Consider the following 144,179-nt stretch of genomic DNA (forward strand, 5'->3'; position numbering starts at 1 on the left):
TGTGTGAAAATAGACATTCATGTGAGTGAGCTCATTGACATCAATGGCTTCTATTCACTGTATGATATGAACGCCAATATACCTGTGTGAACGAGTCCTTACTATACAGTCTTATAATCGGCCCTTTGAAGGTCACCATAAGCCTGATGTGGCCCTCAGAGCTCTTCCTCAGACAGCTGGGTAACTTGTTTTATGCCATATCATCTTGTCCCAGATTAAGAGAAATGGAAGGACCATGACTGTCTGACATTTGCTGCCTGGGTCCTAGCGTCTCTCTGACCATTTTTTCCACTTCTACATTGCTCACATGATTTAGACCAAGCACATACTGTTTGTTGTTATTAGCCGTTTAGTCGTACACGGCCCTCGGCGACCCTAAAGGCGAGCTCCCTCCATGTTTTTCGGTTTTGCACTGCTTCTTCCAGTTGTGTGATATCCATGCTATTATCAGCTTTGAACGTATCAAGCTGTCTGTCTATATACTGTTTAGTCATAGCCTAAGGGTGGACACCCACTGGCATTTTATTCTATCTTGCGCTGTGAGAGCAAGTGAAACCACTCGCCTCGCAGCACGAGAAAAAATCTGGAAAACCGCTGGACCATCGCCAGTGTTTTCAATGGGGCCAGCGGCAGCAGCGCTAGCCCCATTGAAGACATAGGGAGAATACTATTCATTCATGAATAGCTAAGCACTAGCTGTAATTGGCTGAGGGCTCAGCCAATAGCTAAGCACTAGCTGTAATTGGCTGAGTGCTCAGCTAATCAGCACAGCCCTTTCAGAAGGCGGGGATTTTTAATTTCCCGCCCGCTGAAAGTGCTGGACAGCAGTGTCGGGGAGCCAGCCAGAGGACGCGTATGAGCGGCGTAGAGGTGAGTAAATTTGTTTTTCTTTTTTTAACCAGTTAATAATGATTTTCAGAGAAGGGCTTATATTTCAAGCCCTTCCCCAAAAATCATACTGTAGGGTTTGCCACAAACCACTGCTTTCAATAGGACCGGCAGCAGAGCTGATCCCATTCAAAGTAATGGGATAGCATGCTGCGCTTCTGCCACAGCTGTGACAGCTGTGGCAGAAGTCTGGGGTATTCCCCAGACGCTGACGCTGGCCCCATTGAAGACACTGGTGATGTTCCAGCGTTTTTCTCGTGCTGCAAGGCGAGTGTTTTCACTTGCTCTCGCAGCGCAAGATAGAATAAAACGCCAGTGGGTGTCCACCCTCAGAACAATATGCTTGGTCACCAACAATCCTCAATGTTTCTTTGTGGGAAAAACGGTGCAGGAAAACAACTTTTATAGTTGAATCATTTGTGATGGTTGCAAGTCCATTTGTGACTTTTTCGCATGGGAAAATCATTAAAATTTATAAGAGCTTTGCCTGCAATTACCAGCACCAGCGACTGCATAGGAGTCAGAGTGATCTGCCTTAACTTCGTGCCCTGTGTGTTGTGACGTTGACAGTTGGCGTTCCACAGAACCCAGATGATCAAGTGCTGATGACCTACCTGAGGCTAGGTCATCAATAACTATTGCTGAAAGACTCCTTTAAGACCTCTTATGTTTTCAAGATTCACTTTAACAAGCAAAGGTGTAAACGTAAAAGTACATAGTAAAAGAAACACTAAACTCAAAGTTCGATAGTTTTGTTTTTCTTTTATTATGGATAAAGTAGCTAAAACGCTACCCTGAGGCTGAATTACTGCAGCAAATTCTGCAGGGCAAAAAATATTAAAAAACATAATCTTCAAATTAGTCCATCAAAAAGACATCACACGGTTGTTCAATAAAAGTGAACAAGGAAACAATAGTTCTGTTTTCAGACAGTAAAATCATCTGAGACACATTTAACAAAAGGTTATCAAATACTATATATACATTAAATTATCAATGTGCATTTTAAGAATATTGTTTCTCTTTATATGGATATATATATATAAAAATATTTAATTTCCCACAGCAAAAGATGACCATTTTAAATACCTGCTGTTTAGTTATTGCTACATGAATATGATCATTTACAAAGAATTTGAAATTCAGCAGGCTGTGGGATAATGGCTATGTTATTCCTTCAGTACCTTTAATAACAGCAATATAACACAATATTTCTAGATCATAGAAAAAGAATAATTTTGTATAAAAATTCAATTGCTAGTTAAAAAAAATGTCAATGAAGTTGAGCATCAAGGTCATACTTTTCACAAAATTTGTCTGTAAATGGAATACAGGTTAAATACTCACACCATTCACACTTGATATGATAAAAGTAGAATAAAACCACAAGTCCTGAGAAAAGGCCAAAAAATATTAAAAGAAAAATAATAATTTGACACCTTTTTCGGTACATGTCAAATTTGCCAAAACTGATGTAAGGGAGAAATGCAAAAGACAAAAAGAAACCACTAATAAAGCCGGAAATATGAGCAAAATTGTCAATCCATGGAAGAAGGCCAAATGTGAACAGGAAGATGACAACCGCAAAGAGTTTGAAGAATGCCCTCCATGGTCTTTCTAGAATTTGCCAGCTTTGGAAAAGCTCAACAAAAAGGCATGCCAAGATTCCAAACTGAGATCCAGCTGGTCCAACCTGGAAAAAAGATAACAAATTGTAAATGCCCAACAGAAAATTAGACAAAGTTACTTTCGCAGCACTTCAGAAAAGAAATCAGAACACATATAGTATGTTTAACAGAAAACTGCACAAAATCCTTAAGAACTAAATATATAATTTTCTCCACATATATAATTTCGTAATTTTTCTTTTCTTTTCCTTTTTTTTCTAAATGTCATGGATTATTTCAGTTCTCCTAATAAACATCCTTAAATTTCTGTCTTCAAAATGTTGTGTATTTCCTGCTTCTTACTATTAAAGTAATCCCAAAGAAATTCAGTTATGTTGAGGTCCGAGCTCAGTCAAATCCAGTCCAAGTTTAAAACAAATTGATTTTCGCCTATCTCTAAAAAAATGAAACTTAAAGGGGTTGTCCCGCGAAAGCAAGTGGGGTTAAGCACTTCTGTATGGCCATATTAATGCACTGTAATATACATCGTGCATTAAATATTGGCCATACAGAAGTTATACACTTACCCCCTCCGGTGTTGGCGTCCCCGTCTCCATGGCGCCGACCGAAGCCTTCTTCTCCCTCGATTAGATGCGCTTGCGCAGTCTGCCCTCTTCTGTCCGGCACCGGCGTGCTCGCGCCGCAGAGGTCTTCTGCGCATGCGCAGAAGACCTGTGCGGCGCGAGCACGCCGGAGCGGCCCCTTCAGCGCAAGCGCGTCTAATCGAGGGAGAAGAAGGCTTCGGTCGGAGCCATGGAGATGGGGACGCCAACACCGGAGGGGGTAAGTGTATAACTTCTGTATGGCCAATATTTAATGCACGATGTATATTACAGTGCATTAATATGGCCATACAGAAGTGCTTAACCCCACTTGCTATCGCGAGACAACCCCTTTAAGTATTGCTTAATGATTTTGGAGATCATTGAAGTGTTGCTGGGTAGGAAAGAGTCCAGTTTCCTCTATGTCTCGTTCCCCACTTATCTTCTTTTGACTTTTTCCATTCTTATTCAATTGATTATTTCATATCCAACCATCCCAGAAATTTCTTCATCAGCCATTTACAAGAATTTATAAGGTGTGTCTGGGTAATTGCTAGGGTAAAATATATACATAAGTGGCTTTGACGGTTGGCATGATTTCAATGACAACTGTTGAAACAGCTTTTGTTGAAAAAACACAGCTGCACAGGTGTAACTTGGTTTTAGATTGGAGTGATGAAAGAAAGGTACACAAAAGTAAAGACTGACTTAATAAAATACTAATAAAGATACTGGAAATAGCTGAATCGCTCTAAGGAAGAAGACCCGAGCACATTCCATTTGACTAGGATAATCATTAGAGATGAGCGAGCATACTCGCTAAGGACAATTATTCGATCGAGCATTGTCCTTAGCGAGTATCTCCCCGCTTGTAAGAAAAGGTTCGGCTGCCGCTGCGGGTGACAGGTGACTTGCGCCATGAGCGGGGGCGGGGGGGGGGGGGAGAGAGAGATCTCCCCTCCATTCCTCCCCTCTCTCCCCCGCAGCTCACTGCCCGCCACCGGCAGACGAATCTTTGCTCCCGAGCGGGCAGGTACTCGCTAAGGGCAATGCTCGATCGAGTAATTGCCCTTAGTGAGTATGCTCGCTCATCTCTAGTAATAATCTTTAATTGTATGTTGGAGGGCAGTTATTTTTTGCAGATACTAGATTCTCAAAAGCTTTTTTAACACTAAAAATGAATAGCTTGTAATTGTTTATACTGGAATTTAAACAAATGAAAGATAGTAGATATATGCACATATACACTGAAACTTTACTTACAGGGTTGTTTTTGAACAGTTCTTGTTGCATGCTTTGTGTTAACCCCCAAATTTTGGAAATCTGATGTGTCACTTTAACATAGAATAACTCCATAAAGGTTTTGTATATCTAAGTAATTCTGACATGTTTTTCGCCACATGTTGTACTTCATTTAGGTGGTAAAAATAGACAGATAGAATGTGTGTATATTAAAAGTGCCAAAATTGGGAACCTTTTCAAAAAAATTTTTCCACATTTTTAACTGTGATATGTTAAATACACTATACATTTTTTTATAAGATATATATTTCTATTTGTTTACTTTTTTTGAGAAGCACATTTGAAAAACCTTAGGCTTTTTTTTACGATTTAGGAGACGTACAAATTTAACATTACTTATTAAAATTTTGAGGAACATTTTGTTTTTCTAAACCAAGTCAAGATTGCAAAGGCTCATAGGTTTCAGAATGACCCAATTTAAAAAAATACACCCCTTAATATATTCACTGAGGGGGGGTCATAAGTACTTTAACCTCACAGGAGTTTTCTTTTCATGAGTAAATGCAATTTAGAGGAGAAAAAAAGAAAATGTTATATGTCAACTTAAAGGTTTTTTTGTATGGTGCACATGAAAATGAGAATTTGCACCCCAAAATGAATACCTCTGTTCGTCCTGTGTTCAGAAACATACTCGTTGTAGCCCTAATCTTATGTCTGTATGCACAATGGGGCTCAAACTGAAAGGAGTAGCCGGTGGGTTTGTAAACAGAAATTTTCCTTGAAGGTGCTTCAGGCCCCATTGCCCACTTGTTGAGCCCTTGAGCTGCCAAAACGATGGAGAACCCCCACAAATGACCCCATTTTGAAATCTAGAACTCTTTGCCCATTTATCTAGGTGTGTACTGAGCATTCTGACCCCACAGGTTTTTGCAAAACTTATTATAAACATGTGAAAAATAAATAAAATGTATTTTTTTTCACAAATGTCACTTTAATGACAGTTTTTTTTGTTTCAAGCAGGAAAAACTGGGGAGACACAGCCTAAATTTTATGGCACTAGTTCTCCTGTGTTCAGCAATACCCCCATTGTAGCCCCAATCTACTTATAGAGAACATAGCTAGCCCTTTAATGGAGGGAACACCCATTTGCTTTCAGGGCACAACTGGATATATTCCAGGCCCCATGGCACACCTGTGCAGAAAAAAACTAATTGATTCCCTAAAAAGAATCCACCCCATCTTTCCCCCTTTTTGGCATTCCCTGAATCTTAGATAAAAGTAACAATGTAAAACTGTGTGGTATGTCTCAAAACAGGGGTATTTACCGAGGCCTGATTGGGATGGGCACATTGGGCAATAAAACCGGTATCCCTGCTTCCCCATGCTTGCTGCAAACTCAACACTTTTTTGGGGGGTATTTCATCACTTCAGTGGCAGGGACGGGGTGTAAAAAGTGGCACTTTGTGAGCCTTCGCACCTCCTCAAGACTCGTAAGCTTGCTGAGCTGCTGTGGTTTTAAACAGGAGCCGCTCAACAAGCAGCTCCTGGAACTTCAGTAAGTTGAGAGTTCCTGGGGACTTCTTGTAAAGGACATATTAGAGGTACTGATCTGCATGGGCTCACAAGGCCATATGTAGAATCTGCATGAGGAGTCCCGCAGTGGATCCCAGCTGTGAGCCCAGCCGTGGCCCTGTGTACAGTCGTGTAATGTATTGCGCATAACTGTGCACTCACGCAGGCGGTCATGCACAGTACACTTTTTTTTTGTTGTTTACATTTCCCACATCGTCGTTTAGCGATGAAACTGGTACCTGCAGTTCATATACAATGTAATTGTGTATGGGCTGCAGGTATATCCGCGACCATAGAGCACAGTGAGCGTTATGTCCCGGATATCCGCGGTAAAAGAGAACATGCTGCATTTTGTTTTCTGTGAGTGGATTACGTAATTCCGACCTGCTAATGTGAGTGGAAATGTGTAATCCAATGCATTTGATTGATCTACGTATTACTACGGATCAAATGCTTGCGAAATCCGCAATTCCTATTTGGTTGTGTGAGACCGGCCTAAGGTAGATCGTTACCTTTTTTTTACTATTGAATAATGTCGATTATCTGCCCGGGGACCACTCCAAGAGGCCTCCAGTCACTGCTCCAGACTCACGGCTATCTTTGGTAGCCGGGAGCAAGATGATTTTAAATTACCCAGGTCCTCCCTGACTTCAGCATATGTGTGCATCATCTTGCCGGCGGGCGCATGCGCTGAAGCCAGGGAAGGTCCGTGGAAAATGAACAAGTCAGAGAACAAATACAGAGGCCTCCAGGAAGAAGCTTCATCTCCCCTCCACTGATTGCATCAGTAAGAGGAGAGTAAACGTCAAATTTTTTTTTTTTTTAAGTTTTGCAAGATTGCCGTTATCCATTGGATAATGTTTATCCCTCGGTCACTGCTCCAGACTCTGGGCAACCTTTAGTAGCCAGGAGCAAGGAGATTTTAAATTTCCCAGGCCCTCCCCAGCTTCTGCGCTTGTGTCCGCCATTTTGCTGTAGTGTTTCAGGCCTCAAAAAAAGTTTGCAACTCAAAGGAGGAGTGTGAATCCGTACTGACACCTCCATAGTAAGAGAACATAATTCCCTAATTTTACCCGTTCCTCCCACAGCTCTCCCAATTGCAAGGAGAACGATTTACTGCATCTATTTCTGAACAGTGTGCTTTGGTTTAGACTATGGTCACATTAAAACCAGAGATGCCTGGCTGTTTAATATGTTGCAATATTCTTCTCTATACAAATTGGTCCTTAAGCAGCAGGAAAACAAATGTCTGACAAGTCTTACCTCAGCTCTATAAGGCAGGAAAATAGCGCTTGTAAGATTACCAGTAATCCCACTTAAAATGTAAATGATGGAGATTCTATGCCAGCCCGCCAGCTTTTCCAAATCTCGAAGTATTGTCATCTGAAAACACACTGACACCAAACAGTGCAAGATGCTGCAAATACAACCAGAAAGGGTGAATTAGACCAGCTCACATATTTTCCGGTGTTATATGCAAACTTTTATTATAGGCACCAGAATAAATTCTAAAAAAAATAACTTCATAATTTACTTATTGTGAGGTTTTAGACACTACTTATACCTCTACCACAAAGTGGAACTGGGGCTTAAACTTCATAATAGCTATGTACAAGACATATTTTCTTTAGCACTATGGTACTTTTCCATAGGATGATTGGAAGGACGCAGATGCCTGACAAGTTGTCCCAGCGATAAACGTCCCTGTGCTGGTACGACTTGTCGGGTATTTGGAACAATCATCACTAGTGAATGGAGGCAGTCATTCATAAGCCAACGACTGCCTGTTTAGACTGGCTGATCCGTTGTTTAGTTTTCTGCATGCAGAAACTGAAAGATGAATGAGAAGTGAATTCTTGTTCGTCGTTCAGTAGGCATTAGAGATGAGCGAGCGTACTCAGAAGGGACAGATACTAGAGCGAGTATCGCCCTTACTGAGTACCTGCCTGCTCGCCCGCAAAGATTCGGGTGCCGGCTCAGGGTAAGCGCTGTGTTGCAGGAGTGAGTGGGAGGGAAGGAGAGAGAGCGAGATCTCCCCTCCGTTCTCCCCCGCCGGCACCCAAATCTTCGCGGGCGAGTAGGCAGGTACTCGGTAAGGACAGTACTCGCTTGAGTATCTGTCCTTACCGAGTACGCTTGCTCATCTCTAGTAGGCATGCATTTTCACTTAGCGATAGTCGTTCAGATTCCCGCATTTCTGAACAATTTATCGGCCTGTGTAAAAGGGCCATAAAATAACTTACAATATTACATACCCAGCATGAAGAAACAGAGAAAGCCATAACCTATAAAACTGGTCAGGAACTTCTGGATTCAGAAATGGAAGCAGACCACAAACCTCATCCATGCAGTGAACCTAGGAATAATAAGGACAATTCATCAAATATCACAATAAATCAGAATCCTCGGGAGCTGTAAAGGAAAAGGAAACCATAGTACTAGATATACTGGCTGAACCAACTGACCACAGAATGTGTGAGGGGGCCCTTGCTTCTCCCTGAAGGCAGATGTCAGGTGTGATAAGCATCGGGCAGTTGGAGGTCAACAGTCTAATCAAATGAGTGTTTGGCAGACAACTACATGGTGTGTATGAGCAGTATACGGGAATAAGTTGCATTACAATATTCCCGGAAATACTTTTTAGCATGTTGGGTAATCACCAAGAGGAGTTAAAAATGCATGTTGTCCACATGATTACAATATCTCCATTACTGATGAAACTTTAGACATCCTATCTTAGTGAGTTCTACCTTACCAACTAGTCTTTAGGTAATTTCTCTTTATCTCTTTATCTATGCATTTCGGCTGCACATGAACTGATTTGCATTGCTGAATCCGCGGTCGGTGTGCGCACTGAGGATCCACAGCAGCTACAGTTCATAACTTGCTATGGGAAATAACTTCTTCTTGCACACAAGCGAAAACCAATTGCGATTTCCATTTGCAGAGGAAAAATTGCAGCATGCTCTATTTTTCCGTGGATTCTGCGGGGACAGGTTCCATTAAAGTCAATGGAAGCTGTCCGACTCGCAGACTTTCCGCAATTGACATTGCGGAAGGGCTGCGGAATTGCCTGGGGACAGCGCGGGAAAAGCAGGGGTTTAAAACAAAAGAAAAATGATACAATGCATGTCTGACGGCGAGCCATGTGGACAATCCGCAGTACAGATAAAGAGACTTCAGGACAGGTACGCGCAGACGCCGGCTGGGCAAAGAGTCGGATTCCGCTGCGGGCTCGCTTATCATTTAGTTTATGCAAGCATAAAACTAAATGATAATCCCCCATGTAGACAGGCAGTCGTTCATCTATGAATGACTGCCTGTTTACTGTAAATGAAGGTGTGCAGCCAGAGCGATCTCCACCCCGCTCTGCCTCCATCCACTGAGCGATCATCTCTCCTGTGTGAAAGTACGGGAACGATTATAGCTGGGACGAATGTCGGCCACATCTGCACCCAACAATCGTACTGTGCAAGAGGACCCTTTGATGTCTAATTTGTAGATACTGTATGTATAGCCTGAGTATATTAATAAGGTTTCCTGTATAATGATTATATATTTCTATTGTTCTGGCCTTGTCTTGGTTTTTTACATTTCAATAAAAACACCTACTGAAATATAAACTTTACCTGGGAACATAAAGTTGCTTCTTCATGGAAATATCCTTTCATGAAATCGCAGTATTCTCTTGAAGTTATTTTACAGCTGAAAAAGTAGGAAATAACTTACTAATTATATAGCATGTATTATACATTTTTCCAAACTTATATTTGAAAAAAACCCAACATGAATGTGATAAATGGTAACACGCCTGGCTCTCATGCCACCCTCATGGGGTCTGTTCCTCACAGAGTGGTCAGAAACATGCAGACCACTACCCTGTTAGATACCATTTTATAGGGCTCTGGCAGAGCCTATCCTTGCAAGAGGAGCAGATAATGACAGGTTAATGCTATTTTATGGCTATGTCTAGTTCTTCCCATGTCCTGCTATCTGTTCCTTGTTCTTGCGACTACGCTGGGAGACACAACAAACCTTCTAGTGGTGGCACCTATGGATGTGCCATTCTGGAAGATCAGGGCTCCCTGAATAACCTCATTGGGCTGCAGATACTGCCTCATGCTACCAATAATGACAAGGACATCAGTAAAGTGCAAAACTAGAGAAAAAAAAAACAGCCAGGAAGGACAAGGACAAGTGATTGTCTCCGTTCCCTTTCCCATCAAACCAGGTAAAATTGATTCACAATCGTTTGTTTCCTAACTGGACAGATTGCTATCCCTGAAGTGTAAGTGACTCGGGCGTATACCGGAATGCTTAAGCGTACCCATAATCTTTTGAGCAGTGCATCACTGTAACTTTGTATTATTGTTTTTCTCACCATAACAGGATATTGGACAAAGCCTGCATAGTTGCTGCTGTATTACAACTCCAATTCCAAAAAAGTTGGGATGCAATCTAAAAAGAATGCAATGATTTGGGAATCTCATATAACCATATTTTATTCACAACAGAACATATCAAAAGGTGAAAGTGAGACATTTTTCCATTTAATATAAAAAAAAGTACTTATTTAGAAATTGATGGCAGCAGCTCCAAAAAATTGGGGCAGAGCCATGTCTGCCATTGTGTAGCATCCCCATTGTTACACCACTTTGTAAACATCTGAGAAGTGAGGAGACCAATTGCTGGAGTTTTGAGAGAGGAATGTTGTCCCATTCTTGTCTGATGTAGGATTCTATCTGCTCAACAGTCCTGGCAAAGACTAGCCTTTTACTTCGAAGTGCGCCAAATGTTTTCTATTGGTGAAAGGTTTGGACTGCAGATGGCCAGTTCAGCTTCTGCAATGCCATGCTGTTGTAGTTTAGCATTGTCTTGCTGAAATATACAAGGTCTTCCCTGAAAGAGATGTTGTCTGGATGGAGCATATGTTCTAAAGCCTCTATATGCTGCTCAGCATTGATAGTGCATCACAGAAACGGAAATATAAAAGCAAACAAACAATCACTGAAAACAGCCATAAACTTACTGACACAGGAGGCCAAGCATGTGCACCACCTCAGCATGCAGGCTGCCATACTGCCAAATGAGGGAGCCAATAACACCTGTGGAGGACACCGATGGGACAGCCACTCACACAGCCTCCTATATAGAGGGGGTGGCTGCTTGATGTATACTCCTGCACAGAGTAGATACAAAGTGTTCTCCAAAGATGTAAGTTCGCTCCCTTATTTGTTAGTTTGGCAGCCTACATGTTAAGGTGGTGCACATGTTTGCCCTCCTGTGTCAGTAAGTATATGACCGTTTTCAGTGATTGTTTGTTTTTACATTTCCCTTTCTGTGATACATTTATATTAGTGTAGGGACTCAAAAAACGTGAGGAGCCTTGACGATTGGCTTGTCAGCTCAAGTATTTTGGCCAAAATCCAACTAATACCTCACATGTATTGCATATTATTCACATGCAGTGCGGCTTTTAAACGCCGGAAGCCCAGAGTGACAGTACCGATGTGGTCCAGGGCAACTCGCCGAGCTATTATGCTGTCATTAATAGGTTGCTCGTCTGCATGTTGCCCTACATGTATCAGGATGGTCTGACACTTTGCATCTACTCTGTGCAGGAGTATACACCAAGCAGCCACCCCCCTCTATATAGGAGGCTGTGTGAGTGGCTGGCTAATCGGTGTCCTCCACAGTTGTAACTGGCTCCCTCATTTGGCAGTATGGCTGCTTGCATGCTGAGGTTGTGCACATGTTTGATCATTGATAATCCCTTTCATGATGTGTAAGCTGCCCGTACCATAGGTGCTAATGCAACCCCACACCATCAAGAGATGCAGGATTTTGAACTGTGTGCTTTTAACACGCTGAATTGTCCCTCTCCTTTCAAAGCCACAGGATGTGGCATCCATGCTTTCCAAAAAGAATTTCAAATTTGGATTCATTGGACCACAGAGCGGTTCGCTATTTTGCCCCAGAGTAAAAATCAGTGTTTCAGGATTGTTGTGATATATGGTATCTTTTTTAAATGATTTAGCCCTAACTTACATTTGTGGATTGCACGACGAACTGTCTTCACAAACAATGATTTCTGGAAGTATTCCTGAACCCACGCAGTGGTTTGCATTACAGAAGCATGCCTGTTTTAAATGTAAATATTGACCATCGGCCTTGTCACTTGTGCACATGAGTTTCTCCAGATTCTCTGAATCTTTTGATGATAGTATGTAGTGTAGATGGTGGGATATTCAAGGTCTTCCCAGTTTTACGTTGAGGAACATTTTCCTGAAATTGTTCCACAATTTTTAGACAGTTTTTCACAGATTGGTGAACCTCTGACCATCTTTGGTTGAGAGAGACTCTGCCTCTCTAACATGCTCTTTCTATAGACATTCATGTAACGTTGTAGAAAATGGACTCTCCAGCTGTTTTTCATTAGTTCCACTTACTTATTCAACATTTGGTTGACCCTGTCCCGACTTTTTTTTAAGATGTATCCACCATCAATTTCTAAGTTAGTTAATTAACAAAAAATAGGGGAAAAGGTTTCGTTTTCAACGTCTGATATGCGTACGATGTTCTATTGTGAATAAAATGTTGTTAAATGACATTTTCAAATCCCTGCATTCTGTTTTCTTTGAAAATGTATTTACATTTTACACAGTGCCCCAACTTTTATGGAATTGAGGTTGTGTATCCTCCTACTTTGTGATTTATGCAAAGTTGGTTACATTAACCCCCTTCCCATTCCTCAGGGCACAGAGGGATATTTTAAACAGTATGAAACACTTTTTCTATTTTCTGTTGTCTATAACATAGGTACGACTTATACTCAGGTGCGTCTTAGGGCTCATTCACACTGGTGCTTGCGCATTTCAGTCAGTGAAATATGCAGCGTTTTTTTCTGTGTTTATATTTGCATATTTGGTGCGTATGCGGTTTTTATGCACGGGTTTGCTTCAAATGCAGTTTTTTTTTCACTTGCACAAAAAAAAAATATATATATAATATATATATATATATATATATATATATATATATATACACATACACATACACACATGACAATTAATTTCACTATTTTTTTTAACCATTGTCACCTGCCAACATGCAATACGCATGCAACTGCGTTTTTACACAATCCCATAGACTTGGGAAAAGTAGGACATACTGCAATTTTTTTCACACAACCAAAAGTCACATAAAAAATGTGTTTGTCTGAATACATCAATACAAGTCAATGGGGTTTGTTCTGTCCGTATTATCATACAGAACACAAATATGCCAGTGTGAATGAGCCCTTATAATCCTAAAATACAGTATTTCAATAAGGAGAACATTTTGTGTATGTATGGCCAGCGTACTTTGTATATGTTGGTTCTACATCGCGGTTCTACGCTCATGAACCTCATTCATTTAAAATGTCTCAGACTGTCAATGTTACCCACAAAACAAAAAGTAGTAGTTGTCCAACAACGTAGGGTCTAAAAAGTTAGAATTAGTTGGCCAATATATACTTACTTTCCCTTCGTTCCAATACAACAGGGCCTGCCTGTTATTTCACAATTCATGTGAAGAATGTTGGGATAGCTACCATTTGTGCTGTTTGTACAGACCTACAAACAAGAAATAGAACTATTTACTACACAATCTTTTTTATATAGGCAGGTCTTAATGCTACTCACTACCTGTAGCTTTATTTTTAATACATTATCAAGATAACAATATGTAATGGCAGCGTTCTCAAACAAGGATTCAGTGGGTTCTGGGATTTCATGCAACCTATTACTTCTACTAAAGGATTTACGATCTGATTTCAGCCCGCTCAAAGATGTCTTGGCAAAGTAGTCAACACATCTCAAAAGGAATCTAACATTATAGAATGGTTTACCTGCCTCTTCACCCAGCTTATCTAATTGGGCACTGACATTTCAACTAAATTTGCGTAAATCAACAGTACAAGTGAAGTACAAGTGAGGATAAGGGTACTTTACAGAGGAAAATATCGCCCAAAGTTTTGCTGGAAACAGAGAATTTGGACCATAATTGTCCCATATACACGCAGCTGCTGAAAGGGCACTGAGTGGAAAAATCGCTCACTTGTCGGAGTCGCTTGGTTTTTGGTAAAACTAAAAACCAAGCGACTATTGGTCCATGTAAACAGAAGCCACTCAAGTCAGGCAGTAGTCGAGCAGATAATGGTGGGAAAAAAAACAAAAAAAACTCTACTCCCCTTTCCAATGCTTCCCCCGCCCCCTTCCAAGTCCTTGACGGACAGATCCTGGAAATGACTACAACGGTCACTTGCCCACTCAGCGATCCAATGGCTCAAGTGGGCATCTGTGCAGGAACACCATGTGACTGTTTTCATATATCAAAAATGTAATTTGACAATATCTGGGCGCCCTGTTAACATTAATTAGAGACAAAATATTTCATTGTTAAATCTAGGCTGGATTGGCTGGCCAATGGTAGACTTGGCTTTGGAGACTGTAAGCTGTTGGAGATTTTTTTCCCTCTTACTTGCACATGTCTCTTTCACGAACAAGAACTGGATTGGATGTGTGCCATCAGAGGAGGGAGGGCTTGAGAAGGGGTTTAGTTTTTGTGTCTCTGAACTTTTCAAAATGGTTGTTAACATTTTATCCGATTACCTTAAAAATATTTTGACAAAAATGCTGAAAAAAAGCAGTTCCAATGCAGTATTTATTTATGCCTATTTTATGGCATACACCAATCATCATAAATGATGCATAAATTAATTTATTTAACAGGATGCTACCAAATTTGTGTTTTGACATTATACTGTATTTCTGCACATTTTTTTAAATTCACTTTAGTTTTTTTAATCTTGTACTAGCTGCATAAATAGTATACTGGTCATGAAGTGGTAACTTGCCATCAGTCCACATATAGTTAAACCTAGAGATGAGCGAGCGCACTCGCTAAGGCAAATTACTCGAGCGAGTATTGCCATTTTTGAGTACATACCCGCTCGTGCCAAAAGATTCCGGGGCCGGCGGGGGTGAGCGGTGAGCTGCGGGAGTGAGCATGGGGGAGAGAGAAATCTCCCCCCCCCCCCCCCCCCGTTCCTCCCCGCCGGCCCCCGTATCTTTTGAGACGAGCGGGCATGTACCCGAAAATGGCAATACTCGCTCGATTAATTTGCCTCAGCGAGTACGCTCGCTCATCTCTAGTTAAACGCCAACCATTGTCCATGTACACAAACTGATTTTAAGAAATGGACGGCTACTTACTGGCCACTTTGTGATGTCATCTGGCCACTCATGAGGAGGTACAGAAGCCGGTTCAGCACAAAACCTACAATATAATTTTCCTTTAAAATGTATGATTTAAAAGAGAAGAATTTATATAGGTACAACACACACGAGTTCAACCCTAAACTAGGCAATAGTCACATCACCTGTCTTATAAGTGACATGCTTTATTATGTAAAGCGACCCTCAGGGCCTAGGGGAAGACCAAAAGATAGTTTTGTGTCTGGTGTCCTCCTTTATTCCCATACCAGCCACCAATCTGCCGATTCCTGGGGCCCAGATGGCCACGTCACTTCTGAGGCTAGCTGATATACATTGTTCATCATAAGTCTAAGACATTAGATCCCGCTCTAATTGGCCAGCATGCACATGTATGTAGCCTTGGCTGATCACACAGCATCATGTAGTGGCTGATTGCTGATGCACAGTGTGCACCGGGTAGTCTGAGAAGTGCAGTGGGTATCTTGGTTCACCAGATCAGAGACCCGCAAAGTAAAAAGAAAGAATAGGCTTATGCTCAATAGGAAGTTGGAAACAGTTTGAAAAAGGCCTACCTAGGGCCGAAACATGTTGCTTTTTACTGTTGCCTAGTCTCATATGAATAAACGCTGATACTGAAGTCCTTTGCATTTAAAGGACAGCTTCTTTCAAATCACAAAAACGCTGTAGGGGGAACTCATGGAGGGATCCCCCCAAAGTGCCTTCTTTAAAATATATATTTTTTCATACATTTCGTGTGAGCTGTTTCCAACTTCCTATTGAGCATAAGCCTATTCTTTCTTTTTACTTTGCACTTGCTCTCCCTGGATTGCTATATATGCCTTCTGATGCCCGAGCTGGTTGCTCTCCATTGCTGTGGATAAAGGGCCTCTGGAACAGCCCATTATCTGCGTTTAACCTTTGGAGCGCCGTCACTTATATATTCTTTTGACAGATCAGAGACCCAGGAACCAGCAGATCAGCGGTTGTACAAGAATCAAGAAGGGCACCAAGTAATATAACCCCCACTCACACCCAACTCCGATCTTGGGACAATATTTTGTCCAGAAACTAGAGGGTCATCACCTTCAGTGTATATGTCTGACATCTGGCCTAACTAAAGTGTCAGAGTGTTAAGTGGTGCAGAGTGTTAAAGCAGCAGAAATGTAGTCCTAAACTCTGAGTTCAATCCCCGTGTGGTTCAGAAAGCCGGCTCAAGATCGACTCAGCCTTCCATCCTTCCGAGATCGGTAAAATGAGTACTTAGCTTGCTAGGGGGCAATAAATTACTTGAAAGCGCTGCAGAATAAGTTGGCACTATACAAATAACCAGATTTATTATATTTTTTACATATAATAATATTTTGTGCCAATGCCTACACAATCCTCTGACAGTTGGTATTATATAGCAAGGCGATTATTACTAATTAATACATTTATATTAGATTAATACATTTTCACTAAACATACTAGAAATTAACAAAGAAGAGAATGTAAGATGGAATGCAGGACATCTCACAAATGTAGTCAGCTGTGTACTCCAAAGCAAGAGAAGACCGTGAGTGTCAGCGAATGACAACGTGTGTAATAAAAGGCCACAATACAAGGAAGATGTAATACTTCCAACAGTAACCGGATTCATGTAGGTAGTTATATGCTATCTGTCCTCCGATCCTCATACCTGGGGTCTTGGCGGCAAACCGATCCATAATGCCTTTCACTTTTGTTTGCTAGCAGGGGGGTGCTTGAATGATACGGCCACTTTACCCACACAGCAAGAGTGGACTGAAGAAACAAAACATGGAAATAGCTGAAGCTAAAGATGTAGTTTGCAGACATAGTGCAGAAATGCCTACAATATTTTGTACTGATTCTATGTATTTTTGTGTACTATTAGGCCGGCTTCACATGACCGCATTTTCACTGCGGAATCCGCGGTGGGCGTCCGCACGGAGGATCCGCAGTAAATAGCTTGCTTTGAAAGGTATGTAAACACGCTTTTTCCTTCACACTCGCGGAAACGAATTGCAATTTCTGGAAGCGGAGAAAAAAAAATCGCAGCGTGCTCTATTTTGCTGCGGACTCCGCCTGGACGACTTCCGAAGTGAAGCCGTCCGACCAAGAGCCCCATCCACAACTGACACTGCAGATAGGCTGCGGTTACCCACATCATCACCTAGCGACGGTGCAGGAAAAAAAATATTTAAAATAAAAAAAATCTGCACTGCGCATGGCTGACAGCGAGCGTCCACTGAAAAACAAAAGTGGGTACGCGGGGACGCTGGCCAGGGTCAGAGCCATAATCCAATGGAGGATTTTGGATTTCAATGAAAAGTCCTTAGCTGAAACAGCTGTGAATGAAGATAATCATTCTTTGTTACTTTGGGGCCATAGCAGCTGTTATGCCTGTTACCCTGGTAGTTACATCTATAGCCCAAATGTCTGCAACAATTTATGGAAAGGGTTCCCACTTCATGGTATATCTGCTATCCATGGAGTTTTTTTGTTATCTCTACAGATTATAGGTGAACTAATTTAACTCCTTAAAGGCCAAGCATGGTACATATACGGCGCTTGGTCCTGAGCTTTAATCCTGGCTGATAGCAAAAGTACGGTGTCAGATTAAAGCCTCTGCTCCTGCAATCAAACAGGAGCAGGTCGGGGACTCGGCTGTCAGACACAGCAGAGGACCAGGAGAAGAGAGAAATGGTTTTTAACTGTTTCTGCCTTCTCCTTTCCATGCTACAAAGCGCTCAACGAGCACAATGTACTAAAGAGTGAAAGTGGAAGTATTACTTCCACTATGCATCCCGGCGATCACATGACCGCCAGGTGCCCATTTTTACACCACAGCTGCAGAGTCCTAGCAGACCCTGATCAGCTCTTCCAGTGACTATTATCACTACACCGGGATGGCTTTTCCTGTAACTGGGGTTCCTATGGATGCCCCAGCTACAGTGAAAAAGTATGAAAAAAAAAAAAAAAAAAAAGAAATACAGTTTGAATGACCCCCAGAGGTCTTATATGACATTATGGAGGCCATGGATAGTAAAAAAAAAATAGTTACAAAAATAAGTAAAAAAAAAAAAAAATTTCAGAATATAAACATAAAAAAGAAAGTGACCCAAAGCTGACTCCAACTAAAACAGTCACCGTATGTGCCCTGTAATCCCCCAATATATAATATATGTTTTTACCCCCAATAAAACTAACAAACTGAAAAAAAAATGTCCGTGAAAAAAAAGCTGTAAAAAAAAAAATAGGCCTATATGTCAAGGAAAAAAAATACAGCAAAAAAAAATTGGGGGGAATTAAAAAAAATAGAGCGGTAAAACCACTACATGGGTAAAATCCCTAAAAAGTCTTTGGTCTTTTTAGAACAAAAACACCCTGGTCCTTAAGGGGTTAAAGATGATGCAGCAATACCCCAGTAGTGACTATCTCAGAATGTAGTAACTTACCGAACACTCCTCTTCGGACGTCTGAATACACCCAGATTTGTCGTTTCTCACACAACATGCCGAGTGCTTCTCTTTTTCTCTCTTCTTCTGAATTAGATTGTACACTTGCTGATCCTCTCGCATGCAGGGTGAAAATTTTGCTCCAAGATGTATTAAATCTTCCTGGAAGAAATGACAAATCACAAACAAAGAAAGTAAGTTTATTGATACAACAGATTAGATACACTTCAATGTCTTCATAGAGCAAGCAGCCTTCGTTTTCCCAGAAAGTGTCTATTTATTTTAACCCTTCTTCTTCAGGGTGACCTTATCAGTTATATCATGTACTCCTTGAGAACCCTGACCACTTCTTATACAGTATGCTATATGTCCATCAATACTATGGCATATGGAGCTCCCACAGCCTATTACAGCAATACTTGACATTTCATGCAGTTGCATGAGCAAACAAGAAGAAGTAAAAGTCCTTCTTTTATAGTCCCCATATTGTTTGAGTCTACCTCTAGCTTTGGCTCAAAAAACTGAATGGAAAAGCTGCTATAAAAAGTGCCTCCTTAATAAAACCACCCTCAGAATGGAGAAATGCAAACACAATAATATATGTACTGGTGTCAAACAAAAAGAGGTCTGAACGAAATGACAAAGGCTGAAAGGAATGAACTTGCGTAAGAACTCCCTCGCAGCACTGAGATATAAGCAGCAAAAACATGGAAAACCATAAGATCCAGGAGATAAAAAACTAACACACTGCACATCACTACAGGACAAGACGGCCTCTACTTGTAATCTGTATTTACACAGGATTGGAAGGTCTGCTCAATAAAAGGAAATTACATATCTAACAATCATTTCTAAACTAGTCCTCCAAGCACACTGTCTTCCAAAGACAACCTGGCATTTGTTTTATTCCAGATAGTGTCATTATCATCGAGAACTTGTGCAGAAAAAAATATTCTTAAAAAAAAAAAGAAGTATATCAAGATCCCAAATTGCCCGACTATTAAAGGAGATGTCCCGAGGCAGCAAGTGGGTCTATACACTTCTGTATGGCCATAATAATGCACTTTGTAATATACATTGTGCATTAATTATGAGCCATACAGAAGTTATAAGAAGTTTTATACTTACCTGCTCCGTTGCTGGCGTCCTCGTCTCCATGGTGCCGACTAATTTTTGGCCTCCGATGGCCAAATTAGCCGCGCTTGCGCAGTCCGGGTCTTCAGCTTTCTTCTATGGAGCCGCTCGTGCCAGAGAGGGGCTCCGTGTAGCTCCGCCCCGTCACGTGCCGATTCCAGCCAATCAGGAGGCTGGAATCGGCAGTGGACCGCACAGAAGAGCTGCGGTCCACGAAGGTAGAAGATCCCGGCGGCCATCTTCAGCGGTAAGTATTGAAGTCACCGGACCGCCGGGATTCAGGTAAGCGCTGTGCGGGTGGTTTTTTTAACCCCTGCATCGGGGTTGTCTCGCGCCGAACGGGGGGGGGGGGGGTTAAAAAAAAAAAAACCCGTTTCGGCGCGGGACATCTCCTTTAAAGCTTCAATAGAAACATGGTTGCATATGCTTAGGATCTCCAGATCTCACTCCCCCAGGAGGCAAGTGACTCTACCCATTGATATATTAGAACTATTAATTCCCAATTTATCAGTTAAAGCTGGAGTATTAGTGGAATTGATTTATCAGTCATCCAGGAGAATTCCAAGCTTAAGTCCTTTGATAGGTTTCGAGAAACGAAACTTACTAGTGGAGATCTCCTTCAATACCTGTCACTTAAAACAAACTTCACGCTAACATTACCCACATATCTGTACAACTTCTTATATGCACAGGAGGTCCCAAAAGTTAAAACATTGGTATGACAATTTTTATGGAGAAGCTGTTAGTAGAAGTGAATAAATCTTCTCAACTGGGAAAGGGGCTTGAAAATCTCCCATGACTTGAATTATTGGGCTAAAACTTGTAGATGGGCCTTTAACCCTATCCAATCTGTATCCTGGTTTTCCTAGGGGGCTTAACTCTTTTTCTGGAGTTATACAATGGCGCTATCTGCTGGCTAAAGCCAGTACTGCACGAGGTCACACGTTGAATAGGCTCAGACAGCAGAGAGGCTGGCAATATACAGTAAGAGAACCCAGATGGATGTCTTCCAACATCGGAGCTGTACAGCCTTAAATCATAATGTCTTTAGACGTCAGACAGTGGATTGGAAAGGGTTAAGTGCACAGTTAGTGTTGGATTATTTGAAGTCTACCAACAAGTATTAACGAGATGGTATTACTCTCCTTTACGGTTGGCACAGCTATTTCCGGGTACTCCAGGGGTATGTTGGAGAGGTTGTGGTGAGATTGGATCCCTCTTACACTTATTCTGGGAATGTCCTTATGTTTGCCCTTTGTGGAACTCGATTCCTACAATTATTTTCAAAATACTGGGGATCAAATTTAAATTAAAACCACAAACAGCTATTCTATTGATGGGTATGGAGGACTTTCCCCCCCAGAGCAGGAAATTCATCGCCCATGTGCTGCTTTGTGTTAAACTACTGATTGCCAGAGAATGGAAATCCACTAAAGTATCTACGATACAAAATCTTGTCGATATGATATCTGAACATCGTTGATTTGAAAAATTATTCGCAATAAGATAGGATAGAATTATTGGTTTTAAAGAAACTTGGCAACCCTGGATAGACGGGGTTAAGAAGGGGCTGGTTCCATAGAGGGCGGACCATTTTCAAATATGTTTCGGATATGCTCCTATATAGACCTGGCAAATGAAGACCTGATTAGGGTAGAATTGTATGCAGAAATCAAAATGTACTTACCTACCTCCCCAACTCCCCCCCCCCCCCTGCCCCATCCTCTTTTTCTTTTCCGTCCCTTCTCCGCCCCCGAATCCTTATTGCCGTTACACAGATTTAGGTTTGAGTTTGGAAAGCCAGAAAAAATGTGTTGTTTAGGTCTATATTCTGCATGATGCTGTAAAACTGCTATTATGTAATGCTTCCTAACATCACAATAAAGACTTATTGAAAAAAAATATATATATTTTTTTTAAACTAGGTGGTTACTAATGGTTTCGTGGGAAGGTGCAGGAATTAATGACAAATCATTTGGCAGTAGAGGACCTCTTTTCACCTGCAATTGTAACCATATAGATCTGATTCCTTAATTGACCCCTGTGGGCAGCATGGTTATTGCTGGTGGGATGTCTAACTAATCATGTTAATGAAAGAGGATGAAGCATCGGTTCTGATATTTACTACATACTAAGAACGAATGCAAATGCACGGGTCCTTGTGCGGTGCGCAAAATCAGGCACAAAAAAATATTGGACAATACATAGACAAGTCCTATTCTTCTCTGAGAAAATGGACCAGAATAGCACATAAGGCCATTTTATCCACACCTAATTGGCTATTATAGGTCCATGTGCTATATGAATCTAATCTGTTGTAGACTCGGCCAGCACACAGACCAACAATACGTCCATGTAAGTATGTTTAGTACATACCCTTTAATTGCCTTAAAGAAGGTTGACCCTCACTGTATTACACAAAAAAAAAGAAAATTATCTCGGTTTTTACACTAGCAGTAGCGTTTAAGTGCAATATGTATAGTTTGTAAGACACAAATCAGCATCTGTTGACCCCAGTACTTCAGTGAGGCTGCACTGCAATACCAGACATGACATATAGGTGGGACTAGCATGCTGTCTGATTAAACTCCAGGGGTGGAGCATTGCTGCCCGCTTTTTCTTAGTGTCAGAAATCCTTTAGATATCTGCTATGGATGGTATGCAAAAATGTGATTTGTATAGCTTTCAATGTGATAACATCTTACAATACATATTCCATGTCTAAAGGGAGTTTTTTCCCCTTAAACTATGTTCCACCTGCAAGTATATAACAGGCAGACATATACTCACCTCTGCTGGGTTCCGGCATTCCCTGCACTGCTGCTTGGTTCTCAAAGCCCATTGTTTGCTTACAAGCTGCAGTCAATCTGTGTATGGGACAACAGACCCATACAGTAATCAAGTGCTGAGCTCCGTCATTAGCTGCAGCAGCCTGTGATGTCCCAAAAACAGGCTGCTGCAGCCTGTATACATGACGTCACAGGGAAAACCTGGAGCTACAGCAGGGAGCCAGGAGAGAAGAGTATATATCTGTTATGTCCCTTCAAGGAGAATATGGTTTTGAGAGGAAAAAAAACAAAACATCTTGGACAGCCCCTTTAAAGGCTATGGCTATAACTATGCTTGCAACCAGTTTTTTTAATTGTCCTAATGCATCTAAAATGAAAAATGAAATAAATTTGCAATAGGTCTTAATTAGAGATGAGCGAACGTATTCATTTAGGGTGATTTCGCACTCGAGCACCGCTTTTTTCGAGTAACTGACTACTCGGGCGAAAAGATTCGAGGAGCGCCGGGGGTGATCGGGGGGTTGCAGAGGGGAGTGGGGGGGGGGGAGCTCCCCCCTGTTCCCCACTGCTACCCCCCACTCCACCACGCCGCCCCCCCGAATCCTTTTGCCCGAGTAGTCAGTTACTTGAAAAAAGTGGTGCTCGAGTGCGAAATCGCCCTAAACGAGTACGTTCGCTCATCTCTAGTCTTAATTAAACATGTACCATTACTTTGCAGACCTAGGCATCACCCTGGTAGCAGAAAGCAAACATTGTATAAATGGGTCCCGCAGATGCCCTGGCAAAATACAAAATTGACTATGAAAAGAAACTTATTAGGGTAAGAGAAACTTCTATAACTTATCCTTTATTTACAGCGAGCTGCCTGAGATCGTAGGTTATGTCTGTTCTGTAATATATTGTTTGGATGAGTGAATTGAGTTTAGGGCGAGTGCATACAGAGTAACTCTATTGTGGTTTAACGGTGATTATCTTGGACCGACTCGACTTCTTTGTTGGTAATTTCTATGTTCACTGTACCATTGCCTACCGCGGTCATGACTTTCGTTTTTTTGCTGTTAAGGGACAGTCCCATGTGTTCGCTTTCCAACGAGTGCAAAAGGAAAGCGAACACATGGGACTGTACCTCAACAGCAAGAAAACAAAGTCATGATCACAGTAGGCAACGGTACAGTGAACATAAAAATTAGCAACAAAGAAGTCAACTTGGTCCAAGATTTCATCTTCCTTGGATCCAAAATCTATTGCAACGGGCAATCTGGACCCACGATCAAGAGACGGATTACACTTGGTAGGAATGCAATGCAAGGAATGGAAAAGATCTTGAAAAGCAAGGATATTAGCATTTCAACAAAAACCAGACTGGTCAATCCAATGGTCTTTCCCATAACGATGTATGGTTACGAAAGTTGGACGCTCAAAAGAAACAGACTGAAGAAAAATTGATGCGTTTGAACTATGGTGCTACAGATACTTTGGACTGCTATGAGGATGAACAAGGTAGTGTTAGATTGCGTCAAACCGAAAATATCACTAGAGGGCAAAATAATCAAACAGCAGCTCTTTTTTTGGCTACATGATGCGCGCGAACTCACTGGAAACACTACTGATGCTGGACAAAGTCAGTGAAAAGAGAAGATCAGGACGACAAGGAACAAGATGGCTAGATACAATAAGGGCCAGGAATGCATGGAAAACATTGATCCATGGAGTGACCGAAGGTTGGATGCATCTGAACGGATAATCATCATCATCAAAAAATGAGGCAAAAATATCAGTTTTGCAAAACTGGAAGCGTTTTGCGGCATTTTTCTGAAAATCGCAACCAAACCACAATATGTGGCTTCACTCTGCAGTAAATGTATTACTGGTACGATAAGCTGATCTACAAATGTAGGCAGCAGGCCTTGTTCCATAAAAATCCTGGATAAGAGAGCATTGCATGCAGTAGTACTTTGTCCAAAAAAATGGCAAACTGCATGACGGCAGCTGGTTGTAACCCACTACAATCGGTGGATACCATCTGATGCCACTATGGCCCGGCATGTGCCGAACTTAGTACTTTCACATTCCGATATTTAACTCTGAGGATGAAGCAGCAGAAAAAGACTGGACTTCCCAGATGAACGAGCCCTTAGAGAGATAATGATGACTGATCATACAAGAGAATTCACACACTGGCACAATACATGGCAACAACAAGTCTTGTTACTTTACTGCTACTGTATATTGTTAAGGGAGAAAATGTTGTTTGATGGTAGGTAAGGTCATGAACTGGTTAAACGTTACTGGCACTATGAAAGAAGCATTTCTGGCATGACAGATTAGGATATGCAAAACTTTTAAAGAACTTAAGAATGTGAAGAATAGCTTTCAAGTGAGTCATAGGAAAATAACAGATGAGATAAGCTGCAACTGAATACAGGACAATGTAATCCAGCTTTATGCTGTTTGTAAACTATCCTCAAAGTGTCTGAGGCTCGGCGACACTTATTTGAAAAGGAGGATTTCGAATTCTTGTATTGCATTTACTGTTGTGTAGCAGAACCATGAAAAAATGCCCAGGTAATCACTGGCTTGTTTTTCTAATGTAGTGAGAGCCTCTGCTTGGTCTATGTGCAGCATTATGTTCTCCAAAGAGTCAGAATCCCTTAAAGGGGATGTGCAACCTTATTTTTTGGGTAGTATGTCCCTACACATTCAAACATTGTCCAATCGGTCCTGATGAGCAGCACTGGCCAATCAAAGAACCCTATAGTAATGATGCGTACTAGTGCGCCGTGTACCTCAAGCAGTCAGAGAAGCGGTGCAGCCATCCTTTATTGCCTACATAAAGCTTTATTGTTACTATTTGAATTGTAATATTTGTCTAATAGCTCCAAAATCCTTTTCCTAACATCTATGCAGGCATTGCATTACTGATTGCCCTAGTCCTATGGATACCACAAAGACCAAACAGTGAGATTTCATCATGTAAAATTAGAATACTTAGTATATTGGGTTCCATGATGTAGCTTAAAAAAATCCAAGGAGAATACACATTGAATAATGTCTATACATAACAATAATCATAAAATAATCAGACAGTTTTGAGACTTCCGCCCACAATAAGGCATGTCAGATTTAGCTAGCATGCTTATATGGAGATTTTGTTCTCTGTGCATCCAAATTCATTCAAGATGGCAGAGTCCCAAATATTCCCACCAAGAAAAACAGTTATTGCTTCTTGGAACAAAACATTTAAATTAGTTCCTTAATTGTAAATACTTCAGTGAATGTCTACAAACCAATAAGAAGAAAAAAAGAAAGAGATCATTTCAGGACACACTGAACCTAAAACAATGTATCTGTTCTATTTTTGAAGAGAAATCCCCCCAAAAAAGTTAAATTGTCGTAAATTTGACCTGCACTTTTTGCAGCACAGTCATTGACTAGCCTATAGAGACACGCCACCGGCACTTCACATAGGATGGAATATGCCCTCCGGCGGGATATTTAGCACCAAACTGAATATAGCAGAATTATGCCAGCAATTTGCATCACAATACACAGTTAGCAAAGCGGGTTTTGGTGCAGAATTCCAGGAATATTCCATCTAGTGTAAAGGAGGGTCCCTCAGTCCTGGGATTTCGGATACAATAATAACGTTTGTCCATCAGTGCTGAGAATACAAATATAAACGATGCATTGATTCAAATCTGCAGGAGCTTCTATATGGCTTTCAAAGGGTCCATAGAGAACCGTAAAGGTTTGGTTTTTCCTTACAAAGTTTCTTTATAATGTGATCGTCCTCTTTTGGAAATCATACGATTTCCCAGTGTTGGGACCCCAACAATCAGCTGTAATCTCAGGGAACCTGGCAGCAACTGTTTAATGTCACTGCAGCGCCACCTCTGCCTATAAAATGTGCAGCCATACTAGGTCCTCCAAAGTGCTGCTCTGAGCTATAAGATATGTGCCTACAGAGTAAGGCTGTATCCGCTCCGGCTACAAAATCTCGCTACAAAACATGGCTACAATGTGAAGCCCATGGTTTCCAATGGGTTCTTTCACATGAGCCACGTTTTGTAGCGAGATTTTGTAGCCCGTGTGGATACAGCCTAAGACACTGTCTGCACTGATTGATGGCTACAACTGATGCGCAATGCTACAATGCAGGCATGTGCATGAGCTGTTGGGCTCACTGAACACCCTACTAGTTTACTAGATGGCATTTTAAGTAGCATTGAGAGAACCAAACCAGCAGACCCTTGCTACAGGTTGAACTTTGCTAAAGGTTCTGTTCAGCACGAACTTAAATTGAGCTTTCAGCCAAGTTTTACCTGAAACAGGGCTCTATTGGTTTGGTTCGCTGAATAACAAGGTCTGAGAGCCATAGGAGCTCTGTATAACACTCTCAGAGGGTAACACTGGCTTTTTTCGTCTCTTAGGCAGTGTTATACACCTCTGAACTCCCAGTTTGCTCTGAACTAATTCTGACTGCACTGAACTTTTTGCAAACGTTCGGCGAACCGGTAAAGCCGGACTTTTCAAAAGTTTGCTCATCACTAATTTTAAGGATTGGACAACTACAACTTAGATTAAGTATTGCTAAATTTATTATTTGCCATTACCAATAAGCACTACAGGCAGCTGAAGTTTATGGGTAATGATAAGATAGAGAGGTAGCATGAGTACTATCAAAGATCAATAACTAATGCATGCACTATTCCGTTCAAACATCTTCTTCATGTCTGTATAATTCACTTACTGAATTTGGTCCAATCCAAAAGTTTTCTTGTTGGATATATCTGACATTTTCATAGACTCCCTTATTCATTAGAACCTGCAGATAGAAATGAAAAAAAAATGATCATCATTAAAGCATCTTACCAACATGTATGTATTAAGGAATCCTGTACATCATCTAGGAAGGTTTTCAGCAAAATCTATGTAAGCTACAACTTACTATGTGACGTACTATATAGTGTTGCTCGTCATGATCGGCCAGGTGATAAAATCTTTTTTTTTTCTTAATTGGATCGGATCATCCCGTTTGATTTTTAGCAAATATTGCCAAAGAATATCAGCTTTCTGCTTGGCTAGGTGTGTTGACTTAGCACTGCTGAAGTCCTAGGCTCAAATCTGCCCTTGATGGGGATGTGAACCCATGACCTCAACCACTGCAATGCAGTGCCTGATCACTGGACCACCACCTCCACTATTAGAGGGCAAATTAGAGAAACCGATCTTTACTCTCATTGACTTCCGATTCACGATGATCTTCATGAAATTGGCTCAATACCGATATGAACGGATTATTCCACTCATCGCTTATCAATAGTAGTATATATCCTTTGAAAGCGTTCCATGCCTTCTAATAAACAATACTCAAGTGTAGCAGGAAGTGTATGGTATCTCCTTAGGGAGAGTACCTAGTGAGGAGACGTATAAGGCTATCCATGCTCCTCTGGGAAACTTATGCAAATAAGTAAATGGAACAATACTTCTACAGCGCCACCTATTGAAAGGAAACATTCCTGTAAGTCAATGTCAGACCTTGTAACAATGTCTAGCAACATAGGCCAAAGCCAGAGTCTTCTTCAGAAGGAACACACATCCAGCATAAAATACCGGAAGAAATGGTGCTGCATACAGTACTTTTTCTTCTAGTAAAATGCCAGACAGCTGAGCGGAAACCAAACAGACCCCATTACTGTATAGCCACTGGGGTCTGTTCAGCCCTGTTCGGTTCCGTCATAAAACGGATCCGTTCGGCCGTGGGGATTCCCCCTTCCTGCTCCCTAAACAGAGCAGGAACACAGAACCCCCTCCGCAGATGTGAAAGCAGCCTAAGAAAAGGAGAAAAAAAAAGAAAAGCTCTCCTCCGCTGTGTGCCAAGAACAACACTGTCTAAACCGGGAAGACAATATGTAAAATGAACATCAACATCAATCTTATCTTATGACTTATTGGCAGACATAAAAAGAAACATGACATTAGCTGCAGGAATTTTCATCTAAAACTTGCCTTGCAGCTGCAGGTTATTTATTGCTAAATCAACTGAGCAATTACAATAAGAAACCGATGAGATGAGACGTCTGCGAGACAAGATATTCAATGTCAACCCAGCAACATAAAGCGGTTGTTGCACCAAATATAAGAAGTCCTCATTGTCCTTCTCTGCTAGGCAGTAGAATAACAGAACATATATTTGTAAACCCGGAAATCTTCCTACAATTCTAGCAGTGGGGTTCATTCTGCTATAAAAGTACTTCCTGATGTGACAATAGGTATAGTATGTGATCTGTAAGCTGTAGGCCTCATGTATGATGTGTCTCCAAGAAGTAGTCCACACATCATTCCTGTTTCCTTCCTTCCTTCCAAGTTTAAATGACCACCGTAGTTATATTGTTCTACAAGTGTATAGCTGCATACGGTGAGGTGATGCTTGGGGGACATTTACATGGAACGATTAGTATGCAAAATTCCTTCAAACGAACGTAAAAGCAAAGTAATTGTAAAGATAAAAACATTGTTTACTATTAGTTTACTTTTTGTAATCGCTCACTTTCAACCAGCATAAAAATCATCGCTGAATCGCTGACTCCTCGCTGCGTGTAAATAGAATGTGAAGCGCTGAGCGAGAAGCGAGCTGCCTGTGTAAACGCTCTGCACAAGCGCTAACAACCTTAGCGGTGACACCCGCGCTCGTGCAGGCGTCCCGTGTAAGCCCAGCATTACTCGGAGCTCTTTACAAGTTCTAAAACGGTGAAAAGCCAAAGACATGACAGCATTGCCATTGAATTGGCCAATACCTGGCTACAATCAATGAGTTGCAGTTGCTAATTAAAGGGGTTATCTGGCGCTTATATATAAATGACCAATCCTGAGTGCAGCTCAGCCATTACCACTAAAACGTGGTACCAAAAATCGAGCAAAAAAGCCACGGATTTTCATGCATTTTTTGAGGCAATATTTACTCCGCAAATTCTACTCTGAATTCAGCCGTGTGAACATTCCTTCATACTTCTCCCCTATGGAGGATCCCCTTCTGGCTTTGGCTCAAAAACTGCATCAAAAACGGCAAAGTTGCGTTTTCTTGAAACATGCTGTGTTAAAAGCACCCTAAGGGCTTGTTCAAACGGGCATATTTGCATGGGTATTTGCATTGGCAAAATTTACGTGCAAATAAAACCCATTGATTTCAATGTGTGTGCTCACGTCACCTTTTTTCGCTTGCGTGATCCGTGTTTATACAAAAAATTGCAGCATGCTCTACTTTTGTGCACAATTGCACATCAAAGATACCCATGAAGGTTTATGGGCGTGCGCAAATGTGCACGCTATACACAATGGGATGCACAATATACTGTGCAATTCCATGGGAAAAAGAACAGATTCGGAACTCATTAGGCTAAATAGCCACATAAATGGAGGTGGGGTTGTGTCCCATCCACAAAAAACTGTACCCTGCGAGTGCAAAAAGTACAGTAAGATATGCTGATACGTGCACCAAAAAAGATTGTTCACAGCACAAAAACGTTGAGCTGAGGAATGCACATTTGCACATACGCCCGTGTGAAGGAGCCCTTAAGGGTATTTTCACATGTGGCACATTTCCTGACGATTTTTCGCTGCATAAAATCCACTGCAAATTCTTAGCTAATCTGCGCTGCGGAGATCGGCTGCCAGCCCCCCATTAGACCGGGTAGCATTCACACGGAAAATACGCACCATAAATTGACACATTGTAGATTTATAATCTGCACTGCATGCCAATTCTGCTGCGGATTTCCTGGGGATTTTTTCCATACTATGTGGATGAGATTTCTTAAATCTGGTCCACACAGCTTGTACTGTAAATGCCAATGATGTATTTCCGCCCCTTCGTTAGAAGGCTGGAGCATGTTGTTTACCACTAACTAGGATAAAACAGTTCTACGATATACTGTATATACTGACCACATGAATCTTAGTTAGAGATATCATTCATGCAGTCCCTGGTACTGGAATACCCATAAGGGGGCGCTACCTTAAAGGGGTTGTCCCGCGCCGAAACGGGGTTGTTTTTTTTTCCAAACCCCCCCCCCCCCCTCCCGTTCGGCGCGAGACAACCCCGATGCAGGGGTTAAAAAAGATCACCGGACAGCGCTTACCTGAATCCCCGCGCTCCGGTGACTTCTTACTTACCCGGTGAAGATGGCCGCCGGCATCTTCTCCCTCCGTGGACCGCAGGGCTTCTGTGCGGTCCATTGCCGATTCCAGCCTCCTGATTGGCTGGAATCGGCACGTGACGGGGCGGAGCTACATGGAGCCCCATTGAGAAGATAAGAAGACCCGGACTGCGCAAGCACGTCTAATTTGGCCATTAGACTGCGAAAATTAGACGGCAACCATGGAGACAAGGACGCCAGCAACGGAGCAGGTAAGTGAAAAACTTTTTATAACTGTATGGCTCATAATTAATGCACGATGTACATTACAAAGTGCATTAATATGGCCATTCACAAGTGTATAGACCCACTTGCTGCCGCGGGACAACCCCTTTAATGGTCTCAGAGTTTGTAATACACAGTCTGATGAACACAGCAACACTTCTATTTAGCTACACATATCCACCTAGCAGCCTATAGGGAAATGGTCCCAGCTCACCTTAGTACATACAGTAAGTAAACTCTGCAACAACCAATAGAGTTCAATGAGCGTTCTGTAGAGTGTGATTCAGTCTGGGGGGCTTGGGGAGTGAATGTCTGTTCTCTATGTAAGAGTTCTCTCAATGATATGTTTGCTATCAGAGTGCACAGTAGTCCAAACAATCTGACATCCTCCTGCAATGCCAGCTATCCCAGGTATGCAGTGTTACTCGATAAGGCAAGAAATGTGGGTAAAATAATACCCACTAGTGCATTCCATTACATTCGATTGCACAAAAGTTCAAGTGCATAAAATTACAGTCAGCAACACAGCGGAAAATCAGGCGTCTGAAATAAAGGACTGGAGAGCTTGGATTACTTACTGATTCTACGGTTTCATGCTGGGAAAATCCAACAGGTGCAATACCATAGATGCATACAGTCAGGATGGTTATCAGTAGGTGCACAACTGTAATCCAGTAAGTGAAGAACGGCCTGAGAGGACAGAAAGCTTAATGGTTATCACAGTTATGTGGCATGTAACAGTCTTCACTAACTGCTAGCAACGCTGCTGTCAAGTGGGCCTAATGGTGCCTTTAGATGGAACGGTGAGCCAATGACTGAACAGCAAACAAGGTTCTCATTCGTCATTCAGTTTCAGACAGCATTAAAGATCAATGTCGGCTTGTTCACTTGTCGGGTGGTTTAAACAATGATCATTCAGTGTTTCACATAGGAATGTGGGAAAGGAAGGGTATCGTTTCTCCTTAAGGGGAGCACTTAGAAAGTGGGTGAAGAGATTTCTAAGGCCGTCCATGCTCCGCCGGGATAAATGCAAATGAAAAGTTGAAACAATACCTCTGCAGCGCCACCTATTGTTCCATCCATCATTTGCATATTGATGCAAATCCCAGTGGAGCATGGATGGCCTTATAAGTCTTTTAACATTATCTTTTTTTTTTACTTTTACATGATCGCCCCGGTGAAATCTCTAGGCTACCTTTGGTAACCGGGAGCAGGGAGATTTTAAATTTCCCCGATTCTCCCAGCTTCTGTGCATGCACCCAACATTTTGCTGGTGGCATGCATGTGCAGAAGCCGGCGACAGGTCATTCAGGACCAGATCGTCGCGGAACTTCGTGAAAGCCAGAGGTTAGTAGCTTTATCTTCACTCATGGATTGGATCCATGAGGGAAGATGAAACTTAAACTTTTTCGTAAACTTTTAAAAAACTTTTATGCATTCGTCGTTATACATTGGACCCCGCAGCACACTGCGGCCCCCGATGACAGCTCCAGGCTCCCTAACCCCGGGGCTTTAATCTACAGGACCATTGGGTTTTTACAGCCCTGTAGAATCAATCCCAGACACCCAGGACGTGAAAACACGTATGGGTGGTCACTAAGAGGTTAAGCAGCAAATTCAGATCAGTGGAGAGGGGAAGACTAAAGGTATGTTGACATGTTTTACTAGCGCAAATGCTTGATTCATGTCCATTCTTCTCTGATGTTTTCTGATGACACATTCCCTTACAGTATGTACACATTTTCCTACCCATTCTATTCAATTAGAAATATCTGTACAAGAGACGATCCCATTGCACCATTTTACCAGAGCAAATATTTGCAAATCTTAGTATGCAAATGTCAGCACAATACATAGAGAGAATTCACAAAGCAAACAGTGCTACAGTGCAATGAACATGACCTCCATACCGATGGTAAAGCCCAGGCTGTTTACCCTGACCACAGCAACCAACTACATGCAAATCAAGCAAGAAGTCATATATAGAAATGTATATCACCAGTCATATGCATTTTATACTTGCTCCACAGCGCCCCCTGCCATATTACACTAAATCTGCACATATGTTTATAAAAGTGAGCATGTATTGCATTTTTGTAAAAACTGACTTGTAATAGCTCCTGCCGTATATGCAATTCAACCCGTCTAGAGTCACAGAGGCGAACCACCTGACCCCGAGTCATTCCGTCGGGCCTTTTACTACGCCCCTCCAGCGTTCTGGCGCCTCTGTAGACACCGAAACACTGCTAAGGGGAGTGTGGGGGCGGAAGAGGCGTGATAGACAGCGTGACTCAGGGCTTGGGCGGCCCGATTTCGTGATGCAAGGCGAGTCAATTTGCATTTACTGAAGCAAATGGATAGCTTTCTGTTTGCGTCCACTTTTCCATTGACAGCAGTGTTAAAAAGACAGAAACGTTGCAATCCATTTTGGTTTTGTTTTTTGAACTGGAAACAAATGCGCAGCAGGCTGCTCTTTTGTTGTAGTGAGGAAAACAGAATCGAGATGAAAAATACAGAAATGGATTAAAACTGAAGGTTTTCGATTTCAATACATTTCTATGGGCAAAAAAATGGAAACCTTTTCTTTCTGTTCTGCTGTCCCTACGATGAAACAGCTAAATAGAAAGCAAAGTGTTAGTGCGGTAAGGTTTTGCATTCTGACAACCTTTTTAATATAGGCCCCAAGATGTATAATAATTAATAAGCTCAGGTGCTTATAGGCATAACGTATTGCATTCCTTCTATTAATATGACGACAAGCACAGCATTGATACGGGCGGTTCCACATCTTTCTTGGAATCTTCGGTCGGAGGTTCTGTCACAGATGTGGCGGAAAATATTGGAAGAAAAGCTTTCCAAAAGCTGGCCAGCTGAGCGGAAAGTGGGCATTATTACTCCCAGTGTTATTCGGACCCTATTGTTAAGGCCTTTATAAAGAGTCAGACATTGATTTGCAGGAATGTTGTCATCCACTAGGTGGTGCTGCAGAGGTATTGTTCCATCTTTCCATTTGCATACTACCCAGAGGAGCTAGCATCGCCTTCTAAGTCTCCCCACTCAACCTTCTAGGTGCTCTCCTCAAGGAGAGACAACACCCCTCCTGACCCACGTCACAGGCCTCTCAAGAGGCAAGCCAGCACAATGATGAGGGACGAACACCCCGAAACAGCTGTCTGTGTATGGATTCTGGCTTAGTTTTCAATTCTTTCAATCTTTGTTAAGACTCGTATAAAAGGTTGGACATTGATTTGCAGGAATTCTGTCCTCCAACAGGTGGCGCTGCAGAGGTATTGTCCCATCTTTCTTATTTGCGTACAATTCCAAGTAATACCAGCACATGTCCTAAATAGTTTTAGTATATAGTTTTCACAGCCCTCCAAATAATGCAGTCATGCAATGCTCAAACAGCCTCAAGCAATGCTCAGATAACAGACCAAATAATTGAATCGGTCATATCAATAATAGAAGCATCCATAGTGCCTATACAGTAATGCAAGTAACTTTGTATATGAAATAGTGCAAACTTCTTATACCAGGCGCCTCATTCATGCTGCTCTGTTGCACTTTTTGCCCTGAAGTTACAGGTAAGAGACCTATATGAGGTCACCTGCGCTGTAGCTCCGTCGCTTGACAATGGTCAAAACTTTTTATAACAACAGCTTAAAGGGTTATTCCCAACCTTAACTTTTATCACCTATCCATAGTCTGGTCAGTGGGATTGTCACCATTAAGATCCCCACCAATCTTGAGAACTGGGGTTCTGTGCTCCCCCCGTCCTCCTTACTACAGGCTCACTGCACCCACCACAGTGACGATGACTGAATAGCGCAGCGGCTGAGGACACATAGTTTGTCTTTTTGCAGGCTTGTAAAAAAGTACATGAATTTCCTGCTTTAATTACAAGCGGTGACGTTTTTTTCCTATAGAGAAGTCTAATGGAAAACGTTTGGGGAAAAAATGCCATATTTTTCGACATATTTTTAAGGCAAAAAAACCCACATCAGGATCTTACCTGTAGGCCAACAGTAGACTATAAAAAGCCCTACAAATATTGTGAGCTTCTGTTTTTTTCTCACGTTTGTGCCATTTTTGGGGTCCATGGTGTTATTACAAAATTACAGCATATTCAGGGTCTAGTGTTTTTGGAGACGTTTTCCCATACACATCTCTACAGATAAAGAAGCAGTAAAAAGCCTATGTGTAGCCAAAAACACCACCAAAATTGCTTGCAAAAATAGCTGAAGGCATCAAAAAAAGTTTAGATTTTTCATTTAAAAAAAACAAAACTAAACGGAAAGAGAACGTACATAGCAAACATCTATTTGTTGACAAGCCCCTTAGTCTGCTGGCCTCTTAGCAGTACCGCACACGCCAATTTCTACATAAGCAGCTTATTCTGTTACCTTTAAATTAGGCTTACCGGTGATCATCCATATCTTCAATCTGCCTTTTTACATAGCTATCTATTCTCTTGCGATAAGTCCTATTTGTTAATCTTCCCACCATTCCCAGCCCATATGGCCTTTTCTCTTTTGCAAAGAGTTTCCTCACTGGGATAGTTATACGCTGTCCTCGCTTTTGAGGACCAATGCTGACAACTTCTTGGCACAATCGGATTTTTGGCTGTACGAGATGTCCATCTTTTGTCTTCCGCCACCCTCTTTCTAGCGGCCTGAGAACACACAGAATGTACATTTTTATGAATATGCAAGCTATGACACAATCATACTTTCGCTGAAAGGAGAAACCTGTTCCACTGGCACAAATGACTGCAGCACTTTGGCATCCGAGCAAACAACTGCTCTGGTGGCAAAATGGAAATCTTCTGCTCATAACTGCGACGGAGCCTGCCCAGTGTTAATGTACAGCAGTTATTTCTGTTATGCGTCATGCTAGATTTGACTACAGATGGGGCAGAGTATAGCGAAACTTCACAAACTATTATTTGAGGCTTTCCTTTGGTAAACATGATACAGATTTCATACATCTAAATTGCCGATAAGTTCCTACATGCTATGGGAACTCTGCTGCAGTTATAAGTATCAGTTGATCTCTTCTATTCAGAAATTTCTTAAAAGGGTTGTCCCGTGTAAATAAGCAAGCAACTATCCACAGGATAGGTGATAAGTGTCTGATCGGAGTTTCCCTGAATGAACGGAGTTGTGGTCACACATGTACACTTGTATAGCTCTGCTATACAAGTGCACTGTTCCATTCATCTGAATGGGACTTGCAGAAATCCATGCACATTCAGATATATGGAATACATTGTGAGTTGAAGAAAATTCTGCCCTAAGGCCTCATGTCCACGGGGAAAATCGGGCCCGCTACGGATTCTACATGTAGAATCTGCAGCGGGTCCCTCCTGCCCCGCGGACATGAGCGCTGAAAATAAGAATTTATTAGAATTTACCTATCCGTAGCGGGCGGCGAAGGTCGGCTCTTCCTCACGGCTGGATCTTCTTTTTCGGCCGGCGGATGAATTCCTCACGCCGGCGGCACGTCGCCGACGTGCTGCGCGCATGCGCCGGGCACATCCGCCGAGCCGAAGCAAGGGAGATGCGGCCGTGAGGAAGAGAAGACTTTCCCGGCCCGCTGCGGGTGAGTAAATTCTTTAAATTCCTATTTTAGGTCTCCCGCGGATCCGGACGGCTTCCATAGGCTTCAATAGAAGCCCGCGGGAGCCGACCCCGCGGGAGACCCGCACGAAAATGGAGCATAGTCCAGATTTTTTTCATGCTCCATTTTTTTTAAAATCCCTTTTATTGACCATCCGTGGGTATTTATCTACCCGCGGGTGGTCAATGCATCCCTATGGGGTGCGGATCCGCGTGCAGGTAATCCGCTGCGGATCCTAAATCATATTTTCCCCGTGGACATGAGGCCTTAATCTGCTATGTGTGAATATATACTAAGGGGATTGTTGGCACAGGTTTTAAAATAATGCCAGCCTGGTAATCAGCTGATTGACTTTGGTTTGGCTTCAGCAACCCAAGGCAATCATCTGTTTTCGACATGTAAAGTAGCACTCAACATCTAGTGATTGCTGCAGGAAAAAAGGTAGTAGTACATGGAAGCCATCTGTATATATTACATGAATGGGTGGGAGTCCACCTGAGAGTAAGCCTCTGTCTTATAAAGGTCCCAAGAGAGAGAGTCCCTTCTATGAAGGTCATATGCCCAAATACAGTCCATTGAAAGGGGCTGTCTTTAAAATTGTATGCTTTAATACAGATTTTATTCAATAATGATACATCTAGTTTTTATATTCAGGTGTCCACCTACAGCATCAAATGGCTTTTCTCTAGTTCACTCTTGTCCAGTGCACTTCCTGTACGTTCTACGGGGTCTTCTACTTTTGTGTTCTGCTCGGCCTCTTTTATGGCAGCCTCTGATGGAGATTCAAACACTTCATCGGGATAGCTTGACATATCTTCATGAAGAGCGCCTTCCTGATAAACATACAATACTGTAAGGACACGGTATCCTACACATCATGATTTCCATTAGTACTTCATATTATCTGGATCTTGGAACAAGGTTAGGTTATGATTTCTTTACAACACACAATCAAAGGGGTTTTCCGGGAGTGAAAAAATATTCTATGGTCAACTCATCACAGGCTTCAGCGGCCATACTGCAGTTCATGTCAGCATCATAGCCGAATCCTATGATTGGCTCATTGGTCCTATGCACAATGAACAGCAAGTGACCACTGAAGTTCTTTTTGGGATTGAGTGAACCAGAGTTCTTGCACTGGACTCAGGAGCCACGTAAGAGAGAAGTATGACTTATTTTTCTATTTTCATGCATTCCCTACCTGTAGACTTTCATTCACTCCCAGAAAACACCTTTTAGCTGGTTATAGTAGCAACTAAAATCATTATCAATGATGGTTTTGGATAGGTTACTAAAATGTTGAAAATTTGTTCTATTGATCAGGGCACTTATCTATTGTTCATCCCATATCATTGTAACATAGTATGTTAGACCAAACAAAGACATATGTCCATCCAGATCAGCCTAATCCTCCCCCTCAATGTTGATCCAGACAAAGGGGGAAACAAACCAAACATTAAACTAGAAGCCAATTTTCCCCATTTACGGGGAAAAAGTCTTTCCCAACTCCAATCTGGCAATTGGAATAATCCCAGGATCACTATAATGTGATATTGTAACGATAAGGAAGTCATCCAGGCCCATCTGAAACTCTTTGCGAGTTCGCCATCACCACGTCCTCAGGCAGAGAGTTCCATAGTCTCACTGCTTTTACAGTGAAGAACCCCATTCTATGTTGGGAAGGCACCCCCTTGTTACAGTCACAGACTTGGGTATAAAGAGATGATGGGAGAGATCTCTGTATTGTCCCCTGATATATTTATACATAGTTATTAGGTTGCGCATTAGCTGTCTTTCTTCTAAAGTAAATAAGCACAATTTTGATAACCTCTCTAGGTTCCAATTGTTACTTTATTTTCCCGCCTTTGAACCCACTTATATGATTTTCAATCTCCATCTGGGAGATGATCAGTTGTTGTCACATAAGAAGAATATCTTTCCAAAGACAGTGTCCACCTCTTCCCAACCGAGAGCCTGGTAGATCTCACTCCTGGTAATCTCCTGCTAGAGTCCTTCTAGATTTCTGTTCATGACTTTATATAAGATAGCATTCTGTTATGTATTAAGGTTATGTGAATTTGTGTCTTTTATTCGTTAAAGACTGTTTATAGACATTTTTGTAATATGAAAAGTTTGACAAATACCTCCAGTTTCCAGCTCTACAAACCCTTTATCAGATATTAATGAAGCTCGAAAAGGTATTCACAAATAATGTATGAGGTCCATATGAATGACGTACCAACTTGACAAAAATAAAGAAGGCATATAAGTCTCACCCTTGCAAAAAATGATGTATCTAATTCATCTGGAAAGTCCATAGTGTCTTCTTCAAGAAAACTAACCGGGGTAAAGCTCCTTCGTTGTACCCTTCGTAATGTACCTTCTTTCACGGAGCGCCCCTGCAGGCATAGAACAAATTACTTGCATCATGGTAAGTCAGTAAATCAGCATGTATTACTCTATCGGAGTGGGATTTTTCAGCTGAGACCTGTAGGAGCTGTGATAGCTGCTATGACTAGTTACTGGACGCCCTCCATCAAATGCTGTACAATGGATCTGCAGTCCATACAATACATAAGAATGCTTACCTTTACAAGGGCAGCTGCTGCCCTGAAACTCATTTTAGCAACAGACTCTTTTTTCCGTCTTCTGGGAAATCGGTTAAATCCAGACCTTGAGCTTGTAAACGAGCAAAGGGAAGTTGCTCCGGGAGTAATAGGTGTATGTGGCATACTGTAGCCATCAGTATCTTCCACCATTCGGAAAGCACGCCCTCGGGCCAAAGGGTCTATAATCTACAAATACATAAATAATGATTATATATCATGCAATCAGAAAGCGAGTGAACAGTGTGTATAGTGCGGTCCTAAAACAATACCTTCTGCATATTAAACTGAGTTGGTCCCACATACAGAGGAGGTGGAGTCTCTGTACTTGTTAAGGATATATTATCTTGGCTGGGAAGGTCCATTTCTCTTATGACCTGTGGTTTTAACTTTCCATATCTCTGACTGCAATGTCTAAGGCTTTTCCGCTGCCATTTTTGAGTGGAATCACTGTCTTTACTTACACCAAACCAATCAGCGGTGCCCCTGCAAGAAAGAAGGTAACACGTTATAGCGAGGGCGGTAGGATTAACTAAGGAAAGCGTCGTCTTCTGCACAGGATTGAATACAAACCCTGCATATCACTATGCATAAATTCTGATGTTTAGGCAAAAACAATCCACCGGGCACAGATTTGTAGTAGAAAAAGAAAATCCAGACTTGTCAGTAAAAGTTATTGAGTTATTTATAAACCCAACTTCCTTCCAACTCTTTGACTCCAGCTATCATTGAATGCATCACAATAAAAATATGCAACTTTTCAATAATGTCAGAAACAAATCAAGAGAACAAGCCGGAGAGAACCTAAGATATTTCAGAGTTAAAGAGAACCCATCACATCCCCACAGCATCACAAAATAAGTTATGGTCCTGTTAGGGGACATAACAGGGAGCTGGGTGATGTGTATTTATACTCACCTGCTCCCGCAATCTATCACTGTCACCCCGTGAAGTCCGTGGGCGCTGTCCCATACAAGTCTATGGGAGGGCACATGCACTGGACTCGGGAAATAGTCTGATTTTTGTGCGCCAAGCGGACTTCACTAGGGGACAGCGCTGGATGGCAGGAGAAGGTCAGTATAAAAAATACATCACCTGGCTCCCGGTCACATCCCCTAACTGCACCATAACTAATATTATGGTGCTGTGAGGATGTAACAGCTAGTGTAGGAGAGCAGTTACATAAGTGGCCACTAGGGGGTTAGTGGAAGACTGGTTATAAGTATGTCTGGCAGGGAAAGGGTGGATCTACACATTAATTAGGAGGTACTTGAGAAACTGCAGAGTTTTTCAGTTCTGGTTCCATTGTGGTCTATCTACAGAAATATTTGCTGCATGGAAGGGAAGGACACCTGCTATGCTGACACCTTGATGGTGTGAACTGTTGAACTGTAGAGTGACATTAGGCCTAGTAGTAAGGGCAATGCTGATGTTTAGTTACAGGCCAGACAGCCAGGTGTTCATTTAATGTCATGCATTAAAAAGTCTGTAATCCAGTGTGAAGTGAAGCTAAAAAGGCTGGTGAATCCAATTTTCAAATAAAAACTACTTTGTGGACGTGCGTTCCTGGAGTGTTACTACCCTTTTTATGTAGAAAAGATGGTGGTCTGAGAGCGATTAATCCCCAAGTTATCACAGTAGCTATTGTTTATCAATATTAGCCATTATCAACGAGTTGGATGCAGCATGCTTCACAAAGAAAACATCTCTCAAAAAACAATAACCAAAACTTTCAGCTCTAAGGCTGCCTGTCCACGGGTGGGTTTTCATTGCGTTCCCCGCAGCGATAATCTGGTCGCGGGGAACCCTGTTCATGAGCAGAGAATCACTGCGAATTTCCGCTCACGGCCGGCAGCATGCCGCAATTCTCCGCGGTCAGCCTATCTGTCAGATAGGCTGACCAGCGGAGATCCGTCTGCCGGCTCCTGCTCCCGGGCGGCGGAGATCCGCCGCGGGATACCGCAACGCCCATGGACAGGCAGCCTAATACACTCTATTTATTAATATTTCTATTTACTTTAAAGCGCGGTTAATTCCAGGGCCCTGTACATAAGAGATACAAAAGGCTTTAAACACACAACATGAGACAATAAAAAGAAGTACAATGAACATGAGCTTAATGAATGACAAAGCTCTCATGTATCTACAAGATTTGTTGCAATGTTATACAAGGTGACAGACATTATAAAATTAAATTACCCTTTGAAGCGAAGCTTCCTGCATACCCCAGCCCCAGGGTGGGATGGTTTTTTTTTTTTTCTTTGCCAACCTGCTTCGGACGCCATTGACAAGACTATTGGCTGCTTTCGACAGGAATGTGAAATTCTCAGAAACATAACACATTCAAGACTGATTCTAATAAAGTATATGGGTAAATTTTTATGCTGTTCACTAAAAAATCTATTCTTTAAAGCAGTTCAGTCGGAGTTATTGAGAGGAAACAGTTTCTCAGTAGGCTTAAAGGAGATTGAAAACAGGATCTATGCACAGAAGGCCTACATTTCAACACTGGACTTGGTAGTAGTTCAGCCTCAGACTTTGGGCCCGTAACTTCAGGATATTATATTTGATAATAGTAAGATATTGCATAAATGTTTTACATATTTAATGTACACCAAATTGCCTTTTTACAAATGTCTTCTGCTTAGTCTGCTTTTAGGCTTAATTAACCCTTTCCAATCCACTGTCTGACATCTAAAGACATTCTGATTGAAGGTTGTACAGCTCTGATGGCAGAAGACGTCCGGCAGGGTATTTTTACTGTAGATTACTGGCCGCTCTGTTGTCGGGGGTCTCTCCAGCATGCCCCATACCGTAGTACAGGCTCTAGCCAGCAGATGGCGCCATTGTATAATGGCAGAAAGAGAAAGACCCCTAGGAAACCCTGAATCTAAAATTGGATTGCAAAGGGTTAAAACGTGTGCTGTTTTTTTTCTATTCTATTCTATTCTATTCTGAGAATTTGTACTTATTTGGCATAAATCTTTAGTTTCCCCATGGAATCCACAAATAACTACTGTGATCTGTAAGATGGGTTTAGTACTCTAAGGAAGTTTTAGAACTATAAACTTGGTCTCTGGCAAATGAGCAAGTTACACTAAAGGGAATACGATAGATAATTCATAGTAGACAATTAAGGGCTAATGATAAACCAGGAGTGGTACACAAAACTGAAGTTACTATGGTTAAGATTAATGAAATTGTGCCATTTGTAATGATGAAACTTGCTTGCTTATGCAACTGCACCTCATAAACATCTCCAGAATCCGCCCTTTTCTAACCATAGAAACAGCAAAAAATCTAATTGTTGCACTGATCCATACTAGTCTTGACTACTGTAACTCACTACTGATTGTTTTTTTCCTCACTGAACTCTCCCCGATACTATTGTATTATGTCTCCACCAGAATTATGAGTGGAGACCTCAAGTGACAGCTAAGGTCTTGGTAACGCCCACAAAGGTCCTGATTGGTTGCAGGAGATTTCCACAGCAGGTCCTCCAGCAGCTGCTGCTGCTGCGGTAATGTACGGCCGCCGGAGACACAGACATGCGTGCCAGAGGCAGCAGAGCTGGGATTTCAGTGGCCAGAATTGCGATCTCCCGCCGGACAAAGTTGCAGCCGTCCCAGGAACAGCTTAGATCGGGTTGGCGGCAGAGAGGACACTCACAGCTCCTCAGCAACCGCAGATGGTAGGGGCACTGAGACCACAAACGTACAAAACAGTGCATCCGGAAGCTGAGATGGGACGCCACCGGGGAAAGCAGGGAGAACACAGACGCAGTGTTCAGTCTCCTTGTCTGCCACAGCACGCAGCACTGTAAGCAGTCCCATCGCAGGGCACCCAGTCACTGTCCTCTAGAGCAAGGTCCCAGCAGCGTGGGGACTGAGGTTTCCCATGGATGCAGGGTTAGGGTTACTTAAGGTGTTAGGCTTACATTATTAGCTGATAATGCTTCCATGTGAATGCGGCCCCGCTCTCACATGGAAGCATTTACAGCTAATGATGTAAGCTTAACATTGAAACTAACCCTAACCCTCCATTCAAGGCAAAACTTAATCCCCACGCTGCTAGGACCTTGCTCCAGGCAGCCAATCAGTAGATTGTGGCTGTACACTGGGCGGATACAGCCTTTACTACGTCTCCACCCACACTTGTGGTGGAGACAAGATACAATAGTACCACTCTCCCCTCACCAATCTACCCTGAATGTAGCAGCCAGGATCTTATTTTTATCCAGTCGCTACTATGAAGCCTCTACACCATCCCAGGGCTGTACTGGTTGTCCATCCACTATAGAATACTATTTTAATGCTCATTAATCTCATTCACCAAGGAAAATCAGGTTTATTTCTAATACCCGCAACTTTTTAGGGAGGCGTATAACATCCTCTAATCTAATTCTTCCCCATTCATCCTGTTTCTACTCTCTGCCTTTGAACCCGATCACAGAACCCTGCAGAGGCTTTTGAAATACTCTACCAGTGTCTACAAAAGCAGGCCAGTGGGGCAACATGCACCAAATAGTTTTGTTGGTGAAAGGTCTGGACTGCAGAAAGACCAGTTCAGCCCCAGGACTCTTCTTCTGTAAAGCCATGCTGTTGTGACGGATGCAGTATGTGTTTTAGCATTGTCTTGCTGAAATATGCAAGGTCTTCCCCGAAAGAGACATTGTCTGGATGGAGCATGCTGTTCTAAACCCTCTATATACTGCTCAGCATTGATAGTGCTGTTCAAGATGTGAAAGTTGCCCATGCCATAGGCACTAATGCAACCCAATGCCATCAGAGATGCAGGCTTTTGAACTGTGTACTAATAACAAGCTGGATGGTCCCTCTCCTCTTGAGTCTGCAGAACATGGTGTCCGTGGTTCCCAAAAAGAATTTAAAATGTTGATTCATCTGATCACAGAACCGTTTTCCATTTTGCCTCAATCCATTATAAATGATCATTGGCCCAGAGAAGATGGTGGTGTTTCTGGATTATGGTAATATATGGCTTCTTCTTTGCATGAAACAGCTTTAACTCACATCTGAACAGTGAACTGTGTTCACAAGGGTTCCTGAGCCTATGTACGTATTTGCAGTACAGAATCACATGTTTTTAATGTCGTGCCCTAAGGGCCCGTAGATCTCGAGCATTCAATATTGATTGTTGCCCATGCACATGAATTTCTCCAGATTCTTTGAATCTTATGTACTGTAGATGGTGGGATATTCAAAGTCCTTTTCTGAAATTGTTCCACAATTTTTAAACAGAGTATTTCACAGATTGGTGAACCTCTGACCATCTTTGCTTCTGAGAGACTCTGCCTCTCTAACCTCTCTAGCATGCTCTTTTTATACACAGTCATGTAGCTTAGTAGAAAATTGACCCTCCAGTTGATTTTCGTTAGTACTAGTTACTTTTCCAGCTATTTGTTACCCCTTTCCCAACTTTTGTGAGATGTGCTGCTGCTATCAATTTCTAAATAAGTTTTTTCTTCTTAATTAAATGGAAAAATGTCTCACTTTCACCTTCTGATTTGTGTTCTATGTTCCCCTGCGAATAAAATGTGGTTAGAGGAGATTTGCAAAACAGCTTTTTTTTCCTTTACATATATTTACATTGTCCCCACATTTTTTGGATTAGGGTTGTATTTAGCTTGCAGATCTTGGACAACTTTTCTACAAGTTTCCTCGTAGATTGTAAGCTCTTGCGAGCAGGAACCTTATTCCTGTTACCATGCAGGGCGGCGCTGGGTCCCGCGGCTGGCGCGCGACACTCCGATGTCGGCTCCGGCGTCCCGGAACTCTGCTGTCGGGGATCTCCCGGCGGTGTGGAGCAGCCAGCGTGCAGCGGCGTGGGAGTGTCCACCCGTAGGGCGCCGCCCGGTCTCCTCCACCCTCCATACGCAACAGGGGGAGAGTCGGCTCCTCCCACTCTCCACCCCCGGGCGGAGGCTTTAAGTTAAAAGGCTGGCAGTGACCTGAGCTCACTGCCAGTTATTGGTTCTGCTAGCCTCTAGTCAGGTCTGTCTCAGTCTGCTCTAGTTGCTCGTCAGTGTCCTTTCAGTTTTCCTGTGAGCTCCATCTCCAGCATTGCTCTGCTTTGTAAGTTCTGTTGGTCTGTTCCACCTGCCTCTTCTGTCGGCACTCTGTCCCCCGTTAGTAGTTCCATCTAGGTAGTCGCCAGGTCCCTAGCCAGCGCAGGGACCGCCGCCCAGTTGTCCGCCTGGGGTTAGCCAGGGCCGAGGCAAGTAGGCAGGGACAGTGGGGTGCGGGAAGATCAGGGCACCCCACCTGGCGCTCGGGGGGGGGGGGGGGGGGAAGGGCAGAGTGCTGTAACATAATAACTGGCCTTCTAAAACATTTTTGTCATGAAGGCGATCCGCTCCCTCTCGACCCAGCTGCAAGTCGTGGTCCAGGGTTTGTCCGCTCGCATGGCGGCCCAGGAGCAGCGGGGGTTGTCGCAGGGGCCGGACGCCTCAACCAGCCCCGAACCCAAGTGCCCTCTTCCCGAGGTGTTCTCTGGGGAGAGGAACCAGTTTTTTGTTTTCCAACAGGCGTGTCGCCTGTTTTTTCGGATGCGTCCCCGTTCCTCCGGGTCGGAGGCTCAGAGGGTCGGGCTGATAATGTCCCTGCTGCGGGGCTCCGCCCAGATCTGGGCCTTTTCCATTCCCGAGGGTTCCCCTTGTCTGCAGGCTGTGGACGCATTTTTTCAGGAACTCGGGGGTATCTTCGACGAACCGGACCGAGCGCGGTTGGCGGTTTTGCGGTTGTTGGCGCTGCGGCAGGGGTCGCTTTGCGTGGAGGATTATTGCTCCAACTTCAGACTCTATGCAGGTGATACTGCATGGAACGATAGCGCTCTGAAGGACGTTTTTCTGCAGGGCCTCTCGGATGCGGTAAAAGACCTGTTGATTTCCCATCCCGTTCCCGGGTCCTTAAGGGAGGCCATGGAGCTAGTGGTGAAGGCAGATAGGAGGCTCAGGTCTAGGAAACAGGATAGACAGGCCCATAGGGTCAGGGAGGTCATTTGTCCTGTTCCCTCTTCTTCCGTACCTGTCTCTGTTCCCGAGCCGATGGAGGCGGACCCGCTGGACCCCAAAGAGCAACGCCGGATTCGTTTGTTGCATCATCTCTGCTTCTACTGCGGGAAAGCTGGACATCGGGTGATCACCTGCCCCCCTGAGGCTTCAGCGCTCACAGTCTGAACCGGCGGAAGAGCTCCGAGTCCTAGGCGATTGTAGGGAGGATCGCCTAGGACTTCAGGTACATCCTAAACTGTTGGTACCTTGTCAGGTTAGATTCCGGAATTTTTCCCGACTCGGGAAGGCGTTTATTGATTCCGGAGCAGCCGCTAACCTGATAAGCATGAGTTTCGTGAAACCCCTGATGGCAGAATTTGTGGCGCTGGAGTCGCCAATTCATTTTATCAGTATTGATGCTACCCCTCTCTCTACAGGCCTGGTACGATGGAGGACCCCAGGATTACAGTTCACGGTGGGGGTTCTCCACTCGGAAGAACTGTCTTTCCTGTTATGGAAAAAATGTCGGTTGATGTGGTGCTTGGTATGCCCTGGTTGACACTGCACAACCCCCAATTTGATTGGTCCACCTGGGAATTGACTCATTGGGGTGCATCCTGTCATAATCACCTGTCTACCATAGCTGTGTGCTCCGCAGATACTGTGCTCATTCCGGAGTATTTGTCAGACTTTCAGGATGTATTCTCCAGAAAACTGTCTAAGGCTCTGCCGCCTCATAGGGAGTGGGACTGTCTTATTGATCTGATTCCTGACAGTCCCATCCCTAAGGGAGCCATTTTCAATTTGTCAGGTCGTGAGCATGAGGCCCTCAAGTCCTATATTTCGGAGGCTCTGGCCAACCGACATATGCGGCCGTCCAGGTCCCCTGCCGGGGCAGGTCTCTTCTTTGTAGAAAAGGACGGGACAATAAGGCCTTGTGTGGATTATCGGGCCTTGAACAAAATCACAGTGAAGAACCAGTGCTCCTTGCCCCTGATTCCTGACTTGTTGAATCAGGTGGTAGGGGCCCACTGGTTCTCCAAACTGGACCTGCAGGGGGCTTACAATTTAATTCGCATTAGAGGGGGAGATGAATGGAAGACGGCGTTTAACACCCCGTTAGGACATTTTGAATGTCTGGTCATGCCTTTCGGTCTCTGTAACACCCCCGCTGTGTTTCAGGGTTTTATGAACGCTGTCTTTCACGACTTCCTGGGGGTATTTCTGGTCATCTACCTTGATGACATTCTGGTGTACTCGCCTGACTGGGATTCATATGTGCGGCACCTGAGGTTGGTCCTGACCCGTTTGCGCGAGTATCAACTTTTTGTCAAGTTGGAGAAATGCACATTTGGTTCTAAACAAGTATCTTTCCTTGGTTATGTAACGTCACCCACGGAGATTCAGATGGAGTCTGATAAGGTAGCAGCAATCTCCCAATGGGTCAGACCAGACAACCTCAAGGCCCTCCAGAGGTTCTTAGGTTTTGCTAATTTTTACCGCAAATTCATTAGGAATTACTCGGTTATTGCGCAACCCCTGACCGACCTGACCAAGAAGGGGACCGACTTGGTAAAATGGTCACCTGCAGCCCTTGAGGCCTTTAGTCATCTAAAGAGGGCATTTACGACTGCCCCGGTGCTAATACAGTCGGACGCACGACTACCCTTTTTCATTGAGGTAGATGCGTCTGAGGTGGGGACAGGAGCAGTATTGTCGCAGGAAGTCAGTGGGAGATCTGGTTATAGCCCATGTGCGTTCTTTTCGCGGAAGTTTAATTCAGCAGAACGCAACTACGATGTGGGTAACCGCGAATTATTGGCTATCAAATGGGCTCTGGAAGAGTGGCGACACCATCTCGAGGGGGCTAGATACCCAATTACCGTGTACACTGATCACAAGAATCTGGTATATCTCGCCAATGCTAAAAGACTCACAGCTCGTGAAGCCAGGTGGGTGTTGTTCTTCACCAGGTTTAATTTCATTGTGACATATATCCCAGGGGAGAAGAACGTGAAGGCGGACGCCCTGTCACGGAGTTTCGGGGTACCGGATAGTGAGACCATGACTCCCGAGAATATCTTAGCCCCCGGCGTGGTGGTGGCAGCTGTAGAGTCTAACTTTGTCTCTCAACTACAGGATGCTCAGCAGGACGCCCCTTTGGGGGTGCCGGAGGGCAGATGGTTTGTGCCAGAGACCCTACGCCCTAGAGTCATGGATGAGTCTCACTCGTCGGTTCTCACCGGGCATCCAGGGTTTCAGGGGACCCTGGAGCTTTGTTCCAGACACTTCTGGTGGCCAGGCATGTCTCAAGAGATCCGCAACTTTGTGAGGGGTTGCTCGGTCTGTGCTCGCAATAAGAGTCGGCGGCGTCCTCCGGAGGGTCCTCTGAGACCGCTACCGGTTCCTTCCAGTCCATGGTCGCACTTATCGGTAGATTTCATCACTGACCTACCAGAATCCCAGAAGTGCACCACTATCTTAGTGGTGGTCGACCGGTTCTCAAAGATGGCACATTTTGTGTCGTTAAAAAAGCTACCCTCGGCAAAAGAATTCGCCACGACTTTTGTAAAGGAAATAATCCGCCTACATGGAGTCCCCCAAAATATTGTATCTGATCGCGGGTTTCAGTTTGTTGCGCAGTTTTGGCGTGCCTTCTGCAGAAACCTGGGAACGTCGCTTTCCTTCTCTTCAGCTTTCCACCCACAGACTAATGGTCAGACTGAGCGGAAGAACCAAGATTTAGTGCAATATTTACGGTTGTTTGCTAGCGAAAAGGCTCATCAGTGGGCAGAGTTCCTGCCGTTGGCAGAGTTTGCACTAAACAACCGCCTTTGTTCTTCCACTGGGGTGTCTCCATTTTCTTGTGTATACGGTCAGCACCCTCGCTTCCTTACAGCAATCCCTACTCCGTCGGTCTGTCCGGCAGCTGATGACGCCAGAGATACGCTTCGGGGAGTATGGAAAGAGGTACAGAGAAACTTGGAGGCAGCGGGGGCCCGGATACAGTTGCATAGTGGGAAGAGTCTGTCTGTGTCTGAACCTTACAGGGTGGGACAGAAGGTATACCTGCCTTCTAAAAATCTCAAATTGCGGGTCCTGTCCTTGAAGCTGGCGCCATGTTACGTGGGGCCGTTTGCCATCATATGTGTGGTGAACCCACTCGCCTACGAGCTGGGGTTGCCAGCCACATGGAGGGTTCACAAGGTATTCCATAAGTCGCTATTGAAACCTTTTGTCCCTTCGGTGAACCTTATTCCTGTTACCATGCAGGGCGGCGCTGGGTCCCGCGGCTGGCGCGCGACGCTCCGATGTCGGCTCCGGTATCCCGGAACTCTGCTGTCGGGGATCTCCTGGCGGTGTGGAGCAGCCAGCGTGCAGCGGCGTGGGCGTGTCCGCCCGGTCTCCTCCACACGCAACAGGGGGAGAGTCGGCTCCTCCCACTCTCCACCCCCGGGCGGAGGCTTTAAGTTAAAAGGCTGGCAGTGACCTGAGCTCACTGCCAGTTATTGGTTCTGCTAGCCTCTAGTCAGGTCTGTCTCAGTCTGCTCTAGTTGCTCGTCAGTGTCCTTTCAGTTTTCCTGTGAGCTCCATCTCCAGCATTGCTCTGCTTTGTAAGTTCTGTTGGTCTGTTCCACCTGCCTCTTCTGTCGGCACTCTGTCCCCCGTTAGTAGTTCCATCTAGGTAGTCGCCAGGTCCCTAGCCAGCGCAGGGACCGCCGCCCAGTTGTCCGCCTGGGGTTAGCCAGGGCCGAGGCAAGTAGGCAGGGACAGTGGGGTGCGGGAAGATCAGGGCACCCCACCTGGCGCTCGGGGGGGGGGGGGGGGGAGAATGCCGTAACAATTCCGTTAATTACTGTATGTAATGTCTGATTTTGTCTGTACATGGACCCTCTGATTTGTAAATTTCTACGGAATATATTGGCATTATATAAAGATTATCACCATCATTATTATTATGAAACTACATTGAAAAACTTTACTTTCGGTGCAGCAATAGTAAATACTGTACATATACGATGATCACTAAAAATGACAGGCTGACCATATACCCCTGCTGGATTTGCTTGTATGCAATTAGAAAAGGATACCCAATATGGTCTACATGTTATGCAGGTTATTTTATGTACGATTTCCTGTTCTCAGAACGGTCAGAATGGCATTTAAATCACTGTCATGTGCTGTATGTGTAAGCCAACTGCCAGCTGGGAGAAATTCCTGAATGGTGATTATTCACTGCAGCTAGTTGCACAGGGTTATTACAAATGATGTTCCTGATTTGAAATACTGATAACTCACATTTAATGACACTCAGATACATAAATTTGATATCAATGGAAACAGAAACTCTACATGCCACCCTTACCACCCACCATGCATGATCATCGGCATCACAGAAGCCATTGCATCAGTCAATAATCACATGCTACAATGTATATTTTCAAATAAAGGTACAAGTTACAATACACATATGCAAATGGAATGAAATAAAACATGGGAAACATTATAAATTAACATTATAAATGAGTGAGTTATACAGAGGAGGTCGTCCAAGTTGGGTAGGGTGAATGTAGTAAAGGACAATGTCCATTGTCCAGACAGGGTCCCATTTGCAAGGGAAAAACAAAAGCTACCAAAAAACAAGAGAACCAATAAACCATATTACCAGACAATGTAGGTTTGTTTAGCTGGGAACCTCAATAATATTTGCAATATAACAACTGAATAATAACCTTGAAGTACGGTATGAAAAAGAGAAGAGAGCGAAGTGAAAAATGAGAAATTGAGAAAATAAAAAAAAAAAGAGAGAAAAGAAGAATGAGGGAAGGGAGATGGGGGAAAGGGTGTGTGCAGGAAGGAATAAGGGTGGGGGACCAAGGCAACCATGCTATATAGAGGAAAACTTTAGGCTGTGCTCCCATTTAGGGGAATTGTCGCAGAATTTCTGTGCAGACCCTCCGCATGGAAATCCCACTGCATTTACAGTAGCAGCAAAGTGGATGAGACTTTGAACATTTTGTCCACAAACTGCAAAAATAACCCGCACAAAACCAAGTGTAAACTTTGTTGTAAAGCGATACTCAAATCCACGACATGTCAATTATGTCGCTGTCTCTGCTGCGGAATTTCCCCTCTCTCAACGAGGGGGTAAATTCCGCACAGGAATTCGCGATAAAACCGGCTTCAAAACCCGGGTTTGAGGGCAGGCATTCCACGGCTGATCTGTAACGGAATGCCCGCTGCGGACATCCCGCTGAAAATCAGCCCTGTGGTAACGCAGCCTAAGAATACAAATAAAAGGATGGGTTACATCAAGGCCATGGGGGTATGGGTGAGAATGGGTGTAATCAATCAACAGATGCCAGCTCTTGAGGAACTGGTTGTGTGTATCCAATAATTTACAAAGTAGTTTCTCATGCATAAAAATTCTGGATTGGGCAGCCCGTACAGAGATGATCATTGTCTTTCCAGGAATGGGCAACAATTTGTTGTGCTGCTAAAAGAAAATATGTTAAAAAGTCGAGATTCGGTACGAGTGAGAGCTGAAGTGTCTTGCTGAAGCAATGTCACTCACTTAAGGGTCGTGGCAGAGAATGACTTGAAAAAGACTCTACTATACCATAAATCCTGGCCTAGAAACAAACTATCCTAGGACATGTCCACCAACTAGAGAGCATGAATCATTGGTCTGTATACCCTCTGAAACATCAGGAGGGATAATTGAGGACATAGTGAGCAATCCGCGAGGTTGCCAAGTACTATTTTGCGCCTTTTATAGGATGATTTTAGAGATACATTTTTAATGGAACATTTGGAAATTGTTAGCCATCTTTTGGTCCAAACCAAGGGGGTCCCCGATTTGTGATAAATCGTGTCCCCATGTGTGAACATAGACGGGTGGTTTTAATTGTGAAGATGTTCGTTTACACATGTTCTTACTTAGGGTTGCTGGAGGATGCTAAAAATAAAATATTTTCTTACATAATTTTAGCAATGAAAATCTGCAAAACAAAACTGGCCCCCACCGATCTGCTACTGGTGTCCCATCCTAAGGATCGGTCATTAATAGTTTTAGCTTGAGAAAACTCTTTAATCTTCAAGTCTATTTAATTACCAAGAGCTGAAATTCTGCAGTGGTCTAATTGACAAAGGAAAAAGAATAATACTACCAATAAAAAAGAAATCAGTTAACAGAAATAGTGTTAAGATTAAGTTGTCTTAAATAGTGTTCAATGGGAAGCTGGGGGCCACTGGCGCAGATCACGGGGCACGTTTAGGGTCTTTGTGGTAGCAATAATGACTTTCAGATGCTGTGATAGATAGCTATACATGGTCCCTTTATGTTCTTCCTGTTACACTGGTAATGGTCCCTTATTTATTAGATTGTTGTTTTATTACTCTTTTGACCATTTAGGTCATTCTTGTTTCATATTTTTCCAAAATCCAATAAAACCCCTGTGAAACCACAAATAAGAAAGCAATCTGCAAGCTACATTCACATAACAGTAAAACTATCATTTCCCATTCTAGCAAACCTTTTCTAAATGATCATCTTCCATGAAATATCTCTGCCCTGTACGATTAAGTGCATTTTCAAGTTGTAATTGAAACATTTTTCCAAATTTATAGACATGCAAGAGAGTTAATTCACATCAAACCAACCGTTTATTAGCCATGTGAGTCCAGTACAATGCCATTAACTATGCTGTTTGAAGATTTCCTACTACAACAAAAAAAAATAATCATGCAGAATTGCAGCATTCTACATGCACTTCAAAAACTACCTGCAAAAAAAAGTAGATAGTGCTTGACGTTTCCTATAATATATAGGCCTCCTGCGAGCCAGATGCCCCTTAACTGGCATAGTGCTGATTCTGTCAAATGTGACATGCTTCCTTCCAGGAAAAATACAAGAGAGATATTGGTGAGCATACCTTACGGCTAACTCGTCAGTCTTGTACTAACAATATTTAACAACTAAACACCCATCAGCTGCCGTGTTTAACGAATACTTACAGTAGTTGAAAACTGTAACATTTATCAATAGGGGATTGAAAAAAAAGCCCCACCCTGAAAATAAGCCCTAGCTGCAGAACCCCCCGCCCCCCCCCCCCCCCCCCCAAAAAAAACCCCCATACATCACCTAGAAGCGCTGTCCGGCTCCAATGCATCTTCTCCCCGGTCCCTGGCACTGGTCTTCAGCATCATTTCTGGATGAGGATCAGAAAATCCCTGCCTCCAGGAAGTGCTGGCTGAGGGCCTCAGCTCAGCCAATCAGAGCCAGCGCTCGCTGAACCAATCACAGAGATTCAATGAATAGAATGAATGTCTGTGATTGGTTCAACGAGCGCTGGCTTTGATTGGCTGAAAAACGCGTTTTCATTTGATGCATGCAACAGAGAGGAAGGCTCCATAGGGAAACATGGGCTACCAAACCTCACAAGAAGCATTGACGCATCGTGAGAAAATCGTGCGACTTTGTCGCATGTGTGAATGAGGCTTTAAGTATATGACTAAAAATATCCTCCTCTTTTGTATTTAGGTCCTATGCAGAGCTAGATTTGTCACGGTTACAAACTACGCGTGTGGCCTGATTCTACAGTCATAGTCGCTTGCATCTATCTCCTATATGAAGTGGGACAAGTGGAAGGGAATAAGATTGTAGGATCAGTCTACGCAGTAGTCCATTACTCTGGAGGCCCATAGGTCTGTATGAACTTGCCACATGTAACATTAGGATATTTTTAATCAAGGCTATTTACAAAGTTGCTTCACTTTTCAACATATGCACTGAATAATAATAAAAAAATATTGGGGGCAAAAGTGGATACATTCTTCGCACTTGATCTAATTTTCATCAAGTACATTTTACTGTCTGTACACGTTTGACTAAAACACTAGGAGGCAGATTTAGAAGAGCTCTCTAAAAGAAACGGTCTTTGTTGCAGCAACCAATCACAGTGCAGCTGTTTCCAAAAGCACTGCAAGAAATGAAAACTGCACAGTGATTGGTTGCTATGGGCAACAAAACATATATGTTTAGCAACCTATTCATTAAATATACTGTAAGACTATACATATAAAACAACAGCAAATATTATCACACTCCGTTCTTACCTTTTTATGGTCTGAGTGATTGAGGTCTGTCGTTGTAAGATTGGCCGCTTCGTTTCATTGGGAGGTGAAGGGATTCTAGTATTCTCAACTGGCATACTCACACTTCTCAAAAACGTCTGTCGCTTGAAGGGCTGGAAGTAAAGATGTCTTCATTGTAACAGTGTGTTCATTTTTAGGACATATTGGATTCCATACATAACAGCTATGATAAATCATGTTCTGTGTAAGAATATGTACATCTACCAGACAATATATTGCAGGTATTTCATACATTGCTTTTTTAAAAACTATTGTAGATACAGAATCACTTAAAACCAAAATAAATTCTAGTTCCTTCCATGGTTAAGCCGTCTGCTCACATCCAAGCATCTACACGATCTATACAGTACATAACAGTGACTAGCAAGAAACTGTATGACGAGAGAAGACAGCTTTGCTCATGAAAGTTAATGTGAGGTCTACTCTTAAAAAGACAATTCTAGATGACAGGAAATGAGTAGTATTAATACTGATACTACCGTATATATTACCATCAATAGGTTCTTTCTTTAAAATGGCAAAAAGGTCCTCTTACATGGATAGGGGAACTTGTTATTTGAATAGCACTAACTTACTCCCCATTATTACCCCCCAGCAAGCTGGGTACTCATTTAACTACCTTGGAAGGACGGAAGCCTGAGTCAACCTTGAGCTGGCTATCTGAACCATGCGGGGATTGGACCCGAAACCTTCAGGTTGTGAGCAAGAGCTTGGGACTGCATACTGCTGTCCTGACACTGTGCGCTACACGAGGCCCCTACATGGGCCAATTGACATTTGACAAGAACTGATCCACAAGACCGGCGCTCATTTAACTGGCCTTTAGACAGGTCAATGCAGTCTGCATTGGGGATGAATGATCACAATTGCAACTGTACACCCCCAATACAATATATTGTTGGCAGCACATCCCACGCGGTGATGTTCTGCTGATAACAATTACTTTTTTTGGGTGCACAAAAGAAGCAATCAGGCTGGCCATTACAATCGTTCAAACTGGCCATACATGGTCAACGGATAAATGATCTTTCTTGGAACAATCTTACTTTCATGTAGAAAGAAGCTGTCATCTGACTGTTGATTGAAAATTCCAAAATCGTCAGACTTCTTTCCAGACAATGATGGGCTATTATTGGTTGGCCAAAACGATGGTTCATTGTTAAATTCCATTCGATGAACAATTGTTTTGGGTTGAAATCATCCATTTTAAATCAACTTAAAAGCTCATTGACATGGATGATTTTAATATTTGAGTTCTGTCTGAAACTGACAAAATGCAGACCCATAAAAATCAATGGGGCAGATTTACTATTCAAAATATGACAATTTTCTGGAGCAAATTCTGCCAAAAACTGTCTTACATGCTTTGTTCCACATTACTGTGTTTTTAAACACTTTTTTGGACAGTTTTTTCGACTTATGCAAAAAGGGGCATAGCCCAAATTGCATTAAAGAAAAATTGTGCCAAAATTTTGGCACAATTTTAGCCATAAACTAAGACAACTAATAGATGGTCTAAACTTCAACTAGACGGTCTTAACATTTGACAGACTTATTATTCAGCAAAGCTTTTGTGATAGACAATCTTAAAATGTTCCAGTTTAAGTCTGCACTGTCTAACTTTTAGATAATAGTAATAACTAAGCCCCAGTGTGTGTCTTCACATGTGCAACTTTCTTTTACAAACAGATAGCCCATGTAGAAAACAAATCACAGCCTGTCTTATTCTAGTGTGGTTCTCGGACCAGAATCACCCATTCAAGTCAACAGGTGCGTAAAAAAAAATGAATGCACTCGCATGGCTTGCAAGAGGGTTTCATATACACCGGTCGTATTTCATACACCCATTGGGCCTCCTTCCATTTTTTTTCATGCACATGAAAAATGGATTACATTTGGATGATACTTCCATGTCATAAACTCAAAAACCTAGCCTCAGTATAAAAGTGTATGGGCACCTTAATGCTGATAGAGGAGCTGGAATACTATAGAGGCAATGCCAAGACCCAAATCTAAAACAGATGTAATGTTTCCCTTCTTTTTCCAGAACAGAAGTCGAGCTGGAGAAACAGTGCAGCTGGATTTGACATTAATGAAAATATAACAAAACTCAGATATCTGGGGGCATCTGAGTGTACAAGAACTCTTGTACCTCCTACAAACCCCTTAAGAAACTACCTTCTCTGCGAAGAACATCATTGACAATAACCACTTGGGTAGACTGTTAGAAAACAAGCGTGCTTCATGTTGGGCACTAAAGCTATCTCGAATGTCATTATGATTTCAGTGGTCGCCACTGAATGGGCCAAATCAGTCTTCCTCCAATTGTGATAACCATTATGAAGGCAGCATACAGTGAATGTCAGCAGAATCTGATACTGCTCAGATATTTGGCTATCTACATTACCGCAAACAACTACAAAGTAAATTCTGAGCCTCCATTATACTCTTACAACAAAAGTCCATTAATAGTTGTTTTTTCCTAAATTAGTTTTGCTTATCAAGATATGGTGTCCTGTGTGGTGCCGGCCGCACAATGGAAAACATTATACATACACCTAAATGGAAAGCAGTTGATTTGGGCACTGCCTTCGCAATTTTAGAATTTGTTTTTGAGGACCTATTTCCTCTCTTTGTGAATGGCACTACACTGAAGTACTAAGAGCACACGACTGAAGGAGGGCAGTCTTTTTATTTACTTACTTACTGGTTTAACCCCTTAAGGACCAGACTGTTTTGTACCGTAAGGACCAGACACTTTAGGGATTTTATCCCTATTTTTCTTTCTTCAGCTACCAAAATTATTTTTGCTGCATTTTTTTTGTGACATATAGGGCTGTTTTTTTAATATCTTTTCCACTCACTTTTTTTCTCGTTTTTTTTTTGGTTTTATTGGGGGTAAAAAGCTTAAAAAATGATTTTTTAACATTTATATTTATTTTTTTAAAGTTAGTATATTTACTAGAGATGAGCGAACCTACTCGTTTCAAGTAATTACTCGATCGAGCGCCGCGATTTTCGAGTACTTCCGTACTCGGGTGAAAAGATTCGGGGGGTGCCGGGGGGAGGCGTGGCGGAGCGGGGGGGTAGCAGCGGGGAACAGGGGGGAGCCCTCTCTCTCTCCCTCTCTCCCCCATTCCCCTATGCAACCCCCCACTCACCCACGGCGCCCCCCGAATCTTTTCGCCCGAGTACGGAAGTACTCGAAAATCGCGGCGCTCGGGTGAAAAGGGGGCGTGGCCGAGTAGGTTCGCTCATCTCTAAATTATTTACGCTAAAATAAAGTACAGGAATGGGTTCCTCAATTTGTTTCGGAGGTTTTGATATATAGTATGTATGGTTTCGGTTTACAGGGCGCATATGGCGACAGTTTTGGTTGGCGTCGGCTTTCTGTTTTTTTCTTTCTTATGTATATATTGCTGTTTTATTCTGTAATTCTTATTTACTGATGTATGTAATCATGTTTTTACTATTTATGTCCCCCATGACGTCATATAAGACCTTTGGGGGACATTCACGTGTTTTGTTTATTTGACACTTTTCCACTGTATCTGGGGCATCCATAGGAGCCTCAGTTACAGGGGAAAAAAACAACCCTGTAGTGACAATAGTCACTGGCAGAGCTGATCAGGGTCTGATAGGATCCGGCAGCCAGCTCGCGTAGTGGAAGAACGATTTTTAGCGCTATGAGCGCTATGTATTAGAGAAAGGAGAAGGCAGAAAGGGTAAGGGGGGGGGGGGGAGCAGAACAGAAAGAAAAATTAGAGACGTGATATGAGTGCACAGCTTTGATATGATCATACCCGAATACTGCTGACCCAGCAGGATTCAAGTAAATAAAGTAATACAATATCCAAAGTTCGTGGAACAGTTATAACTAAAGCCATAATATGCCAAAAACACAAGCTTTTTGACAGGGGGTAGACAAAAATATGGAAACACCGTACAAAATGCATGCCTTAAAATAGGTCTCTACATGTCTTAATTGAAATATGATTTATAATCCCATGTAACGTTAACGGAGGTAATATGACTCAGATACTGCCGGGCAGAAGTGGACATCTGCCCCAGCATCAAGCTTCCATTGGTCAGGGGTTTGAGTCACTCAGCTGCTGTTATCAGCTGGCTCCCAAGACCACCCACAGCAGGGCAAGAGGTGAAGTAAACACAAATTTGGCAAGAAAGCCCTCAGCCAAGAAGGGGATAAAAGGGCAGCTCAGTGCTAATGGTTAAAATCTTATGCATTTCATACAGTGTTTCCATATTTTTGTCCACGTCTGTATATTTATGGGTGGTCTTTGGGAGAGATAAGTGGGAAATATCTAAACAGGGAGTAGCCAGCTTGAAGGAAGAACAAGTATATAACCACGAAAAACTCAGATGCCAAAGTTGCTTGGATTTAATTCAGCGAGGGGGATTGAGAAGGGATTTGGTAAGTTTTTATTGTGACTTGAAAAGAAAAACACCCACCTATTATAAAATAAGATAAACAATACAGATAGTTAAAGGGGCTGTTCAGTAGCAAACTATTGATGGCCCATCCACAGGATAAGCCATAAATAGTAGATGGGTGTGGGCCTGTCATCCCAAACACCGGCCAATCACTTGTTTGGCCGGCCAATGTGCTTGTACACTGAGCTGACAGCTCTGTTCTTATGGCAGTGGCCAGGCTTGGTATTACAGGCAAAGTTCATATTTATTTCAAAAGAAACTTGGCCTGGAATACCAAGCCTGGTGATTGCAGTAAGAATGGAGCTGTCTGCTTCCTGCAAATATCAGCTCAGTGCACCAGTCCAGCTAACAGCTGATTGTCAGGGGGTCCCATCCACTATTGATGACCTATCCGAATGATAGGCCATTAATAGTTTACAACTAGACAACCCCTTAAAGGACATACTATATCTAAGGAAGCCTAAGAGTAAGCTAAAAGTTCTTCTATTCTCTGAAGGAGAAAAAAAACATTTCCCTGGAAGCATTCTGTTATGCCATGGGCCAAGTCATGGAATCACCGTGTGGGCAGTTATGAGAACGATTTTAAGTAGACATTGGAATAGAAATTTCAGGGAAGCTGGAATTAGGAAGAGCAAGAGGACTAATGGGTCATTTGGATTGGAAATGCCCATAACTTTACCACTCAGGTTTACTACCTTGATCTAGAAAATCTGAAGACATGGATATTTCCAGCTTGTGTGCAATACGGTCAGGATCAGCAGATGTAGATCCACTGTGCCACACACTGGTTTGGCCTAAGGCCATATCCAAAAGTGACACCCGAGGTACCCTGGTCGTCACCCTTTAACTGCACAAAACGGGATGTGGGCTTCACTGCAGGGCTCCTAGGCTGTTACTCTGAAAGTGGTCCCAGTAATGTGGAAAATGACCCCATTATAGACCAGAGTTCCTGAGGTTGTGAATAGGAGCGTAGTAAAACAATCTGGGTTGGGTCAGGCAGCAAAACAAGCCAAAGGTTGGGACAAACAGAATAGGTTCAGCACAGTACAGCAGGCTAGAAGTCAGGGGAAGCAGCAGACATAAACATGGTCAGTATAATGAGCCGGAGTCAGAAATGGAGATGGGACCATAGTTAGGAATAGTCTAAGTCAGGAATCAGAGAATCCTGAAGTAGAACCTCAAGCAGGACCTCAAAACCATAAACGCACGCACCCTTCATAGGGGCAGGATGCCCGATACAGGCAGGGGCACCAGATGATTAGCAGGAGAGGAACATGTTAGGTGTGCACTTACCCTTTAAAAGCATGGTCAAGTGTGAGCATGTATGCTCTGGGTTGCTGTCACTGATAGAACAGATGCTGGAGCAGGACGGCTGCTCAGAAGGAGTTCAGGATGCAAGCCACAGCCGGTAGGAAGGGGTGAGCTGGTGGCTGCAGACTAACAAATATGATGCCCCAAGCCTGCCCACAGCATCAGCACTGGTCTGCAGCTATCAGAAATAGCAAGAGCAAGAGCACAGGGGCTCTATACCAGCATTTTAGAATCTAAAATTGGTGTCCTGAGCTTTGTGGGATATAGCAACTTTATGGCAGAGAGTAAAAGACTTTGTCTATTGAGGGGAGAATGAGGTTGAATAACAACTGGCTATAAATGTCGGAGTAGTAGATGTTGCATTATTAAAGTCAAATTGTCGATTAATTTGGTTGTGAGTGATGTGTAAAGCGAGTTAAGGAACAGTGCAGAGGACAAGGCTTGTTTGCTCAGGCTTATTTGTACCTCACTTGGAAGCATTCCAGTAAGTTACTGGAGGAGCGAGGAGGCTCTGGCACAAGGTCCACGTAAGACTTCAGTGATGCATTATTAAGAACATGGAAGGTGAGAGGTGAGGTACGAGGTCTCCCTAGGGATGATGAAGAGGTCATACCAGGGGAGAATGCCATATTCCCAATATAAGTAAGTTAAAGGGGTTATCCCAAGATTTAAAGTTATTCTTTATTCACAGGATAGGGAATAACTTTATAATTATGAATGGTGTCACCGCTGAGACCCCACGGAACCCAAAAAGGGGGACATTCTCCTCCTCACTGCAAGCGTAATGCACCCCCAGCAATGAGGAGGAGGAGACTAAATGGAGCAGTGGTTGTGCATGTGTGATGTAGCTTCACTTTCAGTGGGACTGCTGGAGAGAGCGAGTATAAGCGCTCATCAATTTCCATTAGCACTACTGAAATGAGCGGTGTAGCAGCCGTACAAGCTCGGCCACTGCCCCATCCAATGTGATGTCACTGTGGGTGAGACAAGGTGCTCACAGTGAGGAGAAGAATTGGACACAGGACCCCTGTTCTCAGGATCAGTAGGGGTCTCAGCGGTGAGATCCCCACCGATCACAAAGTCATCACCTGTGAGTAGGGGATAACTTTAGATTGCGGGATTACCCCTTTGAAGGGGCAATTCATAGAAAATTAAAGACACATTTCCCAACTCCGTCAGTCTGCAAGATTTTCTCCATGTTCCTGAAACAATCAGTCCCGTGTTGATCTTTGGTGCTCCATGAGTTATCATTAGTGTCTTTGTTGAGTCACTTAATACTCTTCTTGTTTGGTCTATGAGTTTTGGTGGACAGCCTTCTCTTGTCAGGGTTGTAGTTGTGCCATATTCCTTCCATTGTGCTATAATGGATGGAATGGTGCTCCATGGGATGTTCAAAGTTTGGGATACTTTTATAGAACACAACCCTGATCAATACTTCTCTACACCTTTGTCTCTGACCTGCTTGGAGTGCTCCATGGCCTCCGTGTTGCAGTGGTTCAGCAGAAACAGGGGCCTTTCAGAACATATGTATCTATACTGATCATGTGACACTTTGATTGCACACCGGGGAATCATATAAAACGGTTTATGTGACTTCTGAAGCTTATTGTTGGACCAGACCTTATTTATGGGCTTCATGGCAAAGGGGGTGAATACATATGAAATCATGCCATTTAAGTCTTTATTTTTTAAAACAAGATATTTTTTCAGTCCACAGTAACAATTGGACTATTTTGATAGGGCCATTATATAAAATCTAAATTAAAATCCATTTTAATTCCAGATGGATTGAATACCTTCGCAAAGCACAGCCTAAATATATTAGATGAGCTGCGTTAGCCACAGTGATAGCCCTTCTTTGCAGCATCTCTCCCTCTGGCTAAGGCCGAATGCCCACGGACGGATTACCACTGTGGAAATCGCAGCCAGACACCCTCCGTGAATTCCACAGCAATGTCCGTCCATAGACCTGCTGTGGTAAATGATTCTCCCCTGCTGACGAGCGGAAATCAACTGCGATTTTCCGCTTGCGGGGAAGAATCACAGCATGTTCTATTTTGTGCAGGAAAACGCACGGACAGCTTCCAATGCAGTCAATGGAAGCCGTCCGTCTGGTGATACTTCCGCAGTGACCACAGCGCAAGTATTGCAGGAATCCGTGTCCCAGCCCAGTGCACAGCATGAGCGCCGGCCTGCCAGAGAAGACACTCGTGGCGGATCCGGAGAGGTGAGTATAGGGTCTCTTCAGGGGGCGCTGGGTCTGATTACACTGCAATATTTTGCAGTCGCAATCCGACCCGGCCGTGGGCATGAGGCCTAATAGATGGTCCCTGGGGGTTGGGGATGGGGACGTTTCCTATATCATTCATATGCCCTGAGGCCCCCTGTCCACGGGCGTGACGAATATTCCGTCAAGGAAGAGGCGGGGGGAGGCACTGCCAGGTCTCCGCGATGAGCTTATCTAATAGACAGACTCACCGTGGATAATCGCGGCAAATTGTAGCTATGATTCTCCGCTCGTGGACGTCGGGCTGCGCTTTCCATAGTTAGCCTATGGAAAGCATGTCATGCGAGCTCCGTGGGCAATTTATTGCCGCGGAGCTCACAATGAAAACTCACCCGTGGACAGGCAGCCTAATGGTAGGTCTGGGAACGTAAATAAAAACCAGTCATAAAGAAAGAATTATGACTACAAGTGTAAGCAAAGGGCTATATGCCAACTTCTGCCACACGACACTGAGGCTCAGACAGGTCACAAGATCAAAAATTTGTGTGATAAGTTTGAGGGATGCCAATTAAGAGCAGCTAGCCTGACTCTTCAGATGAATAGCGCAGTCCCACTACTCCTTACATGTCATTTGAATTTACAGTGCGCTATTTTCAAAGTTCTTATTCTACATTCTGCGGCACTGGCCAGAATATACACCATTCAAGCACTCAACTATCTCCGGTGGTCCCACTGAACAGATGGGGTAGCAGTGCACATGTGTAACTGCTGCCCTCACTTCAGTATGCGCTGCAGCCCCGCTCTCAGGAGCAGTGGGGGTCACAGCAGTTGGACCTTCACCCATCTAAAAGTTATATAAAATAACTTTCAAATATGACAGGACCCCTTGGAGAAAACATATCTTTGGTAATGGCATACATCCTGCATTTTCAGTACACGTAGCATGCATAAATAAGAAATGATTGATCTGCCTGCATATACAAACAGCAGTGATACGGTAATACAGGTCTTTGAAGGAAAACCCCAATAGAACATATTCTCTAGATGTGGGCACTCGGTAAATTGCACCGGAACTTGCCTAAACTGTGTCCAGCCTGTACATTCTGATACAATCTAAGCAATGCTCCTCAGTTATTATTGCTGGCAAAGGAAGTCACCCTGAGCGTACAGCTCAACAAGAAAAACAAGGTTTAGCAGCAAACACTGATCCTCATCAGTCACACAAGAGCGGCCATCAACACATAGGATAGAAGTTGACAACTATAGAAGCATAATATTTGCATCTTAAGGTCTACATAGTTTAAGGGGTTGCATAAATGTAAAAAAAAACATGGCTGTTTTGTATGGATTCTGGCTTGGCTTTCAATTCCCAGTCAATGTTACAAGGCTTGTATAAAGAGTCTAACATTGACTTGCAGGAATGCAGCCTTCCAATAGATGGCGCTGCAGAGGTATTGCTCCATCTCTCTTATTTATTTTCTTCCAGAAACAGCACCACTCTTATCCATAGGCTGTGTTTGGTATTACAGTTCAGCCTCATTCAAGTGAACACAGTTGAATCACAGCCATGATAAATTTGAGTTGTTTTGCAAATACTTTGCTTCACTTAATATTTACTGATAAGTTGCATCATAGTTATGGTTTCTTTTTTCATGAAAAGTCGAAAGTATAGGGGAGCAGCTTCTGAATGTGTCTGCAGTTTGGCTAGACTAGAGTCTATACTAAGAGGTTTAATTAATTTTATTAATATTAATATCAGATTGGTGGGTTCCAACTCCCGACACCCCTGTGAATCGGGCTGAACAGCTGACTGAGGCGGACTGCATACTCTTCTTTGATTATCAGATACAACTCGGTACGCTTTATAGCAGCTATGCATGGTACTGCAGCTCATCCCTTACCCAAATCCTGTGACCCTTCAACCTGCTGTTCGGTGGCAGCAATAGAAGCCTGACCCCACCAATCTATTATTGATGGACTATACTTAGGAGGAGGAGAATATTCAGGAGAAGGAAAACCCCAATAAAGGGGATATCCAATGAAAAACATTTGGCACCTATCCAAAACTGCATATTAACCTTTTATCTCCTGACAAGTTCCTATTCACGATTATGCAAGTTCTGCTTACTGTGGCAAAATACATCAGTAGCCTTCGATACATTAGTGGCCTTCAATGCACCCAGACTGCACTGCTCTTTGGTAATACAAAACAGGACCAGAGGGGGCCATGGAGAAAAAATGATGACATGGCAAAATCAAAATCTCCCCCCACCCCCTTTCCCGATGCTGGTTGAGGTCAATATGCCCTCCTTCTTACATGGCAGCCTGGGATTTGGTGATTCTTTAACCCATTTCTTGCTGAACAAAAGGGCCCTCTGGATACTTTCTGCTTCTTGTCTTTGCTAACGTGGAGTTCCCCATGCAGAGGGAGGTTTGGGGTCCGTTTACACCCAATGATATATTGTTTGAACGTGTGAACGATGTCAGAGATTGTTTATACAGGCAGATACATCATTAACTCATTCAAATAAGAAGTTGTTCAGTTGTTAACATTCGCTGTATAAGTGAATGAGAAGGGCTGAATGAGCGCTATTTAAACTGTATGATTGGTGAACGATCCAACATTTTTAGCCCTACATAAAATGGAAGATGAATGAAAAGTGAATGATTCATCATTCGTCGTTAAGTTCTTGGCTGTTTAGATGGAACGATTTGAATTTCACTCATTTAAACAATTTTTTGAACAATAATTGTTCAGTGTAAATGGGCCTTTAGACAGGGTCCCACTATCCATGAAGGAAAAGACCTGATATGGACAGCCCACCATCACAGACCCCATTCCAATAGCCTTTTCTGCATCTATGGTATGTATACAGTGGATGTAAAAAGTCCACACACCCCTGCTGGATTTATTACATTTCAGTAGGCGTTTATTGAAATTTCAAAAACTAAGACAAGGCCGGAACAATGGAAATATATATTATCAGAAAGCCATAATAATATACATACAGTGGATATAAAAAATGTGCACACCCCTGGGAAAATGCCATATTTTTGTCATGTTACAAAATCCGACAAAGATGAATCATTTCAAATTTATTTCCACCTTCAATGAGACCCGTTATCTGTACAATCCCATTGCAAAACAAACTAAAATAATAAGGTTGGGAAAATATGAACACCCTAAAACTAATAATTTGTTGATGTACCCTTTGACTTTCTGGCAACATTCAGTCTTTAGAGGTAGGTGTCTATCAGCATGGCACATCTTGACTTGGCAATCTTTGCCCACACCTCCTTGCAAAAGCGCTCCAAATCTGTCAGGCTGTGAGGGCATCTCGTGTGCACTCTTCAGGTCACTCACAGATCTTCAATGGGATTCAGATCTGGGTTCTGGCTGGGCCATTCCAAAACTTTGATCTTCTTGTGGCGAAGCCATTCTTTTGCTGATTTGGAGGTATGCCTTAGATCATTGCTGAAAGGTGAAATTCCTTTTCATTTTCAGCTCTTGAACAGAGGCCTGAAGGTTTTGTGCTAAAATGGACTGATATTTTGAACTGCTCATAATTCCCTCCACCTTGACTAAGGCCTCATGTCCATAGGCAGGTCGGATTCCCCATGCGGGAGCCCGCAGCGGAATCCGACCCCGCGGCCGAGGACCCTGCTTACTGAAATGGAGCATGCTGTGATTTGATTCTTGCATCCAAAGATCCACAAATCAAATCCGCATGCTTTAATTCAGGTGTAGACGCACCTGTTTCCCTATTCGCGGCTTGAACTGCGAACTGGTGTTCTTTTGGCGATACACAGTGTTGGCTCTGTGCCACACATAAATTTTGGAATTATGACCAAAAAGTCCCCCTTGGTCTCACCAGACCATAAGACGTTCTCCTGCATACTTTTGGCAGACTTGATGTTGGTTTTGGCAAAATATAGCCGGGCTTGGATGTTTTCTTTCGCAATCGTTCGGCCGATTGCGGCTATTTACCCTTTAAATGCCGCTACCAGAATTTAAAGCCCCCCCGAACGCCCCCCCCCCCTGCGGTGATATTGGGGGAGCCGTGCAGGTGTCATTGCTGCCAGGGGCCTTCTGAAAGGCGCCAGGGCTGCCTTGAGAGGGTGGCTTGATAGGCTGCCTGTCAGAATGCAGTATGACGTAATGCTTGATAGGCTGCCTGTCAGAATGCAGTATGACGTAATGCTTGATAGGCTGCCTGTCAGAATGCAGTATGACGTAATGCTTGATAGGCTGCCTGTCAGAATGCAGTATGACGTAATGCTTGATAGGCTGCCTGTCAAAATGCAGTATGACGTAATGCTTGATAGGCTGCCTGTCAGAATGCAGTATGACGTAATGCTTGATAGGCTGCCTGTCAGAATGCAGTATGACGTCATACTGCAGGAGCGATCAAAGTATCGCATATTGTAGCCCCTTAGGGGGACTTAAAAGTAAAGTTAAAAAAGAAGACCAATAAAAAAAAAAAAGTACTAAAAGTTTAAATCACCCCCCTTTTGCCATATCTATAATTAAAAAGTCTAAATAATAAAATAAAAATACATATTTGCTATCGCCGCGTCGGTAAAAGTCCGATCTATCAAAGTAGCACATTATTTATCGCACAAACTACAGGACATCCCGCAAAAAATGAGCCATCACTGAACTACATCGACGGAAAAATAAAAAAGTTATTGCGCGCACAAGATGACCGCAGAAAAGAATTGAAAAAAATTAAATGTCTGGAAAAAAAAGAGTAGTGTAGTAATAAAAAACTATACAAGTTTGGTATCGTAGTAATCGTACCGACCCATAGAATAAAGTTATCATGTTGCTTTTGTTGCCGTTTGTGCGCCGTAGAAACAAGGCACACTGAAAGATGGTGGAATGTTGCTTTTTTTTTCATTTTACTCCACTTAGAATTTTTTAAAAGTACATTATATGGTACATTAAATAGCACCATTGAAAAATACAACTCGGCCCACAAAAAAACAAGCCCTCATACAGCGACGTCGATGGATAAATAAAAGGAGTTATAATTTTTTTAAGGGTGGGGGGAAATGAAGATGGAAAAAAAAAAAAAGACCATGTCATAAAGGGGTTAATGTTGCTGTAGGCCTCTTGCAGCCTTCCGGACCAATTTTCTTCTGGTCTTTTTATAAAGAACTGGACGTCCAGTTCTTGTTGTGCCAAATTTAATCCATATCTTGATGACCACCTTCACTGTGTTCCATGGTAAAACACCTTTGACATTTTTCTTCTGACTGAGGATATCTTTCAACAATCAGATATCCCTGTGATCTGCTGTAAGCTCTCTAGGCTTTTGCTGAAAATGCAACTAAGAAAATGTCAGGAAAATCCTACTATAAAAGCTAAACTTTATATGGGGTAAATCAGAATCCCTGTAAATAATAGCAGTGGAGTGCTGACTACTGGAGATGAGCGAGTATACTCGCTAAGGCTAACTACTCGAGCGAGTAGTGCCTTAGTCGAGTATCTGCGCGCTTGTGTCTAAAGATTCGGGTGCTGGTGGCGGGCGGGGAGGAACGGAGGGGAGATCCCTCTCTCCCTCTCTCCCCCCTGCTCACCGCCGCAACTCACCTGTCACCGGCACCGGCAGCCGAATCTTTAGACACGAGTGGGCAGATACTCGACTAAGGCACTACTCACTCGAGTAGTTAGCCTTAGCGAGTATACTCGCTCATCTCTACTGACTACCATTTATCATGAGATTAAATGTGATCGGTCAATTCTGAACACAACCACATCCCCAAATATAAGAGGGTGTTCACACTTATGCAACTACATTAAGTTTTTTTTCATTTTTCTATCCTAAAAGATTTAAGTGTGTTTTTTAATGTAATTGTACAGACAACGGGCCACATTGAGGGTGGAAATAAATCTGAAATGATCCATCATTGTGAGTTTTCTTAACATGACAAAGACCTGGCATTTTCAGAGGGGTGTGTAGACTTTTTACATCCATTGTACTTCTGTTCTAAAGGCAAATTTCAAAAATTCAACATATAAAGAAAAACTTTATAAGCCAAAATTGAAGACATATAGTTACTGTGATTGGCATTCAAGTGCGTTCACCTTTACACTGTACTCTCACAAGATACATGCCAAGCATATCCACAGGACAACATTATCCAACAGTGACCAAAAAAGTGTCCTTTGTCCTTTTGACCTCTACCGAGCCAACATACGTCAGCACACCATAAAAAAAGATGAAATAGCATTGTAGACTACATTAACCCATGCCACGGCATCCAGTTAACAAAATGTATGTATGTATTATCCTCTTCCTGCTGTCCACTGAGTCACTCTTGCAAACCGTCACACATGTATGGCGCAGCTCCTTTAAGATACAGCTAATACCCTGCTGCAAGTTAACTTTGATGTCAGCTGTATAAATGCCTTAGAAGCAAATGGTCCAGAGAGACCGCAGCATTCAAGGAGTTTGACAAAGGAGCAGTCACTCTCACTGGTGATTGTGGGATGACAATGGGTTGTCATGGCAGTTAGGGGATTAGTAAAGGCAGAAGCAGGGCCTAATAGCATGCCTTTCAGCATTACACTGACAGACATAATACACTGCAATACTCAAATACTGAAGTGTATTATATGAGAATCAAAAGATTATGTGGCTTAGTCTCCTAGTGGGGTCTGAAAAAATAAAAAATAAAAAACAGATTACAAAATGTTTAAAAATATTTTTTTTAAATAATTAAATGGAAAACACCCTTTTTAACATAAACAACTGCTTTACTATGTAAAAAAAAAAGCAGAACACAATAAGGGTGGCTTTAGACAAGCGTGTTAATGTGCGCACAAAAACACGCTCCTATTGGAAACATTGGTTCCCTACAGTGTGCTCACATGTCCATGTTTTACAGGCATGCAAACACACATACCTGCAAAACATAGGACATGCATACACCATAGGTCCGTGGTGCGTATCAATATTCCCCAGCGGGGAGACACCTTGTCACTGAACACTGTAACAGTACTGTCACAGTGATCAGTGCCAAGAGGACTCCCCGCGGGGAGTAAAGAATCCCCTGCCACAGCTGTCACAGCTTATATTTAAAGCCCTTCCCCGAAAATCCCTGCAGGGCTTGCCAGCAGCCCATTGTTTTCAATGGGACTGCAGAAGTGCCGGTCCCATTGAAAGCAATAGGAGAGCATCACAATCCTCTGCCACAGCTGTCACAGCTGTGACAGAGGATTCTTTACTCCCCGCAGGGATGAAGAAATCCCCTGCCACAGCTGTGACCGCTGTGACAGCTATGGCGGGGGATTCTTTACTCCCCGCGGAGATAAACAAGTGGCAGTGGATTCTTTACTCCCCGCGGGGAGTCCTCTTGGCACTGATCACTGTGACAGTGCTGTCACAGTGTTCAGTGACAACGGGATGATTTTAAGTGAAGGGCTTATATTTAAAGCCCTTCCCCGAAAATCACTGCAGGGGTTGCTGGCAGCCAATTGCTTGCAATGGCGCCGTCAGCAGCAGCTGCAGCCCCATTGAGGGCAATAGGCATGGACTTGCATTCACGCGTGTTTGTGCACATACGTGGGTGCGCACTTTTGTGCGCACCTATGTACGGCACACGCTCGTGTGAAGCCACCCTAAGAGTATACATGATTAGTATCATCAATGACTCCATGTACTACCAAACTAACACTATTTATATAGAGACTACTAAACAAGACAAAAAATGCCAGAATTGGTCTTCGTTGCATAGTCAATAAAAACTACAGCTCATCTTGGAAAAATATCAAGCTATCACACATTGAGGAAAAAATGTTAAAAGTAGAGATGAGCGAACGTGCTCGGCCACGCCCCTTTTTCGCCCGAATACCGCGAATTCCGAGTACTTCCGTACTCGGGCGAAAAAATTCGGGGGCCGCCGTGGCGGCACGGGGGATAGCAGTGGGGAGTGGGGGGGAGAGGGAGAGAGAGAGGGCTCCCCCCTGTTCCCCGCTGCTACCCCCCGCACCGCCACGCCTCTCCCCGCCCCCCGGCGCCCCCCGAATATTTGCGCGCAAGTACTGAAGTACTCGAAAATGGCGGTACTCGGGTGCGTAAGTACTCGTAACGAGTACGTTCGCTCATCTCTAGTTAAAAGCTATGGATTTCAGAATATAGTGATACAAAAACTAAACTGTAAAAAAATACAGTCTGACATAACTGTACTGACCTGCAAAATAAGGCTAACTTCACACGGGCATGCACGATATGGAGCCGCGAATCCCGCCCCCATATCACATTCGCCATCCATATGAAATCCCCACGGATCCAAGGTGTTTTCATGGGAAAACGCATAACTTTGGGGATGCAGGGATCCTCTGTAGCGGATAGCGGAGTTCTGCCAGTGTTTTCAATGAGGCTGGTGCTGCTGATGCCGGACCCATTGAAAACAACAGGGCTGTGATACGAGATAACGCAGCCAGATAAAACATGTCACGATTTGCTTCCTGCACAGCGTTGCATCACAGTGTCATTGGAAAAAGCATCGCTCAGGTGTAGGACCCTATTCAAAATAATGGGGTTCACATTTGTCTGTCTCGCAAGGCACAAATCCCACACGATTTTATCACGCATGTGAAGCTGGCCTAAAAGTATGGCATGATTTATGCTGCTTGGTGAACGGCACAATATTTAAAACGTAAAAAAAAAAAAAATAATAATAAAACCAGTGTTTCTGGTGACGCAATGTGATCAGGGGCGGAGCATGTAACTCACTCGATGAAGGACCTTTGATGGCGTCACCGTCATGTGATCAGGGGCGGAGCATGTAACTCACTCACTCACGGACAAGTGGTTGTTAGTAGTTTGAAAAATATACTGCACTGTGTACATGTTTTCTTTCCAATGGGTCTATGGGTGACATGTCAGCGTATAGCATTCATCATGACCTTGGTTAAATGTATGTATCAGGATATTTTCCCAGCATATACTGTAAATTAAACTGGGACAATTGATGTGAAGTAAACACAATCTAAGAAAAACAGTTAATCACCAGCATTATGTCATACCGGAACAAAGGTCGGCTCCTCGCTTGTAGTAGTTACAGAGGGTATTTCTAATTTTAACCATGGCGGCTTCTTCCTTTGTAAACTGCTTGTACTGTCCCGTCGTACTTCAGTCATATTTGCTCCTTTATACTTGTTATGCCTAGGATCAAAAGAAGAAAAAAAGGATTATTAATGTTGATATCATCAATAGTATATTTCTTGGTCATTTTATTAGATCAGTAAGCAGGGGGAATTCATTTGATTGGAGGGAAGCCGAAGTGCTGCTTTTACATGCGACATATTTGGCTAAACTAGGCAAACTGATCAAAACATAAAATCTGCATTTCCCTAAACTTTAGTTTGCATCGCAAGCACTGAGTATAATCAATTGATGTAGCAATGAAGAAGTGAACAATCATTTGAGCAGCCTCAGCTGCAGTTATGTGGCTGTGCGTCATACTTTTATTATATAGGTTCAGATCTTAGACTAACTGAATTTTTAATCCCGTCCTCAAACAAACTTTATTGGAAAATCTTTGTAATATATTTTAGCGAGTTCATCTTCTACGACCTGAAGGCATTTATCCAAGCCTTTAATATGAGTTCTCTTTTTACTCTATCTTATGTGAGAAGTTAATTGAAGTTAAAAATAAGATGCTGGAGGTGGAATTCTTATTCTCTTCCGCTCTGGCCTCTGGTCATCTCGCCTCCACAGATAGAAGACTTTTACATTTTCACAAACTTTTTTAATAGCTTGTGCGTATATAATAGTCAGTGTGAAAACTATTAAAAGTGCCCTTTATTTATTTACCCTCTAAAGTGTTGGCCACTAGGGGTCTTACTTCTTTTTAATTTGCTGTCCAATGACTGTTGTCAAGTGATGCCCATGTCAAGTAACACAGGGAATGGAAGCGGGTGATGACTCACATTGTCCACAAAGGTCTATGAAAAGCGAGGAGGAAAGAGGAGGAGAGAGGGAGACTCACAGGTAAGTGGCTGTAGGAGCGATTTTCTGTCCCACAGCTACTGAAATCACATCTCCACTGCTCAGAAGTTCTCAATTGTTTCCCCAGATGCAGTTATTTATGTGTATGTTAGAGTGCTTTCACACATACTCTTATTATGCAAGTCAGGAAAGGTATTGTTTCTCCATAGGGAGAGTACCTAGAAGGTGTGAGGAGACCTATGCTCCTCTGCGAAATATTTAAATGGGAAGATGGAAAAAAACCTATGCAGTGCCACTTATTGGAAGGCACTATTCCTGCAAGTTAATGTCAAACTTTTTAAACAAGCCTTGTAACAATGTCTGTGTATGGTATCTGGCTTTGGCTCACAATACTCAGTCATTGTTACAAGGCTTGTTTAAAAAGTCTGACTTGCAGGAAATGCTGCCTTTCAACAGGTGATACTGCAGATGTATTGTTCCATCTACCTATTTGCATATTTCCCAGAGGAGCACGGATGGCCTTATAAGTCTCCTCACACCTTCTAGGTACTCTCCCTAAGGAGAAACGATACCCATCCTGATCCACAGCAATTGGCCTCTCACTAGCCAAGCCAGAAACTTAGTGCACACTGATGAGGAGCAATCACAATGAAACAGCAGTCTGTGCATGCTTATTCTGGCTTTGGCTCACAATTCCCAGTCATTGTTACAAGGCTTATTTAAAAAGTCTGCCATTGACTTGCAGGAATGCTGCCTTCCAATAGGTGGCGCAGCAGAGGTACTGTTCCATCTTCCCACTTATAATATTCTGCAACACGCAGCAGAATATTCAGCTGCACAGAAAAATATGCATCAAAATCTTCATAGGTAACTTGCAGATTTTAATGCAAATTTGCAAATGGCTAGATTCTGCGGAAAATCTGTATTAAAATCTTCTGTATGTTGCAGAATATTCTGGTACATGTGACAGCACCCTCACAGAGAGCAGAATCTACAGTTTTCTCTGTGAACAGTGTGTAGAAGACATCATTGCAGTAGTCTCCTCTCACCGGCTCAGAGATAACTGAAAATTAGATATACAGCCTGCAGATGAGAAAACTGGTGGTGAATTGTCAGATCCAAGTTATCCAATGAACTGAAATAGTTCTAGTCCTCATGTAGACCCGTGGAAGCTAGAGTAAGAGCAGATTACCAGTACTAAGGAGGTATATAGAAGGCATGTGCTGTATAGTCAACATAAGGTAAGTAATAAAGTAAAAAATATGTTAAAAGTCTCAGCCTACAAACTGAACACAAGGCTAAAACATATTAAAGCATTCAAAAAAACATAAACCTAAAACCATTATACCTTCAATTCTTCTTACAGTTAAAAAGAGAACATGATCCTCAAATCCTTCTGTGAATGTATATGTGATATAAAGTATATATTATTATGTCATATGTTATAATGTACAACCAGATGTTCAGTGTATGACATACTGCACATTGCACTGGAGAAATTGTTAATTACTTGTTATCCCCAGTGCATATACACAAAGGCGTTTTGTATTTCCTAAGGAGGAATTAGAAGTACACCTGTAACAGGAGAGAACATGACCTATCTTATTCCAGCAGAGCAAGAGTAATTGTTTTACTTCAAGCCATTACACTAGGAAACAATAGATCATTTGACAGGAACTACTCGAAAATGTAGCACGTCCCGTAAGAGTGTTCAGAAGACGACTCCTGCGTTGCATCCACCTTCCTACCTCACAATGAACACATTGTATACAAGCTGGTACACGACTCGGACAACTTCTACTTAATCTGCCTTAAAACTGGTTGATCTTGTTGCCAAACTTGAACTGTTGAAAGAGTTCAGCTCTCCCAATGACGAGTTCTGGGGTATGTGGGTTATTTACACACCTTCAAAGTATAGACTACTAACATCTTTAAACTGCCACAACTCACTTCCCGACACCTCCTGATGGGTTGCAAACTTAAAAAGATGCTGATATTACATGACATTATACTATTTAGTGAACAAGGCCACAGCAGGATACAATATAATGACATTTTATAGACGCTAGAAACCAGAACACTAAGAAACCAAGTCCTTGTGAGTGTAGGAGGCGGGAAGTGGATCAGAAGGTCCCATGGGCTGTATAACCAGAGCAAGGAAGAAGTGAGAGGCAGTGGGAGAAAGAAAATCTGGAAGTGGGGGGTGGAGATGGGATTGATTGGGAAGGAGGTCAAGGAAAACGGAGAACAAGAACCTTAGAAAAGACAAACAAAGCTGTAGAGCTGATTTCGATCTTCTAGGGTTGAGGTGAATTGCTCTTAACGGTATCAGGTACGTAAGTATGGAGGCACTGAGGTTCACCACCGTCCTGGCATAAAAGAGGTTCAGATTCTACCTCCGGGGCTCAGAACACACATTACATGGTCACCTTAGTGGAAAACAAATCCAAGCAGTAGACTGAATTATAAGGATTGTCATTCTAACTGCATGTTATATGTTATTTTAGGGCACTTATCGGTAATAAGGTGGAAGCTATAGGGACCCTACTTTACAAGCCACACGTATACCCAAGACCCTTGTCAAGCTCTGGAGGGCTGTACTGCAATGCATAGCTATTGCATTATACTGAAGCTGAAAATCATTTTTGCTACAAGGTTTCATTAAAAATGTTGTCCCATTTGACTTCTGCAGTTCCTACATATGACTGTATATAACAATCTGCAGAAAGCATCTCCCTTCAGATCAATCAGTGTGCTGATGTGACAGCTTAGGACACATTCACATTAGTGTTATGGGTTCATTTTCCTGCTCTGTTGTGGGATCCACTGGTCAAACGGATCTGCCTTATTAAAGAAACTGAATGGCGCAGAATAGACCCTGTTGAATTTAATGGGGTCTGTTCAGTTTATAAACAAAACCTGTGTAGCCATCTTCTATTCCTACTCTCTTCCATCTATCCACTACTTCATGTTAATGCACATTTGGATGGTTCGCAAGCAGAAGGGGACAGATGTAAGACAGCAGAATTGCGACATCAGACTGCACAGGAATTGTTTGTAGTCTGTAACCATGGAGACACATAGGCCTGCATATGAGCTGTAGGCTCAAAACAGCTGGATATTTTTAATTGCAATTATCTGCAGGGATTTCATTTTTTGACATGGATTTAAGCAACAAAAAATGGTTGCAAAGGTGTGAATAGTCTTTAAAAGACTTCAAGTTACAAGGGTATGAATAAATCTGTGCGCAGTTGTATGCATGCAGAATAAAATTGGGAACAGATTAATCTTTTTGCTCACTTATACAGAACTATAACATTGACATATGAATATACAAAATTCCTGGTGCTGAAGATAAAACCGAAGAACGCCGACATAACACGGCCTTATAAGAAAGCCGACATAACACGGCCTGATGTGAAATATTAGTAACATAATAACTCCCTCTTGGATCTGAGCTAGAACAGTACATAAGGAAGCTTAGGACAACATTATGTCAGGGCATCACAATCCTGTGAACTATATTTACTCTCCACTTCCCACAAATGTCTTTGCAATGCCATCATTTTTTGTCTGGCATCGCTTTACACATCAAACAAGTGTTTGTTTACTAGTCAGGGAACATTTAAAAAAAAAAACGTTATAAGGGTGCCTACCCACTAGCGATATTTTCTCCTGGGATGCGAGTGCGATGATTATGAAACCAATGATTTTTAATGGTTTCATCCTCATTTGCGTTTTTTCACTCCAGCCTCGCAGCGCAGAGAAAAAAATCTGCAATATCGCTCAGTGTTTTCAATGGGGCCAGTAGCACTAGCGCCATTGAAAACAAAGAGAGTACATCACGGACTTCTGCCACAGCTGTGACAACTGTGGTAGGGGTTTCCTTCGCCACAGCTGTCATAGCTATGGCAGAAGTCCAGGATGCTATCCCATTGCTTTCAATGGGGTCAGTGCTGCTGCAGCCCCAATGAAAGCAGTGGGTTGCAGCCAACCCCAGCAGCGATGACTTTCGGGAAGGGCTTAAAATATAAACCTTTCCCTAAAAAATTCTCCATAGCTGGTGAAAAAAAAAAAATTATATACTGACCTGTCCGCCGCTCAGGCTTGCTCCCCAGCACTGCTGTGAAGCTTTTTCAGCAGGCAGGGTTTTAAAAATCCCCGCCTCCAGAAAGGGCTGTGCTGATTGGCTAAGTGCTCAGCCAATCACAGGCAGCGCACAGCCATTCATCAATGAATGCGGCTGTGTGGCTGTGGCAGAAGTCTGCGATGTACTCCCTATGTTTTCAAAGGGGCTAACGCTCCCGTTGAAAGCATTTAGCGGTATCGCAGAGTTTTCTTGCGCTGCGAGGAGTGTGTTGTAAAGGACAAGCCATTTGATTGAGGGAAATCAATAAGTAATGATTGTGTGAACTTCATGGCGATTTCATTATCAAAAATCATCAGTAAAATCTGAAATGTGTGTAGATATACCTTTAAATGGTACTACAATAGGGAACAAAATAAGGTTTCATTTATTATATGGCAAAAAGGTGTGGGGAAATGCACATGCACAACATTTCTGAGGCTGTGGAAGATATGTCCATGGGATAAATGGTCCAGGTCATGGGAGATATCTTTCTGTGAATGCTCCATGCAGATTAAAAAAGGAATGCTGGTTGCATGATGGCTAAATCGTTAGGACTTTGGCGGTTTAAATAATCACTACGCCATCCTCTGATATACACTATATTGCAAAGCTGAGGACCATTCAGGTATACAGCATCCATGCTTTATATAGGACAGTGTTCGTAAGAAGACTACAAATCACTGTACGGGGGACGGCGAGGACGGATTACTAATATAGCAGCATTTTCTAGTTTACTATATGGCATCATTTTGTTTTCTGTAATTTCCCCCAAATTATTTGGGTATATTAACATTTGCGCTGTTAGGATTGGATGGTAACCTCAAACAATACCAACTCTGTAAAGTGAAACATACAAGATGTGTCACTGCCAGCGCTGGAAGGATTAAACCCATTCAAGACTAAACGATTCCAACAACCAATGATGACAAGGACACAAAATCATGTTGCAGTTGCAAGAAGACCACACAAGCCCAGCCATGTGAAAAGAAAACAAGTTGTGGAAGCTTGTGGTGATAGAAGAAAGTTGACACAGTAGTTGCATTCTGCGTGGCTTATGTCATGTGTTTTATTTCTGTTCTCAGCTTGTCTTTCCCAGAGAAGCCATGTATTCCTCAAAGTCTATCATTAGACGGGATTTTCTATCCTGTCCTAGACAGTGACCTCTATAGTCATCACAACGTAGCGTGGAGCGGTATGCCAGAGATGTGAGCGTCTCTCCAGGACATTCATAGAGATGGCGTCTGTGGAGACTCGGGTCACATGAAGAAGTGTTAAATATCCTGCACTGCGAGACTCCAGGGTCACCCACAAGCCCTCCCATCTCTAACAGGGGCGATCGCTGTATGTACTGCAACATAGTTACACTCATAGAGCAACACGAAAAAGGGGATCCTCCAGGGAAGGAGGTTGTATCTGCAGGCAGCATGTGATTATAGTTTTAGAACTTGACTTTTATTTATTTCATCCAATACTGATTTGGGGCTTAGCAGTCCAGTGGGCGGGCCTACCAGTGAATGACGGCTACCTCTATGCATAGTCACATGGAGGGCTGTCAGTCACTGATTAGCACCACCCACTGGACTCCTTGGCCCAAAATTAGCTGTAAGGCCTCCTGCACATGGGCGGATTTGCAGTGCGGAATTTGCAGCGGATGTCCGCCTCTGGGTTCCACAGCAAATACTGTCCATAGCATTGCTATGGAAAAGCGATTCTTCCTGCACACAAGCAGAAACCAACTGCAGTTTCCACTCACGGATGGAAAAAAAAAAAAATCACAGCATGCTCCATTTTAGTGCAGATTCCGCATGGACAGCTTCCATTGAAGTCAATGGAAGCTGTCCAATCCAGGACCCTCAAAGGTCACGGATTTCGCATCATCGAAAAAGCGGGGGTTTAAAAAAAAATTAAATCTGTACTGCGCATGTACAATGGCGAGCCGTGCGGACAATCTGCAGTACAGATGAAGAGAAAAGAAAGAAAGTACGTGCAGACACCGCTGCTGCCGGGGCCGGATTCCGCATGCAGAACCCGCCCCGCCTGTGTGCAGGCGGCCCAACGTCAATGAATGAATGACAAGTTAAGCTATAAATGAATCTTCTCAGCTCCTCCTGCTCTACAATATGCAGCCTGCAGGTCTGACACCATGCTCACAATGACAGGTTCCCTTTAAAAAGTCAAATTTAAAAAGCACTTATGCAAATATGACTGGCACAAAGGCCACCGCTCTCCCAGCTCATGACATGTGATCTTATTAGAGTGACCATTATTACGGATTTATTCCATACTTAACATAACAATGAGACCTTATATCATCTGCATTCTTTATACTGTACTCCAGCAGATCTTGTCAGGTAATGGCAATGTCACCCAGAACCTTGGTCCTGCTTGCAATGTAGATGCAATTCTGTAGGATCACTCCACAACCAGAGCTGTCATGTACAATTACATATCTTTATTTTCTCCTCTGCTCTGACTGGTATGTCAAATATTTCTGTCTGATCCTGTCAGGCATCTCTGATGGAAAGTTATTTCTGACTTCAGTCACAAACCGCAATAGAACTCAATGGGTTTTCCAATTTTATATAAACCAGAGGTTCACTAATTACATAAAGAAAAGTTATAAAACTTTCAAATAAACTTTGTTCAATCCCCAGTTCCTCACCAAACCTTATGGTTTACATCTGCTGACTAAAAACCTGGCCTGACTTAATTTGCCAGACTCATTAGGAGAGACGTCGTTAAACACGATGGTTAATGCTATCCAATGAAAAGGTGATTGGTGACGTTGGATTTTTCGGCAGCCATATGTATCATAGTCAGAAAATTGTGAACTGATATTTGAAACTATGTATAAGAGTCTTTCACTTTAGCTCACAAGGATAACTTTTGGTTTAGGGGTGATTAACATGGGTAAATGGTTGGCAAAACCCTGATAATCCACAGCAGCCCCCCGGGGTGTTCCTCAACTCTACAGTACAACATGCATAATGTACAATGAGTTTTATGAGAAAACAAGTAGTAGCACCCCAATTACATAACATGTGGTTAATGAACGGGCCAGTAAGACTGATAGGTCTTGCATAGAGTTACTGGTTTGGAGTTTGATGCTTTAAAAGACACAAAGTCCTGGCTAATTTCGATAGTATACCAAATTACAATGCGTCTTGTTCTGATCCTGTCAGCTAGAAACAAGAAAACACAGCTGTGGATGGAAAAAAGATTTTTCCTCCCCCGATGTGTCCAAATTTCTGGAGTTCCAGTTAGGAAGGTCAGGATGTGGCACAAGAATCACAAAGCCATGGACCTATTTTGGCGATATTGTTCAGATCTATTACTGTAACTAAAACATTGCTGAATATTTTTCCAGAAACCCTTGTGAACTGCACAAGAAAGTTGGGGAAGTTCAGAGATTATTCAACCTTTTAACTCCGTAATCTCTTGCAGAGGAATACTGGATTCAGTATGAGTAATGTGCTACACCCAAAATGTTATTAAGCCGTGAGCTGGCTCTGCATTGGGACGTATTGGGAGCATTGATTCTACAAGGATTCAGCTTTGGGTGGAATATCTCAGTAATAGGATTGGTTGGTAGCATGTTGTATATATGGGTTAGCTGGGGTGCTGATAGTGCAGCAAGCAGTAGAAGACACTTTGCAGTCATGTATGTAATGCAGAACAGAGGCGTAACTTGAAGCTCCTGGGCCCCAATGCAAAACCTGGAACGGGGCCCCCAACTATAATGCTTTATTCATAGTACTGGGCTCCCTATATGGAGAAGAGAGGCCTTAAGGGCCCCTCAAGGGTCCTGGGCCCGGGTGCAACCGCATCCCCTGCACCCTCTATAGTTACGCCCTTGATGCAGAACACATTGTCAATAAGTTAGTTAGCAGATGTTGGATGGAGATTAAAGATGACATTCCAATTTTGAGAAGAGTTTTAGCTATCTATTTAATTAACGATCGATCTCATGTAAATGTAGCCACTGAATTGGTTCACGGTACAGATCTTGGTAGCCAGCAGTCTAATGATGCATTTGCATGGCAATAAGCGTATTACTTAAAGCATACCCACACTTTCATGTAACTTTACAGAAGCATCATATGACTTCTATCCTTCGTTATACACCAGTTTTTCCTCCAGGCTCTATCACCAATTGTCAGTTTTCCCTGAGCTGGTGGGTGCAGACTAGCTGCTATGATGTCTCCCAAACACTGCACACACACAGAAGTGGAGAAATTGCTCCCTTATCTCTATATCACTCCCTCATAAGTAACAGCATCATGGAGGACATTATACAGCAGTACTAAGCAGTGTAGGTGTGATTTCAGCACGGATGTGGGATAAAACACTTACTAGAAATTGCAGCAATGTCACTGACTTTCTGCCTTTGTCTCTCTCCGCAGCGGATTACAGCTGTGAGCCCAGCCATGACCCTGTATACTGCCGCAAAATTGCACTGCGCGATTGCGAACTCATGCAAGCGGTCATGCACGATACACCAGTTTAGTTTTTTTCTTAAATTTCCCACTCAGTCTATTTGCGATAAAGTGGATACCCACCATCCATACGAAATGTAATGGTGGTGATATACCCGCGACCATCAAGAACAATGGGCTCTATGTTACGGATATCCACAGCAAAATAGAACATGCTGCGTTTTATTTTCTGCACGTGCATTACGCAATTCTTACATGCTAATGTAAGCGGAACTGTGCAAGTCAATACATTTGATTAATCCGAGTATTACCGCGGATCATACTCTTGCAGAATACACAATTCAAATCCAGTCGTGTGAGAACGGCCTTAGTGGCCAGCACATGAGAATGATTCCTGAGCAAGAAAACATCATTTTAGGCAAATAAAGTGCTGGTTATCACTTTGGCTATCACATAAGCATGAGTTTGTTGAAAGTTTATTTAAAACTAATTAAAGTGAGCAATTCCAATGGTAACATGGTATCTTTCAGTAAGGTCCCCAGTGGTGTAACTAATATGTACATGAGAAATATTTGGTTCAGAGAAGCTTGTCTTCATCCAGATCTGGGACAAGCCTATGGTCGATCACCAAATCATGGGAAGATTGACAGGAGCTCGTTTAATGCCAACATACGAGTTATTTTTTTGTAGAAGAAATGTCAATTTCAACACGACAAACATAACTACATTTCTAAATTACTACTTTGATATTTAGTTAGTAAAATGTATTGTACTCTATACTCCTAAGTGCAGCAGAAAAATGCCCAAGGCCAAAAGGAAGGATGTAAGAAGACTTTACCTGTGTTCTTTAACATCAATATCACAATGTCTTCTTCACTTGACTAGGAAGGAGGCCTTCAAATTGCTCCCAAAATATTAAACTCCTATGCAGGCTCCTATAATTAATGTAACCAGAAACCGTGTGACTGTAAACATGCCAGTGCACATCTCCCTTCTTGGGCTAATGCATTGACTCATTCCACTTACAAACCGGAAGAGTAACATAGTGATTCTGCATAGGAGGCGGTAAAGGCAAATCTTCACATAATTACCTGGAAGCAATGTGAAGGCCAAATCATTTTAAGAAGCAACTCCAATCAAGCATGTAAACTCTAGCCCATATCCTACAGTAGGCCAGTCTATCTTTTCTGACATTGCAAAGACAAAACACTGACTTCTTATTCAATCCTATGCTGCTGTAAACCAATACGGGACCGAATTCACTGCAATGTACACAATCCACTAAACCAATAAGGGAAAGCCAAAGTCCACTCAGACTTGTTGAAAGCCGTTCCCATTCCATGTCAAGTATCTTTGGCCGGTAAACCCTGCATATAAATCTATGCTTTCTGCCATGGAACCCCTGTCTACATTCCAGGGAACCCTATTTGGGAAACATTAGTAGAGTGTTGAAACAGTAAAGAAAAGATAATGCAGTCTGCCAGGCCAATGACAGAGCGGGCTTAAAAACTAGATTCTCAGCCAAAAAGTTGTCAAAGCAATTGAAGTTAAGAACTCCCTCTTCTGAGTAGGTCATGCTTCAAGTGTTGGAGCACACGGAACAATACGTCATATGTATGCAGTTTACATGCTATGTTCACTAATATGTTGTTCAATACTGAAAGCACTGCGCAATTTTAAAACAGGGGCATATGTGAACCGGCTCCGTGCCCAGACATATGTGCTGAGCAAGGGAGAAAACACCCAACAGGGCTAAAAGAGTTTTTAAAACATCTGTTTCATCCTCTTGGAACTATGGAGAAAGTAGAAAAACCTCAGTTGTACTTTATTGACCATTATTACATTTTCGCAGCAATTGTCTTTAAACATACCCATTGTGGCCCTAATCTTATGTCCGTATGCACAACGGGGCCCAAAATAAAAGGAGCAGCCGGTGGCTTTCAGAACAGACATTTAGCTTGATGGTGTTTTAGGCCCCATTGCCCACTTGTAGAGCCCTTGAGCGACCAAAACAATAAAGAACCCCCACAATGACCCCATTTTGAAAACTAGACCCATTAGCGTATTCATATAGGGGTGTACTACGTATTTTGACCCCACAGTTTTTGAATGAATCTAAGCAAAACAGAAAGAAAAAATTACGAGCTTCATTTTATTTTGCAATTATGTCATTTTAAAAACAGGGGCTTTTTTGTACAGCACACATATGAATGAAGACTTGCACCCCAAAATGGATACCCCTGTTTGTTCTGTTTTCAGAGACATACCCATTGTTGTCCCAATCTGCTTATAGGACACATGGCTAGGCCTATAATGGAGGGAACACCAGTTGGATTCCAGGCCCCATTGCATACTGGTGCAGAAAACAAAATTGACTCCCTAAAAATAATCCACCCTCTTCCCTCCTTTTTGGCATTCCCTAAATTTTAGCTAAAAGTAATAATGTAAACTGTGTGGTATGTCCGAAGACAGGGGTAATTACGGAGGCCCAGTTGAGATGGGTACATGGGGCAATAAAACCAGGTATCCCTCGTCCTCAGTGGCACTTTTTGGGTAGTATTTATTGACCTCAGTGGCAGGGATGGGGTGTAAAAAGTGGCGCTCGGCGAGGCTTCGTAAGCTTGCTGAGGTGCAGCGGTCTCACACAGAAGGCGTTCAACAAGCTCCTCCTGGAACTGCAGGAAGGCGAGCGTTCCCGGGGCTTCTTGCAAATTACATAAGTGGAATCCACTTGCGGAGTGGATCGCAGCTGTGAGCCGAGCCGTGTAATCTACTGCGCATAACTGCATACTCACACAGGCGGTGATGTGCAGTACAGCTTTTTTTGTTTAGATTTCCTGCACCACCACTTAGCGATAATGTGTGCAACCGCAGCCCGTACGCAATGTAGTTGCGTATGAGCTGTGGGTATATCCGCGGCCAAAGAGTACAATTAGCTGTATGTTGTGAATGTCCGCTGTAAAATAGAAGATGCTGCGTTCTCTTTTCTGCAAGTAGATTACGTAATTCCGACCTGCTAATGTGAGTAGAATTGTGTAATCCAATACAATGAATTGATCCACATATTACCGTGGATCAAACGCATGCAGAATCCGCAACTCCTATCCGCTCTTGCAAGACCAGCCTAAGGTAAAGCGCTACCTTTTTATCATGGGACCACTCAGCGAGTCCACCGGTCACTGATCCAGGCTCTTAGCTACCTTAGGTAGCTGGGAGCAAAGAAATTTTAAATTTCCTCGTCTCCTGCGCATGTGTCCGGCATTTTGCCGGCGGGCGCATGCACAGAAACAGGAGAAGGTCCATGGAGTATGATCACGTCGGGGTTCAAATGCGGAGGCCTCCAGTAAGAAGTTTCATCTCCCTCACTGATTGCCCTTACTCCCTCACTGAAGTTTCATCTCCCTCACTGTGCATGCGCCGGCCGGCATTTTGCCGGCGGGCACATGCACAGAAACAGGAGAAGGTCCATGGAGTATGATCACGTCTGGATTCAAATGCGGAGGCCTCTGGTAAGATGTTTCATCTCCCTCACTGATCGCATTGGTGAGGGGAGAGGAACCTTCAACTTTTTTTTTAAAACTTTTATATGATTGCCATTATCCATTGGATAACGGTGATCACATGACTAGGAACTGCATACCGCTACCTTTGGTAGCCAGGAGCAGGAAGATTTAAAATTTCCCGGGCAATCCGCAGCTTTTGCACATGTGCCGAAGTTGGGAAAGGTCCGCAGATAAAGATCTGATCAGGGGACAAATCTTGGGGCCATAGGTATGAAATTTCCTCTACCCTCACGGATACGATTTGTAAGAGGAGATAAAACTTCAACTTTTTAAACTGTTTTTTACTTTACATAAATCGCCATACAGCGTACCCAGTGAGATTTTAGATTTGCCGGGCTCTCTGGCCTTCTGTGCATGAGCGCCACATCGGTGCAAGTGCAGAAGCCCACTGCAGGTCCAGATAGCCGTGGGACATCACGGAGAATGGAAGTGAGTATTTTTAGCTCCCCTCATGGATCGGATTCATGAGGAGAGCTAAAACTTTAACTTTTGACTTTTTCTTTAACTTTTCCATGTTCGCCATTATCCATTGCATAACGGCGATCACGGGCCCAGGGACCTGTCACTGCAGTCCTCGGAGATATCTGTAGCCTCCCGGGCCTCAAATTTCAAATTTCCCATGTCTTCCGTGCGTGACGTATTGCGTTTGGCGCACATGCGCAGAAGGTGGCGTCGGGCCCTGGAAGAGTACTCTCAGCTCTCCTCATGGATCCAAGCCATGAGAGGAGCTAAAATTTTTCTGGCCTTTTTATTTACTTTCATGCGATCACTGCTATCAATTGGATAACGGTGATCGCATGACAGCTCCAGGCTGTCGGCTACCTCTGTCAGCAGGGAGCTGTCATGTCCACAGCCCACATGGCTTTAATCTCCAGAGCGAGCGTTTTTTTATGGCCCTGGGGATTAAAGCCCACTTAGGCAGTATGTAAAAAGACAACGGGGCGGTCACTAAGGGGTAAAATGATCCTGTAGTGTACTGTACATTAAACATGGGAATTAAACTTTTTTTAACAACTTACTTTATAAGAAAGTGTGATTGCTTAAAGGGGTTTTCTGAGTTGTTTTTTTCTTACATTTGTGGCCGTGAGGGGACGAATTGTGTGTAAATAAAAAAAAACACACATATTCACTAAACAATGCAAACTATACAAAAGAAAAAACTCGGAAAAGCTCTTTAAAAAAGGTACTGGCCTGATGGTGCGACTTCGATGACATTTCCTGTCCGGACTTCTCTTAAGTGCCCTGTTATTTTGGAAATCTTCTTTGGATTCAAAACACCAAAGGCATTGATGTCCCTTTATATACTACTTGTCCAGCCAGACAGGATGTTGACATTGCTACATTTGCTCACAAGGTTTAACTGACAGAACTGCTTTCCAGAGATCAGTAGATCATATGTTGTCCGCAGGATCCCTGAGAAGTAAAGGCCCATTTACGCGGAGCGATGATCGCTCAAAAATCACTAAAAAAACCAATCGTTTGAGAAATAATCGCTGCGTCTAAACGCGCGGCCATCATGCACTTTTCGTGCACTGCTAGCTGATCGTTAAGTTCATGCCAACCTAAAAATTGGCGTGGCCTTAGCAGTTCTACACGGGGAGTGCTAATAGCATTGTTTCCCCTCAGGGAACAAAAGAACTGAAAGCAGATAAGAGCCCTCGGGCCAATAACTGCATTCAGCTAAAGGCTTCATTTGCACACTAAATTGCTCTTCAGTAGCTGAGTAGCTAGCTAATAGTTTATGCAAAATAATCGCTCAAAGCTGTCACTAGAACTGTCGTTTGAGTGATCTTTGAACGATCATCGCTCTGTGTAAATGGGCTTGGCACAATCATCGTGCAAACAATTCTTAAGCCGAGTTTTTGCTGAGTGTAAATATGTGCAGCGACCCATCAGCGATCAATCATTTTTCTCGTTGATTGAATCTTTCATGTGGTCGTAAAAATAAAGTGTTCGTCAGCGGCAAAATATTTTGTATACAATAAATAGGAGTCGTAACGATTTGCTAACTAGCAAAGAGGGCCAGAAGGGTTGATTAGAAGCGACAAAGTACGGTAACTAACTGTATAGTGTAAATGCATGCCAAATATATCCAATGGCTGCCTCACCGCTTGTTGCACGCTTGTTCCAAGCTCTCTGGCCGTGTACAAGGGCCTTCTAGCCTCAGGCTTTGGTTCTACGACTGCCTGCAATCATACTGTATCTAACCATATGGAACATATTAAAAATGTACACTAAAGGAAGCCTTTTGTTCGCTTCTTATAAATCTGTCACATTCCCTAATCTGAATCCCTTTACCCCCACTTCCTGTACATTATTTCTCAATCTGCTGCCTTTATCTTACAGTATCCCTTTGGCCAGTTTATCTTCTGTATTTAGTCTCTACAAGGCGAGCACTTTTCATTTTTTGCGTCACCGCGATTTCCTCATAGATCGTAAGCTCTTGTGAGCAGGGCCCTCCCTCTTAGGCCTCATGTCCACGGGGAAAATCAGATCCGCTGCAGATTCTACATGTAGAATCTGCAGCGGGTCCCTCCTGCCCCGCGGACATGAGCGCCGAAAATAAGAATTTAAAAGCATTTACCTATCCGGCGCGGGCGGAGAAGATCAGCTGTTCCTCACGGCCGGATCTTCATTTTCGGCCGGCGGATGAATTCCTGACGCCGGCGGCACGTCGCCGGCACGTCGCCGACGTGCCGCGCGCATGCGCCGGGCACATCCGCCGAGCCGAAGCAAGGAAGATGCGGCCGTGAGGAACAGCTGACCTTCCCCGCCCGCGCCGGATGGTAAATACTTTAAATTCCTATTTTAGGTCTCCCGCGGATCCGGACGGCTTCCATAGGCTTCAATAGAAGCCCGCGGGAGCCGTCCCCGCGGGAGACCCGCACGAAAATGGAGCATGGTCCGGATTTTTCCATGCTCCATTTTTTTTAAAATCCCTTTTATTGACGATCCGCGGGTATTTATCTACCCGCGGGTGGTCAATGCATCCCTATGGGATGCGGATCCGCATGCGGGAGATCCGCTGCGGATCTTAAATCATATTTTGCCCGTGGACATGAGCCCTTATTGTTTAAATTGCTGACTAGTTTAATACTCTGTAATGTCTGATGTTGTTTGTACATGTATCCTCTGATTTGTAAAGTGCTTTTGGCGTTATATAAGTAATGATTATTATCACAAATGAGCTAAAAAGGAGGATGTATAGAATAAAAGACGTTGTACTTGCCTGTTAAATCCCCCACGGCTCCGGCGCGCCGCTTTGGTGCTCCCCACCGGTCTCCATTTACTAGGTTGAAGCAATGACATCACAGCTACAAACCATGAATCCAAGAGGCCCCCCCGATTGGCTGCAGTGGTCACATGCTCTCGATGTGATATCATCACTCCAGTTTAGTAAATAGAGACCAGTGGAGCGGCAGCAATGGAGAGGATTAAACAGGCCTGTACAGCCCCTTCTATCATCCTATACAGTTCACCAGCACAAGTCATTTTTTGTAAAGATCAACCGCTTTAAGAAGTGTCTCTACATATAGTCAAAGCTCTTCTTCGAAGATTAGGAACCATTCCCAACAGGGCAGTACAGCGAGCCATGGTCCTCCATATCTGCGCAGAACTGGGAGGAACTACTCAAGCTAGAAATCTGAATAAGGCAGCAGCCGCATGGTATAACGTACTAAGGCTGGGCTCACACGACTGTATATGTAAAATCCTCCTGCGGAGCCGGTAGTCAGGCGGCCTATCGACTCATATGGCAGCCATATTTTACTGTGCATGCTGTCATCTGCAGGCTTACTGGTTTGGGGTTTTTTTTGTTAAAATTTCCTGGTGCAATGTGTCTGCTTCTGTCTACACAGATAGTGGACCAGATGACCAGCTGATCAGTAGGGACCCCAAATAGAGGCCCCCCACTATCAACTATTGATGACCTACCCTAAAACAACCCCTTTAATGTAATGGTCACCAGTTATTATACTTGCAAAGTCAATAACCCCTGAAACATTTTACTTTGTAATTAGGGATGAGCGAGTATACTCGCTAAGGCACTACTCGCTCGTGTAATGTGCCTTAGCCGAGTATCTCCCCGCTCGTCCTGAAAGATTTGGGTGCCGCCGCGGGGAGCTGCGGTGGAGAGCAGGGAGGAACGGAGGGGAGATCTCTCTCTCCCTCTCTCCCGTCCGCTCTCCCCTGCTCCCCGCCGCAACTCACCTGTTAACTGCGGCGGCCCCCGAATCTTTAGGGACGAGCAGGGAGATACTCGGCTAAGGCACATTACTCTAGCGAGTAGTGCCTTAGCGAGTATACTCGCTCATCCCTATTTATAATGCTTTTAGAAGACCGTCCTATGGAAGAGGAAGCACTTAGTAATTCCACCTCTCTGCCTAGCTCCATCACCATACATTATTCATCTTCTTGTAAATGAGATTTTTTGGATATTGGATTCCATAACTGTATGTAAGCGTTCATATCATGCATATCTCAAAAGCAGTTTATGTGGGCGACAAGTCCATCTAAGGCTAACTGGACTTGGGAAAGTTCTGATACTTAAACAGCTATTTCCAGCCCATTGTCATAGAGAGATGCTACAGCAGTGGCCCCCAACCAGTGGTTTGGGAGCCACATGTGGCTTGCTAGGAGTCTCCTCATCTCTGACCATATGTACTGACCCTGGACATTATTGCAGACTTCTCCTAGTCACCAAACAGTGCATATTCGCATGGCTCAATACTACTGTCAAATATCACAAATACTTATCCCAATTCCTTGTTTCTCCACATAGGACTACGTGGTAATTTTGGCCAAGACATGTGTCACACAGCCGAAGATCGGGCTGTGGTGCTGACAGATTGCATCCTAATGTAAGTGCAGCACATCGCAGGTTGGCACAACTGCAGTTCAACATCTACAAGAAATCAATAAGGCTTGGATTTCTTATGATTTATCAGGGTTTCGGTAAGTTGTGAATCGCAATGGAACTTTATTTCCATTAGGGTACAATGTAGCAGAGCCACGGGGCAATCGTTGGCGGTGCTATGTGTGCCGCGGCCAAGGTCATCATATAGCCCTAGCCTAAAACCCTATCGCCTTCATGTTTTGGTTGAATGTGGCTCCCAAGGTTGGGGACTACTGCACTACAGGATATTCCAGCAAAGCCTCTGCAATGGTTATGTCACTTGCAGCACTGCCAGTATTTGCATAGGAAGGCTTTGAATTGACAAGTAGTAATGAATGTATGGTTACAATTGTTGCAGTTTGTCCTAAGGCCTTAACTTACAATAACTAACATACACATCATTCGGCAGGTTGGGAGAATCTCTTTCTTGTTGACTAAAGTTACACTTCAAGGGGTTTTTCAAAAGTGGCAAACCCCCCAAGCTCTCAAGGTACTGGATTTTCTCAGGAACACAAGCTGGGGGACATTTCTGTAAGTTACTTTTCCAGCAAACTATCAGAGTCACTTTACTAGAGTGGGAACTAGGGCTGGGTAATTTGGCCAAAACACTGGCGTAACAATAGGGGATGCCATTGTACCCGGACCCAGGAGCCTTAGGGGGCCCATAAGGCCTCTCTTCTCCATGCAGGGAGCCCAGTACTATGAATAAAGCATTATATTTGGGGACCCTGTTACAGGTTTTGCATTGGGGCCCAGAAGCTTCAAGTTACGCCTCTGCATTAAGGGGTTAAGAGAAGCTGGAGGGCGGGGGCCATACCAGATCCAAAATAACGCTTGTTCCATATTATAATGATAAATGCAAGTATTATGCAATGCAATTCTCCAACAGTTGACATGGTGTTATAATGGAAGTAGTTTCCCAATGCTACATCATAACAGGTCACCACAGGAGGTGGGGAGTTCTCCTTCAATGGGAGTGTTCAAACAGAGGCTGGACAGACATCTGTCTGGGATGATTTAGTGATCCTGCACTGAGAGGGCGTTGGACCCGATGACCCTGGAGGTCCCTTTCAACGCTAACATTCTATGAGTCTATAACAGCTCACCAAGGATACTATATGTTCCATATTATAATGGTAAAACAAAAGGTGGTGATGGCGAAAAGAGAATTCACCTGTTAATTCTTCAATATTGGACTCTGCCAAGGATTTCATATGCTCCATATTGTAATGGCAAAATGATTACCGTATATAAAACATCTAAAAACACTGACATGTTATCGCAGCATTACCAATCCAGTGTTAGAGATTCCAACATTAACTCATATATAATGTAACACACATGGGACTTAAGAAACATGTCCCTAAATGACATATTAGTAAATCCAGATGTGATGTATACAGATAGCATTAATACTACACCGCAACCCACTCACGTCCCTTCAGAGGTTAGAAAACGCCTTCTCCTGATGGAAAAAATAGATGCATCCTGGAATGACGGTTGGTATTGGACATGAGCCACATGAAACGCGTACGTTTTTTACAAAGTAATCTGTATCGTTTGATGTTAAAAAAAATAATAATAAGTATGTCTAGTGTTCTTTTGTTTGTATTTTTCCATTTTGGTGGGGATATTTTTTTATTAATATTTTTGGATTTATTATTATTATATTAATTTTTAGATTAGGTCTCTCTTGTGCTGAGCTGGGTATCTAATACCTTCCCTTTCTCTTAACCATTCTACATTTTTAATTCGGGAAAAATAGGGATAGGCAGGTCAAGTTCCAGTGTGGGCTTGCCATTTTCAGGGTGGTTACTTATCTAAATATTAGAGTTTGGGGCATTAAAGGGTGCAGTTAGGTTTTTATATAATTTGATTACTAATAAAATAGAATTTTTTATTAAAGGATATTGTATCTAAAGCAGTAAGCTGGGTTCTGCTACCGTATCTATACAGTACATTTGGTTCTGGTACTGTATCTATGCAGTAAGCTTGGTTCTGGTACTGTATACGTGTTATGTTAGATCATTTGAAAGATGTATGCTGGTGGGAGCCCAGAATCTTCATACAGTCCAGGGCCCATTATAACCTTAATCTACCTCTGCTTTTGGGCTACATCTGGCTAGTATACCTCAGTGTACTGCAATTATTGTATAAAATAGCATAGTAGACTGCGCTAATCCATCCACTGTAGTCAAACTGCAGGAGGAGAGGGCCATCAGGGTCTATCAGCACAAGTGAGAAGAGATCCATAGTCAGCTGCTGTAGAAGGAGAAATCACCACAACAATGAAACACTGCTGATATATGAGTGCTAGTAAAGGGAGCAGTATCCTGGACACACAGACCCGACACCCAGCTTGTATTATTGGGAGGGACATGTCTACATGAGAAAGGTCCTACACTAGGAGCAGGTTATTAGGACCACATTGGGAATTTATGAAGAAAAAGATGCTGCAGCCTAAAATGTAGAGCAACATTCCTAACGTAAGTTCATCTGTAAGAGCTCATTCGCACTGCCGTTAGGTTCAGTCAAGCAATTCACAGTTGGTCTATTCCATTTGAGGAGCACAGAAACAGAAATAAAAACAGAATTAAAAGGTTTCCATTTTGTTCTTCATTCATTTCAGTGGGTTTTCATTCAAAATGGAAATGTTTGTTTATTTCCATTTAATTCCGTTCCATTTAATTTCCATTTTTAAAACTGCGCTATTTGTTCTATTTGAAAAACGAAAACAAAATGAAACGGAAATATTACTGTTTTTAATGAAAACTCATTAAAACCAATGGGGAACAAAGCGAAAACATAATTCCTTTTGTATGCCCATTTGTCTGTTTCTCAAATGAAATAGAGAAGTGAAAATGCTTAACTGAGCCTAACAGCAGTAAGAACAAGCCCTAGCATACGTAAAATAGTGGTTTTCCAATTAAAAGTGTCCATGTCTACCTAACGAATACAGCTTTTGTTGTGATAGATAGACAGACAGACAGACAGGAGTAATTCCTTCTACATCTTTCATGGATGACCAGTAACAACCAGCCTCAGCAGCCATTATACTGCCCATGCGGGTTGTTATAAAGCTTTGCAAATACTCTATATGGGATATAAATCTCTCAGTGAATTTTCTAATTCCAGGCACCACTCCAAAGTTATTTTCAATATCAACATAACAAACAGCAACATCTCAGGCCTCCTGCACCTCGGCAGATTTGCACTGCGAAATCTGGAGTGAGATTCCCCCTCTGGATTCTGCTGCAAATCCAGCACATAGCATGGTATGAGAAAACGTGGTTTACTGCCCTCTTGCAAAAAACAAAAACAAAAAAAAAACGATTGCATCATTGCAGAATAGCCGCAGGAGCTGCATCATCGCCATAGCGATGGGGCGACATCCTCTTAACTGCACATGTGCCGGCTGGCGCTCCAGCTAGCACAATGGCAGCAGAGGAGGCCGCGTCATCGCCATAGTGACAGCGCGGCATCCTCTGTACTGCGCATGTGCCAGCAGGTGCTCCGGCCGGCACATTCGCAGCAGTGGAGAAGACAATGGACAGGGAAGCTGGGATCACCGGCTGGGCACCGGGTCCAACTCCGCTGCAGAAATCCCGCATGCGGGGAATGACCCACCCGTGTGCAGACGGCCTCAAGCTGTTAAACAGGCAGAAAAAGTAAAGGACAAAAATCTAATGGACTTGTTCTATAATTTGTGAGGCTGTAATTAACAAATAATGCTTATATAAGACATCACACCACGGTCTCTTACATCTTTTGTGTTTTCATGGCGCATGGATTGACATGTGGTCCGTTCCACATAAGTGCTGTAGCCCCAGTTATGGCGACTACTGACCCCAGTGGTGATGTCACTACGTACAGCCAGCTACTGCTGCAGTCAGCAAGTATCTTGTGCTGACTGATGACGTCACTGCGGTGAATTGGGGATCGGAAGTAATGTAGGATCCTGGTGACTGTCGGCACTGCAACTAACTTCATTCACAGATAACAGCTATAGCCTAATGGAGCAATGTGATTTATTAGGGAATGGTCATTTTAGCAATTCAACCCAGTTTTGTGGACAGGTTAGTGCACATTGGCTTCATGGCTGTGTGCTGTTTGTCTTCATAACAATGGACAGATGTTATAAAGTGCTGTAGAAATATAAATATTGAATGTGTGCGCAGCTTTAATAGCACCCGCTAGACATACAAAATACGGGAAGCTATTTTTCCCAAAACAGATCTTGTTACTTGAAGCATAACTCGCAGTTTGCAGACTCCGGTCACCCACAGCAGGTGCTCCTGCGCCATTGTGATCGCTCTCCGGAAGAGAAACAAAGTAATCTTGGAGTTACTGTTAGACACACTTTGCACTACTGGCTATGTAGTCATACAAATAACGGGTCAGGATTTGGGAACCCAACTGCCTACAGATTAGCATTTTGTCAATTTGGGTTCTTAAAAGGCCCCGAAATGTCACAGACATCAGTTAGCCTCTATTCTAGTTACAGGACCTTCTTGATACTGACTACGTGACTACCTTGATCCTGGACCGGTTTGGTGCTGCTCTAAGGTATGCTCATATACGGTATACTCCTATAGTGATAAAGGCTTAGATAACAAAAACATAAGCAATAAAACCATTAATTAGGCAGTAAATTGAAAGACAGACAAAGCAGAAGTTGGGTCCTGACAGTGGCCCCAGCATCATCTTGGCCGCTATGTAGTGCAGGTAGTTTGGTCGATGCTGACAGGCAATCATCCACTGTCATGCCCCAGCTACAGGGAGAAATAAAAGACAAAAAAAGGCCATGTGAATGACCCCCAGACGTTTTATATGACGTCATGGGGGGGGGGGTCATAGATGGTAAAAAAAAAAAGTTACAGAGATAAGCTTAAAAAAAATGCAGAATAAAATAACTATACATAAAAAAGAAAATTAACCACCACCAACCAAAACCATCGCCATATGCACCCCGTAATCCAAAACTACAATTATATATCAAAACGTCCAAAACAAAATAAGAAACCCATTTCCATACTTTATTGTAGCATAAATGTACTGTATGTCCCAGAAAAAAAAAACTGCAAATAATAATTTTGGTAGGTGACATTAAAAAAAAAGGACGGTAAACCATCACATGGATAAAATCCCTAAAAAGTATCTGGTCCTTTACGACCAAAACAGCCTGGTCCCAGACTCCCTCTTTAGCTAATAGGTAGAGCAAACCTAATTAAGATGATCTGGATGCCGCGATTCCTTCATTTATAGATCAACTCTCTGCAATGGATTGCTTGCGTTTCTTCTATAACGGTAATAGCCTATTCAGAAGAAATGTGCGCATGTAAGCCCGGAGACACAGCGTAAAGAAGAGGGGCGAGTTGGCTCTCCCCTCCTAATGGCATACTTCCTAGCCTCTCAAACGCAGCACTTCAGGGGATGGGAATCAGAAGATACATGGGGAAGATACATGGGATGAGAGTTATCAGCTTCTAAAGGGTTTGGATTTAAATGCAATGCCCAACTGTTCCCACACTTTAGGACATGGTGGGGATTAGGGGTTTATGCAATTTACTCCTATATGGAATACCCCTTGGCTTCCAGAACTAAATAAACAGATCTTGGAATTTGTAGAGGCAAAGGTATCAAGCGCATAGCCCAGATACTGACAGGAACTGAATGATGAGCATTTGACCAACTACAGACTGATTACGATCTATCACACATGCAGTTCTACAAATACATGCAGCTCTGTCATGCTCACCAGACAGAACTGATTTCTACAGAGATTAACATCTCCAATTTAGCTTTGGCTGATGTAAGTGGGATGAGTAAATGGGAGGCAGATGTTGACCCTATCAAGGACTCACAATGGGGTGAAATTCTGTAGAGGATTCCTAAATTATCTTTGAGCATTACATAGATTGTTAAAACAATATTGTAACGATCTGGTTCTGGGTTGGAGTCTCTTTGCCGTAAATGGTGCGGATCGGTAGCGTGGTTAGTGAAAGCCAGAGGTCGGTACACGGGTATCAGTTTGCAGTACAGAGGAGCAGACGGGTAGCATAGTCAGGGAAAGCCAGAGGTCGGTACACGGGTATCAGTTTGTGGTATGGAGGAGAGGCAGGTGATGGAGCATGACTACAGGTTTGGAGTACAATAATCATGTGATGAAGGGAGTGCCAGGCCAGGTTTAGGTAAGGTGTCTAATCAAGGAAATGAGGCACAGCCAAACAGGGAAACAGGAACTGGATTGCAGAGACAAGGAAGATGAAGCCAGCTTTATACAGGGGAGCTATCCAAAAGGCTGGATGGCTCAATAGGAAGAGCTGCAGCCTGGAGTACAGGAGCTCCTGGGTTCAAGCCCTGACCTAAATTTACTGCATAAAGTATATTGCACTCCTGCCTTTTTACATGATATAGGGCAGGGGTCCCCAACTCCAGTCCTCAGGGACCACCAACAGGTCATATTTTCAGGATATCCCATAGTAAGAACATCTGTGGCAATGTCTGAGACACTGACAATAATTACATCACCTGTGCAACACTGAGGAAATCCTGAAAACACAACCTGTTGGCGGTCCCTGAGGACTGGAGTTGGGGACCCCTGATATAGGGGGTAGGGTTTCTCCTGTTTGTAATCCACAAGACGAATACATATGATGTAGCGCTGCCCAAAGTTAAGCAGATATTGGATTGAGGTCTACTCTTTAACGCTGTATACCAAGTATATTTGGATTCCACTGCATTGGTATGAATCCTTGGCTAGGTAAGTGATCTACCAGTGGAAGAACCAGAAAAGATAGCAATAGCAAGGCTCCTTATATGGAAGTTAATAGTTCAACATTGGATGAGGCGCCCCCATGCTTGGAGAATTCAAAAATAGAGTCAATCAACTTTCACCCTGGGAAAAGGGGATATAGCTTAAATGGAAAGCTGGCCATTAAAGGGGTTGTCTCGCGGTAAACCTCAAAATTTTACATTACCCCATTCCCCCTGTCACCCCCCTGGCATAAAATAGCAATTTAAAGCGGTTTTTAAACCGCTTGCTACTCACCGATCCGACGAAATATAGAGTTATAAAAATCTTCTCCCTAAGATGGCCGCCGGTCCTTTCCCAGGGATGCACTGCGGTTTTCTCCCATGGTGCACCGCGGGTCTTCTCCCATGGTGCACCATGGGCTCTGTGCGTTCCATTGCCGATTCCAGCCTCCTGATTGGCTGGAATTGGCACACGTGACGGGGCGGAGTTACGATGACGACACGGTGACCAGCTCTCCGGCACGAGCGGCCCCATTCACCAACCAGAAGCACAGACTGCACAAGCGCGTCTAAAAACGCCAGAAGACATCAGAATTAGACGGATCCATGGCGACGGGGACGCCAGCGCAGGGAAGGTAAGTGAATAACTTCTGTATGGCTCATATTTAATGCACGATGTACATTACAAAGTGCATTAATATGGCCATACAGAAGTGCATAACCCCACATGCTGCCGCGAGACAACCACTTCAAGATGACAAGTTGTGGATCTAATGGCTGGAGTACTCCTGGTCTGGCACCTCTAAACTTGCTCCATAATATTCTGTTGGGCTGATTTCTGTACAGTTATATAGGAACTGAAAATGGCAGAGGGAGTTACAATGGACCCGGGCATACATTCATACCTCAGTTGTGAATAGGAGTCTTGTATCTGTATTGCCATTGCTGTGTTAATCAGCTATACTATGCTCTGTACAGGTCATGTCTGCTTCTTATTCACTATTCTGCTTTGTACTCTTAGGTTTGTAAACCCAGCATTTATGTTCAATGTCATGAAGGGGGCGCTATATATCTCCTGCCTTCTTCTAATGTTTAAGCCGTGTCCTCTCAAGGTGGCACTGAAATGAAGAATATATCTAAGGAATTGATAAGCGTGATTACTTCTGCAACCGTACCACCGAAGAGGGTGCGTCTATGGCCTTCTTATGTCCTCCGGATTTTGATTGAACTGTCCAGTGGAAAAGTGTGGGGGAAACCGGTTATAGTTGTATTGTATTACTGTTAAAAAAACAAAATCTCAATAAACATCAAATAAAAAAAAAAAAAGAAAGGTCTTCTTAGGCAAACATATGCTAGCCATTACTAGGTCATCTCCAGACATTGGAAATACGAATCCTTCCCTCATTGCTGGAATTGGTTAACCAAATTAGCTGTCAAAAGTACAGAGGAATTGATAGCCTCTGAACATGACCGGTCCACCAGTTCACATGATGTATGGATGAAAACTCATATGATCATACTGTATACCCTTCCTTTTTATACCCATCACATCATAATACTTTCGCACCAACATGCTGCGTGCGGTTCCTCAACCAGCCCTCCCCCTTTTTTTTTTCTTTTTCCTCTTCTTCATTAGGCCAGGGTCACATGAGCATATCTGTCAGCATGCAGGCTGTGAGGTATACACGTGCGGCATGCGTTCAGTACGTAATGACATTGTATACTGGCTGCATGCTGCTCATCACCATGTACTATTTTGTCAGCGTGCAGGCTGTGAGATATACGCGCGCGGCATACGGTCAGTACGTAATGACATTGTGTTCCGGCTGCATGCTGCTCATCGTCATGTACTATTTTGGCTTGTATGCTTGCGTAATACATGCCATGATAGGACATGCAGGGATGTGGTGAATGGAGCCCATGGGTCCCCTCCGGCCTCAGGGGTCTGGTCCACCTGTGACCACTGCCACCTTTAGCTATGGCACTGACGGCAGGCCAGTAGTACACTTGTAACGTGACATTTTCTTATTTGGTAACAATTATGCCACATCCTATGTCTGTGTGAACACGTCCTAAGTTACAGAACTAGCACCAAGGTCTTATCCATGCAGCAATTGTGGATATGTTGTGCTATTTTTGACACCAGAGTCTAAAAATGGCGCAGTCGCCATATGCATTCACTTATATAGGAAATGAAAACCATCTCTATCCAGTAGAAGTGCATCCTCAGCCCCCATACTATGGTTTTCGCATAAACTCTGTTGGTGGTATTAAGTTAAAATGTGACAGTGTTTTCCAGCCAACTAATATAATGGTTTATTCTTTAACTCACTACAAAGCATTTTTTTAAACAAGCTGGCTAAACTTCTCCACTTTCTATCCAAACCTCTTATTTCTGCCTTTCTGTGCAGCGGTAAGAACATGCCAGGAAAGGATAATAAGCAGAGCCGCTGCCAACAGACGTGAATTACACCGGAATTAACTACAAGTCTAACAAAGCAGTCCCAATTCATGGCCGAGAGGAAGCAGGTCTTCTGACAGCCCCTCCAGCCCGGCTGCGGAGACACAACATAGGTCTTGGCCTGTAGGAAGATGAGAATCCGGGTGGCAACAAGGGACGTGCTGCTTTGTTGTCACCTGTCCTCGGGAGGTCAGCCGTAGCTGTACAAGTCTATACACTCAGAGGCCCCGTAAGAGAGCTCCAAGAACAGGCCATCCTTCTCCTACAGGAAATCTATATAGGTAGGAGGTTTCACCTTTTTTAATTATGGCCAACTATTACCCGATTCCAGCTGCCCGGACTGACGGACTAAACGGAAGTGGTTTCCTGCATGCCCTTGAGTTTACGCAAAAGCCCAGATTTACAGTCTTCTACTGCCTATAAGCTGTACAATATATTGCATCGATACACTGTATTCTACTGAAGGTATCTGGACAACTCTATCCGTAGAATGGATCACGTCTTATTAGCATGTCACGTGTCCTAAACCATGCTACATATGATGCAGACCACTGGAGGTGTCGGCTATAGTTTGCAACGCGAACTGCACGCTATTAGATAGACAGGATTATATCGCTGCACACAAGGCGTCCATCATGAAGTAAAACCCATCGGCTCATCTACAATGGTGCAAGGAGCCTCATTACTGGCCAATCATTGGCCTCAGCTGTGATGTCTGTAGGTACAGCAGGAGACCACTGAGGCCAATGATTGGCTGTATCCAACTAGTAACGACCACTTGACCGGGAGTATGTATGTTTGTGTGTGGGTGGGTGCTTCTCATGCTCCACCCATGGTGACATCATCGCTCTGCCCCTTGTGACATCATTGCAGGTCCTAAAACATATATAAAACACAAGAGCCTGACAGACAGAATAACAACGTTAGGGCTCTTGGAAGGGGAGGACAAAAATAACAAAATGAGAATACAACTAAGCCGTTCTCATGTCAGACACAGCTCAGCGGTCCTGACAGTGCAGTTTGGTAGAAAGTACTGTATACTGGATAAGCTGACAGCAGCCACCAGGACCTGTGATGATGTCATCATCATGTAATCACCTGTGTGGGTGGAGTCAGGGATCACATGACATGGGGCTGATCACTGTATCCAGGCGTCTGCTGAGCTGGTGATGTCTGGAAATCAGCATGGGTGTACCACAGCTGTGTGTGGGGATCATAATGGATGTACCTTGTAGCAAAGCTGTGTGGCGCATTGCACCACCAGAAACACTGGTACTAATAATTACTAGTCACATTATAAAAACCTCCTGGGCCACAATTTGATTACCTTTTAATTACTTTCGAATGGCTTTTTATTGTGTTAAGATAAGAGAACAATAGTTTTTTTAATGGATTAAGATGAGATAACTCGTCACAGAAAGTTATCACACGCAAGTTAAACTTTGCTAGATTGTTATGGCACATCATCTTTGAAGCATAGTAAACCACAAATGATGGGGCCCACCACAGCCTCGGGGTTGGAGTGGCGGAGAGTTTAATAGGTGATGGTTATGTCTGATTTTATCACATTTTCTGCTGTCAAGGTAATTTGTAAAATCCCGAACAACTCCTTTTAAACATTGACAATGTTGATATTTACTCCAGTAGATATTAGGGGTAAAGTACAACACTTTGAATCGTATTCGTCTGCTGGTTGGAAACAGTCTATTCCCCTCTGCCTATATTAAAGCAAGATGTAAGGCTAGGCTCAAACGAGTGTTTTTGGATAGCGTATTCCTCACACGGGTTTTGCGCAAGTAATAAGCCGTATCAATCTCCCTTACGTGGCCATGTTGCCACTGACACAAATTTCTTCGAAATATGTGTGCAAGAAAAATTGCAGCATGTTCTATATTGGCATGTATTACACGCGCATACATGCCAAGATCCTACGAGGCGATTGGCAGCACGCAACCAGTATGCAATGTCATCGCCTACTGGCCGCGTGTTGCACAGGCGGCGTACTGCGAGATACACTCGTGTGAACCCAACCTAAGCGTATGGCCATCTCTGTATACAGATACCCAGAAACACTTCCTTTATCTTCTGCTCTCCTACACAATTATGCGCTGCTCATGTACTACGGCAGGAACGCCCATAGGAGCAGCAAGCAGTGCAAACTTCCCAGAAATCAGGTAGAAAAACTTCAGAATTGCAGTTTATAACTTGATAATGAACACGGTTTAATAATAGTTCCTCTCGGGAAATGCAAGAATATTTGGGAACAAAATTACTAGAAATACAATATAGCTTAATGAAAAACCTCCAAAATACAACTTTTTTTTAAGTTACTATCATGCTATAATGAATTCTGAGCATGATATCTGCTATATCTTCTTTCTGGACAACCTTCAAATGCCTGGCCTGATAAATATTGCATGGTGTAAAGTAAGCAAATGTATTCGGTACCATGTGCATATCCCAGACCGTTATGTTAAAATAGGACACTGACATTCGAGTCATTCTGGGGACCAGCAGGCCTCAAACAACTACCGCTAGATTTATTTTTACTCGATTTTCCGAGGCCGACCTCTTGCAGCTCCACTGCTGAGAAGCTGAAGTGCACTTTCCATGTTTTCACGTTCTGCATCAGGTTACACGGACGGCGAGACCAGGAAGTCAGGAGCAAAGATCAAAGTCAGAGGAAGAACTCGCTTTCCTGTCTAGATTGTCCTTTCTGAGGAATCTGCTTTAAAAATAATTCTTTCCAATTCCAACAGGCTGGAACGTGCAGAGCCTCCTCCGGAAGACGAGCGGGCCGAGGGGCTTCCGGCTTCATGCGTGGAAGGAACTTATTGTTTCCCCTATTTTTACATAATAGGATAAGAGCGAGCCTGATAACTTTCATCATTCACTTGTACATAAGGCGCGGGCAATGACCACCTACCCTATTACCCTGAAAATAAGACATTGCATGATTTTCCAGAATTTTTGAGGATGCAAAATGATTTTTCAGGCTTTTTGAGGATGCTTGAAATATAAGCCCTACTCCAAAATTAAGCCCTACTAACACTTAATTAAAAAAGTCCATTTAAATAGTGTCCAGGCAGCTATACATGTAAAAAAGGTAAACCTTTTTGAACAAAAATTAATATAAGACACTGTCTTATTCTCGGGGAAACAGGGTATTATACTTTCTCGTGGACACAGCTAACAATATATATGTACAATTCAGGCTGGGTTCACATGGGATGGATTGGCCACATCGAAAATCCGCGAGAATTCCGCAGCTGCGGGTTTTGGAGCAGCTTCGCCGCCTGCATTTCCGCTGCGGTCATCGCTCCCCATAGAGGAGAGAGGCCGCTGTGGGAAAAAAATAATTGACATGCTGAGTTTTTAATTTCCACGCCGCATGGCTGTTTCCGCACGGTTTGACCGCAAAGGATTGGCCACAGCGTGTGGACAAGATTTTTGCAAAATCTCGTCCACTTTGGTAGCTAACACCGGGATTAGGAGCCGCGTGCGGAATCTCCGTACCGACAATCCGCACGGAAATTCCACAGCAAATCCGTCCTGTGTAAACCAGCTATCACTGCTGTACTGTCATACAGGAGCCATAGTCTTCGGAGAGTGGAGACAGAACGGGCAAGACACCTCTTCCAGCCGCCCGCCTCCATTCATAGATGAACCACTGTCTGTTCGCACAGGCTGATAGTCGCTTTGCGTTTAAGTCAGCCAAAAACTAAGCAGCTCTGACCAGCAAGTGATTTCTCGCTTAGTGCCCAGTTGGTGCCACTGATCCACGAAAGCGTTTATAGCATTTTATATTCTAAGATTCTGGCTACAAGGGCTTCTTGTAGAAAAAAAAACAAAAAACACTGGAAGAAATGCCAGAAAAAATACCACAGGAAGCACGGTGCTATTCCTAAAGAACCGGTCCGATCTCCGGAGACGTCTATTTTAGAGAAAAATAACAAAAAACTTGCAGTACTCATAAAATAAAAATTTTGGGACATTTTGTTTAGAACTCAGCACCGCGCTGTTCCTCTGTTATCCCTCCAGGAAATATACAAATAAACAGGCAGCTTGATGTTATCAGTCCCACTAAACAACTGGAAGACAATGCAGAATAGAAACTGATTTACAGTACAAAGTTTCTTCTTTTTTTTGATTCTAAGAACCTGAAATATACAATCTTTAATCCTATATAATCTGCATATAAAGACGGTCCGGAACGTTCTTCCCATTACATTCCTCCATTCAATGGACTGAAAGCTGCAAGTCAATCAGACGGTCATAAAATCTAACTGCTGCGCTCCTCTTTTCATCTGGTAATTGGCTGTAATCCACAACTAGTTTATTGTACAAGACATCATTTACTGTTCTCTCTGCTGATCTTTTCCTGCGGGTGGCAATATGTGATTGCAATGGCCACTAGTACTAGATCAGACATTCTCTGTGCAGCCGACAGGATGGCCGGCATTAAAAGTAGCATTTCCTTGTCGAAAGCTCGACTCCCCTACTTGGCTTTATGGGTTGTGGAAAGCGTACAATGCTTTGAAGGTATAGCGGCTAATGAAAGGGCTTTAGTAATATCCCAGTCCTGCTGATCTCTGCACCATTAGAGAAGATAAAAAGATTATCTGCCATGCAAATGTGAAACAAAGTAACTTGTTTAACAACCTACTAATTATAGTGGTGATCAATGGCAGCCTTCAATAGAAGAGATTACTACTACATGGAGAAGGGATCCCGCCAGCAATCAACACCCTGCTGTCCTGAACACCGCAGACAAACAATAGTGACATTTATATGTTTGTTTTCATGTTCGATCCTTCCTAATGGCCCTTTTACACAGGCCAAGGATCTGACGATTCTCGTTCGCCCCGAGCAGATGAGCTGGTGACGTCATCACAAGTTCCTTCCGCATGGGCAGGGTGCAAATTTCAGCACGAGCGTGTGGGTTGGAATTTGGCGTCATCGCCTTGTATGACCCATGTCCATTCCAGGGACTCACAGATCGGTACCTGAATATCCCATGTATGACGGTGGATGACTTACTGGATGATCTGCCCCATCGTAGCAGGAGGAGGCCACTTTGAGTGCGCTTTCCTTACTTCAGTCATACTTTAGCGGTCCCACCGGACTTACAGAGACATGGAAAGTGGATTTCTGTTTTTTTTTACATGCTACTCTTCAACTTTGCAATTGGGTTTTACTCTCTCTTATAGGGACCACAGCACAAAATTAAAATCCATGTTGCGGGGCAACAAGGGGCCCGAGAGTTCTTGTTATTTCTACATCCATATAGCGCTGGTTGTCTTTTTGACCACCCCCTGTATCACAATGTTAGCCCTGCATACGCTTAGTTATACTCAACCACTTTATTTAACGCTTACTTATTGACCCTTCTACAGATGCTTGTGAGGAGTCCCTTTTCATGGTCAATCTGCAAAATTACAGCACTAAGTCTAATTAGGAAAGTATTAAGGGAAAAGTAACCTAGAAATGACTGGAAAAAAAAAAGCAAAAATAATCCGGAAAGAAAACAACTATTTGTCAGTCTGTAAAGACGTCTGCAAAGTCCAGAAACAAACAGCCATTCAGAAATCTGGCAGAGAAATGGGTCGTTCCTCCCTTAATTCTCTCTTCGTTTGCCTGGGGCATAAAAATTGGTAGGACTTAGTAAAAGGGGTGGAGCTTAGCCAGGCCTCGCTATCACTGGGTTTCTTCCTGCATAAGACTCGGCTTAATTCCCAAAATGTGTTTACTGTTTTCACAGCCTTTGCTTATATTCTAGTCTTATGTTTATGGGCAATAGATTTTAAAATGTTGCATTATTTTCCCATGTATTGACTACTGGAATAACAGTAATTCGGAATGCTCTTCTGGGGCCCTATCACATTTGTGAGGGCCCCCTCTAGTATCCGTTAAGGTGTGGATGACCTACAGTGGACAGAAACACTGGCAATTCTTAATCCGCTGATGTCAACAGGATCGATGACCTCCTAATGGCTATGAAAGGCGCTATATTGCTATTATTTTCTATTGGGCAAATACAGTTCAGCATTCGGCCAGTAATAACATAAAATATACGCCGGCAAATACAGATCAGATATGATAGAAATGTCATCTATAACACGTCCATATAACGGAGGTGCTCTAATGGGCCCGAGTGCCCTGTTATCAGACCACCTTCCCACCGTTTAATTTTTGTGGCATTTTCGTCTTGAAAAAAAGTGGCTTGAATTTTATGCTTTTTTTTTTAGGTGGTGTTTTATGAATCCATACATATTTTGTATATGTCGTTTTCTTATCAGTTTATTTAGTCCTATAGAGAAGTCTAAGGCCACTCTCACACAAAGCGTTCGGAAAACGCCGCAACATTTTTAACTGCATTATTGAGCGGCACTTTTTAAAGCAATTCACAAGGTTTGATGGGTGATGCGGTGCGTTAAAAAAATGCGAAAATGCAGAAAAATAGAAAGTTTATTGCGGTGCTCTGAACTCTGTGCTAAATCGCGGTAAATAGTGGCCTAAGGGAAATGCATGAAAAAAGCAGCATATCTAGTGTAGGAAAAAAAACACACATACAAAAAAAAAAAAAAAAAAAATAGAACAAAAAAACAAGTTTTTTTTTTACTAAACTGTTGGAAATCATCTTTATCCATTATTTATATTGCTTGCTACCCCCAAACCGACAGAGGAGGATGGTTTCTGCTACAGCAAGCAGCCAAGAACCAACAACAAGTGTGTCAGCACCTCCATAGTGTTATCGCACTGGAAGTAGGACAATAACCATGGCTTTACATGGGACGACTATTGGACGAATGCAGGCGACAGTCGTTCTATGTAAACATGGCCACCAAGGGACGACGGGCAATAATTTCCTCTCTAGTCAATAGTCATTTCTTTTTAATTCACCTAAAAATAGTTACCGGATGATCAAATGCTACCTGGAATAAAGTTGTAGCCGTTCGTATTTGCATGGAGATCCCCTTATAAATATCCCAGTGAACAACTAATCAGTAATTAAAAGCTTTCAGACAACTGTCATTAGTAGCGCCAGTGACTTTTCTGAAGGACTATCTGCCCCATATAAACAATAAATGGGTTTTCTGAGTAATTACTTTTATCTAATTCTGGGTTCCCGTGACCAAAACTATACAAAAGTAATAAACTCACCATGACGCCGAACTGCCTTTCAGTATCTGACGGGTGACGTCTCGTAAAGCTGTCATGTGGGCATTTGATGAAAAAAAACTGAAGCAGGTTTTCGGGATGATGTGACTGATGACACCCCTGCCGGCCTCCCATTGGCTGCAGCGGTCATGTGGGTAAACAACCCATGTCACTGCTGTAGCCAATATAAATGGAAGAATGGAGCAGTAGCCAGTGGCAGCGGGGGAGTTTTTTATTACATACTTCGCCCCCCCTCATTGTCACCAGTGTTTGGGGTGGTCAGAAAATCCCTTTAAAAGGGGTTGTACCAAACTGCAAGTTATCCCCCATTACCAAGATTGGGGATAATTTGCTGATTGCTGGGCTCTCATCACTGAGGCCCCTGCCGAACTCAAGAATGGGAGTCCCATGTTCCCTGTCCTCTTCACTGCGGTGTTACAGCAGCCCCGCAATAAGAAGGAGACTGTACGCAGCAGCGGTCCAAGTGCACCGGCGATCCATTCGCTTTCACTGGCACTGTTGAGATAATCAAGCACTACTCGTTCGGGTATTACCGCTAACCCCACTGAAATGAATGAAGAGCTGACCGTGCATTGCTCTGCCAACAACTCATGCCGACGTCACTGAGGTGGGGAGAAGTAACCCCTGCAGTCACAGGATTAATGGGACCCAGGATTGGTGAGACCCTCATCGATCAGCAGGTTATCCCCTATCCAACAAATCTAGGTTTAGTTTAGGCACAGATGATGGCCGTGTTTGTGTCTGGAAACCTCGGGGTGAGCGCCTCAATCCTGGCTTTGTCGTGAAGCGGCACACTGCCCCCATTGCTGGTTTGATGGTCTGGGAGGGCATCACATACGACAATCGGTCCCCCCCTAGTTGGTTTGAGGGACAATGACAGCTCAGCGATATGTTCAGGACATCCTGCAGCCAGAGGTGTTCCCATTATGGAGGCTTCCAAGAGGCATTTTCCAGCAAGATAATGCTCGGCCGCACTTACAAAGGTTCACTTCGACAGCCTATGAGTTTGCATGATCTAGAGGCTCAGTGACAGCAAATGTGGAGTGATATACCGCAGGATATCATACTAGACCTGTATGCCCTCATGCCGGCCAATATCACATCTTGTATTCAAGCTAGATGAGGTACAACAGAGTACTACAGCCTCCATGCCCGGCCGTATCAAATCTTGCATTCAGGCTAGAGGTGGTACAACAGAGTACTAGAGCCTCTATGCCTACCCGCATCACATCTTGTATCCAAGCTAGAGTCGGTACCACAGGGTACTTGAGTCTCCATGCCCGCATTACATCTGACATCCCAGCTAGAGGCAGTACAACAGGGTACTAGAGCCTTCATGCCCGCCGGTATCACATCTTACAGCCAAGCTAGAGGCAGTACAACAGGGTACTAGAGCCTCCATGCCTGGCCGTATCACATCTTGTATCCAAGCTAGAGGCGGTACTACAGGGTACTAGAGCCTTCATGCCTGCCTGTATCACATCTTGTATCCAAGCTAGAAGTCGTACAACAGGGTACTAGAGCCTCCATGCCCGCCCGTATCACATCTTGTATCCAAGCTAGAGGTGGTACAACAGGGTACTAGAGCCTCCATGCCCACCTGTATCACATCTTGTATCCAAGCTAGAGGTGGTACAACAGGGTACTAGAGCCTCCATGCCCACCTGTATCACATCTTGTATCCAAGCTTTTGGTGGTACAACAGGGTACTAAAGCCTCCATGTCCCCTGTATCACATCTTGTATCTAAGCTTTTGGTGGTACAACAGGGTACTAGAGGCTCCATGCTGCCCGTATCACATCTTGTATCCAATCTAGAGGTGGTATAATAGGGTACTAGAGCATCATGCCTGCCTGTATCACATCTTGTATCCAAGCTAGAGGCGGTACAATAGGGTGCCAAAGCCTTCCTGCAAGGAGTCAGTTTTCCGCAATACATTATCCTTTTGCTCTGATATTTGAAATAGTTGCATTCAATCCCAACAGCTCCTTCTAGGTGTTTGACAATGGGTGTATTTGCGGAGACCACACCTTAAGGCCGGCTTCACAAGAGCGTAAGCGTATTTGCAAGTGCCCAAGCGCTGCTTATTTGTGGAATGAACAATGTGTATATTACTGTATTTTCTGCTAGGCATGTTCATTTGCGCTCGGCAAACAAAGACGCACCGATTGAAATGGCTCGTTAGTTCCAGATGTGTTCTTTTTCCAGAACAATTCCGCAGTGCCCCATGCTTGCCCACGCACATTTGCGCACCCTCCATTAATGCCTTTAGTGTGCAAATATTCAGAAAGATAAAGCATGTTTTATCCCGGCCGTGTGCATTCGGCGATTTGTCACTCGGTGCCCTGTCGGCGGCCGCATGCACCAGGACGACTATAGCCAAACTACAATTATCACTTTGTGTAAAAGTACTTTAATTGTGCAGATGTGATTGGGGATTCAGGACCTTACCTGTGGCAACAACAATTACCATAAGCAATTCTAAAGACCCCTTTACACCGGCCGCCAATTGGGCACAAAGATTAAGGCCCCCTGTCCACGGGCGTCATTTTGCCGGTGAAAAATCAATCGCGAATCACAACGTCTGAAGCTTTCCATAATGTTGCTATTAAAGGGGCCGGCCCCGTGTCCACGAGCAGAGAATCATTGCAATTCTCCGCTCGCGGCCGGCAATTCGCAGCCTGCTACGAATTGCCATGATTCTCCACGGTGAGCCTATTTGTCAGATAGGCTGAACGCGGAGATTCGGCTGCCGGCTCCTGTTCCCGGGCAGCGGCTCCTGCGGCAGAGATTTGCCGCGGGACTTCGCAATGCCTGTGGATAGGGGGCCTTATAGGAATGCTCTTTTACCCGATTACTGGCCCGTGCAAAGCTGCAGCAGACCAGCCAACGAATGAGCAAATAGAGGACAAACGATTGCATAAAAGGGGTTCTGTCACTAGAAGACAAAAATTCTATACTCACATATTCCTCCCCCCTCAGTCTTCTTACCGCATCTTCTCCCCGACGATCTTTTCCTGTGTCCTGCAGTCCCCCGGGTCACCTCACCTCCAGCTGGTCGAATCTTCTTCTTCCGGTGACGAAGTGTCCATTCTCTGCAGTCTCTTTTCCACAGGGCAATGTCACAAGTGACATAGCATTCATAGCCTAGCAGGAAGTGGTGAGCTATTGCTGAGACTGCGCATGCGTGTCGTCTCTCTGTAATAGTATATGAACTCTCAAGGCGAGACAGAGCTCATGTGCAGTCTCTGCAATAGATCGGCATTCCTTGTTCGGCAGTGAACCTTAAGTCACAAGTGACGTAATCTACACTGACTTGCTGGAAGAAGAATGCAGAGAATGGACGCTCCATAACAGGAAGAAGAGGATCCAGCCGACTGGAGGTAAGGTGACCCGAGGTGACTGGAGAAGATCAGCGAGGTGAAGATGCGGTAAGAAGACTGTCTGGGGAGGAATAGGTAAGTCTTGATGTTTTTTTTAAATGACAAAATTCCTTTAAATGATCAGTCGTCCCACAGAGTCTGAATTGGCCTATGTGAAGGCTGGATAGTTGAGTGCCGATATTGTTGATTGTGCTCATCTACATAAATCCTGTCTACATAAAAGGATCCTAAGACTGGGTTCACACAGGGTGGATTTGCCGCGGAAATTCCATCCGGAATCCGCCTGCAGCCGCTAATCCCAGGGTTAACCAGCCATGTGGACAAGATTTCTCAGAAATCTCATCCACACAGGACGGCGAATCTGTCGCGGCAAAGCCGGATTCCCCGGCCGCAGCAAGTCCATTCTTTTTTTTTTCCCGTTGCAGCCACGCTCTCCTCTGTGGAGCGCCGGCTGCAACGGAAAAGCATACAGTCAAGCCACTCCAAAACCCGTGACTAAGTGCCGCAGGTTTTGAAGCAGCGCTTTCCCGGTGAAAATCTTGCACGGTTTTGCTGTGGCCAAACCGTGAGATTTCCGCTATGTGGGAACCCAGCCTAAGGTTGATGGGCATCTTACATAGCTTGATGATCGGGCAGGAACGATTGCCTGTTTCCTGATCTCCAGGCCGCAGTGCAAATGATCAGCCAACAAATGCTTGTTCGCTGGCTGATAATGTCTTGTAAGCAAGAAACAAAATGCTCACCAGTGAGCTGCACCGTGTAAATAGGGAGATGTGCAGCCGCCATTATATCAGTCATCATTCATCCCTGTACCGCAGATCACCTGTCGTGCCAATCGGCTGCTTGTTACAATGGGTATACTGCCAGGACCTCTAATGGAGAAGTATTCGCAATTGGAAGTATAAGGGCCGATTCACATGAGCACATTTTCGGTCCATGTGCTGTCCAAATCTGCAACGGACTCGACTCTGACAACACACAGACCCACAGTAGTCGATGTGCCAATGCACACATTAGTTTTTTCACACGGAAATTAAAAAAAACAAAACAATTGCAGCATGCAGTATTCGGGTACGATTTGATGATGAGCCTCGCCCATTCATGCCAAGGGGAACACAGGAAAAACTGCTCATAGTGGCCGTCTGTGCGTCGTCTATATTTCACGGATCCATTGTTGAGAGATGCAGAAAAAATGAATTGGGGCCGGTTTCAGTTTTTGGGGTTTTTTCTGCTGATGTGAAAAACAAATGGCATAGAGAAGAAAATACAGACAAAAGGAGCTGCATATGGAGCCGCACACGGATGGAAAATCCAGAATTGCAGAATGAAAAAAAGGGGTTTGGTACCGTGTTAGCCAGAGAAACCAAGTAATCTTGTAGATATGACACCTTTTAATGGCTAACAAAAATACATGATGTTATAGCGAGCTTTCCAACCTACACAGGGTTCTTCCTCAGGCTTAAGGGAACTAATCTAAAGACGTATTTAATACATACTCATGATTTCTCTTACTGAGAACAATCACTTTTTTGCCGAAGAAACACTGAAGAGTTTATATACGCTTGTGTGAATTCGCCCCAAGTGCATAGAGAAGTATTTTAACATTCTGGACGGAGTGAAATGTTTTTTTTTTCATCCCCGGGAAACCCCTTTAAGCAGGAAAGAAGTGTCATGTGCTCTAGGGTTTGGAACAGAATCTGCTTTGTGATAGCAGTGTTGGAGCTCAGACTGGCTCCAGCTATCTATCTCATGAGAAATTCTTGAGGAACCAGACACACACCCAGTGTACTGCCAAACTACTGAATTTACATTTATCCTCAACTCTACTGGCTCTATAGAACTTTGCATCTCTGCCTAGATCACTGTAACTTCCTTTACATGCAGCCGAACTACAAGGGAGTAACAGTATTACCAAGACATGTTCACATCTTTCATCTTCCTAAAGTTTCCGAGCCGTTTGCCTCAATTCAGAACTTTGCTCTAAGTAACTTTGCAAGTTGTGACAAAGGAGTTTCTATGGCAGAAGTAGTGAGACCATGGGAGTGTGCTCCTCAGTGGCACCTAGGCCATGTGACTGACAGCAGGCTGCCGTGAGCCTATGGACAACCAGACTGCAGGTCACACATGGGATTGTTGGCGTGTTGCTGATCAACAACTTAAAATGAAGGATTCAGAATTTTAAAAAACGTTGAGTGAATGGTAGATATTAGTAAAGTGAAGAAAACCCCAGACCTTACACCCTATTAGGGTGTAAGACATCATAGAGCCACTCTGTGAAGTAGTCCCATTCTGGAGGACTCGAGCCTTACTCCAATCACAGTATACGGATGGTGATTCACCTGGATGGCAGGTAATACGGCATTACCCCTACAGAAATGTCTAGTTGGCCACGGCTTCTCCAAAACAATTCGGCAGCCGCTTTTTGAAAAGGGTTGTGTAATGATGAGACGACCCTTTAAACATAAAAATACAATACATCCGTCTTTTGTATTTAGTCTATTGGGAACATATAAAACTCTAGTACTGCAAAAAGAAGTAACCATTAAGATTATTCATAAGGGAGTCGGTCCGTGCGCTCCTAACGAATGTCTTACTAGGCTTGAAGTTGACGAAGCAGCAGCCAACTATTAGGCCGGGCCTACGGACAGGCGGAGCATCCAGTAGAGGACTACTTAGGACTACCAAGCTCCTCAGTCAGTCAAGAAAAGCGGATGCTCATATTAATGACCGCCATTGTGAAGCACTAGACTCACCCAGTGTTGGTGGTGGTGGGCACTGGGCAGAGAACTTGTTAACACATCGGCTTCATGAAAGGTAAAGGTCTTACTGAGAATATAGTTGACCGTCTTGGAGAACAAACTGTGCAGGTACACCAGACTATTTACCCCTAGAAACCACTTTAGATTTCAGGTTACATTTTTACAATATATACTCCTACAAAACCCTCCCAATATATAATAAGGCCACATGCCTCCTGACACTATAATAATCAACAGAACACAAGGAATAATGGCCAAAATGAATAAAAAATACTAATATTATTGATCAACATCTAGTACAAAATTGTTGCTACAATTACACATAAACACATAATAAAAGAACACAAAGACCGTGAGGAGCAAAACTGGTAATAACAGACCCAGAACCCCCATAGCTATATCTACTCACTAATAAATAAATTGGGCGGTCACAACACTAAATAATAATAAATATATTAACAGTGCCCAAAATTAATAATAAACACACAGACTTCTAATCATACACAAGTCTGGGGAACCAAAGGCAATCATAAAATCCCAAAATAGAGGAATGGACCTGGTTTTATGAACATGAACAACATGGCTCATGCTGACCCGGACTCATAGTGGGGTCCCAGTCAGGAACGATCGCTCACTGTACGGAGCTTTCTCAGAGATGCTGACCTATACAAGCTTCCTATACACCTCTATGAGGCCGATCAGCTCCCGCAGGCAGCCGAAGACAAGTGAACATAGCGGAGAAGGCACCGAAAGGGCAGTTATTCTTTTACAAGTTGCGCTTCAGACACGGGGGCAGAACTTGCATTAAGCAGCTCGATATGCAGGGACTCGATGCAAGACTTTATGAGGGCCATATGCAGTCCATGGAATACAAGGCCAGCATACGGCCCGATAATATGGCCATGTGTCTTTGGCCTAACTGGGTTGTCCAGCTCAGAATGGTGTAAAATAAGCCATACTCAGCTTACCAGTTTCTCCCTCTTCCCTATTCAGCACTTTCTGGGTCCCCCACCAGTCACTACTGGTCCCTTTCAACCTGGGCATGTGACCAGTGTACTTACAATTGCAACATAGGGGTAGAGGGGCTTGGCAAGGCTTACTAGGCTATCTTTCTAGTTGTGAGAACAGATGTGGTCCAGCTGCGGGAACTGGCCAGACATTGCAGTATTAAAGGAGTTGTCGCACGATAAGAAAGTTATCTCCATCCACAGGATCGATGGGGGTTTGACCACTGGGACTAGCAATCCTGGGAACAGGGTTTTGATGGGTCCAGGAATTACCGGAATGGCAGTCACACATGCACGCTGTATCTCCATTCGTTTCATTGGGACTGCCGGAGTTAGCGGAGCTCAGGTGCTCAACTATCTCTGGCTGCTGCATTGAATTAATGGAGTGGTAGCGCACATGTGTAACCATCATTCAATTCATTCTAGATGCATCAGAACTTCATTCCCCAGATCCCACTGATCAGCAAGTTATCCCCCCTCCTGCGACATTCGTTCTCCGGATCCCCAGCAAGTTATCTTCTGTCCAGTGAGTAGGGGATAACGGTGTTGGACAACCCCTTTAAATGGAGATCACTGAAGTAAATGAGAAACCATGTAATAATAGTCCTGCTGAACCTTTCCAGCAGCTCTCCTCTGGCTAGTAACTCTATGATGTCCCTATGAACAAAGCAGTTAAAGGGAACCTGTCAGCAGTTCCCAGCATGTAAAACCAGCCATACCAACATGATGCCGTAGTTTAGCCATTTCCAAATCTGCTGCTTAGGGGCTTGGGCAGAAAAATGGCAAATGAAGTTCAATGTTGATAAATGTAAGGTTCTGCACATGGGCAGGAGAAACGGATGTCACCAATATACACTGAATGGGGTACTGCTAGGGAAAAGTGATATGGAAAAAGACCTGGGGGTACTAGTGGATTGTAGATTAAACTGGAGCAATCAATGCCAGTCAGCTGCTGCAAAAGCAAATAAAGTCTTGGGGTGCATCAAAAGAGGTATAGGGGCGAGGGACGAGAACATTATCCTCCCACTATATAAGGCACTTGTCAGGCCACACATGGAATACTGCGCACAGTTCTGGTCACCGCTGCTCAGGAAAGATGTTACGGTGTTGGAGGGGGTTCAGAGAAGGGCAACTAAACTAATACATGGAATGACGGGACTGGAATACCCAGAGAGGCATCAAAATTGGGATTATTTACTCTAGAAAAAGGACGGTTAAGAGGCGACCAAATAACCATGTATAAGTACATGAGGGGACAATACAAGGATCTCTCCCAGGATCTGTTTATACCCAGGACCACAAAGGTAACAAGAGGACATCCGCTACGTTTAGAGGAAAGCAGGTTTCATCACCAACATAGAAAGGGGTTCTTTACTGTTAGAGCAGTTAGACTGTGGAACTTTCTGCCTGAGGACGTAGTGATGGCAAAATCCTTAGAGGAGTTTAAAAGGGGACTTGATGTCTTTCTGGAGAGGAAGGATATTATAGGCTATAAGTCTTAGGTTAATTGTTAATCCTGGTATACAGGCAGGTAGGAACTATTAGGGGTTGATCCAGGGAACAGTCTGATTGCCATTAGGGAGTCGGGAAGGAATTTTTTCCCCAAAAGGGCTATTTGGCTTCTGCTCTTGGGGTTTTTTGCCTTCCTCTGGATCAACAAAACAGGAGGCTAGACAGGCTGGACTAGATGGACATTGTCTTCATTCAGCCTTACGAACTACGTTACGGCCTAACTTGGAAAACTGAGTTTAATAAGTTCTGGCAATGTATGTGTAATTGGGAGTCATCGGTCCGATGGGCGGGCCGAACCGCAATCGTGAGCCTGCCGACTTGCACATGCGCAGATGACAGGGCAGCACCTCTTTAGAGCGACTAAAATCTCGCACATGCGCCAGTCTGTGATCTCCCGGCGCACGTGCAACATTTTAGTCCTGTGAACATTTGGTCCTGTTATTTGCGCATACACCGGTCGGCAAGCTCGCAAGATGTCATCCATCCTGTTCATGACTTCACAGACGTCATCCGCTACACACTGGCAGAGTTTAGAAAAGTCCTCAAGCAGAAGAAGATGCGGTCCAGCACGGCCCGTCGGGCCGATGAGTCCCAATTAGCATAGGGAACAGGATCTTTTTAAACAGTTTCCTTTAAGGCATGCTGAGAGTTGTAGTATCACAACACCCGAATAGCCAGAGGTTGCAGACCTCTGCACCAGGCCACATCATTTCTTAAAGGGATTATACCATCAGATTAATTATGCAGACTGACAGCTCTCAGCCCTTTTGTGCATAGGGAGAGAGCGGACGCCCCGCATGCTGCAGCGGGGAGAAGTCAGCGCACCCCGCTCTGCGACGCGGAGCTCCACTCCAAGTCAACCTTCAGGAATCTGGTGACACAATCCCTTTAAGCAGTTGCGCTATGCCCAGGGGTAACCTCAGCCATATTACACGGGGTATAAAGGGAATGTTATTTTATTTTAGGACATTAATGCTATAAGAAATGGAGATGATCTCGGAGTATTGAGAAATATTCTGCATCACAGGAGAGCAGAGAGAAAACACGGAAGATTCTGCATCAAAAGCGGGAACTGACAAGTGAAAGTGAAGGAGTCCAGGCTGACAAGTGCAGGGTAATAGTAACCAGGCCATGCGCTGGATGGACAACATGTGCAGCCTGCCAGACCCAGCCAAGAATGAGTCAACCAAGTGAAGAAGCCTTATGTACAGATCCTCTTTCTGGTGCAGACCCTGAATGCTCATTGGACCCCCCCCCCCCCCCCATACATAAGGACTCCAACAAACCCTCCCCCTCCTTACTGGTGGGGCCACGTTGTACAGTCCTTATAGCACCACAAATCTGGAAGCAGAGGGGAACAAGTTCTAAAGTGCAACTTCCCGGAAGTTCTTGTTTTTGGTGCGGTCCTGGTTTGGTATTGGAACCACCAAGCACAAGGGCTAAGAAGTGTATCATACGGCAGCTCATGATATAACTTGTTATAGTCTTGCTCAGCGGCAGATGTATCCACCTCAACACAAAGTTACATACACACACATGTATACCATGTAGCAGTATGGTGGCATCATAACGCATATCCACCTGTAGGCTTCACAAGGACCGATGTCTGTACTGTGTTACATCTAATCTCCCCCCACCACCAGCCGCCATGTACAACACACGTCTCTCGCCGGCAGCTCCGTAGATTTCGCATAAAGTGAAGAGAAACGTCCGGCAGCTAAGTATTACTGCTGGCTACAAAGGATGGAGGCGGGGTGGTCTGTTATCAGTTTAGTATTTACAAATCACATGACCCCGTTGTGAGATATATTGTATACGCAAGCGTGTATATTTCATGTATGTGGTTTGTATACTGGTATATATGTGTATAAGGTGTGCCTATGTGTGTAAGTATATATGTATGCAGTGTTTATGCATCTGTATGTGTATATGTAGTGCATTTATATGTGTGTATACGTTGATGTATATGTGGTGTGTATGTATTTGTGTGTAGCTATTATATATGTATGAGTTGTGGGAATCTGTATTTCTCTGTATACTGTATTTAGATGTATGTATACATATTGTATACTTGTAAGCGTATATATTTGTGTACATGTGGTGTGTATGCGCTATGAGTGTCCATGTACCTGTGAGGGTATGTGATGTATATAAATATTGTATATGGTGTATGTATACGTGGTATGTGTGTCCATGTACCTGTGAGCATATGTTGTATATCTATGATATATGGTAAGTGTGTCCATGTACCTGTGAGTGTATGTGCATGTACAAATATTGCATATGTGGTGTGTGTGTCCATGTATCTGTGGGTATATGTGCATGCATACCATATGTGGAATGTTTCCATGTACCTGCCGTATACATGTGGTGTGTATGTAGCATGTGTCTCCATGTACCTGTAGTATATAGGTGATATATATATGGTATGTGTGTATGCATGTAACTGTAGTATATAGGTGATATATATATATATATATATATATATATATATATATATATATAGTATGTGTGTATCCATGTACTTGTAGTATATATCTGGCGTATATGTGGTGTATGCGGTGTGTGTATCAATGTACCTGTGGTATATAAATGGTATATAAGTAGTATGTGTGTCTCCATGTACCTGTGGGTATATGTGGTAAATATGTGGTGTGTCTCCATGTACCTGTAATATATATGTGGTGTGTACCCATGTACCTGTAGTATATATCTGGTATATGTGGTGTGTGTACCCATGTACCTGTAGTATATATCTGGTATATATGTGGTATGAGTATCTGCATGTACCTGTAGTGTATATATCTGGTATATATGTGTTATGTGTATCCATGTACCTGTGGTATATATCTGGTATATATGTGTTATGTATATCCATGTGCCTGTGGTATATATCTGGTATATATGTGTTATGTATATCCATGTACCTGTGGTATATATCTGGTATATATGTGTTATGTATATCCATGTACCTGTGGTATATATCTGGTATATATATGTTATGTATATCCATGTACCTGTGGTATATATGTCTCTATGTACCTGTGGGTATATGTGGTTTGTGTGTCTTCATGTACCTGTAGTATATATATGGTATATATGTGGTATGTGTATCTCCATGTACCTGTGATATATATATATATATATATATATATATATATATATATAATGTGGTATGTGTATCTCCATGTACCTGTGGGTATATGTGGTATATATGTGGTGTGTCTGCATGTACCTGTAGTATATATATGGTATATGTGGTATGTGTATCTCCATGTACCTGTGGGTATATGTGGTATATATGTGGTGTGTCTGCATGTACCTGTAGTATATATATGGTATATATGCGGTATGTGTGTATCCATGTACCTGTGATATATGTATTTGGTATATATGTGGTATACATGTAGTATGTGTGTATCCATGGATCTGTGGTGTATATATATATATATATATATATATATATATATATATATATATATAATGTGGTATGTGTATCTCCATGTACCTGTGGGTATATGTGGTATGTGTATCTCCATGTACCTGTGGGTATACATGGTATATATGTGGTATGTGTATATCCATGTACCTGTGGGTATATGTGGTATGTGTATCTTCATGTACCTGTGGGTATACCTGGTATGTGTATACCCATGTACCTGTGGGTATATGTGGTATGTGTATCTTCAAGTACCTGTGGGTATACATGGTATATATGTGGTATGTGTATATCCATGTACCTGTGGGTATATGTGGTATGTGTATGCCCATGTACCTGTTGCATATATGGTGTGTACCCATGGTATATATCTGGTATATAGGTGGTATGTGTGTCCCTATGTACCTGCGGTATATATGTGATATATATGGTGTGTCTCCATGTACCTGTGGTATATATGTGTGCCCATGTACGTGCGGCTGTGCCCCGGCACAGTGTGTACACGTCGTGCTCCCCCTGTAACCCCTCTGACTTGTCACTCACCGCTGGCTGGGCTCTTCCTCATCCCCCGGCAGGACAGTATGGCAGACGGCGGGCTCCGGGCTCTATCTCCCGCGGGCTCCCCAGTGTAGCTCCCAGATGTGTCCAGTAGTGGATGAAGTGCCGGCCGCCACCACTGACCCCCCGCTCCGGCTCCGGGAACTTTCTGCAGTCACACAAGTCCGGAGCTCCGGGACTCCCTCCTCGTCCACCTATCAGCGCCGCAGCCGGGACCGTGCGCAGGGCGGGGCCTCATAAATGTCACATTGTTACAGCTGCAGAACCAGTTCTGCTTCTCCTGCGGGGAGCCTCCAGCAGGGGGCGGCGGAGAGACAGGACTTCCGAGACCGTCCTGAGCAACTTTTCCAGAAGAAGACTACTGGGGCGCCGCGCACCGTGTGCCAGGACAGGAGGGGACACTTTACGGGGGAGGGGGATATAGGACAGGAGGGGACACTGTACGGGGGAGGGTGGTACAGGACTGGAGGGGGCACTGTACGGGGGGGGGGGGGGGGGTACAGGACAGAAGAGGGCACTGTATGGGGGAGGGGGGTGCAGGACAGGAGGGGGCACTGTATGGGGGGGGGGGGTACAGGACAGAAGGGGGCACTGTATGGGGGAGGTGGTACAGGAGTGGTCACTGTATGGAGGAGGGGGTACAGAACAGGAGTGGGCACTGTATGGGGGCAGGGGGGTACAGGACAGGAGGGGACACTGTAAGGGGGAGTGGGGGTTCAGGACAGAAGGGGGCACTGTACAGGACAGGAGGGAGCACTGTATGGGGGAGGGGGTACAGGACAGGAGTGGGCACTGTACGAGTGGAGGGTACAGGAGTGGGCACAGTACAGGGGAGGAGAGTACAGGACAGGAGGGGGAACTATACGGAGTTAGGGGGTTACAGCACTGTACAGGACAGAAGGGAGCACTGTATGGGGGCGAGTGGGTACAGAACAGGAGTGGGCACTGTATGGGGGCGGGGGGGGTACAGGACAGGAGGGGGCACTGTACGGGGGAGTGGGGGTTCAGGACAGGAGGGGGCACTGTACAGGACAGGAGGGAGCACTGTATGGGGGAGGGGGGTACAGGACAGGAGTGGGCACTGTACGGGTGGAGAGGAGTACAGGACAGAAGGGGGCACTGTATGGGTAGGGCACAGGACAGGAGCGGGCACAGCACTGTATGGGGGAGGGGGTGCAGGAAGTAGGGGGCACTGTACTGGGGAGGGGGTACAGAACAGGAGTGGGCACTGTATGGGGGAGAGGGGGTACAGGACAAGAGAGGGCACTGTACGGGGGAGGAGGGGTACAGGATAAGAGAGGATACTGTACAGGGAAGGAGGGGTACAGGATAAAATAGGACACTGTACGGGGGAGGGGGGTACAGGATAAGAGAGGACACTGTACGGGGAGGGGGGTACAGGACAGGAGGGGGCACTGTATGGGGGGGAGGGTACAGGAAAGAAGGTGGCACTGTACGTGGGAGGTGGTACAGGACAGGAGTGGGCACTGTATGGAGGGTACAGGACAGAAGGGGGCACTGTACGGGAGAGGTGGTACAGGACAGGAGGGGGAACTATAAGGGGTTAGGGGATTACTGTACAGGACAGGAGGGGGCACTGTATGGGGGGGGGTACAGGACAGAAGGGGGCACTGTATGGGGGAGGTGGTACAGGAGTGGTCACTGTATGGGGGAGGGGGTACAGGAGTGGGCACTGTATGGGGGCAGGGGGGTACAGGACAGGAGGGGACACTAAGGGGGAGTGGGGGTTCAGGACAGAAGGGGGCACTGTACAGGACAGGAGGGAGCACTGTATGGGGGAGGGGGTACAGGACAGGAGTGGGCACTGTACGAGTGGAGGGTACAGGAGTGGGCACAGTACAGGGGAGGAGAGTACAGGACAGGAGGGGGAACTATACAGTGTTAGGGGGTTACAGCACTGTACAGGACAGAAGGGAGCACTGTATGGGGGCGAGGGGGTACAGAACAGGAGTGGGCACTGTATGGGGGCGGGGGGGTACAGGACAGGAGGGGGCACTGTACGGGGGAGTGGGGGTTCAGGACAGGAGGGGGCACTGTACAGGACAGGAGGGAGCACTGTATGGGGGAGGGGGGTACAGGACAGGAGTGGGCACTGTACGGGTGGAGGGGAGTATAGGACAGAAGGGGGCACTGTATGGGTAGGGCACAGGACAGGAGCGGGCACAGCACTGTATGGGGGAGTTGGTGCAGAAAGTAGGGGGCACTGTACTGGGGAGGGGGTACAGAACAGGAGTGGGCACTGTATGGGGGAGAGGGGGTACAGGACAAGAGAGGGCACTGTACGGGGGAGGAGGGGTACAGGATAAGAGAGGATACTGTACGGGGGAGGAGGGGTACAGGATAAAATAGGACACTGTACGGGGGAGGGGGGTACAGGATAAGAGAGGACACTGTACGGGGGAGGGGGGTACAGGACAGGAGGGGGCACTGTATGGGGGGAGGGTATAGGACAGAAGGTGGCACTGTACGTGGGAGGTGGTACAGGACAGGAGTGGGCGCTGTATGGAGGGTACAGGACAGAAGGGGGCACTGTACGGGAGAGGTGGTACAGGACAGGAGGGGGAACTATAAGGGGTTAGGGGATTACTGTACAGGACAGGAGGGGGCACTGTATGGGGGCGGGGGGTACAGGACAGGAGGGGGCACTGTATTAGGGAGGGGGTACAGAACAGGAGTGGGCACTGTATGGGGGCGGGGGGAACAGGACAGGAGGGGGCACTGTACGGGGGAGTGGGGGTTCAGGACAGGAGGGGGCACTGTATGGGGGAGGGGGGTACAGGACACGAGTGGGCACTGTACGGGGGGAGGTGGTGCAGGACAGGAGGGGGAACTATACGGGGTTAGGGGGTACAGCACTGTACAGGACAGGAGAGGGCACTGTACGGGATAAGGGGGTACAGGACAGGAGGGGGCACTGTACGGGAGAGGGGAGTAAAGGACAGGAGTGGGCACTGTACGGGGGAGGGGAGTACAGGGCAGGAGTGGGCACTGTATGGGTGGGATACAGGCACTGTACGGGAGAGGGGAGTACAGGACAGGAGTGGGCACTGTACGGGGAAGGGGAGTACAGGACAGGAGTGGGCACTGTACGGGGAAGGGGAGTACAGGACAGGAGTGGGCACTGTATGGGTGGGGGACAGGAGGGGGCACAGCACTGTATGGGGGAGGGGGTGCAGGACAGTGGGGGGCACTGTACTAGGAAGGGGGTACAGAACAGGCGTGGGCACTATATGGGGGAGGGGGGGTAGAGGACAAGAGAGGACACTGTACGGGGGGGAGGGGTACAGGATAAGAGAGGACACTTTACGGGGGAGGGGGGTACAGGATAAGAGAGGACACTGTACGGGGGAGGGGGGTACAGGACAGGAGGGGGCACTGTATGGGGGGGAGGGTACAGGACAGAAGGGGGCACTGTATGGGGGAGGTGGTAAAGGACAGGAGTGGGCGCTGTATGGGGGATACAGGACAAAAGGAGGCACTGTACGGGGGAGGTGGTACAGGACAGGAGTGGGCGCTGGATGGGGGAGGGAGGTGCAGGACAGGAAGGGGGCACTGAATGGGGGAGGTGGTAAAGGACAGGAGTGGTAACTGTATGGGGGAGGGGGTACAGAACAGGAGTGGGCACTGTATGGGGGAGAGGGGGTACAGGACAGGAGGGGGCACTGTATGGGGAAGGTGGTACAGGACAGAAGCGGGCACTGTACGGGTGAGGTGGTACAGGACAAAAGGGGGCACTGTATGGGGGCAGGAGGGGACACTGTACGGGGGGATACAGGACAGGAGGGAGCACTGTATGGGGGAGGTGGTACAGGACAGGAGTGGGCACTGTATGGGGGAGGGAGGAACAGAACGGGAGTGGGCACTGTATGGGGGAGAGGGGTACAGGGCAAGAGAGGACACTGTATGGGGTAGGGGGGGTACAGGACATGAGGGGGCACTGTACGGGGGAGGTGGTACAGGACAGGAGTGGGCGCTGGATGGGGGAGGGGGGTGCAGGACAGGAAGGGGGCACTGAATGGGGGAGGTGGTAAAGGACAGGAGTGGTAACTATGGGGGAGGGGGTACAGAACAGGAGTGGGCACTGTATGGGGGAGAGGGGGTACAGGACAGGAGGGGGCACTGTATGGGGAAGGTGGTACAGGACAGAAGCGGGCACTGTACGGGTGAGGTGGTACAGGACAAAAGGGGGCACTGTATGGGGGCAGGAGGGGACACTGTACGGGGGGGTACAGGACAGGAGCGAGCACTGTATGGGGGAGGGAGGAACAGAACGGGAGTGGGCACTGTATGGGGGAGAGGGGTACAGGGCAAGAGAGGACACTATGGGGTAGGGGGGGTACAGGACATGAGGGGGCACTGTATGGGGGAGGTGGTACAGGACAGGAGTAGGCGCTGGATAGGGGGGTACAGGACAGAAGGGGGCACTGTATGGGGGCGGGGGGGGTACAGGACAGGAGGGGTACTGTACAGGAGAGGGGGGTACAGGACAGGAGGGGGCACTCTACGGGGAAGGGGAATACAGGACAGGAGTGGGCACTGTATGGGTGGAGGGAACAGGACAGGAGTGGGCACTGTACAGGGGAGGAGAGTACAGGACAGGAGAGGGCGCTGTACGGGATAGTGAGATACAGGACAGAAGGGGGCACTGTACAGGAGAGGGGTGTACAGGACAAGAGGGGGCACTCTACGGGGGAGGGAGGTACAGGGCAGGAGGGGGCACTGTACGGGGGAGGGGAGTACAGGACAGGAGTGGGCACTGTATGGGTGGGGTACAGGACAGGAGGGGGCACAGCACTGTATATGGGAGAATCGTGCAGTACAGTAGGGGTCACTCTACGGGGGAGGGGGGACAGGACAGGAGGGTGCACTCTACGGGGGAGGGGAGTACAGGACAGGAGTGGGCACTGTATGGGTGGGGTACAGGACAGGAGGGGTTACAGCACTGTACAGGGGAGGAGGGTACAGGACACGAGGGGGCACAGCACTATACAGGGGAGGGGGGTACAGGACAGGAGGGGACACTATACAGGGGAGGGCGTACAGGACACGAGGGGGCACTGTACAAAGCAGGGGGATACAGGACAGGAGGGGGCACTGTACTGGGGAGGGGAGGACAGGAGGGGATATAGCACTGTACAGGGGAGGAGGGTATAGGACAGGAGGGGGCACAGCACTGTACGGGGGAAAAGGACAGGAGGGGGCACAGCACTGTACAAGGGAGGTGGGTACAGGAAAGGAGGGAGCGCTATACGGGGGTGAGGGGTACAGGACAGGAGGGTGCACTCTACAGGGGAGGGAGGTACAGGACAGAAGGGGCACTGTACGGTGGAGGGGAGTACAGGACAGGAGGGGGCACTGTACGGGGGGTACAGGACAGGAGGGGGGCACAGCTCTGTACAGGGGAGGGGGGTACAAGACAGGTGGGGACACAGCACTGTACAGGGGAGGCGGGTATAGGAAAGGAGGGGGCACTATACAGGGGAGGGGGTACAGGACAGGAGGGGCACTGTACGGGGGATGGGGTACAGGACAGAAGGGGGCACTGTATGAGGGAGGGGGGTACAGGACAAGAGGGGCACAATACCCGGGAAGTGGGTACGGGACAGGAGGGGCACTGTACTGGAGAGGAGTACAGGACAGGAGGGGGCACAGCAGTGTACAGGACAGGATGGGCACTGTACGGGGGAGTGCAGCACAGGAAGGGAGGGGGCACAGCACTGTACAGGACAGGGGGGGGGTACAGCACTGTACAGGACTGGGTGGGCACTGTACAGGGGAGGGGGCAGAGGACAGCACGGTGTACTGTACAGGACAGGAGGGGGCACTGTATGGGGAAAGTCTAAACGTTCCTTCACACTGGCGATTGCGATTTTGCCAGGAGAAAATTTGCTCATGAGATACCTAGGCGTATTTTTCTTCCAAAAACATCGCTGACGCTTGCGATTTTCTTGCGCTTTTTATTGCACTTTTTTGTGATAGACAATAGGAGTTTCTAATGATAAAATCACATCCCATGAAAATAGCAAGTTCGTGCGTTGCGATGTGAAAAAGAGGAGGCTCCATAGGGAAACATGGGAGATTAAAAATAATTTAAAAAAAAGATAGGATATGCTGCGATATATATATTTTTTTTAACGCCACATTGCATGAGTGAAAACATCGCTAATGGGAATGTAACCATTGAAAATCATTGGTTTTTATAATTCTGCATTTTCACTCTCGCATCACTTAGAAATCACTTGATTTTCTCACAACTCTAAAAGCACCCTAAGAGGTAAGCCGCACCGTCCTCTACCCCCGCCTGCATCATTCGGTGTGACAGCACATACATGGGGCAATAAGCATATCTGTCCCGGATTCATGCTGCCAGGGTGCGAGCAGCAGGATGCCAGTGACAGGTTCCCTTTAACAAGTCTCATGCACATGCGGCGGTCATTGCCCTGCAGGGTGGATTCTTAAGGTTATGTCCACAAAGGCTAAAAAAAATTATGTAATATTTAGATTTCACTCCAGATTTTGGCCCTTCTACACTAAAATGTCAATTGCAACGGCAGCTTTATAAGATCCTCGCCACAGGGTGATTGCTGGATTTTCCCCGGCATGTGACTCCCACACACAACATCGGCAAAACACTGCAATTTTAATCGTGGCATTTTGCAGCAATTTTACCGCTGTTTTTGGATGCAGGTTTTTAACACACTAGATCATTATGATGGGTGATAAGGTGCGTTAAAAAGCGCAAAATCCGCACAAAAATGGAGCGTGCTGCGATTCTTCCTCCGCTTGCGGAAACCGCAATTGTTTTCCGCAAGTGTGGAGGAAGAATCGATTTCCCATAGCATGCTATGGGCCTTATTTGCTGCAGATCTGTGGTACGGACACCCACCGCGGATACCGCAGCAAATATCTGTCCGTGGGCAGGAGCCTATACATTTGCAATCACCGTATACCATGTGTCAAAGGCAAAGTCGCTGTGCAGTCCTAGCCATATACAAACATGGCAATTCAAATGATACAATGAACATGAATGGATGGAACGTTTTTTCAATACTGATGTCCTATGCTGAAATAACTATTGCGTACTTGAATAGGAAGGCATGGCTGCACTGCAGGATGGTATGTTGCACGAGCCCCTGGGGGCCCAAGAATATCAATTTCAATTTTGTGTTGTGGCCCCTCTAAGAGAGAGGAAAACCCAATCACAAAGTTGAAGAAACCCAATTACAAAGCAGAAATCCACTTCTGTCTCTCTCTAAGTCCCGTGGGACCGCTGCTATGACTGAAGTAGAGAAAGTAGACTCAAAGTGGCCTCCTGCTGCTATGATACATTCACAGAGCCGTCGTTGAACCTCTGTTCATTCCAGCAACTTAACGCAGATCGGTACTGGAATCTCCTGCCAATGACAGTGCATAACTTCTTGGATGATCTGCCCTATCATAGCAGAAGGAGGCCACTTTGAATACACTTTCGTTAAGGCCCATTTAGACAAGACGAATGTTGGGCAAACGATACCTGGCACTCATCCCCGCATGTACTCACTCTCAAGCTGTTGCATGGGAGTATCGCTGTCTGACAGCGGGACGGCTGGAGGAGATTTCACTCCCCGCTCTCCCCCGCCCCTCTCCATTCACTTAACATAGCGGCCATTCAGTACTGAATGGCTGCTGTTTACACTGAACGATCATCCTTTAGCTCATCGTTTATTCAGCATAAACGATGGACAATGAGCTGAACCATCATCGTTCAGTGTAAATAGCAGCAGTTCAGTCAACGAAGAGGGGCAGGGGCGAGCGAGGTGTGAAATCTCCTGTAGCCTCTCCACCCCCTGCTGGCCGCTTTGTGATCGGGCCCAGCGATACTAGCTCCCGTGCAACAGCACAGGGGCGAATGTATGCGGAGACAAGTGTTGGGCATCGTTTTCCCGCACTTCGTCCCGTCTAAATGGGCCTTTACTTCAGTCATAGCAGCTGTCCCACGTGATTTAGAGAGCCATGGAAAGTTGATTTCTGCTTCTCTTATGCTCCCTCTTACACTCTCTCTTTTACAGAGGCCACAATATAAAATTAAAATCCATGTTCCAGGGCCCATGTGATATGCCATCCTGCGGGCATCTATGCCTTCCTATTCAAGCACACGATTGTTATTTCAATATAGGGCATCATTATGGAGATATAGCGCTGGATCGGTCTTGTTGACTATTCCCTGTGTAAACTAGAAAGTGTTTTCCCTCATCTTCAGGGTTACCGAATACTGACTTAAGTGGTCATCAATCACACAATCACAGAATGTCAGGCTCTTCCTCTTGTAGGATATCCTTGTTAACCTCGGGGTATATAGTTGTTAGCTCAGAAAGCAGCAGATTTTAACTCCTCTGTCTAAGCCCTTATCAAGAAGAGACAGACTAGCTGAAGGCATGGAGTTGGTATTAATTGACTCCCCGGTTGTGCTGATTGTCCTGGTTTTACTGGCACAGCGATGGTTAATGTACTGTGGACAGACACTGAAGAGGGAAGTACTGGGGTATCTCTCTACTATCTGGCGGAATGTACAGACACATTCTAGTTGCACTTCCTCCACAAGATATTGATCAAATGTATACTGACTAGAGGAGAATGCAGGCAGCAGAGGTACATGCAGAACTGAGTGTTAGGAGTCCTTCACACTGGCGATCGCAAGAGAATCACTGCAAAATTTCGTCTTCGTTCCTGCGATTTTTGAGCGTCAGTGATGCTTTCTCTCGCTAAAACATCACTGCTGCTTGCAATTTTCTCACGCGATTCAATAGGACTCTCTAATGTTAAAAACGCAGCGCATTGCATGAAAATCACATGTTCTTTCATTGTGATGCAATAAAAAGGAGGCTCCATAGGGAAACATGGAAGATAAAAAAAAATTGGTGAAAGATAGCGCATGCTGCGATTTCTTTTCTCACAACATTGCATGAGTAAAAACATGGCAAATGTGAAGGAAACCATTGAAAATCATTGGTTTCATAATTCTGTGTTTTTACTCACTCTCGCATTGCACGATTTTATCATCCATGCGAAACCAAGCTTAGGGCTTCTACCCACTAACGATATTTTTTCTTGTGATACAAGAGCGAGCGAAAACACAAGCCTCGCAGCGCTAAGAAAACTCTGCGATATCGCTCATTGCTTTAAACGGGGCCAGCGGTAGCAGCGCCAACCCCATTGAAAACATAGGAAGTACATTGCGCACTCCTGCCACTTCCTGCGGCAGCAGCGCTGGCCCCATTCTGCCACAGCTGTGACAGCTATGGCATGGGATTCCTTCATCCACGTGGGGAACGAGGGGATGAAGGAATACTCTGCCATAGCTATCACAGCTGTGGGAGAAGTCCGCGATGCTATCCCATTGCTTTCAATGGGGCTGGCGCTGCTGTGGCCCCATTGAAAGCAGTGGGTTGCAGGTAATCCCCACATCACTGATTTTCGGGGGAAGGTCTTGAAATATGAGCTCTTCCCTGAAAATCAGTTGTAGCTGTAAAAGGAAGTTAAAAAAATAAAAAATTTACTCACCTAGAAGAGCAGTCCAGCTCTTCTCTCAGGGCCCTGGCAGTCGTCTTCTGGAGGCCGGGGATTGAAAAAACCCTGCCCCCAGAAAGCACTGGTCTGATTGGCTAAGCGCTCAGTCAATCAGAGGCAGCGCTCAGGCATTGAATGACAGCTGAGCGCTACCTTTGATTGGTCACTGCGCTCAGTCAATCAGACCAGATCTTTCTGGGGGCGGGTATTTTTTAATCCCCGGCCACCAGGAGACGACTGCCGGGGATGGAGAGAAGAGCCAAACTGCTCTTCTAGGTGAGGAAATTATTTTTTTTTAAAGTTTTTTACACCTACGCCTCATTTTTAAGGAAGGGCTTATATTTCAAGCCCTTCCCTGAAAATCATCGCTGCGTGGGTTGCTTGCAACCCATTTTTTTCAATCGGGCCACAGCAGCAGCGGCCCCATTGAAAGCATTCTTTCATCTCCTGCCATAGCTGTTACAGCTGTAGCAGAAGTCCACAATGTACTCTCTATGTTTTCAATGGGGCTGGCGCTGCATGTTCTGTTTTACCGTGGATATCCACAACATAGAGCCCATTGTGCTCCATGGTCACAGATATACCCGCAGCCCAACTGCAACTACATTGTGTACGGTCTGCAGGTACCCACGTCTTCGCTAAGTGACGGCGCAGGAAATATTTTAAAAAGTGTACTGCGCATGACCGCCTGTGTGAGTGCGTAGTTATGCGCAGTACATTACACATCTGTACGCAGGGCTACAGCCGGACTCACAGCTGGGATACGCTGCAGGCCTCCGCAAGCGGATTCCACATACGGCCGTGTGAGCCCTGCATTATTCAGATCGGTACCTGTAATACGTAATTTGCAAGAAGTCCCCGAGAACGCTCGTCTTCCTGCAGTTCCAGGAGCAGCTTGTTTAACGCCTTCTGTTTGAGACTGCCGCACCTCAGCAAGCTTACGAAGCCTCATAGAGCGCCATTTTTTACACCCCATCCCTGTCACTGAGCTCAAGAAATACTCCGAAAAAAAGGGCCAGGTTTACAGCAAGCATGGGAAGAGGGATACCCGGTTTTATTGCCCCATGTGCCCATCCCAATCAGGCCCCGTAATTACCCCTGTTTTCAGACATACCACAAAGTTTACATTATTACTAGAGATGAGCGAACGTACTCGTCCGAGCTTGATACTCGTTCGAGTATTAGCGTGTTCGAGATGCTCGTTACTCGAGACGAGTACCACGCGATGTTTGAGTTACTTTCACTTTCATCTCTGAGACGTTAGCGCGCTTTTCTGGCCAATAGAAAGACAGGGAAGGCATTACAACTTCCCCCTGCGACGTTCAAGCCCTATACCACCCCCCTGCAGTGAGTGGCTGGCGAGATCAGGTGTCACCCGAGTATATAAATCGGCCCCTCCCGCGGCTCGCCACAGATGCATTCTGACAGAGATCAGGGAAAGTGCTGTTGGTGCCGGAGCTGCTATAGGGAGAGCGTTAGGAGTGATTTTAGGCTTTAAGAACCCCAACGGTCCTTCTTAGGGCCACATCTAACCGTGTGCAGTAGTGTGGAGGCTGCTTTTTGCAGTGTTGCACATTTTTTTTTTGTATATCGGCCGTGCAGAGCATTGCGTCCTGCAGTAATTTTACATTGTCCAGGGCCAGTAGTGGTGGTGAGGCAGGGACAGAAGACATATTTAGTGTATATAGGCAGTGGGCCTTTCCAAAAAGATTTGGGGAAAAAAATCTATTTGGGCTGCCTGTGACCGTCCTCTGTGTACTGGGTCTCTGCTGGGGGTAGTTGTCCTAATTCATACGCAGCCAGCTAAGTGTTACAGCAGGCTTGCGCAAAATTCTTTCCTGCCTCTGTGTTGCCTCTTACATCACCGCTGTATTCCTATCCACAGTGAAACAGTCTGCAGTAATTTTACATTGTCCAGGGCCAGTAGTGGTGAGGCAGGTACAGAAGACATATTTAGTGTATATAGGCAGTGGGCCTTTCCAAAAACATTTGGGGAAAAAAATCTATTTGGGCTGCCTGTGACCGTCCTCTGTGTACTGGGTCTCTGCTGGGGGTAGTTGTCCTAATTCATACGCAGCCAGCTAAGTGTTACAGCAGGCTTGCGCAAAATTCTTTCCTGCCTCTGTGTTGCCTCTTACATCACCGCTGTATTCCTGTCCACAGTGAAACAGTCTGCAGTAATTTTACATTGTCCAGGGCCAGTAGTGGTGAGGCAGGGACAGAAGACATATTTAGTGTGTATAGGCAGTGGGCCTTTCCAAAAACATTTGGGAAAAAAAATCTATTTGGGCTGCCTGTGACCGTCCTCTGTGTACTGGGTCTCTGCTGGGGCTAGTTGTCCTAATTCATACGCAGCCAGCTAAGTGTTACAGCAGGCTTGCGCAAAATTCTTTCGTGCCTCTTCTGTGCGTTCCGTAAGCGAAGTCAGCCTCCAACCACAGGCCAATAAGCGGCACATTTAATTACAGCGTTCTGTTTCTGCACTACTGGTAATACACCATGCTGAGGTTTAGGGGTAGGCCTAGAGGACGTGGACGCGGCCGAGGACGCGGAGGCCCAAGTCAGAGTGTGGGCACAGGCCGAGCTCCTGATCCAGGTGTATCGCAGCCGACTGCTGCGGGATTAGGAGAGAGGCACGTTTCTGGCGTCCCCACATTCATCTCACAATTAATGGGTCCACGCGGTAGACCTTTATTAGAAAATGAGCAGTGTGACAAGGTCCTGTCGTGGATGGCAGAAAGTGCATCCAGCAATCTATCGACCAGCCAGAGTTCTGCGCCGTCCACTGCTGCAACTCTGAATCCTCTGGCTGCTGCTCCTCCTTCCTCCCAGCCTCCTCACTCCATTACAATGACACATTCTGAGGAGCAGGCAGACTCCCAGGAACTGTTCCCGGGCCCCTGCCCAGAATGGCCAGCAATGGTTCCTCTCCCACCGGAGGAGTTTGTCGTGACCGATGCCCAACCTTTGGAAAGTTCCCGGGGTCCGGGGGATGAGGCTGGGGACTTCCGGCAACTGTCTCAAGAGCTTTCAGTGGGTGAGGAGGACGATCACGATGAGACACAGTTGTCTATCACTCAGGTAGTAGTAATTGGAGTAAGTCCGAGGGAGGAGCGCACAGAGGATTCGGAGGAAGAGCAGCAGGACGATGAGGTGACTGACCCCACCTGGTTTGCTACGCCTACTGAGGACAGGTCTTCAGAGGGGGAGGCAAGGGCAGCAGCAGGGCAGGTTGGAAGAGGCAGTGCGGTGGCCAGGGGTAGAGGCAGGGCAAGACCGAATAATCCACCAACTGTTTCCCAAAGCGCCCCCTCGCGCCATGCCACCCTGCAGAGGCCGAGGTGCTCAAAGGTCTGGCAGTTTTTCACTGAGAGTGCAGACGACCGACGAACAGTGGTGTGCAACCTTTGTCGCGCCAAGATCAGCCGGGGAGCCACCACCACCAGCCTCACCACCACCAGCATGCGCAGACATATGATGGCCAAGCACCCCACAAGGTGGGACGAAGGCCGTTCACCGCCTCCGGTTTGCACTGCTGCCTCTCCCCCTGTGCCCCAACCTGCCACTGAGATCCAACCCCCCTCTCAGAACACAGGCACTACCGTCTCCTGGCCTGCACCCACACCCTCACCTCCGCTGTGCTCGGCCCCATCCACCAATGTCTCTCAGCGCACCGTCCAGCCGTCACTAGTGTGGAGCACAAGCGCAAGTACGCCGCCACGCACCCGCACGCTCAAGCATTAAACGTCCACATAGCCAAATTTATCAGCCTGGAGATGCTGCCGTATAGGCTTGTGGAAACGGAGGCTTTCAAAGGTATGATGGCGGCGGCGGCCCCGCGCTACTCAGTTCCCAGTCGCCACTACTTTTCCCGATGTGCCGTCCCAGCCCTGCACGACCACGTCTCCCGCAATATTGTATGCGCCCTCACCAACGCAGTTACTGCCAAGGTCCACTTAACAACGGACACGTGGACAAGCACAGGCGGGCAGGACCACTATATCTCCCTGACGGCACATTGGGTGAATTTAGTGGAGGCTGGGACAGAGTCAGAGCCTGGGACCGCTCACGTCCTACCCACCCCCAGAATTGCGGGCCCCAGCTCGGTGGTGGTATCTGCGGCGGTGTATGCTTCCTCCACTAAACCACCCTCCTCCTCCTCCAACGCAACCTCTGTCTCGCAATCAAGATGTGTCAGCAGCAGCACGTCGCCAGCAGTCGGTGTCGCGCGGCGTGGCAGCACAGTGGTGGGCAAGCGTCAGCAGGCCGTGCTGAAACTACTCAGCTTAGGAGAGAAGAGGCACACGGCCCACGAACTGCTGCAGGGTCTGACAGAGCAGACCGACCACTGGCTTGCGCCGCTGAGCCTCCAACCGGGCATGGTCGTTTGTGATAACGGCTGTAACCTGGTGGCGGCTCTGCAGCTCGGCAGCCTCACGCACGTGCCATGCCTGGCCCACGTCTTTAATTTGGTGGTTCAGCACTTTCTGAAAAGCTACCCACGCTTGTCAGACCTGCTCGGAAAGGTGCGCCGGCTCTGCGCACATTTCCGCAAGTCCCACACGGACGCTGCCACCCTGCGCACCCTGCAACATCGGTTTCATCTGCCAGTGCACCGACTGCTGTGCGACGTGCCCACACGGTGGAACTCTACGCTCCACATGTTGGCCAGGCTCTATGAGCAGCGTAGAGTTATAGTGGAATACCAACTCCAACATGGGCGGCGCAGTGGGAGTCAGCCTCCTCAATTCTTTACAGAAGAGTGGGCCTGGTTGGCAGACATCTTCCGGGTCCTTGGAAACTTTGAGGAGTCTAATCAGACGGTGAGCGGCAATGCTGCAATCATTAGCGTCACCATTCCTCTGCTATGCCTCTTGAGAAGTTCCCTGCAAAGCATAAAGGCAGACACTTTGCGCTCGGAAACAGAGGCGGGGGAAGACAGTATGTCGCTGGATAGTCAGAGCACCCTCATGTCTATATCTCAGCGCGAGGAGGAGGAGGAGCATGAGGAGGAGGAGGGGGAAGAGACAGCTTGGCCCAATGCTAAGGGTACCCATGCTGCTTGCCTGTCATCCTTTCAGCGTGTATGGCCTGAGGAGAAGGAGGAGGAGGATCCTGAAAGTGATCTTCCTAGTGCGGACAGCCATGTGTTGCGTACAGGTACCCTGGCACACATGGCTGACTTCATGTTAGGATGCCTTTCTCGTGACCTTCGCGTTACACGCATTCTGGCCACTACGGATTACTGGGTGTACACACTGCTCGACCCACGGTATAAGGAGAACCTTTCCACTCTCATACCCGAAGAGGAAAGGGGTTCGAGAGTGATGCTATACCACAGGACCCTGGCGGACAAGCTGATGGTAAAATTCCCATCCGACAGCGCTAGTGGCCGAAGGCGCAGTTCCAAGGGCCAGGTAGCAGGGGAGGCGCAGAGATCAGGCAGCATGTACAGCATAGGCAGGGGAACACTCTCTAAGGCCTTTGACAGCTTTCTGGCTCCCCAGCAAGACTGTGTCACGGCTCCCCAGTCAAGGCTGAGTCTGCGGGAGCACTGTAAAAGGATGGTGAGGGAGTACGTAGCCGATCGCACGACCGTCCTCCGTGACGCCTCTGCCCCCTACAACTACTGGGTGTCGAAGCTGGACACGTGGCCTGAACTCGCGCTGTATGCCCTGGAGGTGCTTGCTTGTCCTGCGGCTAGCGTCTTGTCAGACAGGGTGTTTAGTGCGGCTGGGGGAATCATCACGGATAAGCGTACCCGCCTGTCAACCGACAGTGCCGACGGGCTTACACTCATCAAGATGAACAAAGCCTGGATTTCCCCAGACTTCTCTTCTCCACCAGCGGACAGCAGCGATACCTTAACAATACGTAGGCTGCACCCGCGGATAGAAGCATTGTTCTCTATCACCATCAAAAACGTGGACCTTTTAGCTTCATCAATCTGTGTATAATATTCCTCCTCCTCCTCCTGCTCCTCCTCCTGAAACCTGACGTAATCACGCCGAACGGGCAATTTTTCTTAGGCCCACAAGGCTCAGTCATATAACTTTTGTAAACAATGTTTATACGTTTCAATGCTCATTAAAGCGTTGAAACTTGCACCTGAACCAATTTTTATTTTAACTGGGCCGCCTACAGGCCTAGTTACAAATTAAGCCACATTAACCAAAGCGATTAATGGGTTTCACCTGCCATCTTGGTTGGGCATGGGCAATTTTTCTGAGGTACATTAGTACTGTTGGTACACCTGCATTAAAGCTGACGTTACATCAGCTGTGCTGGGCATTGCAATGGGATATATTTATGTACCGCCGGTGGGTTCCAGGGAGCCACCCATGCTGTGGGTCCACAGGGAGTTGTAACTGCATGTGTCTACTTCTAAAGAACCTCAGTCTGACTGGGGCATGCAGTGTGGGCCGAAGCCCACCTGCATTAAACATGACATTACCTCAGCTGTGATGGGCAATGTAATGGGATATATTTATGTACCGCCGGTGGCTTCCTGGCACATACCCATGCTGTGGGTCCACAGGGAGTTGTAACTGCATGTGTCCACTTCTAAAGAACCCCAGTCTGACTGGGGTATGCAGTGTGGGCCGAGCCCACCTGCATTTAATCGGACGTTAGCTCTGCTGTGATGGGCACTGCAATGGGATACATTTATGTACAGCCGGTGGGTTCCAGGGAGCCACCCATGCTGTGGGTGCACACGGAATTCCCATTGCGGAGTTGTACCTGCCTGTGACTATTTATAAAAACCGCGGTCTGACTGGGGCATGCAGACACCTTGACAGAATGAATAGTGTGTGGCACATAGGTTCCCCATTGCTATGCCCACGTGTGCAGCTCCTGATGGCGGTGGCACAGGATTATATTTCTCATTGCTTCTGTACAGCATTGTGGGCTATCGCCCCGCCCCTTTTAAAGAGGGTCGCTGCCTAGCCGTGCCAACCCTCTGCAGTGTGTACCTGCGGTTCCTCCTCATGGCAGACGCACTTATAAATAGACATGAGGGTGGTGTGGCATGAGTGCAGCTGAAGGCTGCGCAGGGACACTTTGGTGTGCGCTGTGGAAACTGGGTCGTGCGGGGGGTTGGGCAGCATGTAACCCAGGAGAAGTGGCAGCGGAGTGTCATGCAGGCAGTGATTGTGCTTTGTTGGAGGTAGTGTGGTGCTTAGCTAAGTTATACATTGCTAATGAGGGCTTTTCAGAAGTAAAAGTTGTTGGGAGGGGGGGCACTCTTGCCGCTATTGTGGCTTAATAGTGGGACCTGGGAACTTGAGATGCAGCCCAACATGTAGCCCCTCGCCTGCCCTATCCGTTGCTGTGTTGTTCCCATCACTTTCTTGAATTGCCCAGATTTTCACAAATGAAAACCTTAGCGAGCATCGGCGATATACAAAAATGCTCGGGTCGCCCATTGACTTCAATGGCGTTCGTTACTCGAAACAAAGCCTCGAACATCGCGATAATTTCGTCCCGAGTAACGAGCACCCGAGCATTTTGGTGCTCGCTCATCTCTAATTATTACTTTTATATAAGACTTAGGGAATGCTAAAAAGGAAACAGAGGGCGGGATTAGTTTTAGGGAGTCATTTTATTTTTCTGCACAAGTGTGCAATGGGGCTTCGAATTTATTCAGTTGTGTCCTGAATTCTAATGGATGTTTCCTCTATTATAGGGCTAGCCATGTGTCCAGTAAGCAGATTAGGGCAACAATGGGTATGTTTATGAACACGGCACAAACAGCGGGATCCATTTTGGGGTGAAAGTCTCCGTTCATATGTGTGCTGTACAAAAAAATGACACATTTTTAAAATGACACAATTGCACAAAAAATAAAAATCGTAATTTTTTTCGTTCTGCTTTGCTTAGATTCATTCAAAAACTGTGGGGTCAAAATACACCATACACCCCTAGATTAATTCTTTAAGGCGTCTAGTTTTCAAAATGGGGTCATTTGTGGGGGTTCTCCATCGTTTTGGCTGCTCAAGGGCTCTACAAGTGCGCAATGGGGCGTAAAACACCTTCAAGCAAAATGTCTGTTCTGAAAGCCCCCGGCTGCTCCTTTCGGTTTGGATCCCGTTGTGCATACAGACATAAGATTGGGGCCACAATGGGTATGTTTTTGAACACAAAACAATCTGGTTATTAATTTTGAGGTGCAAATCCTCATTTTCATGTGTACTATACAAAAAAAGCTGCCTTTAAAATGACATATTTGCAGAAATATGAAATTTTATTTTTTCTCCTCTAAATTGCATTAACTCCTGAAAAACAAAACTGGGGTTAAAATACTCATGACCCCCCTTGTGAATACATTAAGATGTGTATTTTTTAAAATAGGGTTTATTTGTGGGGCATCTATCATTCTGATACTTATGAGTAGAGATGAGCATCGCCTTTTTCGAGTAACTGCTGGCTCAGCCCTAAGGATTTAGGGGGGGCCGTGGAGGGGAGAGTGAGAGAGATCACTCTCTCCCTCCCGATCCCTTCCGGAACCCCCCGCTAACCCCGATGGCCCCCCCAAATCTTCAGGAACAAGCCAGCAGTTACTCAAAAAAGGCAATGCTCTCTCTAGTAAATCGCCTTACCGAGTATGCTCGCTCATCTCTACTTATGAGCCTTTGCAATCTTGGCTTGGTGTAGGAAAACAAAATGTTCCTCAAAATGTTAATAATTAATGCTAAATTTGTATGTCTCCTAAATGGTTAAAAAAAAAAACTAAATTTTTTCCAATGTGCTTCTAGAATAAAGTAAAAAGATAGAAATATATATCTTATCAGAAATGTGTACAGTATGTTTGCACATATTTGAGATATTGCAGTTGAAAATGTGAAAAATTGATACGTTTCCCCAATTTTGGCAATTTTAATGAATATATACAAATTCTATGAGTCTATTTTTACCACCTAAATGAAGTACAATATGTGGTGAAAAAACAATGTCAGAATTACTTGGATATGTAAAACCTTTACGGAGTTATTTTATGTTAAAGTGACACATGTCAGATTCCCAAAATTTGGCCTGGTCATTAAGGCGCAAACAGGCTTGGTCACTAAGGGGTTACTGAGCGCTGATTGACATGCTATATTGTTGTTAAGCACTCATTAATGAGCAAAATATCTGTAGGTGTAAAACCACATAAACCCATATTTTAAAAAAAAATCAAAATAGTTTGTGTTGGGAGAAAGATCGAATGGGGGGAGGGGTAGAATTCAACAGGACGGAGTTTGTGACATAATTGTATGGACCAATCACTAAGAAGCGTTTATAACTCTCTTCTTCCTCGTGAGGTTGTGCAGGAATTGAGGAGTTTTGTACAGTAGCAGCTACAGTGATTGTAGTGCTTTATTGATCAGCGCTCATTACAAAGCGCCCATTCTTGGCCCATTCAAAAGGATCCTTACAGACAAGTGATTGCTTCTGCAGGGAGCGATACACAGTGCCTATGTTGTGCCATTCATCTTCGTATAAGTACATCCGATGAATGCACTGATTATACAAACACTGTATATTTGATATGTACTTCAGTAATAAACATCCATAGGCCTGTAAGATTTATTGCATTACAGCGGATTCAGATGTATAGATTCAATATTAAACCCCGTAGTCTCTTCTTTTGCTGTTGCACCCACCCCCAACTACTTAGAGCCGGTTGCATCCATGATACCAGATGGATTCAGTCAGTCAGTGAATGTGATCTCTATCTCCCTGACTCACAGTGTGAGAATTCTTTCAGAGATGATTCATCGGCTGCCACAAGTAGCAGGACGGAAGCACTTTCCATGTATCTACACCCCCCAACAACAAATATATAAATGGGGCCTGGTTAGGACTTTCTGTAGTCAGTGTCTAGATTTGTTAGCAACTGGGCCATAGATAATACTTGCCTGCAAATAAATAACCAGTTAGAAGATATACATAGCTACTTGTGCTTAGATACGTTGTAGCTGGTGGATAACGTTTCTAAGTTTTTATGTGTGCTCATGCTCTACCTTGGGGGCACTTTAGACTGGGTTCACACATTGTATACTTGTTACAGAGTTTGGGTTGTGGAATCGAAATTCTGCAATAAGTAAAAAAGTTCAACAGCATAATATTTAAAGGGGTGTACCAGGATCGCATATTATCCACCATCCACAGGATAGGGGATAGCTTGCAGCTCAGTGGGGGGTCTCACCGCTGAGAGTCCTGCCAGTCTCGAGAATGGGGGACTTGTGTCCCCCTCTGCCTGTCACTGTGGGGGTCACTTCTTTCTTCGCAGGGACAGATTGAATGGAACACTGGCCTTGCATGCGTGGTCGTCACTCCAGTCATTTCGGTGTGGCTGCTGGAAATAGCCAAGCACTTGCCGCTCAGCTATCTCCGTATTAAAAAAAGAGTAGAATGAGCATGCTTGCATGACTAGTGCTCCATTCAGTCTGCTCCTTATTGTGGGGGTGCACTGAAATACCTTACAGCATCCCCCAGTCAGCAGATCGCAGACAATGTTAGGCCGCGTGCACAGGGGCGTAATTTTGCTGTGGGCACCCGCACCACGGATCCGCAGCAAGTACCGTCCATTTACACGCGTGGAGATCAATTGTGGCTTTCGCTCATGGGGGAAGGTTAAAAAAAAATCACAACATGCTCCATTTCTGCACAGATTTCACACAGATGGCTTACATTGAAGTCAATGGAAGCTGTCCAACCCACGGCCCATCCGCAATTAACATTAAGAGGTTGCAGATCATTGCCTAGCGACAGCGCAGGGGAAAAAATGTGAAAAACAAAATCTGTATTGCGCATGTCCGACAGCAAGATGCCAGATCCACCAATACAGATGAAGAAGCGAAAATACATTTACACACGGATGCCACTGCTCTCAGCATCGGATTCCAATGTGGGAACCCGCATGCGGAATCTGGCTCAGCCATGTGCAGCCAGCCTTAATTGCATTCTCTTTTAGTGAGGTGCCCTATCTATATTTTTTTTACCAATCAGAGAATACAGACACTAAGATGACTTTTAGTCATGGGGTAGAGGGCAGTTGTACTAAATTTGTATTACTTGTCACTGTCTCACTCAATTAAACAATCCACTCCCACACATGAAAGGGAGCATTTTTAATAATGGATCACACAATTAGGGGTCGCTCATAAGTTGCTTCATTTCAGTGAGCTGAAACGAAGCAGTGACTTCTCAGTAGCATATGAGGTCCCGTTTTTACATGGGATGACTATTAGAGATGAGCGAGCACCAAAATGCTCGGGTGCTCGTTACTCGAGACGAACTTTTCGCGATGCTCGAGGGTTCGTTTCGAATAACGAACCCCATTGAAGTCAATGGGCGACCCGAGCATTTTTGTATATCGCCGATGCTCGCTAAGGTTTTCATTTGTGAAAATCTGGGCAATTCAAGAAAGTGATGGGAACAGATAGGGCAGGCAAGGGGCTACATGTTGGGCTGCATCTCACGTTCCCAGGTCCCACTATTAAGCCACAATAGCGGCAAGAGTGGGCCCCCCCCTCCCAACAATTTTTACTTCTGAAAAGCCCTCATTAGCAATGCATACCTTAGCGCTAAGCACCACACTACCTCCAACAAAGCACAATTACTGCCTGCATGACACTCCGCTGCCACTTCTCCTGGGTTACATGCTGCCAATACCCCCCCCCACGACCCAGTGTTCACAGCGCACACCAAACTGTCCCTGCCCAGCCTTCAGCTGCCCTCATGCCACGCCACACTCATGTCTATTTATAAGTGCGTCTGCCATGAGGAGGAACCGCAGGCACACACTGCAGAGGGTTGGCACGGCTAGGCAGCAACCCTCTTTAAAAGGGGCAGAACGATAGCCCACAATGCTGTACAGAAGCAATGAGAAATATAATCCTGTGCCACCGCCATCAGGAGCTGCACACGTGGGCATAGCAATGGGGAACCTATGTGCCACACACTATTCATTCTGTCAAGGTGTCTGCATGCCCCAGTCAGACTGCATGCCCCAGTCAGACCGCGGTTTTTTATAAATAGTCACAGGCAGGTACAACTCCGCAATGGGAATTCCGTGTGCACCCACAGCATGGGTGGCTCCCTGGAACCCACCGGCTGTACATAAATGTATCCAATTGCAGTGCCCTGGACAGCAGAGCTAACGTCAGATTAAATGCAGGTGGGCTTCGGCCCACACTGCATGCCCCAGTCAGACTGGGGTTCTTTAGAAGTGGACACATGCAGTTACAACTCCCTGTGGACCCACAGCATGGGTGGCTCCCTGGAACCCACCGGCGGTACATAAATATATCCCATTGCATTGCCCAACACAGCTGATGTAACGTCAGCTGTAATGCAGGTGGGCAAAAAATTAATTGGATTACACTGTAGGCGAGGGCCCCCAAAAATTGGTGTACCAACAGTACTAATGTACCTCAGAAAAATTGCCCATGCCCAACCAAGAGGGCAGGTGAAACCCATTAATCGCTTTGGTTAATGTGGCTTAATTGGTAACTAAGCCTGGAGGCAGCCCAGTTAAAATAAAAATTGGTTGAGGTGAAAGTTTCAACGCTTTAATGAGCATTGAAACATCTAAAAATTGTTTAGAAAAATTATATGACTGAGCCTTGTGGGCCTAAGAAAAATTGCCCGTTCGGCGTGATTATGTGAGGTTTCAGGAGGAGGAGCAGGAGGAGGAGGAGGAATATTATACACAGATTGATGAAGCAAAAAGGTCCCCGTTTTTGATGGGGATAGAGAACGATGCTTCCATCCGCGGGTGCAGCCTACGTATTGCTTAGGTATCGCTGCTGTCCGCTGGTGGAGAAGAGAAGTCTGGGGAAATCCACGCTTTGTTCATCTTGATGAGTGTAAGCCTGTCGGCACTGTCGGTTGACAGGTGGGTACGCTTATCCGTGATGATTCCCCCAGCCGCACTAAACACCCTCTCTGACAAGACGCTAGCCGCAGGACAAGCAAGCACCTCCAGGGCATACAGCGCGAGTTCAGGCCACGTGTCCAGCTTCGACACCCAGTAGTTGTAGGGGGCAGAGGCGTCACGGAGGACGGTCGTGCGATCGGCTACGTACTCCCTCACGATCCTTTTACAGTGCTCCCACCGACTCAGCCTTGACTGGGGAGCGGTGACACAGTCTTGCTGGGGAGCCATAAAGCTGTTAAGGGCCTTAGAGAGTGTTGCCCTGCCTGTGCTGTACATGCTGCCTGATCTCCGCGCCTCCCCTGCTACCTGGCCCTCGTAACTGCGCCTTCGGCCACTAGCGCTGTCGGATGGGAATTTTACCATCAGTTTGTCCGCCAGGGTCCTGTGGTATAGCATCACTCTCGAACCCCTTTCCTCTTCGGGTATGAGAGTGGAAAGGTTCTCCTTATACCGTGGGTCAAGCAGTGTGTACACCCAGTAATCCGTAGTGGCCAGAATGCGTGTAACGCGAGGGTCACGAGAAAGGCATCCTAACATGAAGTCAGCCATGTGTGCCAGGGTACCTGTACGCAACACATGGCTGTCCTCACTAGGAAGATCACTTTCAGGATCCTCCTCCTCCTCCTCAGGCCATACACGCTGAAAGGATGACAGGCAAGCAGCATGTGTACCCTCAGCAGTGGGCCAAGCTGCCTCTTCCCCCTCCTCCTCATCTTCCTCCTCCTCCTCCTCCTCACCGCGCTGGATATAGACAGGAGGGTGCTCTGACTATCTAGCGACATACTGTCTTCCCCCGGCTCTGTTTCCAAGCGCAAAGCATCTGCCTTTATGCTTTGCAGGGAACTTCTCAAGAGGCATAGCAGAGGAATGGTGACGCTAATGATTGCAGCATCGCCGCTCACCACCTGGGTAGACTCCTCAAACTTTCCAAGGACCTGGCAGATGTCTGCCAACCAGGCCCACTCTTCTGAAAAGAATTGAGGAGGCTGACTCTCACTGCACCGCCCATGTTGGAGGTGGTATTCCACTATAGCTCTACGCTGCTCATAGAGCCTGGCCAACATGTGGAGCGTAGAGTTCCACCGTGTGGGCACGTCGCACAGCAGTCGGTGCACTGGCAGATTAAACCGATGTTGCAGGGTGCGCAGGGTGGCAGCGTCCGTGTGGGACTTGCGGAAATGTGCGCAGAGCCGGCGCACCTTTCCGAGCAGGTCTGACAAGCGTGGGTAGCTTTTCAGAAAGCGCTGAACCACCAAATTAAAGACGTGGGCCAGGCATGGCACGTGCGTGAGGCTGCCGAGCTGCAGAGCCGCCACCAGGTTACGGCCGTTGTCACACACGACCATGCCCGGTTGGAGGCTCAGAGGCGCAAGCCAGCAGTCGGTCTGCTCTGTCAGACCCTGCAGCAGTTCGTGGGCCGTGTGCCTCTTATCTCCTAAGCTGAGTAGTTTCAGCACGGCCTGCTGACGCTTGCCCACCGCTGTGCTGCCACGCCGCGCGACACCGACTGCTGGCAACGTGCTGCTGACACATCTTGATTGCGAGACAGAGGTTGCGTTGGAGGAGGAGGAGGGTGCTTTAGTGGAGGAAGCATACACCGCCGCAGATACCACCACTGAGCTGGGGCCCGCAATTCTGGGGGTGGGTAGGACGTGAGCGGTCCCAGGCTCTGACTCGGTCGCAGCCTCCACTAAATTCTCCCAATGTGCCGTCAGGGAGATATAGTGGCCCTGCCCGCCTGTGCTTGTCCACGTGTCCGTTGTTAAGTGGAGCTTGCCAGTAACAGCGTTGGTGAGGGCGCGTACAATGTTGCGGGAGACGTGGTCGTGCAGGGCTGGGACGGCACATCGGGAAAAGTAGTGGCGACTGGGAACTGAGTAGCGCGGGGCCGCCGCCGCCATCATACTTTTGAAGGACTCCGTTTCCACAACCCTATACGGCAGCATCTCCAAACTGATAAATTTGGCTATGTGCACGTTTAACGCTTGGGCGTGCGGGTGCGTGGCGGCGTACTTGCGCTTGCGCTCAAACACTTGCGCTAGCGACGGCTGGACGGTGCGCTGAGAGACATTCGTGGATGGGGCCGAGGACAGCGGAGGTGAGGGTGTGGGTGCAGGCCAGGAGACGGTAGTGCCTGTGTCCTCAGAGCGGGGTTGGATCTCAGTGGCAGGTTGGGGCACAGGGGGAGAGGCAGCGGTGCAAACCGGAGGCGGTGAACGGCCTTCGTCCCACCTTGTGGGGTGCTTGGCCATCATATGTCTGCGCATGCTGGTGGTGGTGAGGCTGGTGGTGGTGGCTCCTTGGCTGATCTTGGTGCGACAAAGGTTGCACACCACTGTTCGTCGGTCGTCTGCACTCTCAGTGAAAAACTGCCAGACCTTTGAGCACCTCGGCCTCTGCAGGGTGGCATGGCGCGAGGGGGCGCTTTGGGAAACAGTTGGTGGATTATTCGGTCTGGCCCTGCCTCTACCCCTGGACACCGCACTGCCTCTTGCAACCTGCCCTGCTGCTGCCCTTGCCTTCCCCTCTGAAGACCTGTCCTCAGTAGGCGTAGCAAACCAGGTGGGGTCAGTCATCTCATCGTCCTGCTGCTCTTCCTCCGAATCCTCTGTGCGCTCCTCCCTCGGACTTACTGCCCTTACTACTACCTCACTGATAGACAACTGTGTCTCAACGTCATCGTCCTCACCACCCACTGAAAGGTCTTGAGACAGTTGGCGGAAGTCCCCAGCCTCATCCCCCGGACCCCGGGAACTTTCCAATGGTTGGGCATCAGTCACGATAAACTCCTCTGGTGGGAGAGGAACCACTGCTGCCCAATCTGAGCAGGGGCCCGAGAACAGTTCCTGGGAGTCTGCCCGCTCCTCAGAATGTCTCATTTTCATGGAGTGAGGAGGCTGGGAGGAAGGAGGAGCAGCAGCCAGAGGATTCTGAGTTGCAGCAGTGGACGGCGCAGAACTGTGGGTGGACGATAGATTACTGGAAGCACTTTCTGCCATCCACGACAGGACCTGCTCACACTGCTCATTTTCTAATAAAGGTCTACCGCGTGGACCCATTAATTGTGCGATGAATGTGGGGACGCCAGAAACGTGCCTCTCTCCTAATCCCGCAGCAGTCGGCTGCGATACACCTGGATCAGGAGCTCGGCCTGTGCCGACACCCTGACTTGGGCCTCCAGGTCCTCGGCCGCGTCCACGTCCTCTAGGCCTACCCCTACCCCTCAGCATGCTGTATTACCAGTAATGCAGAAACAGTACGCTGTAATTAAATGTGCCGCTTATTGGCCTGTG

The 144,179-nt window shown here is 45.0% G+C and overlaps 1 protein-coding gene across 2 annotated transcripts; it reads right to left on the bottom strand.

Annotated features, from left to right (window-relative positions):
- Positions 1 to 1,630: 1,630 nt before the first annotated feature.
- RHBDF1 (rhomboid 5 homolog 1) lies at positions 1,631 to 118,616 on the bottom strand. 2 transcript variants are annotated; one of them, XM_066576121.1, is made up of 19 exons: positions 118,380 to 118,616; positions 71,391 to 71,529; positions 54,325 to 54,455; positions 52,992 to 53,102; positions 39,470 to 39,683; positions 39,180 to 39,386; positions 38,868 to 38,990; positions 37,258 to 37,424; positions 35,393 to 35,644; positions 31,551 to 31,662; positions 27,303 to 27,377; positions 18,630 to 18,791; positions 16,850 to 16,953; positions 15,169 to 15,232; positions 13,433 to 13,527; positions 9,541 to 9,616; positions 8,167 to 8,267; positions 7,175 to 7,328; positions 1,631 to 2,581 (listed from the first exon to the last, which is right to left on the bottom strand). In XM_066576121.1, exons 2-19 carry the CDS (start codon positions 71,502 to 71,504, stop codon positions 2,162 to 2,164), a joined length of 2,682 nt encoding a protein of 893 aa, XP_066432218.1. In that variant the 5' UTR covers positions 71,505 to 71,529; positions 118,380 to 118,616; the 3' UTR covers positions 1,631 to 2,161. The 2 variants fall into 2 exon arrangements, with proteins under 2 accessions (XP_066432218.1, XP_066432219.1); XM_066576122.1 differs by lacking the exon at positions 52,992 to 53,102.
- Positions 118,617 to 144,179: the final 25,563 nt, after the last annotated feature.

The sequence above is a fragment of the Eleutherodactylus coqui genome, chromosome 8 (assembly GCF_035609145.1).
Source record: "Eleutherodactylus coqui strain aEleCoq1 chromosome 8, aEleCoq1.hap1, whole genome shotgun sequence".
NCBI classification, from domain to species: Eukaryota; Metazoa; Chordata; class Amphibia; order Anura; family Eleutherodactylidae; genus Eleutherodactylus; species Eleutherodactylus coqui.

Coding starts and splice junctions, on each gene's coding strand:
- RHBDF1 (XM_066576121.1), bottom strand. CDS start 71,504: ATGACTGAAGTACGACGGGACAGTACAAGCAGTTTACAAAGGAAGAAG. Junction 35,645..37,257: donor GAGAAAAGCCATTTGATGCT/GTAGGTGGACAC, acceptor GTGTGTTCTCAG/GCCGCTAGAAAGAGGGTGGC. Junction 27,378..31,550: donor AGCATGAAACCGTAGAATCA/GTAAGTAATCCA, acceptor TTCTATCTGCAG/GTTCTAATGAATAAGGGAGT.